We start from the raw sequence: 140,499 nt of genomic DNA, 5'->3' as shown, positions 1-140,499 counted from the left end.
AGTTTGGTTTTAGTTTCTGTTGAAAGACTTTCTGTGGCATTTGTGCTGTTTTTATATGTATTTCCCACATATATGTGAATAGTGTATAAGATGGTAAATTAATCTGATTAGAAGTGTAACCACTTTCTATATTATTTTGGAGTTTTTTTGTTTGCTTTTTTGTCATCATGCATTCAGCTGCCATGCTAATAAATTGGCTTGTGTCAGCGATGTCTGTTTGCTGGTTACCATAACGGATTGTTTGAGCAAGGAGAACCTATTCTAAAAGCATACTTTCTATTGTATGTAGTAATTTTGACTCTCCTTTACTAATATTTTCCTTCTCTCAACAATCATGACCCCAAAGGGACAAATCATAGTAAGTGTCATTTCAAACTAAATCTAAATTCAAGCATATTAATACATTCAATGTCATAGTCTCATCTGAGAGCACAGTCAATGCTCAGCTGAGCATCCAAGTCTGAAAGTTCCGTGTTGATGTCCTCAGCCTCCCCCTGCGCGGTATGGCGGTAGACACACCGTCACACTGATTCCAGGGGACGGGATTGGCCCAGAGCTGCTCAACCATGTGCGTGAGCTCTTCAGGTCAGTATCAGAACTGGATGGATGCTAGGCCACCCTCAACGATTTGGAGACTGGAAGCATACGTTGTCCCAGCTTTTAAATTTGGAACCATAACATGGCTAGAGAAGCAGTTATAGATGGGTGGATAGAATGGCCGTAAGTGCATCTCCCTCCGTTGCAGATTCAGCTGTGTACCTTTGGACTTTGAGGTGGTAAATATCAACTCTTCCATAACTAGCGAGGATGACATTAATAATGCCATCACAGCCATACGCCGCAATGGAGTTGCTCTAAAAGGTTGGTTGTTCTAAAGGATTAATGCCATTGAAACTTAATATAGTTGACTATCTTGAGAGTTAATCAGTATTTATCCGAAACTTCATCAGTGTTTGCTTGTAGTTGCTGTAGTTCTGATTCATATTGAATACTCTTTTTGTAGGTAACTTGGAGACAAATCACACATTGCCCCCTTCACACAAGTCCAGGAACAACGTTTTACGGTAGTGTTTTAAAGTATATTAAAGAAACTTAATAAAAATTATATCAGCTCTCTTAAAGTGCCCTCTTAGTTTTTTTTTCCAGAAGCACTGCAGTAAATAGGGGCTGTCAGCTTTAATTTGTTAGCTGTTGCTGTAATCGGCATAGTGGCCTAACTTGATATGGCATCTCCCCCATCTCTTTCCATCCCTGTTTCTTTTCTTCTTTCCCTCTTTCTCTCCATCTCCCTCTTTTCCTCCCTATCTCTCTCTTCCCTCTGTTTAACTTTCTTCCCTTCTGTAACCCTGACCCTCTCTCAGCACTGGCCTCGACTTGTATGCCAACGTGATGCGCTGCCAGTCTCTTCCAGGAGTGCAGACGCGGCACAAGAATATAGACATCATCATCATCAGGGAGAACACAGAGGGCGAGTACAGCAGCCTGGAGCACGAGGTAGACACTGCTCCCCCCACCACTCACCAAAGCCCACAGAATACTGTCTCCACACCCATCAACTATCCCACCTTGAGCAATTACACTATAGCCTATTAAACTAATGAAGTACACTGGTCACAGTCGGTTCTCTCATTCTTTATCTTTCTATACAACACCACTACCATCTATTTTTGCATATGAATTCCCATTAATGGACTAAGTTGCATTTAAATGCTTTCTAAGGTTGGAGTCCTCTGTTTGGCTTTGTCAGAGTGTGCCTGGCGTGGTGGAAAGCCTGAAGATCATCACACGGAACAACTCACTTCGTATCGCCGATTACGCATTTCAGCTGGCCAGGGAGAAGGGGCGGCGCAGGGTCACAGCCGTGCACAAGGCCAACATCATGTGAGTCAGCTCACCTTGCTATGTTTCACGGATCGCACCGTCTCCATGACCATGTGGGTTTATGGACCGCATGGTCATGTCCATGCCGCAGTGGGCATGGATGGGAGTATGAGTCTTGTTTAAGCCTCGAATGATCCGTGCTCATCAGTGTAAAGGGTGTTCCACTGCAAACTCCAGCTGACTCTCTCTCACAGATCTCCCACAAAGTTTTGCACATCTTGAAGCTGTGATTGCACTAAACTGTTTGTTCCATCCTGTTCAGTACTTGACTCTGACCTTCTTCAGAGTGGTTCACTTGTTTACTTGTGCTGTGTGGCATCTCTGTCTGTCCATCTGTCTGTCTGTCTGTCTGTCTGTCTATCTGTCTCTCTATCTCTCTATCTCAATCTACTATATAAGGAATTAGCCAGTAGTAAGTTGGAAGATATAGATGCTAACTACCTTCCCAGACTTGAGATGTCTGCAACCTTGAAACAGTGTGCTAGTGTGCACTATTTCTTTACCCCTTCCCTTTCTGTCTGACTGCATCTTGTTCTATGGGCCCAACAGGAAACTGGCTGATGGGCTCTTTCTACAGTGCTGTAGGGAGGTAGCCTCTGGATACCCTGATATCGCCTTCGACAGCATGATTGTAGATAACACCACTATGCAGGTGAGCATGTGATGGCTTATTCACAAACAAATTGTTCTTTTTTCTGGACTTGTAGGAGGGTGAGATTCTTTGATTCAGACCGAATCATACTTGTGATTAGCATTTGGCAAATGAAAATCCCAGTCCCAAAAGCCATTCTGAATTTAGCTGGCTTTTTGCGAGTCAAATTGTAAATTTGTCTAATTGTAAATGGGAAACTGATAATGTTGCCCCTTAATTTCTTTTTTACCATGTCTTGGTCAAACTTGAGTTCTGTTTGATAAATGTAATGTGGTTATGTAATATTAGGGGGATTGCATTGTGAAATATGTATTGTGGAACAGAAGGGAAGTTCTTTCTAAAAACAAAATGACAAAATGACGGTAAGAAACTGAAATGAGTTAGTGTAGGAGTTGGAATCTTGGCCTTAATGTTTTCTGGATGCCTGCCTTTAGTGGTGAATCAAGTGAATCAACATTGTTTGATTAATCTAAATGGGGGGGGGGGGTGATGGTAGTTCAAGTGTGCAAACATAAAGTAGTAAACATCAATAGTAGTTAAGTTTGATAGAGTTGCAGTCTCCTGTAATTCTAGATTACCTATCTATATATTGTAAAATTAACTGGCAACAGCTTAACAGTATAAATTCAAACACATCGTGAAAGTACCTTATCTTTAAAGAAAACTTGTCATACATGAGAATTGTTTTTGCACTGTCCTTTTTTACAGCTAGTTTCCAAACCTCACCAGTTTGACGTCATGGTGATGCCCAATCTCTATGGCAACGTGGTCAGCAATGTGTGCGCCGGTCTGGTAGGAGGGCCTGGTTTGGTGCCTGGTGCCAACTACGGCCATAATTACGCAGTATTTGAAACAGTGAGTGCTCTTCAGCTGTCCCCATGCAGTCTCTGAAACTAGGCCTCAGCTATATACCTTATCAGGTTTTTATGTTGACATATGGGATTTATGGGAGATTTCTTGTTCTGGCAGGCTACTAGGAACACCGGCAAGAGCATCGCTGGACGGAACATTGCCAACCCCACAGCAATGCTACTGGCCAGCTGTCTCATGCTGGACCATCTGAAGTAAATTCAGCTAGTGCATTGGCCTCATTTTTAATTTTGAGTAGTCACTTGTGGTGATTTAATAATGCAAGTCTGGCCCTTCCTAAGAGCAGGTGCTGTTTACTTCTGCTCAGTTCCTGTTCCTCATTTTAATTTAACTGGGGTTAAAATTGGATTCACGCTCTGAATCTAGATTGTCAAGTTTTATTATATTACAGTAGGCAAAGGGTAAATTTGCACACACAGTAAGAGGAACAAGCCTAGTGTTGAATTTAATCACACCATCAGTGGGAGATTTGAATATCGGATAACTCCCAAAGTCTTTTGAAAAAGTGACCAGTGTTTGTATAAGGCAGGGATTGGCGATTAGTTTTCCTTTTCTAACACACTTATTAAAAGTGGTAATTTAAGAGATTACGTGACCACAGAAATCCCTGTGAAAGCCACTGCTGAACCCGGGCCTGCCAGTTCTGGTGTTAGACCTTCCTGATCCAAGCCACGTTGGTCCTTCACCTTTTTGGATAGTTGAATTGTTCTAACAAATGTAATTTTCCCCTTTCTTCTTCCCTAGACTTCATGACTATGCCAGCATGATTCGTAATGCTGTTTTCGCCACTATGAATGAGTCTCTGGTAAGATATACCCATACGGCTGCATTCTAATGTGAAAGACTCACACTTGCAATATTTAGTGGCATTTTGCAACCGTTTCTCAAGTTTGTTTCACCAGTCCAACCTGCAAATCCACTCTCAGTCTCTACTGATTACATTACCAGTGTGGTACAAATTCCGATGTACTCAGTTTACACTGTTTGTCTCATTAGGAAGCCATTTTAAGTGCTAGATTAACTAATTTAAATTGAGACACACTATTGACTTCACTGCAAAAATTGTGGAATTTTTCTGGTGTTCACTTGACTGTTTGTGAGGCCTATTTAAAAATAATAAAATGATGTCGTTGCACTATTGTAATTATACACAGGATAAGATGGCAAATATCCTATGCAATTAGAGCTTTACATAGGGCCCAGCCTACTCACTTCATTCCATAGTACCATACCATCTACTGGTCTCATATGTGCCTGCCACCCATGTTCGCTCACCTCAGCTACCAAGTCCACATACTTCAGCTTGTTCTTTCAAAATCTTCATCAACTACATCCTCAAATTGAACTGTTAACTCTATAAAATATCTGTTTACTTGAGAGTACACTGCCATGTCTGGCCTCAGAGTAGTTAATGCAATACAGCGTGGGACATGTAATTTTTTACCTACATCCAATAGCGATTTCCAGTCTCATGCTTCACCCCATCTACCAATATTTATAGCCTGCTCTTGCTCTCCGAAACACTGCCCCTCATACACAGTTTATTTGTATTACTTTTAGACAAAGCTTTAACCATTAAGCACTTATTATTGAACAAACATCCTAATACACTGAGCACCTGATTGTGTCTCCGTGTATATTGTCCTTGCAGCAAACTTACCTGGCATGCTGATAAAATATGCTTCAGTGTACCAACCCCCACATAATTTACAGCTAGGCTCTTCACCTGCCCACTGTTCAAGGTTTTATGGGGTTGGAAGGACATTGTAAGTCACTCCCAGCAAATATTTTATGGAACTTGAATCTATTGCCCACAGCTCTTGCCAGGTGATTTTCCACTTCTTCTCTCGATTTTCCTAACAAAGCCTTGCTGCTGTTGCGCTTCGTGCTTCCTCTTCCTGTTTGCAAATAATACTAGTAATTGTTTGCTTTCTCTCTGGCAATGTGGCCTTTAACGCTTTCCATGAACCACCTGACCCAATACCTGTTTTTCCACATGGCACTTGGCCAGTCACATCCCTGAGGCTCTTGGTTGACTGCACCTGGTTGATGCCTGTTTTCTGTCCGACTTTTATCAGTGCATCCTGGGACCCTAACAAAATCATCTCCCAACTCACCTAAGCACATTTAAGTTCCTCAGCTAAACTTGTCAGCAGTAGCACAACACACGTCTCCTGTACCCTGCCACACTACTTAAACAATGCAGCACCCCTAACCACTTCCTTATAGCCTTGTTTGTAATCTGCTCCAACCTCTCTACTTTGGTAATTAGGACCTCATAAACCATGAGTGGCCACATAATACTAGGCAGCAAGCCAAACTGGAGAAACCACAGTTTCAATTCATCTGGTAAACATGATTCCTCAGTGCTATTAAAAATCTTCACCAATTCTATTTTTAGCCCCACATCTTGCTCTTTATCATTTAATGCTGCCAACACTGCACTGCCATCTACCGACACTCCTGCCTGACTTCTCCAGTATAGATTGTATTAGTTCTCCTTCCATCAAAGCAAGTTGTATACACATGATTTAACAGACCATGTATGCCGCCGTACGTTGCTAACCCATGACAGCAACTTGGGCTCTATTCCACGTTGTCAGCTGTCCCTCCTAACTGCCACAGGGTCTTTCCCCTATTGTCAGCTGCCCTATTCACAGCAGTCACTGGATGAACAGGATAAGTAAATGTAATTAGGCACAGAATAGGATGTCAGAAATTCTATACCAAACCATTAGAGCTTGACGTGGGGTCTGGCCCATTCACTTTTATACCAGCATGCTACGCTTTTCTGTTCATGTAAGACAATGTACATAGACTTGTAGAAAAAGAAGATTTTATTAAACATAATACAATCAATATTTAATGGTCATAATCACAAGAGTATAAAAGTATTCAAAATGTCTAGATTATAACTGGCATGCTTTGCCAACACTGGCACTGCCAAGAAATAAGTGAGCTACAGCATCATGTCCTGGTGCAGCTGACCGAAAACGTTTCTCTTTCCAGTCCTTGTGCCAACTTTTGGAAACGGTGCTCCTGGGGCCTTTTTTTTTTTTTTTTTTTTTTTTTTTTCTTTCAAGTAAATGTCAGGAAGATATTCTTAGCCAGGCGATTGAGTAGTCATGCTTAGGTTTGCCAGGGGTTTATACATGAAACAATGACTCTGTAGTAAAGTACAGCAGCACTGTTCAGGCTGTTGTGGCATCTCTTCTCACTCTAGGCAGTCTTGGGTGGCTACGGTGACCAGCAGGAATCCCACCTGTAGCTTCGCTTGCTTTTAGCAGCAAATTATGTTGACATTCCTAGAAAAACAAAAGGTGAACTTGCATAGCAGGTCTGTCGAGCCTTTAAAACTTGACAGGTGTACTGGTTCGGTTTGTTCAGTTTTTGTTTTTTTTCAGTTTGTTCAGTAGAATACAAGTGTATCAAAATTCCAGAATGAACTTCAATAGAATCATGACTAGAATCATAACTATGAAATTTGAATCTGTTGTCAAGCCCATTTGGTCAAAAATGGCCATTCTTTCTATTTCTCACATTATGCATTTGTACATAAAAGAAGCATACACTGCTTTTTTTTAATACTGGGATTTCTACATATTTCTCATTGCTGTGTTGCAGTTGCATACACCAGACATCGGGGGGCAGGGCACCACTTCAGAGATGGTGCAGTCCGTGATGAGAAACATAAAGAGCAGCGGACCCCTCACTACAGAGCTGTGATCCGCGACAGCGGACCCCTCACTACAGAGCCATGATCCATGAGCTCTACACCTGTCCAACCCTCCACTGTACAGAAGCACTCTGGTGGGTGTGGCATGTTACACAGGCAAATGTGTAGTGATATGTAATTTGCTTAAAATGTCCACTGTTCCTTTTGTTTATCTTTTTGATGAAGTTTATGTAAAATCCTTTGAACTAATGTCCTTTGCTGTATAGATGGTTCCTCTTTCTAGGAAGTGCCACTACACCACCTGAAGCTTCTTCTATATGAACTCTTGGTCCTTACCATTGAGCCAGCCATTCATAGCTGATGTTTTTTTTAGGTTCAGAGATCAGTTTGGATCCCAGTGTCTTTGTATGTCATCTGATGTTGTTGATACCATCCTGGGTCACCTGTATGTTAAACACCCAATGTACATAAATGGTTATGTAGTTATCTTTCGTATGTTGTTTATTATATAGACCCCATGTGAGGTTCACCTTGGCCAAAATACATTCCATGATTAACTACAGAAATAAATTCCATGATTAACTTTGTTTTTTTGAGCTGGCCTTAATACTAGATATTAGATTATAATGGGTCTCACAACATTCCATACACAACCTGGATCTCCCTTTTTATAATAATGTTTCTAGTTAAGTCTTATGATGCATATAGTAGCCATATTCGGGGTTTCCACTATTGCACGATTATACCATGAACATAATACTTCATTCTGTCATACTGTAACTTAACCAGCACAATCATTATTTGATCTCTTAGTACTTATTGTATTTTCAGTGTGCAATTGTACTGACTGTGCCATAATGGTAGTTCAAATGGTTAAAACCTTGATTTGATGATTTTACACACATTATGTGGCTTAAGAGCATATCAGTAAAGTGGCTCTTTAACTTTCTTTGGCCTTTGCTGCTTGATTTTTTCTAATTATACCTGTGTTGTTTTAGTAAACTGTGAAAATAGCAACACTTAACTTCCACTAATCTGTTAATACTCGGTTAAGAGACATGGGATCAACCTTATTTAAAGAATATATTGCTTCTGTATTTAAAGCGAATCACATTTGTTTGGCATATTGGGTACATCAGTCTGGAGTTCTGTACATGCACAAATTGCTCTTGAGAAAAACCTCTAGGAGGCAGTGGGCCAAAAAGGCCCCGTAAACATTTTGCCTATTAACAGTCCCATGAGGGAGAGAGTTTTGCCCTGGCCTGCATGTGCTTATCTAAATATAGTTTGGCTGCCAACTTAGAGTAGATTAGCTGAAATTTACTATAAAAGTGAAGATTTAACAGTTCTCACAGTTTACGATTAATACAGGATCTTGCACATGCCAGTAAAAATTCATCCAGCCAACACTACTTGAGTGTAAATGCTAAGCAAATACAAGCAGAAAGCAAAGACTTACTCAATACTCAGTTACTGAGACATCTGAGAATGAATGTGGTGCTGTTCTTAAAATTATTGAATAACATGATTCCATAGCAGACCAGGTATGCAAAACAATTATTTATACAATAATATAATATTATATAATAATATTAGCACATGCTAACACTAAAACAAATAAATGGACATCTCAGAGTGAAACAATTTGTAGACCTTTAACAAAATGTAGACATGATTTGGAGTGTCTAGTCACTAGCAAGATTGTAGTGGAAAAATAAAATTAGCTAATTTTGGAAGATCTTAAGAACTAGTAATTAAAGGAAAATACATGGACAGTTATTGGTGGATTAGATGTTATAAATCTCAAAGTAATGTTGGGCAAAAGATTGTAATGGATGCTATGAGGAAATTCCTCTGCAGAACTATATATTGGCTGGAACAAAACAGAATGGAGTGATGATTGGGAGTATTGGAGAATGCAGATTAATAAAGGTTGTAGAGGGAAACATCCACATCCACTCTGGCCTTTCACACGCTGGTCTCTGTCTCCCATCACCAGCTGAGTCTATAGAGGCAAATTGCTGGCAAACACACATGGATCTTTTGTCCAAATATTAAGTTCCATCTCCAAGTCCAATTGCACATGTTTATAGATTATTTCATTGTTCTTTCTAACTTGAGTTCTACGTTCATCCATCAAACATTTTGCCTCTGATCTCCTGTGTGTCCATGAGGTCTGTGTGCAGCTTCACGAGCCAACGCTTTCGCTCTGAGGTCAAATTCTGAGAGCATGCATGACTCATATGGTTGGCAGGCGAGAGTGAGTTGATGGGAGAGAGGTGCAAAAGAGCAGAAACATATGTCAGAGGACTGCAACCTTGTTCCAACTGCTGCCTCTAAAGGTGATACTACCCACTTCTGAAGCAGTTGCATACTCGAGGCAGAATTCTTCTTGGCAAAGCTGTCAAAATAACCATAAATGAATGTAGAGGTATGCCACGTTAGGTTTTTGTTGCTTTGATCCCATTTGGATGTGGTCTGCAGTCATAGCAAGCCTTCAGCAACGACAAGTCTCTTTCACAGCTGTGACTATCTTCCTGCCATTCTAGCAACACAGACACAGCCGTGAGCGCGCATAACCCCCGCACCGCTCGCTCAGTTATGCCATCTCACAGTGTTTATGTGCTGAAAGGGTAGTAATTTTCGCAACAATTATTAGCCATAATTTCAGAGGTACGTTCTCACTCAACTCTTGCACTTTCCACAAGCCCTGCTGGCTTCTTGTAATGGTGATTCATGAGTGATTTCCTTGTTCCTTTCACCATTCAGCCCCAAAATGCTTGCATGACTCATGGTGAGCTACTCCAAATATCCGTCAGAGAAAGGTTTTACTCTATATGTAAACTGGAGCGAACATATATCCTAGACAGACTCTTAAAATTTTATAGCATGTATATAGAAAATGTTCTCAGGGAATGACAAACAAAAAACACCTCTTGGACATTTTGTATTACTTGTGATTGTTGATAGGGCTGACAATATCTCTTCTCCTTGTCTTAACACTACACTGTAAAAACAGCATCTTATAATAAATATTTCTGGTGTAAATGGAAGAACAGTTTAACACTGAAGGAGATTATTAGACCCATGTGATTTTGCTTTGCAGTTGTGTTTTAGAGCCTTACCATCGCTTGTATTTTCCAGAGTTTTGTAAAACCAGCAGCCAGCATTAAACAACTGCTGGAATGTAAAGTGTGGGTTTTATGCCTTTCTAGCAGATGTTTTTATAAGTCCACATGATTCTCAAAGAGGGGTCGAGGGACCTCAGGCAGAAATGTGTAAGATGAGTTAAGTATGCATATGTGTGTGACTGTCTTTAAACTTGTGAAGGGCCCCAGCACTTTCCAAAACAGTAAATTAATCCCACCTGCACATACCACCAAAACTGGTCAACTCTTTCAATTTATTTAGCAGTCTGCATACAAGACTCCTAAAACGTTTTCTGATGTCAATCAGTGATATAATATAATTCATTAATAAAAAGACAGTTTATTTAACATGCATTACAAGGTATGTTACAGTGTGCATGTCAGTGAACAAATGCTGTAAACAATCAGGTTTATTTATAGAAAAAGGGTGTAAACATCTAGGATAATGATCTTTTAAAAAGAGGGTAACTGAGTCAGATTTTTAATCAATTTAGGAGAGGATTTGGCCTACCTGCCATTTTTATACTTTGAGTTAGCCATTTACACACACACACCTGACATTTACCTGACACTTTTATCCAAAGCAACTTACAATTACGACTGAATACAATTTGAGCAATTGAGGGTTAAGGGCCTCACTCAGGGGCCCAACAGTGGCAACTTTGCAGTGTTGGGGCTTGAACTGGCAACATTTGATTACAAGTTGAGTGCCTTACCACCGAGCTACCACTGGTCAAAAGAGATTTCAGAAGATCCCAAAAGAAACAACCGTTGATGCTCATGAGGCTGTGAAGGGCTGCAAAAACCCTCAGGTGTCAGCTAAGGATCTCTATGCACCTTTTACATTTGCTAATGTCTGTGTTCATGAGTTTGATATAACAAAAACAAGAGCAGTATTCATGGGAGATTAGTGTGGTGGAAACAACTCTCAAAAAATGCTCCATGTCTTGAGCTTGTTCAAGCCCACCTATTCCACAGCATTGTTGGAACAATGTTCTGTTGACAGATGAAATAAATGTTTAACTTTTAGGCACACAAAAATACAGATTATTGATATTGCCAATAAAATGGTCCTAATATTTATTAAATATAACAGACATACTAGAACATGCACAACATGACAGACAAATGCTACCAGGTAAATTTCCAATTATTTCCCAATGATTATTGACTTGGAAAATCAGATCTCATTCTGATAGCCTATCTTGCACAAATCTAGGTCTTTCTAAAAGCTTTTTCTCTGTTAATGGTTGACAGATGTCCCCACTCCACCTTTTTGAACAGTGGAAACATAGCATCAGTCTCTCTACCAACCCACCATTGATTTTGCTCTGCCACCCCTCTATTCTACCATGCTACATGTTTAAAATCTTTTATTATAAGCCCCTGTGGGCAAGCCATGAGTAAATTATGGTTTTTTAGAGACATACATAACATATTGTGAGAGAGAAAAAAGAGAGTGAGAGAAAGAGATTTTATAAGGATGTAGAATTTTTCAGGTTTTCTAATATAACAAAATATATTATTTGGCAAGTGTATGAACCACTTTCCTTGGAATCATCTCTCCACAGTATCTCTGTTAATCCATTTTTTAAAACATTTTTTACTACCCAGACTTTGAAGACATACATTTTCTTTCTATTGTAGGCTTAACCATCATTTCTGTTTGCTTCTAGAATATAGTTTACCTCTTAGAGATGTTGTTACTATGTTACTATATAGTTTACCTCTTAGAGATGTTGTTACTATGTTACTATATAGTTTACCTCTTAGACATGTTGTTACTATGTTACTATATAGTTTACCTCTTAGACATGTTGTTACTATGTTACTATATAGTTTACCTCTTAGAGATGTTACTGTTACTATATAGTTTACCTCTTAGAGATGTTGTTACTATGTTACTATATAGTTTACCTCTTAGACATGTTGTTACTATGTTACTATATAGTTTACCTCTTAGAGATGTTGTTACTATGTTACTATATAGTTTACCTCTTAGACATGTTGTTACTATGTTACTATATAGTTTACCTCTTAGAGATGTTGTTACTATGTTACTATATAGTTTACCTCTTAGACATGTTGTTACTATGTTACTATATAGTTTACCTCTTAGAGATGTTGTTACTATGTTACTATATAGTTTACCTCTTAGAGATGTTGTTACTATGTTACTGTATAGTTTACCTCTTAGAGATGTTGTTACTATGTTACTATATAGTTTACTTCTTAGAGATGTTGTTACTATGTTACTATGTTTAATACTATTAGATTGGAATTTATATATATATATATATATATATATATATATATATATATATATATAGAGAGAGAGAGAGAGAGAGAGAGAGAGAGAGAGAGAGAGAATTATATTTTAATTACAACAACAAAGAATAAACTATAAATTGGCTTTACAAAGACTAATACAAGGCCAGTAGTAAATCTATGCACATTTATAGCTAGAAAATAAAGTTTTTGAATAAAAGATGAATGGTAGAGCACTGGACTATGGGTGCCACCTAAGCTGAAAATTTCGGAAGTGTTAAAATGAGTGATTTTCCAACCGGTAAAGAGGAGAAGAATGAAGGGGCTGTAGTAAGCCTGTCCTCTCAGCTACGTGCTAATTCTTTACCACTAAATCCTTCCATTTTTGTTGGTTATACCTTGACAACTGAAGGACTTGGAAATAAATGAATGTTAATGAGATGAGCTTAGCTATCTTAAAAATGTAAAACCAGTGGACTTTCATTGGGATCATGAACGGACAATTAAAAGGATTTGAGGGGACTGTGAAAGCCAAATGGGTATGTATTTACGTTAAGGAAGCCTTACTGTGTATACCAACTACAGAGGATGTTGAACATTTCAGAAAATGAGACGAACAAATCTGGGATGAAAAGGGCTGTTTGGATGGGTAAGTAATGTGTGAAAAGTAATGAGGACCACGAATCAATATTCTGAGATCAAAATATGTAATGCTCATGTAAGTCTATAGGAAAAATATGGAGAATATTGTGAAAGACTGAAAAAGGAGGTCGTGAGTCAGTTATATGTTTAGAAAAACCACATGCAACTCAACTGGGCATCACAACATGCCCAGTTATTATTTTAAAATGCAAGTTATTATTTTTACAATGAGCAAACACGTTCTATAACTATACTTATTTATATCCTAAAATTGGCCTTAACTCACATTAGATATATTTTTCACTGGCATGAGCAAATAAACATTGCTTTGAATGTCTCTTTTTGGATGTCTCTCTGTTTGGATGTTGGATGTCTGTCTCTGTCTCTCTCTATCTCTCTCTCTCTCTGTGTGTGTGTATGCGTGTGTGTGTGTGTGTGTGTGTGTGTGTGTGCGTGTGTGTGTGCATGAGCACAGTAGTGCTTTAAACATTATGAACCCTTTAGAAGTTTATATATTTCTGCATGAATTTGACTTAAACCTAACTCAGATTGTCACAAAAGTACTAAAAGTAGATACATCAAATCAAATCAAACAAATGAGTAATTTATTTTTTGAAGAAAATGTTCCAATATTCCATATCTCTGAGTGGCAAAAGTATGTGAACCTTTGCTTTCAGTATCTGGTTCGCAGGAATAACTAAACATTTCCGGTAATTGTTGATTAGTTCTGTATATCGACATGGAGGAATTTTAGCCCATTCCTCTGTACAAAGCAATTTTAACTCAGTTATGTTGGTGGGCTTCCTCCCATGAATTGCTTGCTTCAGGTCCTTCCACAATATTTCTATTGGATTAAAGTCAGGATTTTGACTTGATCATTCCAAAACTTTAACTATATTCCTCACCCACTCTTTGGTAGAACAACTTGTGTGATGTCGATGTCTTACTGCATGACCCACATTTTCATGAGATTCATTTTATGAACCGATAGCATGACATTTTCCTTCAGAATTTGCTGGTATAATTCAGGATTAAGATTAGATTACAATCTGTGAGAAAGGACTTTAGTTGCTTAGAAGTTACCTTGGTTCCTTTGTGACCTGTCAGACTTTTTACATGCCTTGTTCTTGGCATGATCTTTGTTGGTCGACCACTCCTGGGGAGGATAATACTGGTCTTAAATTTCCTACATTTGTACACAGTCTGTGATGATTTTGAAATCTTTTCCAGCCTGATGAGCATCAACAACTCTTTTCCTGAGGGCCTCAGGAATCTCCTTTGCTCGTGCCATGATACACCTCCACAAATGTGGTGTGCAGTTAAATCTTTGCTAGATCCCTGTTCTTCAAATAAAACCAGGTGCAGACTCACACCTGACTGTTATCCCATTGACTGACAAAGCCTGACCCAAATGACTTCAAATGATTTGCTAATCCTAAAGGTTCACATACGTTTGCCACTCACTGATATTGGTTCATTTTCCTCAATAAATGAATGTCTATTATAATAATATAATAAATTATTATGAGTCTAATATTTTGGTCACATTTGTTTTGATTTAGTTCTCTTTATGTACTTTTAAGACTTGTGAGACAAACAGTCAAATTTATATAGAAATATAGAAACTTCTAAAGGGTTCACTAACTTTCAAGCACCACTGTACATGTGTACATTGTTGTAATCTTTTAATAGGAAAAATGTATTGTGGGGATATTTTTTACTGACATTAAGTTACAGATGTTTAGATGTGCACATGTACAGTCATATTTAGCTAAAGTAGTACACTGTTCATTGGAAAACTCCCACAGGCACAGTGATACAGAAGAGTATATCTGATGGTATTCTTAGGTCAAAGGATAGATTTTTTTTGCTTTGAGTTAAAATTGGCCCTGTTTCCTGTGCAGTTTATAGCTCCTATTCCTGTTTGCTTCCACCAGGTAACCCCCCGACACACACTGCTGAAGTCACTGGAAAGCTATACTGATGCTCACGGCTTATTTCAGCTCAATTGTCTGCAGTGACCCAATAGTCTGCCCAATATCAGTGATGATTCACCTGGAGGATACACGTGTGCTTGGTCCTCTTCCCCCCCTTACACCCATCATAGTCCAACTTTCTCACCTGCTTCCCCACAGTGACTCTCCACCAGGCATGACAAACAGATGGTTCCTCTGGGATGCTCTATCCTCAGAATTCTGCCACCTCAACAGATGGTTCCTCTGCGATGCCCTTTCCTCAGGATTCTGCCACCTCAACAGATGGTTCTTCTGGGATGCCCTAGCCTCAGGATTCTGCCACCTCAACAGATGGTTCCTCTGGGATGCCCTATCCTCAGGATTCTGCCACCTCAACAGATGGTTCCTCTGGGATGCCCTATCCTCAGGATTCCGCCACCTCAACAGATGGTTCCTCTGGGATGCCCTATCCTCAGGATTCCGCCACCTCAACAGATGGTTCCTCTGCGATGCCCTATCCTCAGGATTCCGCCACCTCAACAGATGGTTCCTCTGGGATGTCCTATCCTCAGGATTCTGCCACCTCAACAGATGGTTCCTCTGGGATGCCCTATCCTCAGGATTCCGCCACCTCAACAGATGGTTTCTCTGGGATGCCCTATCCTCAGGATTCCGCCACCTCAACAGATGGTTCCTCTGGGATGCCCTATCCTCAGGATTCTGCCACCTCTGTTGTTTTTCATGAGGTGGGCTTTAACGCACAAGGTTTGCTGGCCATCTGGCCTCTTTTCACTGCTGCCACATGGCCGTCCTAACAGTGGCACCTAGAAGCTCAAAGTACGCTTTTGCTAAGGTGTCCTCGCACTCTTGACCCTGTAAACATACCGGCCTCCAACGAACTGCCGCACTCTGCTAACGTTCTAAATCATCACAAGCTGTGTTTCCCACTCTTTGGTAGAACAACTTGTGTGATGTCGATGTCTTACTGCATGACCCACATTTTCATGAGATTCATTTTATGAACCGATAGCATGACATTTTCCTTCAGAATTTGCTGGTATAATTCAGGATTAAGATTAGATTACAATCTGTGAGAAAGGACTTTAGTTGCTTAGAAGTTACCTTGGTTCCTTTGTGACCTGTCAGACTTTTTACATGCCTTGTTCTTGGCATGATCTTTGTTGGTCGACCACTCCTGGGGAGGATAATACTGGTCTTAAATTTCCTACATTTGTACACAGTCTGTGATGATTTTGAAATCTTTTCCAGCCTGATGAGCATCAACAACTCTTTTCCTGAGGGCCTCAGGAATCTCCTTTGCTCGTGCCATGATACACCTCCACAAATGTGGTGTGCAGTTAAATCTTTGCTAGATCCCTGTTCTTCAAATAAAACCAGGTGCAGACTCACACCTGACTGTTATCCCATTGACTGACAAAGCCTGACCCAAATGACTTCAAATGATTTGCTAATCCTAAAGGTTCACATACGTTTGCCACTCACTGATATTGGTTCATTTTCCTCAATAAATGAATGTCTATTATAATAATATAATAAATTATTATGAGTCTAATATTTTGGTCACATTTGTTTTGATTTAGTTCTCTTTATGTACTTTTAAGACTTGTGAGACAAACAGTCAAATTTATATAGAAATATAGAAACTTCTAAAGGGTTCACTAACTTTCAAGCACCACTGTACATGTGTACATTGTTGTAATCTTTTAATAGGAAAAATGTATTGTGGGGATATTTTTTACTGACATTAAGTTACAGATGTTTAGATGTGCACATGTACAGTCATATTTAGCTAAAGTAGTACACTGTTCATTGGAAAACTCCCACAGGCACAGTGATACAGAAGAGTATATCTGATGGTATTCTTAGGTCAAAGGATAGATTTTTTTTGCTTTGAGTTAAAATTGGCCCTGTTTCCTGTGCAGTTTATAGCTCCTATTCCTGTTTGCTTCCACCAGGTAACCCCCCGACACACACTGCTGAAGTCACTGGAAAGCTATACTGATGCTCACGGCTTATTTCAGCTCAATTGTCTGCAGTGACCCAATAGTCTGCCCAATATCAGTGATGATTCACCTGGAGGATACACGTGTGCTTGGTCCTCTTCCCCCCCTTACACCCATCATAGTCCAACTTTCTCACCTGCTTCCCCACAGTGACTCTCCACCAGGCATGACAAACAGATGGTTCCTCTGGGATGCTCTATCCTCAGAATTCTGCCACCTCAACAGATGGTTCCTCTGCGATGCCCTTTCCTCAGGATTCTGCCACCTCAACAGATGGTTCTTCTGGGATGCCCTAGCCTCAGGATTCTGCCACCTCAACAGATGGTTCCTCTGGGATGCCCTATCCTCAGGATTCTGCCACCTCAACAGATGGTTCCTCTGGGATGCCCTATCCTCAGGATTCCGCCACCTCAACAGATGGTTCCTCTGGGATGCCCTATCCTCAGGATTCCGCCACCTCAACAGATGGTTCCTCTGCGATGCCCTATCCTCAGGATTCCGCCACCTCAACAGATGGTTCCTCTGGGATGTCCTATCCTCAGGATTCTGCCACCTCAACAGATGGTTCCTCTGGGATGCCCTATCCTCAGGATTCCGCCACCTCAACAGATGGTTTCTCTGGGATGCCCTATCCTCAGGATTCCGCCACCTCAACAGATGGTTCCTCTGGGATGCCCTATCCTCAGGATTCTGCCACCTCTGTTGTTTTTCATGAGGTGGGCTTTAACGCACAAGGTTTGCTGGCCATCTGGCCTCTTTTCACTGCTGCCACATGGCCGTCCTAACAGTGGCACCTAGAAGCTCAAAGTACGCTTTTGCTAAGGTGTCCTCGCACTCTTGACCCTGTAAACATACCGGCCTCCAACGAACTGCCGCACTCTGCTAACGTTCTAAATCATCACAAGCTGTGTTTCACATCGAAAATGTGACCAGTACATTCCCTTTTTAAAATATGAACATTTAAAGTCTGAATCTTGTCAATAACAGATGCACCCAACATGAGACATTTCAGCTAAATTTAAGGCAACGCGAATCGTGATGAAAGGTCATTTGTTCTGTGAGTTATAGATAAATGGTGCGACCGATGCCAGAGAAGCAGCGTGATGTGGCCGTCCATTTCTAAGCTGCTTAAGTAACATCAGATGTCTCCACGTGGAGTTTACGAGCAAGTCTTAAACGAACCTCGTCCACTCCACCCAGGCCAACGCTTTGAAGCCTGCTACGCTCCTCCTCCACCAAGGCTTCCTCACTGCCTCCAGTCAAAAATTACCATCAAAAAAGCTAAACCTTAAAAATGCCTCTAAGAACACAGCCTGTGTGTGGCCTTTGAAGACTGATTAGCTTTGGCATTCTTCAATGGAGAAATCTGTAAGGACTGTTGATTACTCCTTAACCAGCCACTCCAACTCTGTGTGTTTTCTTTTATATAGGACTACAATTAGACAATGTCTCTTAATCCATTCTTTACAGTGACATAGAAGGATCTTTGTTTGAAAGATCTCCACACTGTGACTCACCCTATTATTGAAGTACATTGAATGTGTGCTGACACAGAAGCTTTGAAAACTAATCACCTGTCTGTATTCACTCATTACCTGTTGACCCAATTCTTCCTTTGTTAGTTATGTATAGAGAAACTGCATATGTAACATCTTATTTTATACATATTCTACCTATAATTATACATATTCTGTACATGTGACCTTGTGTTGAATTTTGCCGGACTAGCATAAATCTGTTTACACATCAGCTATGTATTACGATGTTATTGCTAGCATGTTATGCTGTTAATGAGTGAGATGTCAAGGGTTCCATGTTGGCTTACAAGACAACATTAATTTAGCGTTGGGTTCTGTGGCTCAGTCCATGTTCACATTGGCAGAATGTAGTAGAACGCCAACTGTGGGACCCAGAGACACGCAAAGCTGAGCTGTGAGAGAAAGTGAGTTTCTTCAGCTAAATGTGACTCAGAGCTGCTTTGAACAAGGAAGAAACCACAACAATAGCTCCAGTTAATCAGTGCCTATGGCCTGTGAATCTTATCCTGCTCATGTCACGCCCCAGGTCACCACCAAATCCCCGCCCCCTAACCCCCCCCCGGTTAATCGCTTGCTCACGCACATATACGCACACACACATAGACATGAATTCAGCTCAACTTTTCTACTGGTTCCTTAAACTTTCCCAAAATCTTGAGGGCAAATGGAATGGTCTGTTTTCCCTATCAATCACACAGTCCACCTTCCAGAGAGGTTTTATTAACATTAGTTAGTAACATTCAGTGCTCAGCATATTCACATTCAACCTTGCCTCACACTTCACTGATATTCATCTATTCTTTTCATTTTTTCCCAAATTTCTTTTTTTTTTTTTTTTACATAATTTTTGCTCCTGCCATACCAGGAATTTCCCCCTCACCACTGGTTCCCCCTTTCTTAAAAGTGCTTGGTGAAAATGTATTTGAATTGAACTGATTTGTTTCAATTTCATTTTTCCATTTAATCCTTTTGGTTTTGATTCGCATTGCTTTACTTAATATCCTTTTCCCTTGCCACTGACTCACTCCTTCTTTAAAGTGCTCAGTGAAAATTTAATCCAATTGAATCAAATTTAACTGATTTGTTTCAATTTTTTCCCCCTATGTAGTTATATTGGCCGGATTCCCTTATTTAATATCCTGAGCTCTTTCCCTCTCTCCATCTCACTTCATGGCCATTTTGTGATACAATGTTGAGCTAATGAGAAACAGTGCAATCGTGTCTTATGCTCAGGAAACCATCTGTACTTAAAGCCAACATCGATTGTTGCCATATTCCACAAACCCTTTCACTGAGATCATTGTCCCCACATCCCTATCCCACATCGGGATCCGTTAAAAAGTCTCCCTGCTTTAACGGACTGCTGGATTAAGTGAGAAACCGCTGTTTCTTGCTGTAGCTGTGCTGGCATGTCTTCACAGTGTGCGCTCAGGGTCACGCTGTGAAGGCTTATCCGTGTCCTTTTCTGATGCATTATGACCACAGCTTGCTGCAGGATGAGTCAACAGGATTACCACAAAACCACAAATGATGTGAAATAAATAAAAGAAATACCCCACTGTAACTGACACGCCCACTATAGTCTCATTAAATGCTCACGCAAACACCAACACGAGATGTAAGCACGGACCCACGCACGTACACATACGACACTATCCATCAGGCCAGTGGGGGAATCACTTGTCTCTGAGGCCCTTACAGAGTTCCATTCAACCTGGGCCCTCGCCCTCCAGTTCCATTTTTACCATTTTTTCTACTTCCTGTACCTTTCCTTCATCTCTCGCTCGCACACTGGGTATCCTTTCACACGTCCTTTTCCACCTCCATGGATAAACAAACATGCTCATCAACATTATGATTGCTTAGGCGCTGCCAGCGCTTGCTCACACCGCCCCCCCCGAACATATGTAAACGTGATCACCTGAGCGAAGCCGCATTGCGCATGCACACATTCTGTTGCGTATACCAGTGCTGCACACACAAGCCTTCTACAGTAAGTTTTAAGAATACATCTGTAATTGTATAATAAATAATATTTAGCTAACCATGTGCATGTTTTTAGGACTTTAACGTACCCACACTTATTTGGCATGGCAATGCAACACGAGGCGATGAGGGAAATGATAATTGCGGAGGCTCCACGTGGCACTCAGGAGTGTTTTGGATGCTGGGCTGGAACGCGAAGCTGTGGCCTGGTTCAGATTGTCGTGCAGAGCACAAACCCGACAGAGTCTCGTAGTTTATGTCGGATTGGCGCATTACTTGATTAGACTGTGGAGGTCTGTGGTTCTCTGTGTATGTGTTTAGTTATATGGTTTGTGCAAAGTGATACAGGCGCTGCGGTCATCAGTCAAATACACATATTTCCTGCCTGCTTCCTCTCCTCTTCTCTCTCCCACTCTCTCACTCCCTCTCTACCTCTGTGGCTCCTACTTTCTCCTCCTCTCTCGCTCCCACACTCTATAGGGAGGGCTGGAATACAAGTTAGAGTAGGGTTTAAAATGGCTAAATCTCAGGACCATTTCCTGTGCCGCCCCCCCTGTACAGGCCTAATAACTGGAATTAGGGCAACACATCAGTCCACCTACATGAATGTGTGTGTATAGTCAACTCATACACATGCACACTCATCCACTACACATACGCGAGCACACCCATCCAATATACATGCGCGCGCATGTGCATACCGGCAACTGGCACACAGGCGTTCTGAGGATGTCAGGTTTAGGGGCTGAGAGTGAGCGGCGCCAGGCTGCGCAACACAATACGCTATGATCACTTAATGTAAATGAGGATGTGTGCAACTGTACACACACATTCTCTTGTTATTATGCACACACACATTTTTCTTAGAGATGGAAACAAAGAAGAAGGGTAGATTACTGACTGCATGCATGGTTGAAAAGAAAGCATATCTGTGGGTTCTCTCTGTGTCTAATTTCCATATACACTACACAACTGTGTCTTCTTTATTAGTCATGCATACTGTAACTATCTGCTATTACCAGACATACACCTGATACACTTCTCCTCTTCATGCCTGTTCACCGAGTGCTGTTTCATTTACATGACTGGACCATGTGCACAGTGTAAAATCACATCTGCACACATCAAGCTCTATAACATGTGCGTGTCAGACAATATCAACTAGAGCGCTCTGGTGTAAAACACCAGCTCAGTGTCTTTTCAGGCAAATGTATTTCTTTATTACTTTGATGGACACAGCAGACAGTACCAGTAATAGCTAATAGAGTTTCATCTGCTCTGCCTATATGAGGCTGTGCACGGACAGCCGAATTAACCATCCTCCAATGACAGACTCTAATATAATGCACTAGTATTTTCTAACCAACTCATCCGGCTCATTGTTGAAAGAGTGTCTCAGGTCACATATCGAATTAGAGATTCCATCAGTTTCCTCCTATTTTTTTTCAAGATGCAAAAAGGGGGAAAAAGTTCAAGGAAGGAGCCAAGCGAGCAGACTAACTCCTGACCTCAAGATGAGGCTGGTTCAACGTCTTCTCTTCTCCGCTGGCTTGCATTCCTAATTCAATTAAGTACCAGCTCTGACAGCTCTTGTAAACCATGGGTTTCATGTTACTAGCTATACAGGCGCTGTCTTGCAAACTGTGTGAGAATAATGTGCTATTAAAGGAAGAAGAAAGAATTACGATGACGTTGATGAAACAGCAAAAGAAAATACAGCAGGTCACGGGAGGTGCGAGAAAGATTTAGGCATTACTCAAGTGAAGGACACACACATACTGCACATACACACTAGCAGGCATTGTATGTTTTGGTGTACAAACATCAAAGAGAGAAGCCTGCAAATATGAAATCTAGTCCATTACCTTCCTTCAGCATGTAATATCCTCTATGGCCAATTCTTCTCTCATCCTCTGATCCTGGAGGATAGAATTTGGCCGTAAAGCTGTCAGTCATTAAGAATGCGTTGCTTGTTAATGGAGCTTTCATTCATTTTTGTGATGAATGTCGACAGTTGCGAGCATCTTATTCTGCCATTCCAGGTGTTAGAGTGCTGTCCTGTGGGGGGGGACCTCCCACTGCAGAGCCTCTGTCAGCCATGTAGTGTCTCTGTAGTCTCTCTCTTGACGCTCACTCAGCTCTTTGTTATTACATGACTTCCATATTTTTAAGTCAGATTTTGTGTCTAGCCTGAATACATGAGTGTGTCATGTCCGCTCATTCTCTGACATGAATATTTGTCTAGACCTTCACAGTTTCACACTTCTATATTTACGATATCTTTATTTTTCAAATCATTCTTGACCTCTTACATCTGACCTTGCGTTGGGGGTGTGGGGCATCCTTTGAGTGCACTGTGGGTCTCTCCTTCAGCAACAATCCTACCAAGCCAAGGACGTTGGAAGGACTTCCAGAGAACCTCTCCCTCTGAGGAAAACAGCTGTCACTTCTGTTTTTCGGGCTGCCGACGAGAATGGGCTGAAGTGAGCCTCCGGCGTGCGCGAGCACCTCCAACCAGCGCACTGTTTCCACAGCAACCGGCCCAGGCTGCTTTTGCTCTTCCGCTCCCATGGTGCCGTGGAGTGGAAGCTTTCAGTAAGTCTACTGATGATGGCAAGTGACCGTGGACTGCTGGCCAATCTGACACACAGACGAAGGTGAAGGCTAACATATTCTGCCCAAGAACTATTTGTCAGAATACAGGCGGCAGGGATAGCAGGTACTTGTCTGCGTTAGTGTATCCTTGAGTTGACGCTCTACATCAGGCTTGCAGCATCACAGCCTACGGGCAAAGCTATTCCTGCTTTTCCTGTGCCATAGACACAGTCCCGCCCGTGATAAGGACACGGTGCCTGCTATGCAGAGTCCAAAATATATATCTGCTGCCCTTTTCTGGACACACAAAGCTACAACATCCATACATATCACCAGCTGTTACAAGGTTATTATACAAACCAGGCATAAAATTAAAAAGGCATAAAAGAAAATAATAAAAGACATGCGAGCAAAGCATGGGCAAACAATCAAACACAACAGTAAGTACAATTGCATAAGTGGTGCAAAACGAATACCAAACATCCGTGCATTCGTTCAATTCATACCCCTGCAGGTTAATGTAAAAATGAGTGTAAATATTGACACAGATCACCTTCTCTCAATGCATAAATGCAAACATTGCATTATGCCAGGGTGTGTCGAACACATATTTGACCTTCCATTTAATTCATCTCTCTGGATATGTCACACTTGGGAGGTATGTGGAGGAGCACCTCTACGCCGACTCCTCCCAGAGCACAGGGGAGGGGAGCGAGAGAGAGTGAGAGAAATAAAGAGAGAACAGTCTGATCTCAAATTCAGCAGTATCAGCACACTAGTACCATTTTAAGCCAGGAAGACTTGGACACGCTCCTCTCAGGAGAATACCGATACCAAGGATAGCTCACTTGATTCTGTTTGGAAGATCCAATCATCTGAAGACACACAGACTCTCTTCCACAGCCTGGGGTGAAAGTCTCACGGTATCGGATCAGTGGTTCACATAAGCTGTACAAAGGCTGGTGAAATAACACACCACCTTCATCAACTCTGTACAAATGATGTAAACTCTGTAAGCAGGCGGCAAACAGAAGGACAACATAAGAAAGTTGCGCTGGAGCAGGATCTCGCACGTGGATGTCACGGAGCTTGGATCACACCAAAAAAGAGAGTAAGTTTTGGTTTTTTCATCATGTACAGAACCACAACCAGAATTAAGACAACTCATATTTACTGGACATAGTGTGATTAAAATTTCAGATCTCATCATATGTGCTGTGAATTGTGGTCATTTTCTAAACATGTGGCCATCACTTAAGAACTTATTTTCTAAAGAACACATCTTTTTTTTTTCTAAACTTTCCTTTAGCGAGTGGATGCATATTTCCAGATAGCGGTAGATTTGGATCTATTGTAGTTGTGCTACATGGTTGAGAGGATGTTCTATACTTGAGAAGATGGTTGAGAAGATATCATTGGAGTGAGGTTTATTAGAGTTATTAGAAGAGTGAAAATAAAAGTGCCGTTCCAGGTCATTGTCCATGTACAAGCAACATGTACTGAAGTCAGAGAGCGAACAAAGTTTGTGTCTGTATGTGTGTGTTTAAAGGGCTCCGTGGGGGAATGCTACGGAAGTAAAGACCATGAACTGATCAGGTAAGGAACTGTATGCTTGGCAGTGTCATATGATTGGAAATGATCAGCTAAGACAGCTTAATCATTCATATGCATTTGTGGCAGTCAGTGTAAAAATGACACATATATATTTGAGTGTATTTTATTGCTTGTGTATTTGCTTGTTTTTTATTATTTATATTAATATAAATATAAACGTGCACTATTGTTTAATTAGTATAATTAAAATTAGTATAATTATAATTTTATTACTATAAAAATGATTAAAATTCTCAGTGAATGAGTATTACATCTCACACCAAATGACCTGTCTCAGTTGTTGTATGTACCCCAATGATAAATGGCCATCTTGATTTCTAAGGTTTAATAGGTGAATGCTAGAGACTGACTATTTTTGAATCCATCCATGAAAATGGAATTTTTAACAGAGCATTTCTCTAAGGAAGTGCCTCATGGTAGGAGCTAGGTGTATTTCATGACTCAGGCATGGGATAGAGAGAGGGTGAGTCATCTTATCAAATTTGAAACGCTAGGCAGCTTCAGTCTGGAGATTTTGAGTAGTTGCAGCTCTTTCCAGGTGCACAGGAATATGCTGAAATGAATAGCTAATGAAAAATGAATCTACCTGACTGACTGAGTCACACTATCCTTTCATGAAAGCCTTGTCATCAGAAAAAGATTTAGCTGTGGTCGAGATTCCACATTCGGTATGGAGGCTTGCATTTATGAGCCTGGCCATTAACTTGCCATGGATTTCAAACTGAGTCACCTGTTCCATTGTAATTGTAGAGCTAGAGTGCACAACAACCTATTAATGCCTTAAAGATGAAAGAATGTTTTTATCACACTTTGTTTTGGTATCAGTCATTTGTTCCAACCCGCGTGACCAGATATGAGCCCTTATTGATAACTCTACAAAACATCAATAAAGAATAAATAAATGATATGTAAATAAATGTAGATAAATAAGTGTAGATACAGGCTGTTCTAAGAAAGGCACAATCAGAATGAGGAGCTGGGCAGTGTGTGTGCAGTTATTTTGATAGCTTGCGCCTGCGTATTTCAAACGCAAAATCATAAGGCAAGCGTTACTCTGATATCTTGCTCCCAGATAGTATGCTTGTACCTTCAGTGGCAATGCTACCCGGCATGGCGTGATCTGGGCAGCACAGCTAGGCAAAGATGATGGAGCAGGTGGAATTACTAGAAAGGAAAAAAAAAGATTTCCAATACAGATTGTCCTGTGCTACTTCATCAGTTATTTTACCAGAGCAATAAATGAGCGACAGTGCATGAAATGGGATCTTCTGAGAAGAGTAATCTCCACAGAAAAAAACAATAGAAAGGTCTCATTAATCAGCCTAAAGTTCAAAGTATAGACAGATATTGTGCAGGACAAGTCATGTAACAGCTAAAAAGCCTTCAGGAGAATAAAGGAATGCAAATGGAAATCGAAACAGCTTGGTGCCAGAGCTCTAATGAAACTGCTCACCTTTGCTATTTTCAGACAGACGTTCGAGCATTGGAGGTAAACAGTGTCTGGGACTGAATGACAAATAGCCATACAAAATGGTAAAACAAGCACAACGGAGTCACTCAGAGCACTTAAACGCATTATAATGCATGTGCCGGAGGGGCTTGGCCTCAACATTTGCTCAGGGCTCACTTGGGACAGAAGGAGAACATTTGCTGTTGAAGCTTGTGTGAGAACTCAGTTGGTCCTCAGGGCTTTAACTTAGTTAGAGCCTATTTTTGAAAATTAGGTGCAATGGTGGTATTTTCCAATCTTCTACAGACGCATACCATTTAATTTTTTTTCTCGGTCACTTTGGTGCATTTCTCGAATCATCATAATATTTTCAAAATAATTACTACAAACAGCACCACACAATGGATTACCTGCAAAAGCCAAACAATTGCTCAAAATCCTTTGTTTATGTTTAAAAAGTAAATATTTATGTCAGTGAACATCAGTGCCATCAGAATGTTATTGTTTATGCTAATATATTAGTGTACTCTGTAAGTGTTTTCTGTTGGCTAAGCTTTTGATGACATACAACAATGCACTTTTTTCTGTGTGGCATATATCAATTTCAGCAGTACACTTATACATTATTCTATGTAGGAGGTTGCTTGCAAGAGATTTGACAGAATTCACATTTATGATTTAACTGTTTGTACTGTAAATGGTTGACAAACACAGAAATGAAAGACAGGGCAGTTCATTCCCCTTCATAAACAAATTTAGAAGTGAAAGTCAAGACTCTCCTGAGAGAAATCCATCAGCTCAGAAGACATTTACCAAAAAAAGTCTTATAGAAATGTATAAATGGTTACTAGCTGGGATGCCCAATGGAGGATGGGTTACCTATTGAGTCCTGGTTCTCCAGAGGTTTCTGTCTTAATTTCATCCAGGGAGTACTTCCTTACTTTCGGGATGCTCATCAGGGATGTGGACCCATACATTTGTAAAGCTGTTTTGTGACAATGTGTGTTGTAAAAAGCGCTTCATAAATACATTTGATATGCTTGACAGATTATGACAACTGTTTCAGTGAAATAAATTATACAATGAATTAATGCCTAGACGTTTTGGGGGGTAATACTACAATATATTTTTTGTGACATAAGCAATTGATAATGTAAGAAACAGCAGACAATTGTACGTAGTCACTTTCATAAATGTGCCACAGCGTTTGCTTTTTTTCAAAAGAATGAGAAATTGCTTTTATAATCTGCATAAGTGACTATATGTTGAATAAGCAGTTTTGAGAATATCACTTCTGATCTAAGAAACATGACTGTTCTATATAAAGAGTTATTTATAAGGGCAATCCCATGAATATCCAAAACAAAAGCATGTGGCCAAGCCTAGTTTTTATTTGGTACATAAATGAAGGAAATATTTATTGCCATGTGTGACCCTTAAGTGATGAGTGTAGGTGGTGAGTGTCAGTGGTGACTGTGTAGCTGTGTAGGGTCATGACAGCATTTGCTGAAGGGCATTTCTAAGCAAACTGCTGTTTGCTACTATTAAAGACATACTTGAAATATCGCTTTAAAAAAGTATGCTAACTAGTTAGGGATGCTGAAAATAATATGTTTCACACTTAATGACCATAAAGTTTTTTTTATAAAGTGTGTTTATGTGGTAATTCAGAGTTTCATGTTGAACACATGGAAAATACACGGAGATAATCTCATATAAAAGTGATTATCTACAACATTAGCCTAGTGAGCATGTTCCAATGGATCAGTTGTTTGATATTATACCTTAGGAACAGCAAAGCCTGCAGCTGTGTTCACTTTCAGGGATCAGACATTGTCTCCGCATAGGGTCAGTGGGCAGAATATCTCCAGTGTGAAACTCATGTTGATCCCACAGGCATGGAACCCACCTCAGGCACGCCAGGCTGGAATGGGTCCCAGGCGATGGCCGCGTGGAGCAACTTCACCTCCGCCCTCTCGCCTGAGCTCGTCGGCCTCAACGGCTCACACACACATTTCTGGGTACTGCGCAACAGCTCCACCAGCGCCACCCAGATCCCAGCACCGGCCCGAATGCGGGACATTGCCTTGGCACGGGCCGAGATCGGCGTGCTGAGCCTGGTCCTGGCGCTCACCGCACTGGGCAATGGCTTTGTGCTGTGGGTTCTGCTTCGCAGGCGCAAGCACAACGCCCCCATGCACTTGTTCATGGTCAACCTGTGTGTGGCAGACCTGGTGGTGGCCTTCTTCCAGGTGAGCTCACCCATAGATCTGATCATTAACACGTCCCAGAATGCCACGGGAGGATATGGAGATAAACTTATCCCCGGCCTATACTGCAGATAAATAACCATAACTAAAAATAAGCAGGGAATATATCACATGGAAGGGCTCAGATGTTTCTGTTTCATTCAGATCTTTAGGCCTTGCTTTTCAATAGCCACAGAGCTATCTTCTCACGCCGCTATAATATTGTATGCACATACGTTAACACACACTGTGTACTGTGAATAGTACCTATCTGAACCGGTCACACTCTTCCCAGGTCCTCCCGCAGCTGGTATGGGACATCACAGAGACGTTCCAGGGGCCGGATGCACTCTGCCGCACGGTGAAGTACATGCAGATCGTGGGCATGTTCGCATCCTCCTACATGATCGTGGCCATGACAGTGGACCGGCATTACGCCATCTGCTGCCCTCTACGGGCGTACAAAGGGGGGGCAGTCTCATGCTGGAACACACCCATCATGGTGGCTTGGGGTCTGTCCCTTGTCCTTAGCGTACCGCAGGTATGAATATACCTAAAAAAAAGTGAGAAACATGTTGGGTCTCATAAATTGGAGGCCTTGTTACTTTGAACTTAAATGTAATTGCTAAATGTAATTGCCCCACCCCCTCCACCCCCTCCACACACACACCCCCACCCCCTGCCCAGGTGTTTATTTTTTCCAGGTCTGAAGTGGCCCCGGGGGTGTTCGAGTGCTGGGGCCACTTTGCGGAGGACTGGGGTCTGAAGGCCTACGTCACCTGGATGACTCTGGCTGTCTTTTTGCTCCCTGCCTTCATCGTCACTGTCTGCCAGGTAACGGACCTCTCTTGCATCCGCTGCCTCTCTCTGGTAGCGTCTAATGTGGGATTCTGACTTAGGCTTTTTCTTTTTTCACTTTGCTATTGACCGTCTGCCACTTAGCAAACACAGTCCCTATCCGTTAGGCTTACCTGTTATGTGGTGACAGCGTGGTTTCACTGCAGGGAGCTGTCCGATTCCTTCTGGCCTTTAAAGCTCAACGTTAAGACAACATCCTAATCATGTAGTGAAAAGAAACTGAAGAATGTAAGTGAAATGGGCAGTGATTGCTTTGCTGGAAGGGATCTCTTCCCTGGCATCAATACGGCGTCTGTACAGTTAGTAACACCTGCTCCCACAATGTTAGCAATTTTGTCTTAGCATTGTGGCCTTAGTGCGCAAGAACAATGTTCAGTCAGAAAAATCATTTCTCTTGGGGGCTGTGATTTTTAGTATTGTCTCTATAAACCTGTCCTATATGACATTTAAATGGATCTGATGGAAAAACTACAGGGAAGGTTTGTGAAAATTTCATATTAAGATTTATGTCCCGTCTTGTCACAAACTGTGTTTACACTCTGTAAGTGAATAAGAGTTTTGTGCTTTTAAACACACAATAGACCCAAATAGGACTATACAATAGACCCAAAAAACAATACAATATTTGTTCCTGGTGAATAAGTTGCATCACACTGTTGGCATTGTGTATCTTAAAATGTCCTGGGAGATCAGCAATCCCGACCTGCTTCAGGCACTGTGGTCAGAGCCCTTATATTTCTGGAAGGGTGTTCTACCGTGCAGATGATTCTCACCAGATCACTATACAGTTCCAGTGGGGTTTTGTAACTTTTATTTGCAAAAGAAATCATGTGTAAATAATGAACAATACAGACTCCACCGAGCCTTGCATATCATGCCCTCGAAAGGAATGCTATAAGTGCCATAAGTGCTCATTTATCAAGCCCAATATCAAATGTTTGCCACTTCCACACATTTTGCTCTAGCCTGTATAGTCTGGAGCTGTTAAAAGTTCATCTCTGTACTCCCCAAGCACTGTAATTTGGTGACCTGTCAGTCATTTTATATGCTGGGTGTAATATATTAAATATGACTTCTGTGAAAATCTGCCACTTTCAGCTATACGACTGAGAGATCAGATCATTTTTTTCTGAAGCTTAAAGGTGGGGCACATCTAAAATCCTTTCCTTTAAATTAATTTTTAGATATTTTTAGATGCAAAGCGCCTCATGGATCTGTCTTGTAACTCACTCACTCACACATTTCATTCGATGGATCACAAGTGAGCGCTGTTAGCTCTGAAACAGCGTTGGTGCTTTGCATCAGTGACACTGTGTGTCCTTGTTCCTCATTTTTATGTCATTTGTATTCCAGTTTAGTTGCTACGTCAATTCCCTCCTACCGAGCCTCCCTGTCATATGACAACTAACCGTCAAAGACACATGACACTAAGCACCTTTTTTCGAACTGCTGTCTGTGTTGTAACAGAGGGCAGCCCAGAACACTCAGAGCACTAACTGCACTCATCAGCAAGCACAAACACACAGAGGTCCATGATGGGCTAGTGTTGAGGTTAATGGCTGGAACGGAGTCCCCCTCCCACCCTAAGAGCAGCACTAGTTTGCACGCAAGGACTCCCAGCACACATGACTGTAGAATCATCGGGGCTTGAACCAGGGAGCTCTTTTTTGTCCGTTATAATATGAACTCTCTTTGACCACTCTTTTTTGAGTGGTCTGTAAGGTCTGTAAGTGATTGCAACTGTCTCACTCTCAGGTGCGAATATTCAGGGAGCTCCACGACAACATCTACCTGAAGTCGGAGCGCGTGGTGTCAGCTGACGTGAAAAAGAACCTGGTCCTCTTCCACTTTCCCAGCCTGAGAAAGCAGGATGGCAAAGCGAGAGAGCGAGGGAGAGGAAGGTGCTTGCCGAGGGAAGCCAGAGAAGAATTCCATGAAAGGAATAGTAACAGCAGTCCTTCCCCCATGCACTGTAAGATCTACAACTCCCAGCATGCACCGCAGCCAGACTGCTATGGCTTTGTCCCTCAGGACAACCAGCATGCCTCAGTCACTCGCTCCTGCAGCTGTCAGTCTCTGGATGTGCTGTCTCACACTCGCCCATACAGTCGCACGCATGCTCACATGGAACAGAGCACCTCGGCACCTCATCAAAACTGCTTTCTGAACCAGGGTCCTCGTGAACAGACTGGTGTTTGTAGCCCCTCTTCATCGCCTCACTCTGAGACGTTCACTAGCTCATTCACACCCCAGGCAGAGGCCTCTGCTCCAGGCCCCCACCCTTCTTCTGCCTCTCCTCACCCCATCACACCATCTCCGTCGGGTGTATCCAGAGCAATGTCCAAAACAGTGAGGATGACTCTGGTCATAGTGCTGGTGTATATCACGTGCTGGTCGCCCTTCTTCATAGTACAACTCTGGGCTGCTTGGGACCCCAACCCACCATCCCAAGGTGAGGTGTAACATCCAACCTTTTAAACGTCACGACTGCAACGAACAATTCTGTAAACACATTTTAAAGTCTGTTCCAAGGGTACTGAGTCACTAGGGCAAGCAGTGTGGTGCTTTCTCTCTCCCTCTCCCCGTCTCTCACTCAGCATCATAACTCAGGTCCATGTTGACGGCAGAGTGTGTGCTTTATTCTTCTTCACTGCCAATAAAGATCCTGTTTTAAATTATATGTTTGAGTCTAATGCTGCTGCCTCCCCTTAGCCAGATGCTGGTCTTTCAAAAGCAAACTACATTGCCAAAAGGTGACACGCACACACACAAACACACACCACCACCCCCACCACCCCACACACAAACACACACACACACATGCACACACAGACACATGGATAGGTTCCACTTGATAAGTGTAGGCTTTTGATATTGCTGTTCTCCATTATTATCTCCTGTTAAGGTGCTCGGGGTCACTTTTTTTCAAAGCGAATTACAGAATTAAGATCTACCCAGATGAATGTCAGTTTTATGTCTTTATGGTCAGGATGTTAGTGTTTCTTATAATATGGAAAGTGTGCAAAGTACAAATTGCATATTATAGTTTGTGTAGTACAGACAATAGGAGACATTGTTTGTCACACTTGAGTATGTTTGAGATCGATGTCGATCTCAAAGCTGCTCTAGTATTATAGGGTTATTACTTGGTGAATGGTCCATATGCTGAAAGAATTGAACTTATATGGTGATACTTGTAGTGATGCACAATATGCTACAAAGTGCATGTATCTATGTATACGTTTTATGATTTTGCAATGGAAGTGTGAAAGGTCAAATGTAAAACACCAGCTAATGTGTAATGTGCTATGAGGTGCATGTATATACACTGTATAAAAGCAGATAGACTGACCTCAGCTGTGCTGTATATCTGCCATCCAGTCATCTCATGTTCTGTGAGCTAATACCCTAATAGCAGACCACTACTGTGCTGGCATCACAAAGCCGATATGTCTCCCCCCATGATGTCATTCTCTCTCTCTCTCTCTCTCTCTCTCTCTCTCTCTCTCTCTCTCTCTCTCTCTCTCTCTCTCTCTCTCTCTCAGGAGTGGCTTTCACCATACTGATGCTTCTGGCCAGTCTGAACTCATGCACAAACCCATGGATCTACACAGCCTTCTCCAGCAGCGTGTCCCGCGAGCTGCTCACCCTGCTACACTGCCCTACGCGCCCCTCACGTAGGGGCTCCGCCCATGAAGACTCGAGCGGCATCCACACCTCCACCACCACGAAGGACAACCCGTACTGACCTCCGCACACGTGCAGGCAGGCCCACGTGCGACGCGTGCGCAGGGCACAGCTCCCCTCCCTGCCGCTCTGATGCCCAGACGCCGGGCAGACAGGAAGATTTACGAGGCTTCACACGCTGGTACCAGGCAGAGCAAGCCTGATGAGATAAAACGCTCGTGAAACACACGTGACCTGGGTCCCGTCCTTGGGAGTGCTCCACCTACATCGATATGTATGCACCTCCGGCAGGAAATCGGAAGAAACAGCAGAAGCCTGATCCAGAGCACATCTCACAGCATGGCACATTTATGACCTTGTAGACCCAATTCATGACATGAATATGATCTTATGAGAATTTCATGCAAAATAGTATGCACCCCAGATATAGCAGCTCTTCAAACTGTTTCCATCTAAAATGGCAAAGAGTGAGAAGAGACTACTAATATAGCAAGCAAAATAAATCCTATGATTAGCTAAAATAACTAATAATAATATATTGCAGATTTTTACCAAATGGGTCAACATTCTTGAACAGAGAGAATGGAAAGCCCACTTAAGAGATCACCGCTTAAGCTAGGAACACTGCACTTCCACCACACTGTATCACTCTGTCTGCCATAAATCCCTCTGCTCTTTTAACGTTCCATGCCTTCATGGCAAAGGCTGAGAAAAATAGCTTATGGTATGCAAGCATGCAAACCTCATCCAAGAACAACAGCTAGAAATCCGTCATAAAGTAGTGGTGATGAATGGAGAACAAACAACATGGACAGAAAAGCAACTCGTTAACTTGCTGGTCTTCCGCTAAGAGCCATCAGATCTCTGCGACTGCAGCACGGCTGGTCTTTAATCTTCCCAAGTTCACACATCACTCTGCTGCTGCGTTCCCTTCATTGGCTTCCAGTGGCTGCCTGCATCAGATTTAAAACCTTGATGCTTGCCTACAAAGCAAAAAATTGACCAGCCCCTCCATACATGGTCAAAGCCTGATCCGTACCTCGAGTACTTCAAACCTCAAGTACGGCTCGGCTTGAAACATCATGCTTCAAGTCTCATGGAAGACAAACATTGAGACTACTCTCTGTCCTGGCTCCTAGATGGTGGAACAAACTTCCGCTGCCTGTCTGTACAGCAGAGTTCCTTGCAGTCTTCAAATGCAGACTGAAGACCCATCTATTTGAGGAATATTTAAATGACCACTGATCCTGCACCTATGTTGAGTAACTGAAACTCTAATACTTATTGTACGGTATTGTTTATTGTATGTATTGTTGTTTGTTATAGAGCTTATGTGTTTTGCAATTCTAGGCATCAGCACTGAACTCTGTATTTCAACAGCATTGCAGTTCAATGGTATCTTGGACTCTAACCTACTGTAATGGCTATTATACATTCTATGAGCAAATGACAAAGCACTTTTGTAAATCGCTTTGGATAAGAGCCTCTGCCAAATGCCATAAATGCAAATGTAAAAGTGTGAAAAAAGACTAAAAATACAGCCACATTACATTCCATGTTCTAATTAGAGAATTATGAAAAGGGGAACAAACCAGGTTAGAATCAATTCCTTAAATATTTTGCCAGTGTTATACCAGCACCACTACCTCTAAGAAGAAGATGATACTCTATCCTTTAAAACCTTTCAAAGCATGATGCTCAGGTGCAGGACACTATTGGGTGCCACTTGTCGGGTGCCATTTAGCTGTCTGCTTTTGCTGTTCAGAACCAAAGTTGGCCTGTAATATTCGGATTAAGAAAGGCTAAAAGGACAGAACCCTTCCAGTTATAGCAGGCCAGATGAGTGCCTTAAATGCCACTCACAGCAGCATGTCCAACCATCTACTCTATAGCTTCCTCTTTTACCATTCTGCACTTACAGAGTCAGTACCACATCATACTGTATTTAGGAATGTTCACACACCAGAATAAATCTCGGACAAAATGAAATCATGTCCTTTGGTTCTTAATTTGTAAAACCATAAATTTAATTAAATTCCTGTTTTGTTTTAATGACCTTATATAGATAATTATGTTCAGTACCTATTGATATTAACTGTGCATTGAATGTGAATTCCAGAGGTTTTTTCTTGGAAAATTATTGAAATGCAATTATATATATATATATATATATATATATATATATATATATATATATATATATATATATATATATATATATATATATATATATATATATTTCACCATTGAGCTATGCTAATTATCTAATTATCTCTAATGAGTAGAAAATCAGTGACTAAATGTATTTGACCAAGTCTTTAGAATGGATCCTGGCTCTAAAAGCATGACTATAGATACTAAAAGTTGGAAGGCATATTTTGTTGATTTGTTTTGGTTGTTCTATTTTTAAGGTTGCTAGCACACCATCTATGCAAATAAGGTGCTGGAACTGGCCATGCATTACATTGCTATCCTGTTGAGCTTTAGAGACATTTAATCATTTTCATTTGACATCATTACAAATATATGTGGTCACACTAATTCTGTAAAACCAAAATCACTGCCCATAACCACCATTCAAAAGTCTACCAAATGTCTGAACAGAAAGCAGCATAATGTAATCATCTAGCTCATGCCTAAACATAGCTAATTCTAATAAAATCTTTAAGTTGAAAAAATACAGACCAATGTCATGATGGAAAGAAAATAAACGTGAGATGTAGCTTTAACCTTTAGAAAAAAGCTTCCTGTTACTTCAGATCACTCACACTGGATAATAGCAGTGTGGTGTTTTCTCTGCATCTTGTTTCACATACATGGCTAATGGCTTTAACTTGATTCACTTGTTGATTATTTTGGACAAGCCTGGGATTTTCTCTTTTATAAAATCAGCTCAAACGTTTGGCAGACCTGTTACCAGAGCAAGAATTCCTTCAGCCCAAACCTGCAAGCTCAGAGGCTGAAGATGGCAGTAGCAGAATAATGTGAACAAATACAAGTTAAATAGTGAAATCGCATATATGCAACAGAAACATCTGTGAGAGATTTTAAAGACAAGGCATTGTTAGTTATCATGTAGAGCCTTTAGCATAATCAGATTGGTATCTATAAGTGCTGGCCTAGAAACTATTATAATTTCCAATGAGAGTAGCACAGTAAGAGAGTTCTACTTATTTTCCAAAGGCACTTTTTAAAAATGCTATTAGTAATGCAGATTTGTAAGCCCACGCTTACTTAACCTTTCACTGTTCTGAATACAGTCTAAATACACACCAATTCAAAGAAAATGATTATTAGCACATACACTGAATAACCAGACAATTCCAGCTGCACAACTGGAGTCTTTTTAGATCTCCCTCAGAAGGCTCTGTACGCCATCTCTTGGTCTCACCTGGGTATTTCTTTAATCAGGTACTAGCAGTAAAAAGTTGTAATCTATTGAAGTTCCCTGTAAAAAGAACCATCCAGGTGCACTAGATCTGTTGTATCGTCAGTGGTAGAAATCTCAGTTCTTGGTAATGATAACACTGGGACATTTGGACCTTGGGGAGAGGATTTTTGAAGAAGTGGAGCTGAGACTAGAACTGGGGCAGAACTGGTGGACTGAGGAGTTACGTTTGGAGAAATCTCTCTTGGTCTTGCTCTCTTTCTCTCTGTTTCCCTCTCAAACTTTCCATCCATCCATCCATCCATTCATGGGTCCAGTAACATTCAGGCATTAATTTCTATGATGGATTTGTTATTTACCTGTTCTTTACAGTTTGAATTGTATTGCCTCATTACAATATCTAACCAACTGCAATATGTAGCCTAATTGATTGGCTTGTATTATGCTAAAAGATCCTGTGTTACCTTGAACTTGAGAATCTCAGCTCTTTATTTAGCATTATGCAATGTAAATACTTAAGTATTCACTAACCAGCATGCAGAACCAACTGTAGTTTTATAATTCCCTGTGAAGTATCCAATCTGGTGTATGTTTACTAGGTTAAACCTTAAATTAGGCTAGCTAAATGGTAAACCTCAAAGCAGGCCGTTTTAGCATTAAGCATCTTTGTAAAGTTATGCATATTCTCATCACCTATACTAGTGAATTTGCTCTTTCAAACACATTTGTTAATTATAATTTAGAGGCAGATAAATTGGTGTTAAAATTTTCTTGGCATTGAATGAAGTTTTATACACACCTGTTTCTGTTATTGATTTCAGGCAAGTAGAGTAGATGTACTTACTTAAGTAAATACAGTAAAAAAAACAAACAATCAAACAGAAACCATAGAGCTATTTAAAATTGTTTGCTTATTGATTGCTTATAGCATCACTTTGTAATCGACCATTTATTACAACTTCATTGTTTGCCTGTATTATAATATCGTTTCTTCAAATACCACATACTCTTCAAAGTTTGAACATAAATTATAGAGACACCCATTTTTCATTTATATTTCATTAATTTCCCAAAACTCAAGCCTTCTAAAAACTGTCTAAATGACTTTGACTTAAGTTTGATTTTATGGAATTAACGATAATTCTGGCATTAAAATGTTTGAAAAAAATAAGGAATATCAGCACAAAATGTACTTATATTTATGTTTACATTTAAGATATTTTAAGGGAATGTCCTATGCAATTAGGCTATTAGTAAATTTAGCAGCTACGTACAGCAAAGGCATGGCAATTTGAAGTCTAGTTAAATTCTGTCAGTAGGCTAAGAACAGTTGAGCAACAATCATGTTGCTCGTTGGGTCGTCTTTTGAGGTAAGCATTTACAAAACGTATATATAACGCCTTAGCATTAGCAGTACATGACTGTTCACACAGTCTAAACAGACTGTTTCATAATCGGAAATACGTGGTGGGTTAAACGGTTTCTGAAACTACCAAGCTCCAAACCTGCGTGTTCACTGTAGCTTTTTATGGCCCAGTTTTGGTTTTGTTTGTGGTCACCCATGCTCGCGTTATGATTTTTGCTGTTTTCGGTTTCTGCTTCTGTTAGAAAGTATTTTTAATAGCCAGTAACAATGAGTTGTTCCTTTGCGGCCTTTACTAATACCCTTATATCCCAATTTTACATCCATAAATGTAAATGAAGTGATAAAACTACCAGCATGTCTCCTTCTATACCAAATTTCCTCAGTACAAGGTTGCTTTGCGTTTACCTTGTAGCAAGTTAGCACTTAAATTGCTGAATGTGTACAATGGGATTACTAGCCAATGTTTGTAGTCTGCGTTTTCTTTTTCCCCATAGACACCTGGTATACATGTGTTCTCTTTTTTCCATTAATGGTTGCTGCCCTTACTTATTTGTATTATCCAAAAATAAATAAATTAATAAAAACATTAAACCATCTAGAATGTTGGTCATTGACTTTCGTGCGCAGGCACAATAGATTTGACTTAACCCAGTTCAGCAATTTTTGGTTAACGTCAGTTTATCGTTGTTTAGTGACTATCATGAAACTTGTCCCTGATCTAACCGTACAAGTTGACACCGGTAGTGCTGGTGAACCGATGTATAAGCACCACTGCACTTCCATCTCCAGCGAAGTCGTACGAACTTTTGGCCGTCTAAAAGTTAACGGAGAAGCTCTGGGTGATCTCCCCAGCAAACATCGCCATTACCTGGGCAGAGGTTCACGCTCGATAGCTGGATTCCTTCATTACAGTCGGTTAGGGTCTGACACAAACTAGATTAGACGGCTAAAGGCTGAATTATTACATTTCGGAAATCAGGCTAGAGGCGCGACTGTGGCACGGGAGTCTCCTAAATCAAATCATTATCAAACTCTACTACACTGCCGTCTGCTTTTCTACAAAGACGTACCAAGACATATGGACAACGAATGCAACACCCGGCCTAACGTTTTCTTGTGTAGTAGTGTGCGCAGGACACTTTAAAAAAAAAAACCCGCTATGTTTCTGATTTTTATATGCAGTATTAGCATTTTGGTACTCCAAGAAAAACGAAAATCTTACTCCAAGGAAGATTTTCAGTGTAGAAATTTGGCCAAGCAAATTATGCCAAGGCTAAGCGTAACCAGTCTCAGATAAATTACCAATTATATTTGATATTCCAAGGGGTGATGGTTCTTGATAAATCAACAAAGAATGTGAATTTCAAAACTGGGCAAGCTAGCACAGGATGGGAATGTCAGTAAGCTTACTCATCATCCCTGACCAGACAGTTCATGCATGTTGTGGTCAATAGTCCACACTGTAACAGCACCAGTAGTTTTCTGAATGACTCAAATTACTTACAAGGACTAATTCATTCATAAACAAACTTATCCTAAGAAATATTTGAGATTTACACCTATACCATTTATGCTCACTTGGTCATTACTTACTGTATTCCAAAAGACCAAATCACACCTTTCAGTTCACCTTAAACTTCCTTTTAATGTCATGACCAACATACTGAGCACCATGCTTAACAGTGCCATACCAGATGTACTGCCAAAATCCCACTTTCAGGGTTTCTATCGACATCACCAGCTTTAGCAAGTCATTTTGAACAACTACTGGACATTTGCGAAAAACATATTTTAGACTGGAACACAGTAGTAATGATAAATAATTCTGCATTACCAACAGTACTTAAAACAGCACAACATATAGAAGCTGAATTTGTTATTTAATGGCGAAGCACATAGAAAGTGTTTGGCTGCCCCCTTGTGTTCATAATTTTGTAACCAGAGGGTTCTACAGTAAAACCAGAGCGACGGAAATAAACGCACACCCACAATTTAAAGAAAAACGGCCAAAAGCAAACAGATACTGTTTCAGAACTGTTTCAATACAACCATGAACAAAAATAAATAAATAAATAAAAAATACACTGTCAAACTTAATAAAAATAAATACATAAATAGATAGATATTAGAGAACTGTTATTAATGCACATTGGACAACGCTCACAAAATTCTATCCAGCATAACAATAAAGACCATTATAGATCAAGTTAAAAAAAAAAAAAACCACAACATGGTCATATTTAGGTCAACGTATGGAGGTATTTGAGGAGGTGATAATACAACAATGCGAGTTGTGGGGGTCCTTTTCAAGCCTGGATCGTAGTCTTAGTGCTAAATGCAAAGTAGTAAACCAAGATGCCAATAGCAGCAGCCAGCACTTCTGTAGACACCCAAGGGCCACTCCATGCTCCCTACACACACACACACACACACACACACACACACACACACACACACACACACACACACACACAGAGAGCAGAGATTAACCACCACTGATACACGGGAACATACAGACAGTTCAGGCACATGCTTGCCTCCATCAGTGTGAACTAAAACTGAATCAAACACAGAGGCAAACTGGTGACACTGGCATGAGAAGGTACACTCTGACTATACACTCCTACAAAAATCTATTTATTAGAAATACAAACACGGCATTCGCTTAAATCTAGTCTTAATGTGAAACAAATCTGTTTTATCAGATCTGTGTGGACACACAAATCCTATCTTTTCAGATTCTTTCAAATCTTATCGGATTCGCGTCATTTTAAGTAGTCCTAGATTGGATTTGTGGCCTCTTGGATGATAATGGTCAGATCAGAGTTCATTTGGCTTTTGCCGAATATGCATGCGCTTAGTGTTGTCATCATCAAAACAATGAAGGGCAACAACAGCTGTTTAACTATTATCTGATTACCCAACTGCATATAAATGCATTGATCAGGTCTGCAGTTATCGAATTATTAAGTGCATGCAGCTGCGTTCAGTGAGTATTCAATGAGTATAGGTTCGTTAGACTTAACGCAGTTCCTTGCAGACCTGGCATGGTGCATGCCGGTTAGATTTTTGTCTGAATTACATAAGGTGAAGAGGCACCACACTCCCCTTAGGAAAACAATGTACCTGTGAGCACAGTGGTTTTGCCAAGCATCATTTGAAAGACTCCCTACGGTGCATTTGCACTGCATGTAAATTCATCATCCAAAAATTCACCCTCATTCATGTTCAAGGAGGAGTCGTGAAAAAAAAAAAATGTATGAAAAAAACTGTGGGATAGCAGCCAGCAGGAAACTGACTCACGGCTTTGTAAGAGGACTTGAGCTGCATTTAAATTTCTACAAATTACACAGGGCAGCTGCATATCAGCATGAAAAGCTAGTAACAGCTGTGTCTGGTTTCCCCATTCTTTATTATCAAAAATAGCAAGAATACAGAAACAAAAGTAAAAGAAACACAGCATGGAAAAAGTCTCTGACATTATCAGTGCTCCTGGTGAGTTATTTTCATTGATGGCATTTAGCCGACGCTTTTATCCAAAGCGACTTACAATTTGAGTAAGTGAGGGATAAGGGCCTTGCTCAGGTGCCCAACAGTGGCAAATTGGCGATGGTGGGATTTGAACTGGCAACCTTCTAATTACAAGTCCAGTACTAAACTGCTGAGCTACTGAATACTGAGTCATGTCCCTTAAGTGGTGAAGCAGAGGGAGAATTCCATGCTACATGCAGTGGACCCATAGCGTTAGGGACTAGAGCCCATCCTCCAACTCTTAACTCTGTTTTGTGGGAAAAAAAACAGGACTGTTGTTGGCTGGATCATTTGATTTTTCTCTGAATGTGTGTGATGTTTTCCCCCTTCTCAACCCTGAAGTGACCAACACATGTGAAACCTGCGACAACAATGCTGTGCCCAATACGTGCATTCCAGCATAACATCCATGACAATTCCACTACTGCATCAGTGTCACTACTGTGTTGAGAATGGTCCACTACTCAAATAACATCCAGTAAGGGGTGGTCCAGTGTTTATAAAATGAGCCATCATGAGGGTAGAGGGTGGCTGAAACATGGAACATGGCCACCATAAAATGGGCATAACTGAAAGGAAGTAGTATGATGTAAGGAAGGTGTTTCTAATTAAGTGTTTGAGTACAAATGTTCAATCCTCAATCAGACAGCATATCCAGTCAATGCCACATTGAAGAATGAATAATTTGAGAAAATGCTTAGTTTTCCACTTACTCTGTGATCCACATTGACCGAGAAGAGGGGCTTGATTGTGTCTATATCCTCGTTATTCCTCTGAGCCTACAAGACACGTATACATGTTCTTCAGTGGACATTAAATACTTCATATCGCAGCAAAAGACCGTTAACCTCAGAAGCATTTCAGCTATCACTGACCAACCTTGCGCAGTGCACTGTAGGACTCCTCATCGAAGAATTTGACTTGGTATGTCCCCGAGCTGGCCTGTTTGTGTGGAAGACTCCACGACACCTGTTCGAATATCAAACCAACACATGAAGTAGCAGGGCTTGCTGCAACTGGTAAGAAATCACCCACATAGGAAACCTGGGGAGACTTTAGAAACAATGTATGTCAGATAAAGAATACCAACCTGGTACTTCCCAACATCCTGGCCCCTGGTCACTGGAAACTGCCTTCCGTTGACATCTGCATACAATGCCACACTCTGATGAAAAACAGGAATGTTGTTATTTTACTCATTTAATTACTCATGTTATCATAAAGTATGCCATAAATAACCCCAAATTACTTGTACTCCATTGGCACATGACAAGCTGAGCTCCACAATGAAGACAGATTCGGATGAGATGACAGCATCATTGGTCGTGTATGTTGATGGTCTAATGACTGGATCCAGGCAACTCTCCCCTACACACAGACACAGACACAGACAGACAGACAGACTTGTACGATATCTTTAACTCAGGCAAGTCAATGTCTTTTAGCTATCGGTACTCTTTCAGTCAAACCGAAAACTGGAGCTTGTTAGCTAGCTAGACTTGCAAATGTTGCTTAAATGTGCTGACAGCCAACTTAGCTAACTCAGTCAGTCAGTCAGTCAGTCAGTCCTACAGACAGCCAGCCAGCCAGCTAGATAGATAGATAGATAGATTTATTTATTTTTTTACTAATTAATGTTGGGGTCGCAAAAGCTTTCGCTAGCTATGATAGGTTACTGTTCAAGTGAAACGGTCCAAAACTGAACAGCACAATTAAAACTTTACAGTAAAAAAAAGCAATGTAATATCTATCGCTATACTTGTTTTCAAATTAGGAATTTAATATAGCTGTCTAGCTACACAGTTAGCTATCTATTTAGCGTTAAATAATTAAAAATTATTACCTTTGCACATGCAGACAAAAACCACTAAAATGAGTCCAATCTTAATCATCGTGGCACTGCCTATGTATATCGACCGCTCGGTTCCTCCAAACGCTAGCCACGTTCCTGAGAGAGCACGTCATCGCTGGAACGTCCACGACGTTACGCTATGAATTATGGGACGTTGAGTTCGAGGATTGAGCCGCGCCAAACTTCCTAACGCATCAATAGTTTATATTAAAAATGATTTGCAGAGATTACATGCACGCTTCCAGTTACTACGTAAATATATATTCTAAGCAATACTGCTACTTAACAAAAATATAGTTTCTTTTAACATGTTCATCTTCTGAGGTCACCCCGTAGATCTTTTGTTACTTTTCCTTTTACCGCAATGAATTATGCGCTATGATTTGTATGATTCAATATGGCCTAAATCGTAAAATACTGTTTACTTGTGCGACTTAGGAATTGTTCACTTAGCTTGCTGACATAAATTCACATAGTGCGTTTTAACTGTATGTACTTTTTCGGTGATCTGCAAAAATGTTTTTACTTCATTTTAATTCTACCTTTATCCCTGTTCGTTCAGTGTTGGAGCCACTGCATTCCCCCATGGGGATCAATAAAGGGAACCTTATCTTGTGGTCCAGGCTTAACTCGCACACGTTCGTTAGCAATTTACTTTTAGATTATCAACAATTGATAACTTAATATACTACTTTATAACGAAAAATATATAATTACAACAAGAGGCGTTTAACACGCTTGTGCAAAACAAACCAAAAAAAACAAACAACCATCGCGTCCACTTAACCCTGGTTAACCAGCAGAGTATGGTCCAAGTTGGTTTGATGGTTTTTGATGGCCAACTTGACTGAGCTGCTGGCAAATACAAATAAAAACTTACAAAATGTTGGTTAACAAGGTAAGCTTATCTACTATCTAAACAGCTAAATAATCAGTATGTTTTACTTAGTTCAGTGGTGGTAGTACCATCCAAATAAAATTGGCCAATGTATAAAATTATAAAGTGATGAAAAGAAATGGTGTTTTGGTGCATAAATAACCATAGAAGGTATTTTATCTAAGGGGGGCATTTAACTCCAAGACACAATATCCTGAATGAAGATGTTGACGGGTTCAATTGTTAAATTATTTTATTGCAAAAACAAGCAGGCAAAAAAAAAAAAAAAAAAAAAAAAAAAAAACCCCACAAAGAATCTGCAGCCTGTGGTGCACAATTTAGGAAATAAATACCTTCAGAAAATAAATTATTATTTAAGCAAATTAAGCTAGTATGTGTTATGCCGCTACTGACAATTTATATGATAATCATAAATGTAGAGAATGGCACAGATATGCACTAATGTAATATGATCAGGGAATGGGGAATGCAAACTTCTCCACTATTGTCATCAAACCTATTGGGTTACCATGGCATTTACTTTTGTAAGTAACTTCTCTTTTGTTAATAACTACCAACAGACCCATGCATTGTATCTCACTTTCAGAGTGTGTCAGGCCTAATTGTCCTTCTCTAATTCTCAGTCCATCTGTTCTGCCATTTTAAAAACGCCTCTTCCTCTCTGCACTGCCTCGTCTCCCCTGAGAGTTCTGTGGCAGAGAGGAAGACAAGGTCTCAGTGGGCAACGAGGAAGAGTGTGACACTTCGGGTTGCTCGCCAGACTGCTGGCGAGAGAGAAGCTCCTTGAAGACAGAATTCATCTGATGACACACGTCCTGTAAGAACGAAAAAAAAAAAACTCACAGTAATTGGTCAAGCAGTTTGGAAATTAGAGGTTATGGGAGCAAAGCTTCAAATTAATATTGTTTTCCAACCTTGTCCACCTCTATTTTCATCTCCTCTCCTAATTCACTGTCAACTGCAGACCTTCTCATCTGGGGACTGTTAGGGGGACAATATATCAGACAGATGTCTTGAAATTTTGCCTTTTAGCATGCTAGAGATGTGAAATTACTCAAGTGGTAGACCGCAGACGTATCTGCTATTATTATTTCGGAAGATAAAGCATTAAAAAGTGGGTTTTTGCTTCCGCACCCTATTGGTTTACGTAAAGCCCCTGGAGAAGTGGCTTGCCGCATATGTTGCCCTGTGGGTATCTGGAGGGTAATTTTGCCTGCATGCACATGGCTGGCACTAACTCCAGACTTCTCACTGGAAACCCTGGGCCTGAAATTGAACACAGACAATCCATATGCACATTTAACCTCTTAATTCTCTTCATAAAGCTAATACACCAAAGTTAACCCAAGGTAACATGATGTACTAAAAGATAAACCATTCTCATCTGTTTAATTTGGAAGAATGGATGCCTTGGTGGTTTCGCTCATACCATAGACGTTATGCGCATGGTACAAACGAGCAGGAAATTTGCACCGTTTGCTGAGGTTAAATCACCGTATGTGGGTCACCCCGGCTGGTTGCTCCACTGTCTGGCTTCCACTGCTGCTCCTCTCTCTGTCTCTGTGATCTTGCCCTCCCGCCGCACTTTAAAGATGAAAAATGAGAAAGAGGAAGGTACAAAAGGTATGAATGAGAGCAATCCAAGGGTAGCTCTTCTGGTATATTAGCAAATTTCTCAGTGATATTGTTCATGGCAGACCACAGAATTGGTATCGAACAGAACACTGATGGGGGTGAAATCAGGAGGATCAGAAGGGGAACGACGTATGAAGACTCACCTTGGCATGCTAATGTATTTATCTGGGATAAGACCTTTTGTGCCGTTCACTTCCCCTCTCCACCAATCAAAGGAGGCTCTGCTGTGAAGTAGGACACGTTCACCCTGTTTGAAGGACAGCTCAGCTGTCGAACGTGCCGTGTAATCAAACAAGGCTATTCCCTCCAGCTCTGCACCATACAAAATGCAGATTCACATTTAGCAACACTTTTGACACTCATTTCATGTACAACCTTGGAGAGGCAGTGAGCTGTCATATGCATTTTTTTTTTTGCTCACCCTCTTTGACTTCTTTGTGCGGTGATGCGTCCGATTCCAGCTCCCCCTCTTCTCCCGCAACCTCACTTTGGGTACAAACATATATCCATGTTTTTTTGCACATCTTTGCACATACTCATGTGTATGTGTGTGGGTGAGATTCTCACATATCCTCTTGTTCAAGTGTCATGCACGTCTCATAAACGGGTCCGTCCAGTTCGCTCTGGCTGGGAAAGATACTCTCATGCTGGGTGATGATGGTTTTGACGATGGCATTGATCTGCTGGAGTGCGACAGCGTCTGCATCCTCAGGCCCCCTGATCAGACTGGGCCCAAAACACACGGCCAGGTTGTAGGGCTGCATCATGTTCTCATCACTGTACTGGGAGACACTATACACACACACACACACACACACACACACTTAGAGCCATGACTTAAATGTACATTTAAGGAATGTTAGACCAGTCCAGCGTTTCATTACTCACTGGTGGAGGAATGCAAAGAGGTATCTCATCACAACAATAAGTGGGGGAGGGTAGGAGAGGATGACTCTCTTTAACTCTGCTACTTTCTCCATCTCATCTTCTGTTTCTATGAAAAAGAAAAGGGGAAAAGGACCCTTTTTTATAACATCCATTTCAACTGTAAAGCAAAACCCACAGTGTCGAATTAACAAATGTTTTTACTCTTACAGTGTTCATCTGTGTTTATCTGGACTTACATTGCTGTAGGTGGCAGTTCAACACCTTTTACTATGTAAAGCACTAGATGAAAAAAAAACCAAGGTACATTCTTAGCATGTTTTTGTTGAAAAAAGGAACATTCCTCACGTCCACACGCCATCAACTGGTCGAAGCTGTCTTTAGGGAAGAGGGGATTTTCCATTCCTCTGAAATACAGCTTCAGTACACCTGCCACTGAGTCCATGTCGCATGTCTCATCAGCCAGGGGGTCGTCCCCTGCAGACACGGACATAGCACACACAAAGAACATTGGCCTCCATCATCACTAGCTCACAGTGGAGGAGGAACTCTGAAATGCACATGACCGACAGAGCGGGCTCACATACCTCTCTCAAATGTATCCCTTAGCCGGTTGACCTCTAGCTGGGAGCCTGGCACTCGGAAGATGCCCTCATGGTGTAAGCCTGGTCGAGAAAGAAAGCAAAATAGAGGTGGCATTGAGAAAGGGACCAATCCCGATCTAGCCAAGAATATCTTTTCAGTGAACAATATCCATGGATTATGAAATGAACCTCCGACATGCAGAAACACCCTAAAGCACAAGGCTCTGCTGTGCGTTGTAACCAGACACGTTAATTAATTAAAATCTATCCTCTTTTTACCACTGAGATTGATGAACCTGACGCAGCTCTCCACCACCACAGGAATCGGCTCTCCGGATGCCTGCAGGAGAGGCGTTGAGGCTTAGAAGCGCTGAGAGCACATGCTGGACCATTCTGTGGCTGGCCAGAGAGGGGGTGTACCTGGATGTAAGACAGCAGGTCTCCAAAGAAGGGGCTTAGGCTGGTCTGAGCAGACAGCTGACTCTTCTTTTGGCGAACAGACTTCCTGGAGCGCTTTCTTATGCAAAAAATGTAACTGCGATTAGCACTTGGCCAAGAGACAGCGAAGGAGTCATATTGGAGGAATATATTGATGATTTCAAAGCAGTGCTGTCATGCCATACCACACTGGACTAACAACCTTAATAACTACTCTGTGAATAACACTATGGATTTTTCTATTGACACATCACTAACACTAAAATAAACACTACTGTTTTTTAATGTCTTTATGCCTTTGATCACCCAATATAAGGGTTTTTAAATTTATATTCAGGCAGTAAAATGGCAATTACTTGAAAAAACGTATTGTGTTTATGTAATTCATATCCTTTGCCTTGAGTGTTGTCTCACATGTCAAGAGATTTAAATGACATTTTACTAAAATGGAGATGGATTGGAGCTTAAAGGATAGCCGGCTACTACATAGTACTTTGGTTAAAGTTGTTAATTCTTAATATGAACTCTGTCCTCACCTGGGATGGTGACTGTCAACAGTTCCAGCTGGTTAGGGACAGGCAGAGAAACTAGATTTAGTATCCATTGACAAAGATTTTTTTTAAAAGATAGGTAGACTGAATTTACCTTTTTGTATTGCAACTTTGAGTAGATCATGCCTTGCCTGTAGTTTTGACGCTAAGGAGCCAGTTAAGAGATAGTCTTTAACTTTCTGTGAGACAAAGGGTACACAATCAATAAACATGAGAGCCATTTCCTACTGCCTTCACGTGATACACTGTATGGTCATTCTTTCTTAAAGTAAACTTACCATAAAATAGGAGTTCTCCACTTCTTGCAGATTGGTCCTACGTTTTGCTTGATTGAACTTATTGTTTGAGACTTCATTGGTACTCTCGGGTGATTGGCTGGTAATGTGCTCAGGGGTGGAGCCAAAGACATCCTCATTAATACAGTCAAGCATGGCAGTGTGAGCAACCTGGACCATGTTACTGAGCTGTGATGAGAGTCAACATTGCAGGGTTTGTAACTGAATATTGAACTATACTTAGTTCAATGAAACAATTTGTAATTTGATGGTGCAGTACAAACAATACTATAATATGACTAACATTTACAACATTGAGGTTTAAGGGCCTTGCTCAGGGGCCCCAACAGTGGCAACTTGGCAGCAGTGGGGCCTGAACCAGCAACCATCTGATTATAAGTCAAGCACCTTAACCACTGAGCTACCACTGTGTGTTAAACTGAATGAAATTTTGTGAAAGCACCTCTTCATTTTCACTAGTGACCAAGGACAGCCTAGTCTGCAGCTGCTGGAACCGAGTCTCAAGCTCACTCTTCATCTCACAGTCTGCACTCACTTCACACACCTGCTCAAAACAAGACATGAATGAGTCAGACTGTACAGGATATACAGAATAAACGTACCCACAAACACACCCACCCACACACCCACCCACACATCCAAAAACACTCACACAAACAAACACACAGACACATACATGCACACATGCACAAGCACACCAGGGCAAATGCTCGCACATATGCCTTCTCTGGTAACCTTTCTTGCACACGCAAATCCACCTTCTCCCCCAACCGCCCACAGTTATTACAGTACTTGGTCTCCTTCATGGGGCTGGTATTGAAAGCGGAGCGGCAGGCAGAAGGTGGCCTCGTGCATCTGCATCAGTGTGTCTCTGTCATGGTTCTGATCCAGGCCCGAGAGAGCACCAGCCAACTGCTGCAGCCCTGAGCCCAGGTTATGGTGGGACTGGGAGCGTCTGGACATGTACAGCCTCAGAACCTGAGACAGTGACTGGTGGAATCCTGCATCACTGTACTACAACAACATGAAGAAAATTATAAGAAAATGCATGAGGAACATTATGCTAATGCAACTTCTGGTCCACATTTACGCTCTTACATGCACTAGCTTCTACGCCATGGCTATGTGGACTACTCACATCGAAGAGGCTGGAGACATCATGCAGGAAGTATTTGTTCATGGAAGCATTGGCAGCTTCCAGGTTGAGCAGATAGTCATTGCGTGCTTTGTTGCACTTTAGCTGGATCTCCTGAACTTTACACTGTCTCTGCACATATGAGAAAACAGCCACACAATGAAACCATGCAAACAAACAAAGCAAAAACCACTGCCCACACGGCAACACTTGAAAAAACCCAGGCGCTTACTCTGTCAATTAGAAAGGAAATCTCATCTGAACACAGGCAAATTGCAAAGGGCATGGGCATGCATAGCACAGCAAAGAAACGATGAATAACATTCAAACATGAGAGATAGACATATTCTTATTGCACCTGGTCATACCCAGTTCATTCTAAACCATGTCAGATAAACACAATGTAGTCCAAAGTCAAACACAACCTTTTAAAATTACATTACAGTAAAAGCTTAAAGTTTCCAAAAGTGTAAATAATTCCAGATGATCATAAAGGCTACTTTGGCGAAAATGATAAGTACTTACAACTGGAAAAAAGGCTGGCAAACCCTTTGGAATTTAACTTAAAAGGTGATCCTATCATCATATCATTATAACAAATAAAACCTGACATTTAGACAAAAGCAAGGCAAGTTTATTTACAACCCCACATCAGAAAACAGTGGGACAGTATGCAAATAAAACATTGCAGTGTTTCTTCAAGAAAGCTAATTGACTTTTATTTCATTGCAAACAGTATTAACACAATATATTCCATGTTTTGCCTTGTCAACTTCATTTGTTAATATACATCCATTGCTGCATTTCAAGCCTGCATCACATTCCAAAAAATTTGAGATGGACGCAATTTAGTGCTAGCAATGAGGTTTAAAAAAAAAACAAAACTAAATAAGGATAAATAATAAGTAATAACTTCAAACAAATGATGTCAACATGTGACTGCAATCATGATTTGGTACAAAAGCAGTATCCATGAATACCTGATAAGAAAAGATCTCCAGTTTGGCAACAATGCGTGAGAAAATTAATGAAATTTAAAACCAATGTTCCTCAAAGACTGGAAGGATTTGCGGATTTCTCCCTCTACAGTGAATAACACCATTAAACGATTCAATAAATTGGGAGGAATTTCAGTGCGTTAAGACCAAGGACATAAGTCTCAGCTGAACACTTGTGATCTCCAATCCCTCAGATGGCATTGCACCAAGAACTGTCATTCAACAATGATATAATCACATGGACCTTAGCAATTACCTTAGCGAACTCCTGTCAAACATGACAATACAGAGTTACATTTGCAAATGCCGCAGTTTTATGTATAAACAATCCTATATTAAATACTATGTTTACTTTGCAAAATAGAAGTCTTATGTTAGCTATTTTTGGAAGCAGCATCAACATCTGGGATGGAGCATCATACAGTGGAAACATATTGTGGTCAGATGAATCAGTATTCCAATAATGGACCCCATGTGCCCTTTTCAACCACAGTAACTTTGGCTTGATATAGGATGAAAAGCAGACTTACTTTCTCGATCAGTCTCTCTATCTTCCTTGCAGCGCTCTGTTTCTGTTTCTCTTCCTGTTTGGCAGCTTCTTTCAGTTTGACCTCGGCGGACAGGTACTCAGTATGGTACTGGGAATATGTTTTTAACGTCTACGCACCCAAACGTAACACAGATTAACGGTACGGAAAGCCAGGTCATACTTACAGCCAGCCTATGCTGGACTGGCAGGAGGAGACTATTGCGATACTCAAGGCTGAGTATTTAACCAGCCCAGCCAGTCTGTGAAGTTAAAAAGAGTGTACTTACAGTCTGCAGCTCCACCGTTACCTTCAGCAGACCATCCTGTAGCTGAGTGCAGATGTCTTTACTCTGAAGGAAGATAAGCATAAAAGAGGTTAAATAAAAAGGAGAAACAAGAAATCTTTTATGCATATAGCAAGTCAGTTTCCTCAAATTCAGTTAAGTGTTCTGTCAATGTAGAATTATTTTTATAGTGAAAATGAACTAGTGAGCTTTGGTTGCAAGTGGTTATGTATCTGTATGTTCATAGGTCTGTCTATAACTCTGTGTGTGCGTGCGTGTGTGTGTGTGTGTGTGCGTGCGTGCGTGCGTGCATGTACAATATGGGTAACACCTCAGTGCATCAGTGTTATAAGTATATGTAGTGTGTGAGAGTACTTTTTTTGCCAGGCGCTGAACATGTTCCAGGCAGCGTGAGAGATCCTGAGGTAGCGCAGTACTGCAGCTGTCACTCAGAGCACTGTGATCTTTGCTTTCCTGCCGCGTCTGAGACAACAGCATATGCCAACAGTGCACCGCTGACTGGCTACTAGACTCCTTTCTAAGACACAGAAATTCAAGCAGAAAAGAAAGGAAGTGCGACAGACATACCAAGACAGTTAGAGAGACTACCATGCTTTGGCTATTTAATCTTCATAGCCCTAAGCAATGCCGACAACTAATGCATGGTAAACCTCTTATATATTCACATAAGTATAATATTGTGGACTGTAATCTGCTTTCCATTGCAACACAGCTAATGAAAAAGTATATTAGTTCGAATGTTATGCCAAATACCCTACACGATGGGGATTTGTATTACTAAACATTCAGGTTAAAGAACCTGCTATAAGACAAGCCCTATATAGAGGTGAACTCTAAATGACCTCGCTTTCCCGCGCTCACTTTCTGCTCTTGGAGGTGAACTTGTCGACGAGCTTGTCCAGCGAGCGGGCGTACTCGCTCTCGATCTCGCCCCGCCGGCGCAGGTAGTCACTCAGTTCCTGCAGCACCTGGCTCTTCTGCTCCAGATGGCTATCAAACACTCGCAGCTGCTCGGCAAGCTGATTACGAACCTCTGGGGGGGGGGGGTTAAGATGTAAGGAGAGCGAAAAATTCATTCTCTGCACATAACATTTCATCCTTGTTGATTTTTGCAAAACACACAAGCTGTCAAATGATGGAAATGTTTGCTTTGTCGTACTCGCTACTTGACTAAAAGTAGAAATGTTTATGTTCTTTTCTAGACACAATATTACTTATCTTTGTACATTATATTTACCTCTGTTCTCTAGTCCAGTTTTTTAATATGGTACATTTTATTACTAACGAGTGAGGAACATCTTTTAGTTCCTTCATGTTATTAAAATGTTTTATTTTAACAGTTCCTTCTATCAGGGTTTCTTTTATGAGACCACACCTCCTCATGTGAGAACATTGGAATTGATAAAACAGCTCTGTTGCACTCTAATGCGAACATCACTTTTTTTTAATTTTTATTTTTTATAAACTACTTCCTTTTTAAGGACTCGGTTTGATTTCCCTTATTATCCGATGGTACAGATTTCATAGAAGCACAGCGACAATACACTCGATCTAGACTCAGATCTCAGGAGTCTACTGAAATGAGGCTGACACAGGAGGTCATTAAAATCCAAACTATAAGTTTAGAAAGTAAGTCACTGCATCTACTCTGAAATCCAGTAAATAATCAACTTGAGTAGCACAGGACAAGTAAGACTTAACATCTGAACTGGCTAGGGCAGAAGTAGCTGAGGGAAGTGTTCACAAAATCTCTGGCGTGGATACCTCAGCAGGCTACCCATCGCCACACTGAGCCAGTTCAACTCTTCAGTCAAGATTTGAATGCCAGTCTTATTAAAAGCTTTATGTGGTTTCTGTCAGAACTGAAGAATTCAGTTAAGCAAATTTCTATGTTTTAATGCTAAAGCAGATGATTGCCTGCTTTACTCACAATCTGAGAATATATCTATCTAACTGTATTTGATCACATTTGATAAATATTAGATAAAAGGCCAAGTACAAAAATTTGAGCTGTTTTAAGATTATTCCCTGAGTTATCATTTTATTAAAGGTTTACCTAATTTTGCAGCTAATTGTATGTTTATGTGTGTGTTGATTGTTGCAGCTGACTTGTACTGGAGACCTGTCCCTTGTGTTACCTCTACCTCGAACATCTCTCATGAGGGCAGGTGGTAGCTGGATGCATGTTTACATTGTATACATTTATAAATGCATTTTCAAATAGTGATTATGCAAACACTTGAATACAGTATACGTTTGAATCTATACAAGCTTATACACAACACCATTCTGCTGCAACAGGTCATTTGTGAAGGTGACGAGAACATAATTACCATCAGTTAATGAACTCTTAAGTATAAACAGATCAATGGAGTGGTAGCCCATGCATTCCGCTATAGAGCAAGTTAACCTATGACACCTTGGTGTATACTGAGCACTCACCCAGCCACACTTTAGTAGTGTCATCTTAATTTTTGCTCTCATATCCTTACAAATGTATTCAGTGTTTTGAACTTCAAAGGGTTTGAAATTGTTGCAGGTGTTCTATCTTATGGAGCTTGCCTTTGGAGAAGAATGGCCAAGGAAAGCGTGGTGTTTTTGGTCTGCTCCTACCTTTGATCTGTGTGTCGTAGTCCGCACCGCCGACTCTCCTCAGTTTGACGTTGTATGACGACATCGTAGCACTGTCTGCGTGAAACCCTGCATTGAACACAGTGTCCCTTAGGAGGAAAGGCATGAGCAGAGAAGGAGTTCCCTGCACACGGGCTAAACATGGCTGACCACTGTTATACTTTGGTTAGTCACATGCTTTCGGTCATCCAAATAGGTTAGCACATACTGGACATTAACCAGTGACAGCCAGTTGACCTGTCCAGTGCTCCCGGAGACATGGGGTGACTTGCACATCAACATGTCATGTGCACACAGTGGAAATGACTGTGTTGCCCTTACATAAGAGCAAGCAAACACTGGATCGAAACTGAGTCAGTGCATCTTCATGTCATCCTGTTTCTTCCATTACACTCAGTTCTTAGTGCCCTTCAGAGGAGCTAATTATAGTGTACAGAAGTAGAAATGATCTTGTGCTTGTGTGTGTGTGTGTGTGTGTGTTTGAAACTATGGGGGTGATGGATGAAGAGCAACCTAGTGAAAGTAGAGATTATGGAGATACACGTTGTGGGACTATGGAGATATAATTGAATTCGGAACTGAATCAGTTTGATCCGAATGGCCCCAACATGTAATGCTTAATTCTAATAGAGTTGCATATGATGACAGAGTTGCTAAACTGTGCTTCATGTATTTGTCTCACTGTTCTGTGTTAGAGAAAATATTCACCCAGAGGTTATTAGTAGCTAAAGCTTCTACAATAGATCTAGAAAACTGTAGGCACTCATTTGCAACTGTAAATAGGTATGCTTATGTAAGCAACAAGAAAGCACAGTATGAAAGGACGAAGTGAAAGGACAGAAAATGTGTGCTTGCGATTTCCCTGTGCACGCAGTGCTGGGTGCACGCTGTCATGCACTCTTTGGGCATGCATCAGAGGGAAACCTGCAATATAGTGCACTCGCAGTCTCACGTTTCTCACCCTTTGTGTGATAGCTGGTGACAGTGGCCTCAAAAAAGGGAAGAACGCAAGCTTCCTGTGTTAGGATCAGCAGAACCCTGAGCAAATCCTGCTCACTCTCACCATGAGTCACTCCTCCACTCTCTTTCTCTCTATCAATCAGCAAAAAGAAGCAGCTTTCTCTTTTGCCCTTGAATGAAACAGCAGAAAGTGGCACAAAAATAGAACCCATTTGTGTTATTAATTAAAAGCTGATTCCGAATATACGTTCATTCGGCATACCACAGACATATCTTTGCTGGTTTTATTTTACCAGGTACAAATATAGTTCTGAGACTGCTGAAGAACTCGTTTAAAAGCAGATCACCTGTTTGCGGTTTCATAGTCCACAGTCAGCCTTCTAAAACCAAACGTACAACAAAACCAAGCTACCTAATTAAGGCCTTAAAATACCAATTTCTAAAGAGTGATGAGCAGTTAAATCATAGCACATTCGACCGCAAATTTTAAATCTAAAATATAAAGTAAACCTGCAAGAGACTTACCCAGGATGGATCCTCATGTACTCTCACATGGACCTCCAAATATTTAACGATACCAACACACTCCGTCTACCTGCATTAATACGTCCTCTTGCCGTACATCAAACACTCCCTCCCTTACACTCTTTCCGAGACACACATGCTGTCAGAGCTAGCAATACTGTTCTCCCACAGACTGCGATAATGTGAAACACTTCGAGTCCTTCCTCCTCCTCCTCTTGGTGCTGCCCACTCATTCTGACGCAGCACACGCTCTCAGCACCAGAAGCGTTCTTCGCAGCTAGTCCCTCACGCTTCAGCCCCTCACCCACCCCTCAACGCAAGACTTCACACAGCACGGCTAACCCCGAGGTAAGTCATAGCACAAGCCGCTGACAGCGTCAATGTTGAAATAGTGGATACATCCATAGAATTAAGTCGCTGCCAGTAATTCAGCGTTTTGTCAGTAGGGTCGTGGTAACTGTAGCCTCCCCTGAGCATTTTCTCACAGAAACAAACAATGCTACCAGTGACAGTTAAGAGGGAAAGTAAACACTGAAAGTGTGGAATGCAATACTGTAACTTTTATGACATGATGAAAGATAGTGAATGAATTTTTCACCTTTTATTTCTGTGCCCCTCTTATGTGCTCTTATGTTTTCTCTTATGTGCGTACATACAAAAGAATGAGCTATAAATATATCACTTGCGTAATAAAAGACATAGTGCCTGTCTGAATGAAGCATTGTCTAACAGCTATCATTAGGGTGGACGAAGAACAGGAAACAACAGCACCCAGACAGAACAAAAAATGCAGAAGTGTCATCATACATCCATCTCAATCTTTAGAGCACATGAAATATACATGACATTCAAACATGTGAACTGCGCCACTGAGAGAAACAAAGCAGATGAAGTTAAGATTTGGTTTTAAATGACTGCATGCAGGCAAAATCATGCTATGTTCCAGAGCCAGCCACTGCTACTTCTGTCTGAAGACTGTCTTCTTTTAATTTAATACATCTGTATGCAATTGTAATAAAGACTCCACACACAGAGACTAAGAAGCTCTTAGCACCATCAGTGAGATGCAAGGTTCATGGGACGAGACCATGCAATCACCAGTACTTAGCTCAACTAAGTTTTTCATTTCACACATATTGCTACAAAACAAAATTGCGAAGTTGCTTCTCACACTTACACTCATACAATTTTAGCAATGTCCTTAGAAAGCAGAAATGCCAAGCACTGGCCATGCCAGCTTTCTGCTGCTAATGAGCAAATCGGTGAGAAAAACCAAACACCCCCTCAACAGCTCCCATAACACCATAACAATTCATACATCTCGACCCAAGTCGTTTGAATTTATTAATGTAAGCTGTGTCACTCAAAGCTTGTTTTTTGTTATTTTGAAGTTTTTATCAAAACATTAGAAAATGAAGAAAGTCTCCCAAAGATTAGCTCTGGGTTTACAAACAGTGTGATAAGCATGAGTCTTGCTGCTGGTTTTTGTTGCACAAAGTTCTCTAGAGTTCCAATACCATGTGACTAGTTTTAAGGTGCATTAAATAAAGTCGACAGTGCTGCACGTTGATTCTGATCTCCAGGATCAGTCATCTCATGAAGTGAGAATAACAGCAATTCTGTTTAATGTGAATCATGTCAGTTTCCATCAGTCATGTCTTTGAGGTCTGAAAGTAAAACAGCTTCCGGAGAAAGTTGAAAGACCCAGGCATTTGCTTGTATAGGCCTTTAGCAGATATTTGAGAGACTTCATTGTTGACCTGCAGAAAATAATATATGCATAGATATATGGGATTGCAAACATGTTTTGAAAAGAAAATGACATTAAATGAGCCAACCTGGAGACATCTTGTGTATGGAAGAGAAAAGTTTCAATTTTTAAGGATGAATCTCTTTTGAATAATAACGGTAGCACTATACAACATTCAGTGAACAGCAAATATGCAATACTAGAGAATGGGAAAAATAACACAATTATGATCATAAAGCAATCGGAGACAAATAAATCAAAAGAACATGGCATACCATCATTAGCATGGTGACGAGGTCATCAGTGGCAGCATTCTGCTCCAGTATGCAGTCAAGCGTCTCCACATACCAGGAGCCTGTATTGCTGTCCCTCCAGGAGACATATCCTGGGGACAGAACTGCTTCAGTACTGCAAACAAACACTAACTACTCTCAAAACTCTTCTGCAAACTTAATAACGATTTCGGTGATCTTTTTCAGGGGCATATTGGAAACTTGATATAAGAAGGAATGTACAGTAATTGTATGGACAAAGGCAGTAATTGTACACTTACCAGCCACCTTTGTTTTGTTTTGTTTTTTTAAAGAAATAACTACTTTGTACATGAACTAAATTACACTGTAGCCATGTTGACATGCATCATTTGTCACCCGCCCTGTTTTTATTCTGTTTCTGATCGCAGGACCTCTGATAAGATAACCAACTGTTCTTGAAACAGCATTAACACTGAAACAGTTGATGTTTTAAGCATCAGTAGAACTGCTGAGCTGAGAATGTTGTGTCTCTCAGAAATATTCAGCCAACACAGGTCCTATGGTCAGAAAGTGACTGCTGGTTCATAAAGGATGGCCACCACAAACTGACCATGCCACAGATTATAACCATATAGCTAAAAGGTATTTCATAAAGTGACTTTTGAGTGCATATTCTTTTAGAAAAAGAATGTCAGTTCTTGAATTATATCTGATAGTACAGTAGTCCATAGCAAACACATGCACTCTTGTACCTGGAAAGGTGGAGTAGGACACTAGAATATCGCTGGGTGTGGGAAGAGTGGCTCTGGCGTCAGGCTCATCAGACAAGCTGAGCGAGTCACTGCTGGAGGACGTGGGAATGGCGTCCGTCTGGTCATCCATCCCACCTGCCATGGGCCGCACCTCATCCGGGGACACCTCGAAGCCAGTATCCTTCTCGCCTACCAAAATGTGTGACACGTGCACAAACACGCAAACACACACGCAAACCCCCCCCCCCCCCCCCCCACACACACGTTGAGAACGATCATATTTGAATCCAAGTTTGCGAAAATCTTTCAGTCAAATCAATAAATAATAAATCAAACTGAACCCAGCACATGGTCATTCATACTTTGCACTAAATGTTTTACTTACAGGTCTAAAAAAGAAACCAAAACAATAAAGCAGAAAAAGATACTTCTGTCATTCTTTCTGAAGATATAAACATTATAGGCTCTATTATTTAAAGGCCATTAAATAATATGTCAAGTACAATTAAGTTAACATCAGGCTCTGTCTGGGGAACTAAGGAAAGCTAAATGCTGATCGGTTAAATGCACTTTGCACAGAACGGAAGGAAGAAAGACAGCAAATCCTGCCTTGTCATGATTCTGTGGTTGGTTCTCTAACCAGGAAAGTAATTGGCATGTATCTGAAGACCTTCCTCTCTCTCTAAAACGGGACGCCTGACTGAAACGCTGAGGCCATGGGACAGAAAAAAAGCCAATCGGCAAGCAACAAAGAACTAAAAGCAGTGTAGGACCGTAGGGATCCTGTAGTCACCTCCTCCGCAGGCCTGGATGAAGAAGAGCTTGGGCTTGCTCTGCAGGGAGGGACAGTTCTTGCCATTGAGGTAGTTAGTCATGATCTGAACGGGGACAGAGCGACCATCCACACCATGGACTGCTCCAGGGAAGCGATTGTTGTTTGACTGAACATCAGAAGAGACAGAGCAGGCATTACAGAAACAAGCTTAAGCTTTTCTTAGCTGAATAATTAGAAAATGTTAATGTTAAATATAGCACACTATAATATAAGGATGTATTGGATAGGAGATATATATATATATATATATATATATATATATATATATATATATATATATATATATATATATATAGAAATATTACATTTCATTACATCAGACAATTTATTAGTAGTAAATGAAGCTGTGTATTGTAATAAGAGTTATATAAATGGAATTACTAAGTTTTTCAGAAGTAATCATTTGACCAATTTCTGCATGATTTTCCTAATTCTACTGTACAATTACAGTATTAGAGACAATATTATTTTAAAAGAAGTCCAAACAGAAACAAATCTTACATGTTTCCATTGAAGTTAAGCAATTTTATTACAATGTAGATCCAATATGTTGCAAAAAAAAGGTGTATGTCTCATTAAGACGCATTTCAACACACGTACCTCAGTGCCATGTGACAAGATGACCACCACACAGCAGTCATAGCCGGAGTGATCTGTACTGGCCAGCACAGACAACTGATGTTTTATTTCCTGTGAATGAGACAGAAAGGCGTCAGTTCCAAAACTGCAATCACAGTATCATGGAAATACAAAGATCAGTCCCTCACAAAGACATACGTATCCGTCCTGATACCTAACACAGAAGTGCTTACCTTACACTTCAAGTTCCTCCGAACAGTAACACAAAAGTTGAAAGATTCGAACCGCCTCTTCAGCTTGTCACAGTCAATGTCAGACCCAGCCCGATTCTTCAGGTCTGAGGCAGGGTCAAAATCCACGTTGTTGATGATCAAACAGAGCCCACATGGGTTGGCTTCTATCTTATAAGACTGAATGTGGAAAGAAAAGCAGTATATTTTTACAGCGGTAAACAAAGACATGACAATAAGGCTTGTGAGATCTAAGGGTCATGCACTAAAAATCTTTTGACCTGGATGCTCTCACGCCTTGGCCTAGGCAGCCTGGGTGCTAAACTTTCACCCTCAGGAGCTACAGGAAAAGGAATATTCGGCTTAGTCAAATAACTCTGTTATTTGCAATGGTGTACATTCCTTAATAGTGCCTTAAGAGATGGAACCCTATACATACATAGGATAGGAAGTGCTGGTTTTAGTGGCACTAGCTTCTGAGGACCATCACCTCTGTCTGGCTTTTTACCATCTATAGGATGTGCTGTTGAAGCATAACACAGAAATAATGAGGAATAGAGGTTTCTGTACTTTGGAAAAGAGTACTTGTGCAGTACTTCTCATTGTGAAGTAAATCATTCCATAAAAAAATACACTCACAGATTGGGAAAGGGACGGCAGAAGGTAGCACAGGCAGGGATGCTGGGACAGTAACTGGACCTTCACTTTGTAGTATATTGACCAAAGTGTGATGTCCAGTTTCGCGAAGACACTCAAGAAAGGCAGGAAATGCTCTACTCCCTCTCATCTGTAGGTCCTTTACCAGCTGCCTGGCTTGGTCACGTCTGGTTCCGGCGCTCTGAGAAAGGCAACTAATCCTTATTCATGACTACCCAAGAATGTACAAGAATGTAACTACTAAAAATATATTAACACTTTTTTATGATCGGACTTGGACTCTGAGCGAAATTGTATAGACAGCTAACATTTTAAAGAGCTCCTTCAAAATCTGTACATTTCACATGATTATTATTCGAGTTTCCACGCTAAGTCAAATGTCAAATTCTCTTATCTGAAATTCCATGACCTACAATAAATAGGAAAACAGGCCAAATGTATTAAATGGGTACCAAGAAATCAAGCAACCATAAAAACCACTCATATTCGATTATTTGTTTATTATAAACGGCAACTAAAATTTAAAGATGGAAGCTACCATGCTACAAACAATTTTCCCTAATACTTCATAACTTGACCGAAATGTATCAAATCCCCCGACTTTCCATGTCTGGAATAGACTTCTTAAAATTCCATATTCCATAAAGAATTCCCTGACCAGTGAGAGTCCTGTAAACTTAGCTAGCTAGGGTTAGCTAACCTAGCTACATCATCGCCAAACCTTTATCTCATCTATCATGTCTTCAGTGAAGATGCCCCTTGACAAAAGTCCATCGTAGACATTTGAAGGATCCAAATCTTTAACAATATTAGTCCTGTTCAGTTGAAGGATATTTTTCTGACTAGCATCCATTCTGTGTAAAAAGAAAACATAACAGTAAACATGAGTTGTAGCTCCCCCAAAATAGGAAATTACAAATGAATTAGAAATGAGGAAACTAGAATTAAGGTAGCTAACGTTAGCCAGAGTGCTAGTGCACTAACGTTAGCGTTAGGTAGCGTGCCGTACATTTAGCTTGGCATCTTACGACGTAAACATATTTTATTAAGTAAAGAACAATACGACAAAAAGTGAGAAACAGTCATAGCTCAAATGTTCAAAAACAATAAATGAAGATGAGTAACGCTCTATCATTTCTATTTGCCATGACTTACGTATTCTTCCGTGTTTACACTAGACGAAACCATACGTCACTCCCTGACTGCGTAGTACCATGAGTTAAACGCAGAACGAAAAAGAAAGAAAGAAAAAGGAAGGAAGAAAAAAGGAATAAAGGCTTTCTTGGGTTTAAATAGATATACAGTGAATATTCTGTAGTGTTTGATAATATTTCTGACTGTCCTTGAAAATATTTATTGGTATATTTATTTATTGGCAATGCATGCACTCTTATACTCGACAAGATGATCTCGCTACAAATCTGGCCACTAGATGGACCACTCAGGTAATCCAGGGATGTTGATGCTCAAAACAGGCTACTTTCATTATTATTGCTGTTGTGGATGTTGTTGTTGTTGTTATTAGTTTACAAACAACGGTCTTGTGCAGTTGTTAGACTTAAACATGCTTCCAAATGGCTATAAATGGCCAGTTTTGCTAGGTGCGCGTCATACATGCGGTAGTAATCTCGCTCTATAACTGCTTAATCTCCATTTATTTCCTCTGATTCTATACTTCACTTTCAGATCTTGAACTCGGGTATACTGTACAAATAACATTAAAGATAACAGTTACTTTACATGTGAGTTATTGATTAAAAAACAAAACAAAAAAACAATAGGTAAACTGCCAATGGCGCCAACACGAAGGAAATGGCACTTCTTCATTACCTAGAACTGATCACAAATCGAAGTCATAACTAAAAAATAAAAAAAAAGGTTTAATTTGACCCATTTGCGCTCTACTGCGCCTCACTAGACGACATGTAGGGATGACAGCTCTCCACTTAACTGGAACTGAATGAATGGGGCAGGACATATTTGCTTTATGGCAGAAAAGTAACAGAAATAGACTGGTAGGAAAAAAAGGGGGAATGGAAACCAACGTTTAGCTCTAGAGAAGTGTACAAAACAAAATAAAACCAAATCAACCGAAGGCAGAGTTGTAATACTAAGAGTGACGACGATTCGCCTGAAGGAAAACTATCCCGTCGAGGCTGAATGAGTTGCAGGCGGATCTGCTGCTCGGTAAGAATAGGCTACTTACTGCCAACTCTGTGCAACAGGTTAGTGCGACTTTGAATCGTTGCAGTAGCTGGCTAGCTAGTTACTCCGTGTTGGAAGGTTTATTTAAGAATTTTCCAGGCACCAAAATGTCGTCACCAGATGCATGTAAAAGCGATAAACAATTTTAAAAGGTTAACTAGCTAGCTAATTAGCGCAGTGGCAGCTGTAGGAAAGGTAGCGATAGCAAACCTAGGGTTAAAAGGTAAACCACATAGGAAAGTGTATGTATGTGTGTATGTATATATATATATATATATATATATATATATATATATATATATATATATATAATCTCTTAGCTACCCTAAATCTAGCTGTTTAAGGTAACTCGGAAAAGGGTGAACTCGTCAAGCAGTAATTTAATAACGGACATGGGTTAGCTATATGTTTTATCCATTATCCCGTTTTTTGTAGAGCCTTCCTAGCTAAATGGTTCCAGTCGCGTAAGTTCTTTGATAACCTGCGGACAGCTGCATCAAGTTTTAGCATTGCTAGGGTTAGCTAGGTTAGCTAATTTACATCAGCACTAAGATTTTAGTCGCTTAAATTGAATTTATCGCAGTGATGTTAAATGATGATGATAAATACTTGTATAGTGCATTTGAAGAAACAGAATACTATCAGTTTAACTAGTATGTGGTTACAGGCTGAACAAAGGAAATAATGATCTAGACATCTTATTCCCACTTTGCCGTTGTAGGATCTGCTGGTCCTTTCAGCCAGCTGTTTCTACCTCCGCCTGCACCAGTCGGATTAAATGCAGCGTTGTATAAATCCTGGATGGTTCCAGACAAGACCATGAATACAGCTCTTCACAAGTCTCCTCCTAGAAGCTGGCTTGGGATTCGACTACGTCTCAGTAAGATTTTTCTTTACGCTTCACCGTTATGTAAAATAATTGTAATTATTGTCATTTCTAATTATAGACTACACACTTGAGACTCACTATAGGACCCTACCCTATCCGACTTGTCGCAATATGGATGAATAAATCGTAGAGGCATCTCGGTCTATATAGTGTAGTTAACTATACCTCATAACATGAGATGATGCAGCTCTTAACTTGATGATAACATGTACATTCAGACTTGATCAATTAATTTAGCCACGGATTAGCCATAATCACTTTTTTCATTCTGAAATGAGCATGGAGGATGAAGTTTTATCAATTCTTTCATAATTGCCTTTAACTGAGCTTCATCTATACACACTCTTTAATGTGTGCCACCTCATAAGATGGTTGATTGTGTTCCTGCAGTTCCTCATCCGGTCCTTATACATTTGCAAAGAATTGCTGTATTATTCTTAGAGATTGTTACAAGAAATTATAGGTATCTGCTAGCCTAAATTACTTAATGTTGAGCTCCCTTCACCATGTAAATCTTGCATGGTCCAGGCTTTGCCTCAGTTTGTATTTTACAGAAAGAAAATTGGAAGCTGGTCTTCATGTATATTTTATAACATTGAAAGACCGGACAGTAGGCAAATATGCTTTTGCCTGCCTAGTTATACGTTTTACAATGGCAAATGTCCCAGGTACACAATGATTGCTTGCCAGAACTATGACAAGATTATCCTGGTAGCCTGTAATATTATCTGTCAAGCCTGCAGTAGTGATTTATATTTAGCCATCCACTGGCTAGAATACTACCATGGGATTGTAAGCCATGGAGGGATAAAGCATGGCCTTACTGATCCAGGCAACAGGGAATCGGTCCTCCTTGAAATACAAGGCTTTCTTATGAATCTGCAGACATATGGGTAATTTACCACTCATATGTGTTTGTATATGGACTTTATTATTATAGATAGATTTTTATATATTTGTGTGTGTGTGTGTGTGTGTGTGTGTGTGAAATTCCAGGAAGCAATTGCAGTGTACCATAGTCTAAATATTTAACTATGTACTGTAATCAAATATATACATTCTGCAAGGCTAAATCTTTGATTGATTAGTGCCTCTTGCATTAATCCCTTACACAAACAATATTAGGGCAGTGGGTTCCATAATATATCGTTCTTTAGTGTGTTTAGTACAGTAGCACTGATGCTTTTCTGCCAAAAGTAACATGACCTCATTAGTCATGAATAAAACATACTTTAGGGACATAAGAACAACGGTGTGTATGCATGTGTACATGTGTTTAGTGTTTAATTTGACTTATTCATTGCATTATGCAGACTTTTACAAAGCTGGTAGCATGCTTGTAGCACATTTAAACGAGTCAGTCAATAGAAAAGGGTGTTTTATAGAATGTGCCTGCCTGATTATAATATTTTCCAATATTTCAGACCTGTCTTCTGACAGATTATAATTCAAAATTTACACAACATAAATGTAACTGTCTGTAAATGTAAAAGGCTGTTCCTGCTAGATTGCATGATTATAGCATGTCATTGCTTCAGCGACCTAAACCAAACACGCACAGACGCACACGGAGGCAAAGAAGGGTGACGTCACGGCCGTGAACACACTTACACAGCTGCAGGCCATTCCTCTCTCCATCTTTCGTTACTTTCCTATGGTCTTTACCTCCATTAGTCTTTCCATATAGAAGACTAGACTGATTTTAAGCATACTCCTCTGTCTCTGCATCCTGCCCCCCCAGTTAAAGTGGTGGTCACGCAGCTATTACTCCTATTTGAATGGTGGGGGATTAGCAGGTTTTTTTTTTAAAAGCAGTGAACTTGCATCTAGAGATTTGCTATGACAGATGGTACACTGCTGCGGTAGCCTGAGGGGGCTGTTTGAGTTCCTTCAGCTAGGTCCCAGCTGTAATGTAATGATATGTAGGCTGTTATTTGGCTGAAGCCTAGGAAGGCCATTGGCCAGGGAAACCATTTGGACCTTTTGGCAGACACCTTTTGTGATTTCATGACATATAAAATCATTTTACAGAATATGCAGGTTTGCTCACATGTGATCTTCCAGTATTTTCATTCATAGTCACGCCACACGTTGCTGCATTGCAGTTAATGCAGACGTTTTATGTTTCCTTTGAAAGTCTTTGGTGCTCCCATGCTTGGTTGCACTGTCTCTGGAGACGAGAGGTAAGGGAACATGTTCTCCGTGCAAGCCTCGCTCCAGAGGAAAGGATTTACTCTTAAATGCGCCTCACTTCAGAAACAGTCATCATGTCTCGTTTCTGTGGTGGACTGGCCCACACCCTTCGGTCTGAATTTGTGGCTGGTCTCTCTGCCATGCCATGCTAAACCAATGATGAAAGGAGCCATTACTCAGAGGTCGTGCTATGACACCTTCTCTTCTCCCCAGACTGCTGCTTCTTTAACCCAAGCTGGGGCCCACACCCATCTCATGACTGTTTAGGAACATGGCAGGCTTCCATTAATGAGCATGTCTTTGCAGGATGAGCTGTCTTTTATATCAGCTCACAAACAGAGAATTACAGGAACTGTCTGCTCCCAGCTTTTCATGGGGTGAACACCCATAGTAATTTCAGCCATAGAGTTGACAATTAAGGGATTTTAGAAGTAGTTGTTGTAGTTGGCTTGAATGAGCTTGAATGAGCATTATGTGGCAGTAATATTTAATGGGACTTTTGCAACTTTAATGTAGATATCTGGTGAATGTGAGCAGTTATTTTACTGTAGCTTTGCTGATCTAAATGATCAGTTAAGCAAATTAAATGGATTAGTTAATTGACAGATTTCCATTAAAATTAGCAAGCAGCTTTCTTGAATTGGCTTAAAGCGATTATAGTGGATCACAGCCTGGATGCGATCTGAAATAGAAAATGACTAAAATGTTCTTCAGAGGGCCTTTGCTCCAAAGGCCCTGGTAGTTTCTAAGTTAGTGAAGTGCTTGTGATCAGGTAAAACCCAAGGTGCACCTATTGTTAATGAAAGAAACAGTTTAGAATGTGATTTATATTTCAGGAAATAGAGTATAGTGTTGGGGAAATAATTTGTATCATAAAATTTGAGGTTTTAAAGATCCTTGATGACATTTGTTCCTTTCCAAATTGAAAATAAACAAATTTGTATTTTGCATAAAGTAAATGAATAAAGTCAAAGATCTGAGAGTCACCATGTGCTGAAAACATGCCAGATGCACCTGTGAGATTCTGAGAGGAACATCGGTTTGACATGGCCAGGGGAGTCCCCTGAACTTTTGCTTTCTTTCAGCTGTTAACAGACTTCTACTGCTCTTTTGGGCCTAGTTCTGGAGCAGCGTGACCTGCTCATGCGTTCCAGACTGATTCAGATTGCTACCATATGTCTGTGAGGCCAACCTCTAAGCGGCGAACCAGCTTCTGTCCTACCCTCTAATTTCTTAGCCCAAAATTGGACATCTGAGTTGTTGTGCGACACTCTTGCTCTTTTGCCAGATTAGCATGTGTTCTCACTCTGATTATTTAGCTCTCTTCAGCACAAGGTTAACAATGAATCAACTTTTTTGCAACCTTACTGAAGGCTCCATGCAGGGGCAACACCGAGCACACAACAACTTTGCTCACAGCTCTCTGTAGCATTAGGGAACTCTAATCCTTTGTTGAGATCCTAACCCAAATAAAGTAAGAGATTGTTGTAATTGTGCACGGGGGCACCCAAAAAAAAAAGAGTGTTTTCTTTGCATGCCCCATTACCTCATTAGTGCAACGTGCTTGTCCTTTGCCTGCGTGGTCCCTCCGCAGAAATAGCTGAACGCATTAGCACAGTCACATTGCATTCACAAGGCAAAAATCCATCACCAATCGGAGTGTGCCAGAGTGTGATGAATGCAGAAAAATGTCAGACTTTTACAGTCTTTGCAAATCATGGAAAAAAGTTCTCTGCCGACGTAGGAGGTGGGTACAAGAGACCTTTGTGCCACCTATACTGAAAGGCGTTGACTCGGACCGATGCATTTCATCTTGGGGTGAATGCAACATTTGTCTGAAAGTGTGGGTCGAGGGCCTTTTATTGGCCAGCCCACTCTTCGGTGGGACACTACACAGGCTACAGCACCAATCAGACCTCACTGCAACCAGTGTTAACTTTTGAGCTTCAGTAAATGGGCGACACAATCAAGATGAGAGGGGTTTATAAAGATATACCACAAATTTAATGACAGTGAAAGGATAAAATGAAATGTTCTTTTTTTTTTTCTTCTTTTTTTTTCTGCTTGTTTGCTTTCGGTCAAAAGAATGGCTTGGTTTGTTTTATTTATGCCAACTCCATCCAGTGTATGTGTGTGCTTTGTTTGGGAATTAAACTGCTTGGCTTCAAATAGAATTAACAACAGATGATGGAACCAGTTACACGTGCTCTCCTGAAAGTTATTGTCGAGTGTTTCTGTGAAATAGATGCCAGGCTTTTCTTGGACGTGGAGTACGGGTCGGGTTTTGGCTTGGATATAGACGTTTTCTGAACTTGGAAACAATGGATCTTGTTCAAAGAGAAAGTTTAATTGACACAAAAAAGGTGAAGTAACTATGCAGGTGCCTGATTTATAGGGAACCGTTTGCCTCCGACTATTCCCAGTATCTTGGAGGTAGGGTTTGCTGGGATGGGATATGTCCTTAGTTTTGTTAGACACTGAAGGCTCAGTTCCAGCAGCTTGAAGCAAACCTGCATGTCGTGTCAGGACAGGACGGTTTAGCGGTTGAGGTCGTCGTCATCAGCTGAAGTGTAAGGAAGTGAAGCAAGCCTTTTCTTTAGCTTCACAAAGCTTCCTCATTTGCCATGTTCCTCTACTGGAAGAAGCGAGGGGCCTATGAACTGGAAACTCTTCCCTCCTCTCAAATGGAGCTGTTTCCAGAGCGCTTCTCCTGGTCCTCCTCCCTGGAGGTCATCCACGATCCATATGGTAAGGACAGGTTCCGTTCCTCTCAAAAGCTCTAATGTGGCAAGCACATATGACTCCTGGGAGTCATTGGCCTTGAATTGATATTCATGATATTCAAATTTTCCTATTGCCATGACGATAAGAAAATATTGGAAACTAGGTATGACTGACTAGAGCAATTTTAGACTAACAATGGAATTGTCTAGAGTAAAATCTATGTAAATTCTAAATTCCTTGGTTTTTGAAAGTTTCCATTACTCCCTTATACACTATTAGTATTGGACACTATTTTTGTGCAGGCAGGCAGACTGAGTATCTAAAGCCCTGATTTATGAAGGACACATGCCAGTAAAGCATTTTTATGACTTATTTAACATGGCATTTTGTCATATTAAACACAAGCTCATGCCCATGGGAATGTAAAGTGTATTATCCTATCCACAGTACATGTAAATAATGTATCAGAGTTTTACCTTGTACACAGTAAAGGTCACCAAGAGGAAAGTGTGTACTTCTAAACACTACGGATGTCCTGGTCACACTTTGTGTCACATATCAATACATGCTTGATCTAATCTCCTTGCCAACAACCAGTTTAGTTTTGTTAAGTCAGCCAGTTGTGTGGGTCATTTGACTTGCACAGTTTCATACTGTAGTGCCAAACAAAAGATCACTGGATTTGTTTTTTTTATTATTTGTTTTTTGCGCAACATTTGCTGGGCTAGATGCAGGTAAAACACGCATTACGTAAATGGTATCCCCCACTTTTGCTCAATGGAAACTTGCTGTCTAGCTGTGAGTATGCCTCAAATGATATCCAAGGCTGGAATGAAATGATCATGGCTCGCAGCCGCGAAGCGCGTCGCTTCGGCGGCTCTCGCTATTGATTCACCTGGCGGAGAACGGAACTCTATCCGCGGTCCACTCCTGGAAGCCTCGCGCGCTACTGCAGGTCATTTGGCGTGCTCAGAATTCCTGCTCGTACCTCTGGGATGCTTCAGCCAAGGAGGGACACAGCATGGGACACAGCATGGAGGCCGCTCTTTGGTGCCCCGTTCACTCAATCAGAGAGCAAGGCCAAGCAGCTTAGCCAGGCCCTGCTACTGCCTCCATCCAAGTACATATTCTTATTGTCAAGCATAGACTTGAATTCCCAAAGATCCAAATTAGTGCTGATTTGTACTAAGGGGAAAGCACACATCGTTCTGCCCTAACAGCTGGTAAAGGTGAAAGAGGAAGAAGCCATGGCTTGAGGCCACATTATGCAATCTTTTTAAAAGGCCACTATTTAGGATTAGCTACCACCAGCGGTTTTAAACATTCCTGTTGCATAACGGATTGGGTAGTAACTTAGTTATACCGAGCGGTCATTTTGGTGTTTTGATGGTTTGCTGTGCCTAGCGGCTATATTTATAGTAGATGTGCATTTAAGTGCTGGCGTTAAACCAGAGTTCCTTGTGGAAGCTCTACATGCATCAGAGTCCTTCTCAGGCCACTGAAATGGGTCACGTCTGGCTGGCCTACAAGTTAATTCGCTCCCTCGCCAGTCACCCGAGCCTGGACACATTGCCTTTGTTTGCAGAGTTTTCACTTGCGTCCGCTGTAAGCACATTTGTGTTTAGAGGAGTCATGGTGCTTTGTGCATGTCTGCGGGTTGAGCTGACGGCGACAGAATGGCTTCACTTGAACCGTGCTATGGCACCGGGCAGCAACAGATGAGAGGTGTTCAGATGGAACACGGAGAGTCTACACCAGGCAGTGCTTTTGGCTGAGAGTGCAAAAGCAGGTTTTCTTTCTTTTATCCTTTATTTGCCATTTAATGAGTTTTGGCACCTCCTACCCATTTTTAAGCTAAATACGCTTTTAAAGTGCATGAGGCGCGGACACTTAGCCACTCCACCAGCCGCATGTTTTGTTTTTTTTCCCCCATGTGAAAACGATCGTTTCCTGTGTCGTTATAGTTGTCTGCATGTTTGCTTGCCAAGTCATAGAGCCCTTTTTCCTTTCTCCGCAAGTTACTGTTTCCATTAATGTGGAAAATGGACGGTTGTATAGCATCTAGTTTCACTCATTTCTTGCTCTGTAACTGGCATGGAAATATGGCTAAAGTCATCAGGCCATATTAATTCTGGAACCACTGTAAAGTTTATGGATGAATGGACAGGTCACTCCTAACTTGGCACAAAAGCAATACTCTACAGGTTTCCTTGACTTGAATGCAGGTCTTCACTGCAGATGCTTATCAGTTGCAGGGTTTTTTGTTCTGTTTTTGTTTTTTAAAGAAAGTTGTTCACACGTCGTACAGCGGTGAGGTAAGTTGTGGTCTTGGCCTCTGATATTCCATCTGAAGAAATCTCCCTGTTCCCAGGCAGTCGGCGGTCATCTGCTGTCTCTTTTCTAGGGCAGTGTTTCTGAGCCCCGAATCCTGAAGGAACCACAGAAAATCTTCATTTGGGCTCTTTTCCAGTTCTTATTACAGCTGAAGCAAAAAAGTAAAGAACATAGAATATCTGGTGCAACTGTTTTGGGAACGTCTAAAACAGTGGACTGGTCCACATGGACTAGATTGTGAAACATTCCTTTAGGGCATTGTTTCTCAACCCAGTCTTTATAAGCCACCTGGCAATCCATGTTTTTGCTCTAACCCAACCACAGAAAGACGGTTTTAGGCAATGCCTTGCACTATTACAGCGTCCAGTCAACTTGCGGGCAAACAGACATCAGAGCAAGGTCGAGGAGTCAGTCATCATGCCTTAAATACAGTGCTATAAATGTAGATGTAGATGATGCAGGCAGGTAAAATGTGGACCCCTTTGGCAGTCCACACATTCTTCAGACAAAAACACATGCCATGTTTCCCTCGCCTCAACTTGGGGAAGACTTCTGGTGCATCATGACTGCATACTTGTATGTGGGGATAATGAATAAAGGACTTGTGTCTGTCTTAATGTAGATACAGAGTTGAACTGCGCAAGGAGCTTTACTCTAAAAATGCTGGTTTGGCTTATTTTTGTACAGTTTGTTCTCAAAAATGGCAAACTCACTAATGCGCAGCACCAGTTCTGTGCTGTGTTGAGGCTTCTCTGTAAGCTCTCAGTGTTTTCAGGGGCACTGTTTATGGAAATGTTGATTGCATGCAAATCGGTGACAGTGAAGATTGATCATTTTGAATGTCTTTTGTTTAAATCTCAGTAATTTTCTTTACTGTACTTCAGGTGTGGACAGATCAATTATTGTAGGGATGAAAGGTCACATGGACCCAAAAAAGTAATCAGTGTTTTGCAATAAAGCCCCTAGAATAGATGCAACATGCGTGTAATACATAACACGTAATCAGATGTAGGTTTTGATTTCTGATAAAGATTAGAGTAATTTGTGCTTGGTCCATATCTGGTCATGTATCCTGACATAGTAAAAATGGAATTGGGGTTACAAGCACAGAGGGTTAACAGTATGACCAGCATTATCTCTGCAAATCTACTATAGGCAGGTGCCTTTCCCATACATGTCCTGGAGCAGATGCCGGTGCAATTTGTGGATGGACCGTTAAAGATTTGTGAGTTTGTGAGAAGCATCAATATTGAAATGGCTGACAGAGCATGAAAAATCATTTTTACCAAAACAAAAAAAAGTTGCAAGGTTTAAAAATCCTTTTGCTCCTTTTCCATGGGAGATGATGGAAACGACCTCTGAGCAGTTTCACATGGTATGACCTGGCATTCAGATGTGGGTGGGTAGGTGGGTGTAGAATGTGTGTTCAGAGAAGCTTTCCCAAACAGAAAACCCAGGGCACTTGTCTCCAGTTGGCCTCCTCAGTGTCCCTGCTGAGTACCGTCACATGTCCACGTGGAGCTCTGCGTGTGCTACCAGTATGGTTTCATTTGTTTTTCTGGGCTTGCTAAGCAGTGCTGAGGTCAGAAATTCCGGGAGGGAGGGAGGGAGGGAGGGAGCACACGGAACTGGGAAAGAGGTGTAACGCCCAGAAATGTACATCGCTGAGTCAGACTGCATTGCTCTTCACACACAGTCATTACCATTCGCTGTCCTGCGCTACAGCTAAAATTACTGCTCATCTCCAGGCCCTCATGTCCAGACCTGTTTTCCTGACTTGCTGCTCTACTGCAGATGTGTCTGCGTTAACCCCCCCCCCCAACCTCCGGTTTACACACATTTTAAGGCTCTAATTTTCATTCCCCATTGCATTTTGAAATGACAGAGCATTAACAGCTTATATGCGGAATATCTGCTCATGCTCATGTGAGATTTCAGAGCACGCCGTGTACGTCAGTTTGCTTCATCTCTTTACTGACGTGTCATGCTACATCACCCCCAGACATCCGATTGGCCAGCCCTACCAATTTCAGGCAAAATCAGGAAAAACTTTAATTGGCAGAAACTACCAGGAAAAAATCTGACCACATACACCAACCATGTGTCTTTCCAAACCAAGCTCCTTTAAAAGGAGTTTAAAAACTAATAGACATGGCAAAGCGATGGAAAAGAGGTTTGCTATTTTCCTCTCTTCTTCTTTTCTTTTTTTTTTTTTTTTTAACCTTAATCAGAGAGAGTTGTTTAGCCCAATACAGACCTTCAAACTGTCGTTTCGTATAAGCCAAATATTGTGAAGGCATGCGGGACGGCCCCAACCTAGCACAACAGCAGCTAGTTTCCCAACTTGGCACCACACGCTTTAGACATCTCATTGTGGTCTTTTGATCAAACTGTGGTGAACATCTTCATCCACATTTGCTGCTTCCTTTTTTATCCTCTTCCTCAGCCCTCTTTAATCTTCCTCTGCCTGGTTTATTCTCGGTCCATCTCTCAGCCCGTTCTCTCGTCACCTTTTGGCCTCCGGCCTGCTCGCTTTGATTGCTGCGTCAGTGGGACTGGCCACTGCAGCCTAAACGGTGATCAGCTCATCAAAAGACATTATCTTCTCTTTACCGGGCCCTGTCATCTCTCCCCCCGAGCTTCATTTTGAGAGTGTCTGCGCAGGTTGCACACGCACGTGTATGTGTGCGTTTGCGCGCGAGTGTGTGTGGGTGTGTGCCAAAGTTAATACTGGCTCTTTTATCTCCTGTTCCAGATGAGAAGCCCCCTCAGGATGATGAGTGTGTGGTGTGTCAGCATCCAGGCTGCACAGAGCACCGCCGTGCCGCAAAGGTAAAAACACTGGGCATGTTCTTTATTCCGCTCTACGGAGGGTTCTGGCTAAGTTATTGTCGAGCAAAACCGCAAAATCGCACACCTCAGTCGGTCTGTGTCTGTGTCCGTTCTTGGATGAATTACTTTTGAACGCACACCCACGTACTCACTGACAAAGCGAGTCTGTCTGTCTCACTGTTTATGCACGTGTGTGTGGGTATGTGGAGGATCCTGCTGTTGTATGGCCTTTTGAGAGCGCTGGCGGCAGCGTGTGACGTGGGTTCCTCCGTCAGGGCCGCGCTGTCTCTGGTGCCACCTCGGACCCCGGGTTCCCTGCTCCGGGAGGCTTATCCCCACTGCAGCCCCCTCCACCCTTCGCCCCCACCCTGACTGAATTGTCTGCTCCCTAATAAGAATCATCTTTCTGTCTTTGTTCATTCCTGTCAGGGGCCCTGAGGCAGTGAGCATTAGTAGGACGGCGTAATGCGTGTCCGCATGCTGCTCTTCTAAGCGACTGCTGACAGAAAGACGCCTCTCGGTTTCGCCCACCTGCACTCAACGGGTACATGAGGAGCAGATAGCGTGGGAGGAACCGTCTGGCCCCTTCAGGGAAATCACCCCAGCACTTTTAATTTGTACCGCAGGCCAGTCCTTGTTTAGGGCTTTGCAACTTGCTTACATAAAGCCTCGATTAAAGTACTCCAAACGTATAATGTGTTGTCGGTTGCCGTATGTCAGTGGTGTGGCTGTGATTTGAAGAGGAGGTCAGCGCTTAGCCGTGTCTCCTCTGCTTTGGCGTTTCCATAGTGAGATCCTAGCGACTCAGCAGGGAGTGAGACTCTAGAGACTCTGAGAAGTGAGATCCTCACAACTGTGAAAGTGAGATCCTTGAGGCTTGGGGGGAGTGAGACTCTATGAGTCTCAGAGGAAAAGAGAAGCAGGATTGCAGCTGTTTTGGTGTGTTCAGGGTCACTTGCTCCTACTCTGGGGTCTCTCTCCTTTGTTCCTGCAATCTCTTAGCAAGCAGGGTCATGTTTTAATGTGACTGCTGGTAGTGATTGGAATAAAAAGTGTGCATGGGAAATCTTTATACAAGAATCGATTGTGTTAATCAATAATGTGGTAAATAAATGTGCTCTGTTTAGAGTAATCATGTCTTGATTTGGGGGCTGTTGGAATGTGCTGCTGGCTCCCACTCTGCTGTAGCAAAATGTGACCACCAGGGGGAAACAGATGTACGTTTTTGGGAGCATTGTTGCCCATGTTTGCTAGCAGTTACTGTTTACCTTCGATCTGCCTCAAAGGTATAAATGAACTAGAGAGAGCTGTTTTAACTGGCAGTTCCTTTGCTAAACAGGGCACACGATCCTAAACCTATAATTAATCACTTGAAAATTCGAAGTATGTTCTGCTTTTCTGTCCTGGACGTGTGGTGGCGGTTATTTTGTTCCAGTTTCAACAGACCCACGCACACGATTTCAATCCACTGATTCATGCATCTCAGCTGCCACTTCAGCAGGGAAGCAGGCACTAGTTTTACGCAATGCACGCATTTAAATTTAAACACAACAAACACTGCTGTCTAGATAGGGTCGAGGGCGCCTGGTCTGCAGGGTATTGTGAAAGTGTGTTTTCTTGAGCCTCCGTTTCCGATGTCTTTTTCAAAGTTTTTTCAAAGTTTTTATTTATTTATTTTTTTCCTTCTGCAGTTCTTAGTCCCGGCATGGTCGTTAAAAGCGCCGTGTGTTGGTTGAAGGCTGTGGACGTGGTCGTTTAAAAGCGTCGTGTGCTGGTTGAAGGCTGTCGACGTGGTCGTTAAAAGCCCTGTGTGCTGGCTTAAGGCGTTGGACGTGGTTGGTAGGAGGCCTGAGCCGGGCCCGGCCAGGCGAGTCTGGGCATGCTTGCCACCTCCATTCACCCTACAGCAGGATCAGACAGCACCAGGAGGGTGGAGCTCGCTATGCCAACCTGCCCTGCCCTGCCCAACAAAACTGCACTGCTGCCAGCACTGAAAGTGAGAGAGAGTTTTTGTTTGTGTGTAACTGTGTAAGCAAGTGGAGTGATCGGCATCTTGAATCTACCAATTTACTCTCCTCGTATATTTCTCACTTCTTTTTTTTTTTTTTTTTCCCCTTCTCAATTTCTTCTGCCTGTGTTTTAGTTCCTGTCTGTTTTCTCACTCTCCTACTCACTTTCACTCCTTTTATCGTCTCTTCCTCTTTTTTCCTCTCGGACTGCCTCGCATGTCTATCTTCTCTCACGGCACTCTTTTACTCATACCAGTACCACTCCCATCACCCCCCCATCACCATCTGTCACGCTGGCTGGTCACATGACTCATGTCGCCCAACCATCGTCTTTTTGAGGGTGACCCATCTTAATCAGTTAACCTTGAAATAATTTTCATTTAGGTAGATGGGGTTTCCTTTCAAGGCCTCATGGCCTTCTCATCACCCGAAGCCCGAGACGTCCTGCGTCTGCCCGCGCTAATTCGCTCTCTCTGCCCTGAGTGTGAACGGATGAGCAACTGAAATTTGAGTGTCAAATCAGCCTGCTAATTTGACTAAGCAAGAAACGCGTTGTCTCGCATCTTTGAGAGTGGTAACTGTGGGTCTGGTGGAAGGTTAAAAGCTACACCTGCCTCGTTGCTCTTCTCTTGGACTCGGTGAAGGTGCTGACTCTGCTAAGGTACCAGCATAAGCGTTCGCTAGGCTCCTGGTACGGTTCATACCTCACCATTGCTAGTGCGGATGTTTGACGGCCTGCCAGTCTATATTTGGGCCGCCCATGGGGGGGGGAAAGCCCGCGTTTCACCAAAGAGCACATTTCTGGGAAGTGGGTGATGGGCCTCCCTGGCATATCCGTACATGCCTCAGGCCCCCCGCCGTTCCACCTGAACGGAGCACTCCGGGAGTCTCTGGATATCGCGGCCCTGTTCCACACAGCCGCCAGTGTCGTTCCGTAGGTGACGGGAATCCAGAATAAGCAGAGAAGCTCTGTAGCTCGTCAGCTAAAATGAGGAAGGCGAGGAAGTCCAACCCGCCACCTTTTTGGTTCTGCCTCTTTTTGGTTCGTTCTTTTCTCCACCAAGAGCTTGAATCACATGGGCCGAGCCCGACAGCAGACCAATGCTTTTCCACTCCTGGAACAAAGAATGGGATGCCTGTGACTTTGGCTGTAGGAATGCTGGGACATCAGTCATCTTTACACTGGCACTTGCCTTCGCAGTAGTGGGATGGGTATTCGGCGTAGGACCACTTCATCTGGGAAGGGAGAGTTGAAATCGAGGACAATAGCCTGCGTTGCCTTTCAGCTACTTCTGATGAAATAAGTGACTTTTTTTTTTTTTTTTTTTAAGAACTTCATTAAATGTTTTCGAACGGCAGGTAATTTATAGGATGGACAATGAAGCAGTTTTTCTGATGTGGGCTTAAAAAAAAAAAAAGTTTCAAATAGGAAATTATTAGTATGGAGAATGTTGATGTATTTGATAACTAGAAGAAGTGAAGTAAACACACACACACAGCATAAGTTGCTTGGTAATGTACACAGCCTATTATGGCTTTATTAGAAGCGTGTGTGTGTGTGTGTGTGTGTGTGTGTGTGTGCTATTTCAAATCTCATCACACTTGCTTAGTTTTCTTTCTAATCAGAAAAATATTTTAAAGACAGAAAAGGGTTACTACTAATGTTGCTGAGAACCTTGCAGCAGGGTGTCTGCTTAAACCAGGAAGAGAGCGCTTGACCTGCTCTCGAAATAGCCCAGTACACGTCAGTGTGTTCAGCATCAGCTGTCGACGTTCAGAATATGCTTATCAGCTTGTATCATCCAAACTTTTAAACCCTTTATAAATCATTTTGCTCACGTCTTGTGCAGCAACTCGTGCCTAATTGGTTTAATTGCTCTTGCTCATATGGGTTAGCCCAGCTGACACTGCCCTTGTTTTTGAAGCACAGCGCTTCAGTGCCCAGCCCTGCTGCATACACCTCTGTCATGCACCTAAACTCAACTCGACAGGTTATTTGGAATGTAAAGATGGCAAATGTGGCAGACAGTGAGAGACACTGTGTGGTCAGAGTGTACATCCAGAGCAGCCTGTGCAGATGCTGCGCACCCTAAGCTTTGAGCATACTTGCACAGAGATGCTGCGCACCCTAACCTTTGAGCATACTTGCACAGAGATGCTGCGCACCCTAACCCTTGAGCATACTTGCACAGAGATGCTGCACACCCTAACCTTTGAGCATACTTGCACAGAGATGCTGCGCACCCTAACCTTTGAGCATACTTGCACAGAGATGCTGCGCACCCTAACCTTTGAGCATACTTGCACAGAGATGCTGCGCACCCTAACCTTTGAGCATACTTGCACAGAGATGCTGCGCACCCTAACCTTTGAGCATACTTGCACAGAGATGCTGCGCACCCTAACCTTTGAGCATACTTGCACAGAGATGCTGCGCACCCTAACCTTTGAGCATACTTGCACAGAGATGCTGCGCACCCTAACCTTTGAGCATACTTGCACAGAGATGCTGCGCACCCTAACCTTTGAGCATACTTGCACAGAGATGCTGCGCACCCTAACCTTTGAGCATACTTGCACAGAGATGCTGCGCACCCTAACCTTTGAGCATACTTGCACAGAGATGCTGCGCACCCTAACCTTTGAGCATACTTGCACAGAGATGCTGCGCACCCTAACCTTTGAGCATACTTGCACAGAGATGCTGCGCACCCTAACCTTTGAGCATACTTGCACAGAGATGCTGCGCACCCTAACCTTTGCGCATACTTGCACAGAGATGCTGCGCACCCTAACCTTTGCGCATACTTGCACAGAGATGCTGCGCACCCTAAGCTTTGAGCGTACTTGCACAGAGATGCTGCGCACCCTAACCTTTGAGCGTACTTGCACAGAGCTGCTGCGCACCCTAACCTTTGAGCGTACTTGCACAGAGATGCTGCGCACCTTAACCTTTGGTGCATACTTGCACGGAGATGCTGCGCACCCTACCCTTTGAGCATACTTGCACACACAGAATGTACAAGCTTTTAAGTCTCTTCTACTAAAGTTTAGAAGTATGAATGTTCTGAAACGCAGTATTTAGACTTGTGGCAGTATAATGGGACTATCGATCTTACAACTATGATGACCTTAAGATTAAAAGAAAAGGATTGGGGGAGGGGGGGGGGGTTGTTTGTTTTTGACTTTTCTGTTTCCATGGAAGTTTGCTGATTTCCTGGAAGACAAGATACTCCAATTTTGAATCTTCATGGTATAGATATAAATCAACGGGTCCAAGGGAGGATTCCAGAGAAGACGGAGAGAGGTCCTTATCCACATCACATTTGGAATCAACACCTGCCAGGAAATAGGCATGCACAAACATGATTGCAGAGTGGGAGGGCAGGGCCAGTGAACGCTGTTTACTCGGGCGGAGAGATTCCACAGAGTTTAAGAAATGATTTGATGTCGTCATTGGTAGCACAAACTCACAGTTGTAGTAAAGTCCCAGGTACGAAATCAATGTAAGCTTTCATTTCAATGAACAATAATAGTGCTAGGTATCTCCGGTTACTTACGTTTCAACCAAAACATTCAAATGTACATTTACAATTATTACAAACTTTTTTTTTTTATTTTGGAAGAAATACTTTGTCTGGGGCACAGGTCGCCATCCTTCCAACACTTCACTAGTGGTCAGTTTTAGGTCACCACCGATGGCTGCGTGCTTTTGGCTGGCAGGTACATGGGAGGGTGTTATAATGAAGTGAGTGTGTGAGCCCTGGACAGACGTTGTCATGCAAAATGGGTTTCGGATTAGGATTAGAATGATGGGGCTCCCTCTTTGAGTCTTGGTTCCTATCAAGGTTTCTTTCTCATGCTCTAGACAGTTTTTCCTTGCCACTATCGCTTTTGGCTTGCTCACTGGGGGCTTGGACGTTTGTAAAGCTGCTTTGTAACAACGGATGTTGTAAAATGTCCTATAGAAATACATTTGACTTTGACATATGTAAGCCTGTTTCGTGAGACACTAGTGGTCTCTGGTCACCCACGACACCTGGGCTTCTCTTCCCCAGATTATGCTACAAATGTTTTGTCTTCTTACAACTTCTTAAATAAACAGGAATGATGTTTTGAACAGTTCCTGAGCAGTTCTGGTGTACTGAGTAGCAGCTCTGGTCCAGGATCAGTTTTTGCTTTTAATACCCTAATAGACCCATTGATATGGACATAAGGCAGCTGGTCCCGTGCCCTGTTGACAAGTTGGCTGCTGGCTTTTGACTGCAGCAGTAAGGGCTGACGAGTAGATTCTAGGCCTGTTCTTGGAAGCCATCCATCCCTCAAAGTGTGCGCCAAGCTAGCACATTTACTTGATGGATCCAGTTTAACAGGGTCTTCAGGAACATTTCAGCCAAGCTGTGTGTTTCATGGTAAACACATGAGCGCTCATTTACAGTGGCAGTCAGCACCACCAATGGTATAGTGTGCTTTCAGGCAAAGATCTCTCAACCCGCTGTTCACTTGGATTATCATTGCTTGATAACCTAGTCTAGAGCCATCATCCAAGAGAGGACTACTTTTTACAAACCCGCTATGTTTCAAATATGCAACCCAACAAGTGATTCCACCTGGTCTTCCATGACTTGGTTCTCTTTTCTAAAGAAGTCAGCTCATTACTGACGCTGGGCAGAGCTGACAGGAGTTCAGGACACCGCGGTCCCTGAGGGGATCAGGCACCTCACTGATGCGTAGGACTGGGTGTACAGCAATCTGCCATGCGCCTTGTTTGGCCATCCCGAGTTTAACTGCAGAGTTTTTACCCTCTCGTAGGCGTGCTAACCTGCAAGCAGGTTTGGATACGGACGCAGCTTCGAGCCTTCTGGCATGGGTGGGGAATCAACTGATGCGTAACTGAGTTCTAAGTATCTGATTTTGTTTCACTATTTTATCATGTAGGTAAAGAGCCATCTGTTTTAAACTTGGGTTCTTGTTTATCTACTTGTGCTGCATCTTCCTGAGGCTTGATGAGTTTCTCATTTCTCCTCTCTCCACTCAGACTTCCTCTTCCTTTAGGTTGGCAGCTCACCTCTCTTCAGCTCTCAAGTCTTCTAAGTGAACTTGTGTGACACTTCAATTTGAAGACCCGCGATGAACAAATGCGTTTCCAAACGTGCCCGTAGGATTAAATTAGAGAGAGGAGAGAGAATCCCTGTTTGTGCACGACAGGTAATGCAGGGGGTGTGTCCTTTTGTGTGTGTGTGTGCGTGCGTGTGTGTGTGTGTGTGTGTGTGTGAGACGGTTTTCCCCCGCTCTTAGCCTCGCCCCTCACCAGTGAGAGAAGTTTCCATATCTCTATACGGAGACATCAGATCAGGTAGCTAAATTCTCTCACTTCACATGCACACTGACTACCAAGGCAGTAGATGTGTTTGGGCTTAGGAGACTACACGCAGACTACACGCAGACTGCACATATGCATACGTATAACCTGACGTGCCATCCTCAGACCTCGGGTGGAGCGCGCACGCACCTCTTTGTCTGTCTGCCACAGGTGAGTGGCCATGAAGGTACAGTGAGACACAGGAGTCCACCTTGTCTCTTGCTTGTCTCTCTGTTTCTCTCTCTCTCTCTCTCGTGCTTGCTTTCTCTGGTTATTTTCTTTCTCTCGCTCTTCCCCTCTTCCTCTCGTTGTCTCTTCCTCATTTTTTGCGATTTCACCTTGCTCTTTAACCTTTGTTATATATAACAAAACGATGTTAAGCCGTTCTAAAGCACAACACGTTTGCTGGTTAGCATGTGGAGTTCTATTGCATGCGCATGCCGATGTAGGTAGTATGGGTGGGTGTGTGAAGGGGTGTGTATGTGTGTTAATAATTATAACATCTAATATGTGGAGCCTACTGACGCTCTTGGCAAATTTCTTGGGAATTGTGTGGATCTTGATGTATAAGTGGATCAGTTTGAACATGTCAAACTGAACAGCACAAGCCAGCAGGTCTGGACTGGAGGTGGTTTTGGAACGAACGCAGACTAGTGCAAATTTTTCCCATTTCTTCCCATCCTGCTCTCTCTCTCTTGCTCCCCTTTCTTTGTCTTTCATTAGAGAAATAAAGCTCTCTCTTTTTTTTTTTGGAATGAGCTCTACCACTCGGCTTTTGGGGGCGACGGCGCTCAGATCTCTGGCCTGTCAGACTTTTCTACCGCTGTTTTTCTCCTGTGTCGGTATAGTTCACATCTGCTTCTGATACTACCCAAGGTCCTCTGCACCCATTAATATATCCCCCTTTCCTGTTGCAAAAAAAAAAAAGCAAAGATTGACCTTGAGTCCCAATGACCAATTTTTTTTCCCCTCTTTTTTTCTTACTCTCTACGTCTCTCCTTTCTCTTCTCTCTCTTGCTCCGACCCCCCCCCCCCCCACCGCCGTTGACTCTATTCCTCCCCTCAAGCTATGGATAGCGGTATTGCATCACAGTAGGGCTGTAGGAGCCCGAGACAGCCTGCTCCGCTCAGTGCATCTGCCTGCCTTAGAGCTGATACAGAGATAGCGGGAGAGCAGGAACATCTGCTGGTGAGTCCGCTGGCTCCGGACACAAGCTCGTACCGACTCCGTCTGTTTCTCCGTTGAACTCGGCTGTTTTTCTGTGGCGCTAGTATTGTGTAACGGGGGTCTCTGGGGTGCTACCAAGTGGATGAGCGTCAGTATTGTTAAATGTTGTACTTTGAAGATTTTCTTTACTGGTTTGAATGGAAATAACATGGTGATCACTGGGAAAAGAACTCAGTCGTTATAAGACATGCTTATATAAGTTCTACTGGTCTCAGTCTTTTCTGGTAAATGGTTTTATGTCTTCTAAAGGATTTTCAGTCATCCCAAGCAAGTGCTGTGGTTTGTTTAAAAGAAAAAAAAAAAATACAACTTGAACAAATTTGTTCAGGCTTTTCCAAACTTTTGAGCGTGTTTCTCTGTATCAGTTACCCGTGAGAAGTTGTGAAAAGCTGGCAGTTTGAGGTGGGTGTGTATGCACCTTTTGGCTTTCTGGTAGTGTTTGTACTGCATGTTCCAACATACACTGGCGGAATATACCGGAAGCCGAGTATATAGTCATATGCCACTGGAGGAGGTGAGGACCTTCCGCCTGATGCTCTCACTTTTACCACATGCTTCTCAACCTCTCAGGATGTGGCATGTCAGCCAACAGAGGCTTAAATTTGTTTTTGTTTACCTGCTTGTTTAGCTTTAAAGCAGTTCATATTTTGATAAGCTATATGGGATGAACACTAGCTATATTGTGTGTGAGGTTGGTGGCTGAGCAGTTTGGTGATGAGCCAACCCCAGTGACCTTTTGCTTCAGGTCATGAGACTGTGGCCTAGACAGAGGTAAAGCGTGATCAGGATTCTGTTTATTTTAAATTTCAGACGAATGTCTCGTGTGCTTATCTCCCCTTTTTCATGAAGGAATTTCGTTTATATCCGAGTCAGGTTTGACTGTCAAGCTGACCCTGAGGCTTTGCTAACTAGAGTGTGGAAACCCCACCGGCTCTTGCACATGGTTGGTCAGTCACAACCTCCCTGCTTTTTTGCTTCCTGTGAGCTGGATGCTTCTCAAGACCAAGTGGAAATTGACAGTAGAGACTTCCCAGTTGGTTCTGCTGTGTCATATCAAAGTGTACTCCTGGTAACACTGCCGGTGCTAGCCATTTAAAAGAAACTCAATGGTGATTTGTCTTCTTAGAACTTCACGAGAGCCTTAATGTGCTGGCAGGGGAGTGATGGTAGGGTTGGACTTGGCAGGCAGGTCTGGAGCAGTTGACTGGTGAATATTTTGGTGTGTGATTTCCCTCTTGAGGCACTGAAATATTTCAGCTGTACCCACCTGGTCCACATGTGTTCCCTTATCTTGCCTAGATGCCTTCATTCAGATGAACAGGGCTGAGTGAACAGAAAGAGGACGACTGATTCTCAGAGCGGTGTTTCACAGGTTTCTCGCCCGTGGTGTTATCAGCATCCCTCTCTCAAACATCAGACCTGCTTTTCCACACTGGTGCTGCCCACCCAAGACTTCTAGAGGCGATGGACCAAAGACATTTTAGTGCGCTTATATCGGCAAGGTCATTAACACTTTCATAGCTTTTATGCTTCCGACCCAGTTATCTCGAAACCACGTGTGCGCACGGCCCCTTTCAAAAGGGGTAGCCGGGACGGGACGTCCTGTTTTTAGGCCAGCTTAATAAGGCAAAGCAAAACAAAGCGTGGAGAGCAGGCTAATGGAACGCAGTGGTTTTTACAGGCCAGACATGAGTCTGCCAACTAACTAAAACGCTCCACCACGCTGCCATCCTGCTCATATGCAGATGAAAGTAAATTGGACCCTTCTTCGGTTTATTTGAAGATGTGGCTGGTGCAATTAATTCTGTGAGCTGCATTATAGCTCTCTAAGCAAGTGCATGCCAAGCGTTGAATTCCAGATGCAGAAAATCTAATTTCCTAGCTTTCATGATTATTTTTCAGGATGTCTAAAGTAAACGTTGTAACACACTTAATCGGCCGTTGTTCTCTGTGTACCGAAATGATTTTGTCCCGTTTCCTATGTAGGAGTTCTAGCGAGGTCCCCACATATAAACAGAAGAAACTTGTTGGCTAGCCTACTTGATTGAGTCTAGGTGTCTGAGCATGGAGCCATACTCTGGATGTTGAGAGAGGAGATCTAGGACACATCCGTACAGTTGCTTGCTGTGCTGTAACAGATTGACTGACTGACCTTGTGTATGTCATGACTCTGTGTATGCATGGTCATTTTGTTTATGTGATTGTGGGTTGTGCACATCTTTGGTTTTAAGGCAAGGAAGGTATGAATCAGTTTGTCTGAGTAAGTGCTCAGTGGGTGCTTGAGTAGGTCTGTGTGTATGTTTCGGTCTTGGGGGCATGGGTGTGTTGTGTTAGCGAGAGAGTAGAATGTGTGTGTCTCACTCTTGTCAGACACCTCAGTCATGGTGGCTGACGTGCGATTCAGTGACTCACTAAATGATATTTCTCCTCCCTCGCTCGCTCGCGCGCTCTCTCTCTCTCACCATGCCCCTTTCTTGCTCGCTCGCTCGCCCACACGCTCCCACAACACTCATGCATGCTCTCATACTCATTTTGAAGTCAGACTATTAGCTGAAGGCTCTGTTGTGGATATTTTAAAGGGTCTTAAATCGCTGGTTGCCTCACAGAGAATTTTCTGTCTGTATAAAGCTTTGGAATAAAAGAAAATAAAGAGAAAATGGGGTAAGAACAAGGCGCCTCTCTTGGGGGTTGTGGGGGGGGGGAGTCGGTTTTACGTGCTGTGGTATAGAACTGTGTTTTTTTGTTTATGGCTTTTTTCTTGTTCGTTTGGGTTGTTTGCTTATTTTGGTATTTTGTTGACGTATCAGCGTCTTCTCATCAGTTATCCTCTAATGCTCGTTTCCAACAGAACTGGACAAGTGTGAAGCTCAAACCCACTCTTAAGAATCTCTCCTTCCGTCGTTCACACACGCACTATACGTCACACTTGGGGAGGTGAGAAGAGGCGCGTTGGAGGCGCGTTGGAGGCACGTTTTGATCAGCTCAGCTGGCACTGCTGGGAGTATTGTGACCGGCAAGCAGGCCTCTGTTACCATGACCTTTGGCCACTCTCCTCACGCTGCCTCGTGTTTTGCGGTTTGCCCGGATGACCAGCTGAGAAAAGGGGAGCGCTCAGCTCTTCGTTCTGTGTCTGTCAGCCTGAGAGTCAGGAGTAGTGGCTTCAGGTGGAGCTCCTTCAGGGAACTTTCCCAGTACAAGTTACTACACGCTTCCTTCCGTATTACACGCTTTAATCCGGTAGCTCTGCAAGTGCAGCTTGGTCCACTTGAAGTGCATCCATTGTCCTCCTGCTGCTGGTCAGTCCCATGACTGTATCGACGTGTAGGCAGAGGGTTGCAGAGCCGTCTGGCTCTGATCCGTTCGGCTTCTGTCTGTGGGTGTGGGCGCTGTCAGATTTAACAAAGTCCTTTGCCCTTTATCTTCGGGTGGATAAAAGTGATTTTTGTGCGACCATGCATGTTTCTCGATCTCTCTCTCTCTTGTGCAGTAGTGGACAGTAAAGCCCATTCACTCATTCTAGGCCGTGCTTGCCAGTTGTGCGTTTAGGGACGGTGTCACTGCGACATGCACGCTGTGCCTCGCACAGGGACGGTGTCACTGCAGTATACACTTCATGCCTCACGCATGGACGATGGCACTGCCAATTGCTTCATTAGAATGATGGCAAAGGGTTTGTGGAAGCAGTTGCTCTTTGTGACCAAGTCTTGTAGTTTGATCAGTTGTGCTGACCAAACACTTTGTGTGTGTGTGTGTGTGTGTGTGTGTGTGTGTGTGTGTGTGTGTGTGTGTGTGTGTGTTAACAAGTGCCTCGTGGCTCTGGACACATGGAAGCCCTAGTGAGATCAATGTGTTCACAGCTGTTGGTGTCTTGTCTCACTCATTGCTTACATACATGTGCTTATACACCCACACACACACTCTCACTCCCCATAACACCCAGAGCAGGCAACATGAGACACACACACACTCCCCATAACACCCAGAGCAGGCAACATGAGACACACACACACACACGCACGCACGCTCAGTTGGCCTTCACAGTAATCCCTGGCAAAGGCTCCCTGATCGCCAGCGCTGACTTCTGCCGCCTGGCGAGCTGTCCATGCTGCTAATGCGAGCGCTCGACTCTTTTCTATGTGCATTTCGCTCTGAAACTTTTTCTGCAGGAGTCCGTTTTTCCGTTCACTTAACTTCCTTTTCTCTGTCCATGCACCCCATAGCCAGGATGCCCTTCTTTCAGTCTGTCTCCCGTCCCGTTCCCGTCCTGGATGGGTCAGGATGGGAGTGTGCCTGGTGGTGAGCATAGCAGACCCACCTTGGCTTTATTGCTGTTAATTGCGCTTTTCTGGACCAGACAATGAGGCAGACCCAGTTGCCATGACAGCAGGAGGAAGTGTAGTATCTGTGTATGTGTGTGTATGTGTCTCTGTCTAATCTCTGCCACGATCTCTCCATCAGTATCCCTCTGGTTTAAGACTCATTCAGTGTTTGCAGTGCGTTACGCTGCCTGGGGCAGAGCCACTTTCACGTCCTTCCACGGGCTTTTCTTCATTTCCTGGATCGGAGTTCTTATTTGTTTATTAATTATATGTGTACACACCAGGAAAGGGGGAAACAATTCAAAGCATTTGCTTCTTTAACAAAGGGACAATATCACTGAAACAAAGACAGGAGCTTGTTGCTGTGATGCAACGATGGCCGATTTAACCACCCCACCCCCCGAAGATTCGACTGATTTCAGAGCCATGGATCTTGGTGGGGAGTCAAGATCCTGCCTAAAGCTTCACCCCCTCAGGGGCTTAACCTGACTCGAGGGCTGGCTGAGTCGGGCAACTTAAGACGTCTGGTGAGAGAAGGGGGGAAAAGGGATGGACCCTCACAGGGGTGTGGCCTGGGAGAAGGCGCGGGCCGGCTGCACGGCTCCTGGAAGCTGAAGTAAACGCGGCGTGCGGGAGCCAGGACAGGAAGAAGACTTGACTTGGCGCTCAGGAGTTCTCTAGGATTTAGTCCTTTACCGTTTGGCTCACTCCTTGACGGAGTGTCTCAGCTGTTCGTCCTGGAGGGCTCGGGGCTTGAGGGCTTGAGGTGGAGCCAGGTTTGGGCTTTCTGAGTCAGCACCCAGCCGCTCTGCCCTGGCCGCTGCTCCAGCGGTGGGGGTTGAAGACATAGGGGTGGAGTGGGGGGAGGGTGCAGTGTGATGTTGTACAGTGGGGGGGGGGTCCTTTGCTACGGTCACTTTCAGCTTGCTCATCATTGATCTGGACCCATACATTTGTAAAGCTGCTTTATGACACTGCGCGTTGTAAAAAGTGCTATATAAATACGTTTGACGTTACTATGAAGAGAGGTGATTAAATAAATATACAAAAAAAAAAAAAAGACATGCACTGATTCCTCCTCCAGAACTTATGCAAAAATCGTGTGTGTTCGTGTGTCTGTGTGCATGTCCAGGTGTGCCATCATCCAGACTGTCAGGATCTGAATAGCAAGAGCCCTCTTCACCTGTGTGAGTCATGTGACTCCCGCTGCCACCCAGACGAGACGGACAATATGCACTTTGACCGTCACCCTCGCTTTCATCTCCAGCCACAAGGCAAGGAGCACACGTGCACGCGCGCACACACGTCTATACACACGTGCACACACCTAACCTTACACGCGTGCGCGCACACCCCTTTACAAATACCTACCCAGATAAAACCAGATGCACTTAGCAGTAATCTAGCCATCCTACATTGCCAAGCGCAAGCCCAGTACACAATAAATCACTTTAACTGTTCTTTCATCTGCTCTTGTGAAACGTAACGAATTGCATCCTTTTACTGGAATTTAAAATGAACTATAAATAGTCATCGCGAAGTTTTAAATAGCGATGGAATATTGGGAAACTTCCTGTTTCCAGTAATGCTCAAGATAGATAGTCACTGCTGTGCTTTGAAGTCCGTATGAAGAAAGCCACGCACAGGTGAACTGGACTAACACCACCCCTGCTGGGAGAACATCTTGCCCTTTGTGTGACTTGTTCTTTAGAGGACTTGCACTTGGACACAGCCTCACACAGCCTCATGTGCGTTTCTGCAGGTTCCATCCTGGCGCGGAATGTGTCAACCCGCTCCTGTCCCCCCAGGACCAGCCCCCCCTCAGACCTGGAGGAGGAGGAGGAGGGGGCCACAGAGAGAGGGTCAGTTAGCGCCGCGCCGCGTGACGTCCGGCGTGCATGCTGCGCGTCCGGTTTCTCACTTGCTGGGATAAGCTCAGCGGACAGACACTTTGTACATTTTGTGTGCAGTGTAATTGTTATTGTACATGTGGAAGCTGGTATGTTGGGATGTCTTCACGTGTGTGTGTGTGTGTGTGTGTGTGTGTGTGTGTGTGTGTGTGTGTGTTCTTATGCACATGTGGGCTTCCAGGGAGCGTAAGCCTGGAAAGATGAAGCCGAAGAAGAAGCATCGTCGGCGTTACACTGATGTGAGTGCGTGTCTTCTGGGGATTATGGGAGAGACACCGGCAGTGGTGGTTCAAGCACATTACAGTTTTAGCTCTAATGCACTCAGTAGATGTTGTTTTTTGGGAAGTAATGCAAATTTTGGAACAAGTAGGAGATTTGATGGTTATTCACCAATACATTTATATTTTGGGGTTTAAACCTTGGCTTAATGAGGCTCAGGGAGATCAGCTTTCCTATACACAGGTGACCATCTGTTTATATCTGTGTAAATCTTTGTGTAGGAGTGTGTGTGTTTGCATGTGTATGTATTTAGGTGTCTGTGTGTGAGTGTGCATCTGGGTTTAACTGGATTTGTCTTGTCGGTTCCAAATGTTTTCCTGGGGAAAGTCAGTCTTGGTCATTCATGGTGAGGCCATTAAACACTGATGTGGCCAATACACAGGAAATGACATCAGCATCTGAGTCATCTTTCTTGGGCTCAAAATGTGATCCTTAGTGAGATATCCGAGCCCGTCATTACAGAGATAACAACAGCATTCTGTTTCTTTCCGAGGCACATGCTGCTGAATCTTACAGAATCGTGCTGATTTGTGCTGAATCGTACTAATCATCTTTATTTTTTTCTTTTTCTTTTTTTTAAACTGCTGTGTCACCCCCTGCAGGACCCCAGTAAAGAATGCTTCACCCTAAAGTTTGACCTGAACGTTGACATAGATACAGAGATTGTTCCCGCCATGAAAAAGAAGACACTAAGGTGAGTGAGGGAGGAGAGTTTCAATTATAGAGCCATTCTTGTGAATACATTTACAAACAGATAGTGTACATGATAGTGATCAACCAACTACAGCCTATCCATGACTAGCTGTCTGCCAGGAAGTCGTCTTTAGTTTCAGTATAACTCCTTTCACACTGCACGTTATGAAACACCTGTGGGTAAAAGGCTTAACGTGAGAGTCGGAGGGAAAGCGTTCTGATTGGTTTCATCCATTCTTGCATTTAGAGAGCTACTGGGACCAGTGTTCGAGCGGAAGGGCATTGAGTTGTCGCGGGTAGACCTGTTCCTAGACCAGTCGAACACTCCCCTCTCACTCCACTTTGAGGCTTACCCTTTTGGAGGGCACTACCTTAAAGTCAAAGGTAAGAGGGGAAACTCGTCGTTATTAAATGGGTGGGTGGGGGTGTGTAAGCTTCAGAAGCACTTCACTTGCACAGATCATGACAGACTTCTCTCTGACCTCTTTCTTTGGAAGTCTTGTGTATTACACTGCTATTTCCACTCCTACACACACACACACACACATGTACTATCATAGTAATGTCTATTTTTATGTATATATGTGTGTGTGTGTGTGTGTGTGTGTGTGTGTGTGTGTGTGTGTGTGTGTGTGTGTGTGTATTTTCTGTGACTACTGGGCAGCTCCAACCACAAAGCCTCTTTTATGACAAATAACCTCTTAACAAATCCTCGTCTTGCACTCCACCAAGTTTGTGTGCGCGTGCTCATACACACACACACACACACACACACACACACACACACACACACACACACTCGCCACAGTCATCATACTTGCTCTAGTCTTGACACTGCCTGCGTAATTTGCAGTCGCTGACGTGAGACAGGAGATTTAAACACAGTTAAATGATTCTGATCGCCCACTTGGACAGCCGACTAATTTGCCTTCGTACGGATTGCGCAAGGGTGACTTCTGAGAGCTCTAGTCGTGTTCCTCAGCTTTCTATACAGCACTAACAGAGGCTTTTGTGGATATAAACATGTGCAGTTAATGGTAAAAATGCCAGCGTCTGAGAGATGTGGTGAGTATTTAGAGTATTTAGAGACTTGCCTTGTTTGCATGCCTGTGTTTAGTGTGGAAGTATGTATTTGGATTAAAGCTTGTTTTGCTTTCTGATGGCTAATAAGGCTCATATCTGGTCAGAGTCCCAGCATGTTCATGTTGAGTACAAATGTTTACTGCATTTGATTTGCAGATGAATTTCTAGTCTAGTCCGAAATATTTTCAAGGTTTTGATTTTTAAGAGTTTGCCTGTTAACTATTGCTTACCTATGTAAAAGTATTACTTATTGATTCGTTTTGTTTCAGTACTTATTATTTACTGATGTCTCAGGCTGTGCACGTTGATTGGGTTGAATGTATTGTATTGATTTTTGTGTGTGTGTGTGTGTGCGCGCGTGTGTGCGTGTGCGTGCTCCAGCTCGTCCTGGTGATGAGTTGAAGGTGGATCAGGGGGTAAAAGACTTGCGCTTCCTCAGTCTGCCCAACATAAAGAGCTCGAGTGGGATCAGCCCCTATATCCTCAACCCCACCAACGACAAAGTCGATCATGGCTCCCTTTCCCGCCAAGACAACGTGGACATCCTGGTCAGTACCATCACCTTCACACCCACACACACTATGTGGTCATTTGGCCCTGTCTGACGAGAGGCGGTCTCACCTGGTTTTAACGCTTCATTGGTGCTACGGTTTTCCTGTTGATGACTTAGGCTCCTTTCAGCAAGTGTTTGTTCCTGTTAAGCATATGACCTCATTGCTTCAAACAGGAAAAGCCACCCTGGGAGAGGAAGTGCTTAGTCTGCCGTATTGAGCGAAGAGGTCACAAACCTGACGGCTTGACAGGGACAGACGTGTTCAAAAAATGTTTTATATAAATTAATATAAATGTGCGTGCATGCATGCGGGCATACACGCAATTACTATTTTTAAGCTGTCAGGGCTAAAATTGCAAGAACTCTGTCTCCGTTTCAGATTATTTGTAGTTGTTTTACCATTTTTATCTTGCTGTAGAGTAGCATTTTATCACCGTGGAATCTTTTACCCCTTCTCATTCTGTGCTGAGATGATGCTCCTTTTTGCTTTTAAGCAAAGGATTTTCAGCTCAGCTTCAGTGTTTGCGGTCCGGGAATCTGTTGGTAAATTCTGCTCCCTGGCACGTTCAGGCCCACTGTGCCAACAGTGGTGTGTTTGCATCGGCCTCCCGGGCAAACTGGCGTGTTCTCCATACTCGATACCCACCGCCTTTCGTTCCGGGTTTGGCCGCGAGGATTAGCTGTGAAACCACAAGACTCCGTTCTCAGGCCGTGCACTCGTCCTCGTTCCACCACGGCTCACGGGACTGCGTACGTCTCTGTAGAGTTACATAACGCGTGGACACGCCTGTACACGTTGCAGCTTAAATGCACTCTTATTCTCCGCTTAACACGCGGGTAGAAAGCGGTTTTGGCCTCCCAAATCCACTGTCAGGCCAGTTTTCTTGGAGAAAGCACAGGTGAGAGACTTTAGACCCAGCGTTGAGCCAAAGCCGTCTGGAGTTTTCTTGGAAAGTTGAAATTTATGATGAGCACTTGGATCTCTGTAAAAGAGAAATTACTTTAATGCAAAGTGGGAACATTTTGTTTGTGAAGTCAGCCCCTCTGTAGTTATTATAGGTAGGCTTTGATGATGGGGGGGCACTTCAGAGTCCAACGTTACTGCCTGAGGGGTGCCAACAAGTGCAGTTGCCCGTTTGTCCACAAGTGTGCACCGCAGTGCATCCCCTGCCTCAGGAAATGGGATGGAGTTATCTCTTGGCTGTGACCTGGTTTGAACTCTGCTTCACACCTCCTAAAGGTGACCACTGTGCTCCAACCCATTTAGAGTGAAGCCAATTTGAATATTCCTCCTGTGCAGCTGTTGGGGAACAAGCAGACAGGTTCACAAATCTGCCTGAAGATGGAACACGGCGCATTTCCGTCCCAGTAGTCCAGGCCGGATCCCAGCATTCCATCCACCCCGTCTTTCCTCCTGAAAGATGTTCCGCATTGTTCTTTGATGCCGTTATGAATATAACTCTACGGCTGCATGCAAATAGCATTCCATCACCAGCCTTTCTCTAAGCGGAGCTAAAGTATAATTAGAACCTCAAGGCTAAATTTCCAGCTTTTAATGGATGCGATAATATGATCCAGTTTTGAGCGTTTTCATAACTTTCACCATTGTAGTTTTGCCAGTAGGCTAACCACAGTGAGGAGGTGCTCCGGGCTGGCTTTCCTCATACCTCCCTCCATCTCCCTCCACCACCCATCCACCCTCCATGCACCTCCCAACATGACAATCCGCTGCTGGGCCTCGCCCGCTGTTCGGACCACGCTTCACCCGCTGAGCAGCGTCCTCCCAGCTGGGTCTCGCTCCCTGTCGCCAAGGCCTGACCTTTACAATAAAAGCGCCCGTGGATCAATCGGGGCGGAGGGGGTCTACAAACGAGGCCACTGCTCCTGCTCTCCTGCCCTCATATCTGCCCTGCTCTTGTGATGACCTTTTGAGCTTTACGGTTTGATGTAATCACCCCCCCCCCCCCGCCGGAGTAACTAAAAGACAAATGTCTCGCAATTGTAGGTTTTCTGGTAAAAGCCGCGTCCATGTTCTGACGCTTCTTCCTCTATGATCTTGGTACACACTGCTCAGGTTCATCTCTCCCATGTCTGTACATGGCTCAATGTGCAGACACTACCAGTCACAATGACGCAATACTTGCATGCGTCGGGCCCTTCCTGGGACTTCCCGCGATGTCTCATGCAGGACTCCAGTTGTGTCATATCTGGCTCTTTCTTCTCACAGGGAACGGCCTTCGTGGACGTGCCTGTGTGGGTGTTAGCGCGCACGCTGCTGGACCGTTCTCACCCTCGGGCCTGAACTGTTTACCTGTCTGACACAGAGATGAGCTTGTTGCACAATGGCAGGAAAAATCACATCATAGGCACTAGTTTGCCCTCGGGGGAGTAGGCTGTATGACAGAGGGGAACATATCACCATGATCTAGCGGAGAGTACATGAACATGTGTGTTTGCAAGGTGATGACCCAGCAAAGACCCTGATCTCAGGAGTCCTCATAACAAAGACGTCTCTCGTTACCCCTAAGGAAGTTACATGGGTTACACAAAGCATGCCAGTGTCATATAAGAAATAACATTTATATGAAATACCAGTAATCACAGGTTTGATAGTGATATTTTGCCAAAAGTTCTTCCAAGAAAAAAAAAAAAAAAAGATCCATTTACTGTGGTGGAGAAGGGGCAGTCATGTTTAGGCGAGCGGAAGCCGGCAATGGCTGGGCTTTAAGGCGAGAGGGATGTTGTGCTGTCTCAGGCTGTTCCGCCACCGAAGCGGAACACCCGCTGAACAGCCGGGGCCTTCGGTGGGGGCTACGCTGGGAAAAACCACCGGCAGAATCCAGACACCGAAGGACGGGGTTCGTATCCTATCAAATTCCAGTGGTCATAGCTCAAGTTTGCCTCCTGGGTTCGAGTCCCGGATAGGGTGGCTGCCTTTAGCCTTCGTTACAGCAGGCTGATCTCATTTCGGCACACTATTAATTTAACCCTCTTCCAAACAGAAGATGTAATGTGTTCCTACATTTTTCTGTAGGCCCCATGGGCATTTATGGACCCAACAGGCTGTTTTTCTTTAGTTGTTTTCTTTGCCTCTTTTAGAACTGAACTTTTCTTTTGAAACGGTCACTCTGTCTGCTCGGCGGATCCCACAGTCTGTGTTTGTATTGATTCTAGCCAGGCCTGCGATGCCTGCCGACAGAAGAAAGGAAGCCCACACGTGGTACTTATCACTTATTCACACCGCTGTAGTTCCCCACAAAGCGCACTCACTGCTTTCATGTGCCCCTCCCCCTGGGTGCAGGCCTGATTGATGTTCTGATTTGCACTGAGGCTAACCAGATTATTATGCAGTTAGTTTCAGGCTATCAACCCCCTGTGTTGGAGACAATGGGGACCAGCGAGAATACACAACTTGCAAAACGCAGACTTATCTTTTTCTTGATTGCTTTACTGATGAAGCTAATTGCTGTGATTTAAAAAAAAGCTCTGTTTGTGATAAGTGACTGAAAAATCATTTTAATTTTGCAACACGTAGATAATTTGACACTGTATGCGGTATTGAATACTCACGTGCTTAAATCAGAGCAAGTTTAATCAGCTACAGATGATAATGATGATGATGATGATTGTGTACGTTGCTTTTCCCACTTTAAGATGAATAACACCTAAAGCAATAAGCCTGTGCTACTGTGTTTTATCTGATGGAAGTCGTTTGTTTCCTGAAAGTTTGAATTGTTGAGCAGATAGTTCCTTTTCTCCAGTGGAAGGTTTCCCCAGCTGTGTGTGCTGTGTATCTGCAGTTTTTGATGTGCAGATAGATGGTGGTTTCCAGCGGGGCATTGTAACTTTGTGTGTAAATATGTGTGTCTGTGTGTATTGGGGGGGAAGGGGGTGGCCGTGCACATGCATGCTGTGGTGGGAGGAGTGTACAGCGTACTACAGATCTGCAGTGTTAATAGCGTCATGCTCTCTCTCAGAGCGGCTCAGTAGCTGCAGAAGCAACTCCGTGTTGGTGCCTTTCCACCTCTCTTTCCCTGTGGCTTGGTCGGCGCCATCCGAAGCGACGCGGAGCTAGTGTATGACTACCGTCCCTCCCAGTCTGAGCATACGCTGGGTGCACTCCACTTTGAGGGCGTCAGAGAGAGCTGAGAGCCGGGGCTTGGCAGAGAGCTCCTCGACTGGTGGCCGGTGGGCCGATGGTGCGTTTCGGACGCCTCACCTCCTGGCACAGTTGGGACTTGCTGAGCATGGTACCCGAGAACCTGTCGGAGCCGGGGCAGCAGAAGCCGTCCGCCCCGTGTCAGGTAAGGCTGGGCTCCTAGCGAAGGACCCTGGGGAACGGCACAGATCACTGACTGGCTCGATCTGGGCAAAGAACTGGTTTGCTAAAGCGTAGCGTTTTGCTTGAAAGTGGCGGCAACCTTTATCACGTGAAATTGTTTTGGTTTCAAGCTTGCTTGTAAAAATGGTGTTCTAACCTTTCATTATGCCAGTTATCGATCCGTTGCGTGACCCGGTTTCAGCAGGCTATCTTTTTGTCATCTTTTGTGGAAGTTCGGGTTGCTCGGTTCGGTGTACGTTTTGGAAACGTATGTGTAGACGTCAGCTCGCTTAACGCTAGACAGTGCGTAATGGAAATAGAATTTGCATGCAGTGGAAAAGCTGAAGTAGCCCTGCTTCGACTGATGACCGGGCCTGGGGCTTTCTGTGTGACGGGCAGCCTTATCGGTGTCCTGAGATAAGACTCCGGGTCGTCGCTGTTTTTGATCACTGATTAATCTGCTGTGCTGAAGTCTCAATGGCTTTTTATTCCACCCGTACGCTATGACGAGCAGCGCGGTGATGGAGGTGAGCCAGTGTGTGGACCCAGCCCTGGGACCTGGCCCTCGTCGACAGGCAAGGCTAGGCATACGAGGGCCAGTAAGGGAACATGAGAAGCACAAACTTGTTTGCCTTTCGCTCGATTCATGTCTTTTGATTCTAGTTATTTTTGTTCTACCTTTCTCTCATGCGTCCTTAAGCCACATTCTCCAGATCTTCCATGTCCTGTGTCTGTGCATGCTGTGTACATTTCACATGATTTATATGATCTCACATCCTGACACGTGAGATTGTGGGGGTGGGGTGGGTGTTTAACACCCTGCTGTTTCCCCATCATTAATCAAAGGCTGATCAAGGACCGTTTCATCTTTATTGTACGAGCAGGCCAGACTTTGAGTCTTACAGTGTGTCCAGCACTGCTGTAAGTTTTAGTATTGCTAAACAGACACGCCAGCATTTCACCAGCATCTTGGTATAAATGGTAAGTTACTGAACCTGAAAAGATCTATGAGCAAGTGTGCCGATCAGATCCGTCGCTGTCAACATTCCCACCGGATCTTTGAGGTTCCCGCTGTGCGTCCCACTGCTGCCAGGGTATTGGTCCGAGAGATCCACATAGTTCTGCTGTATTTTGGTAAAGGAACTGGATGACTTAATGTTGTGATTTAGGTCCCGGAGCAGTGTAAAGCATTCCAAGTCAGCGATTCACGAGATTAGAAGGAAGTCAAAAGTACAATATTACTTCCATGTTCCCGGAAAGCTTTAGTTTCATTATTTATGTGCAGATGTCAAGTACAGGAAAGTTCAGTAAAGCAACTGTCATGTAGAGTGGGGTTTCCCCTTTGCCTCAAGCAGAGGACACCTCCCTGTGAAGATTGACGAGGTCTGCCTGCTTTACTGAGGTGTTTTTTATTCTCTCTCACTCTTTCACACACCCACATACCCACCAATGTCATTTTCACCATGGCATAGTTTCATTTAATTTACTATGGATGTTTAAATAACTCTACATTGAAATGTATTGTTAAACAAGACTTGGACATACTGTGAAGGAATCAAACTCATAAATCGTTGTCCATTACATTCCATCTTTAGGACTAGGTGTTAGTTTAAGCCTCCACAGAAAATTTGTTTGACTGTAAGAGGCACTTAAAAATAAAACACACAGACCATTTCATGCAAGTCTTATAGTCCAAGAGGTAAACACAGGACAGTGGCAGAGGGGTGTCGGGGGCCGTATCAGCCATGTTTAACAGAGGGGTGTCGGGGGCCGTACCAGCCATGTTTAACAGAGGGGTATCGGGGGATGTATCAGCCATGTTTAACAGAGGGGTGTCGGGGGCCGTACCAGCCATGTTTAACAGAGGGGTGTCGGGGGGGCCGTATCAGCCATATTTAACAGAGGGGTGTCGGGGGCCGTATCAGCCATGTTTAACAGAGGGGTATCGGGGGCCGTATCAGCCGTGTTTAACAGAGGGGTATCGGGGGCCGTATCAGCCGTGTTTAACAGAGGGGTGTCGGGGGCCGTATCAGCCTTGTATAACAGGTGTCGTATCTTTTGTTGACAATCAGAGGTCATTGGTGCTTTTCATTTAGAAACGAATCCCACTCCCCTCGAGAAGGGGATGTGAAGGCCATTGTTCAAGGAGTCCTAACAATACAAAAGCCTCTAAATAAACAGTTGGTATCACTGAGGTAGAAGAATGTTTTACTGAGACGCTGCCCATTGGCTCTTCCTACATATGCAGATTAGCCTCCTGCCATCCTTTAGCCACTCCCCTTTCTTCCTGCTCCCACACAATGGGACAGGATCTTGTTTGTTGCCATGACATTAAGGTGGTCCCTTGTAGCAATGTAGGCAGTCTCTACCCTTGCAGCTGCTGGAGTGGTACCATACCCATGTGGAGGGAAAGAGGGGGATAGGAAAGAGAGAGAGAGAGAGAGAGAGAGAGAAACAGCTGGCTCTGCCAGGCCAGCTGAAGGATTACAATGGTCTTCCTCACTTTTCCCATGACTCTTGCTTCCACAGTGAGTATCGCTAATTCCCTGGTAATCCTCGTGTGTATCTATGATTTACTACTTGTCATTCCGGTTTTCAGCAGACGGTGAATTTTCTGGTCTGAAGCACAGGTTTGGAAAGCATCGACTGCAGTCACGTGATTGAGTTGATAACGATGTCGAGGTGTCTCAGCGCTTTCTCCCCTGAAGACGACTTCTGTTTACTATTATTTTGTATAAAATCATTTCATTCTTGATTGCAAAAGTCTTGCTTGACTGTGTAAGAACTTTTTTCAAGCACTGAAAACCAGATTGTTTTCAAGTTCTGGTTTTTATTGACCAGATTTAGTCATTTGATCTAGATGTATATATTTTTAAATAACCTATTTATTTTTAAATACCGCTCCATTTGTGTGAATTGTAGTAGTATCTGTAACTCATTAGGGGTTCTTGCTTTCCTTCCTCCTTGGAGTAGGGACACTTCCTGTCATCATCCTCTTGCTCCAGATTCCTTAGAAATCCCCTCATCTACCACCGCCTCCAATCCTCCCAGTATTGCTTTCATTTGTATATTATTGGACAAGCTGTTTCACAAGAATGTTTGTTTATAACAAGGATTTGATTGAGCCAACCACTAAATTCAGCAGGGCATACCACTAATGTAGTTTACTGTAAACAGACTCGTGGAGAACCCGTTGGAAGTTAGAAAATAATAGGGTGTATTGCCTCTCTCGCAGTACTGAATGTCCACAGCTTCTTCCCGGGGCCTCTGAGCAGGTAGACATCACCTGTGTTGTTCAGGAGCTGTACGTTCATGATGCTGCTGTCTGTTTGAAAACGTGAGATCAGTGAGCTTGTTTGTCATGCATGTGCCAAGCATCGAGCGCATAGCCCAGCACAGACGATTCCATATGGAGTATGGTGTTTTTGTACGTGTGGACCTCCCCCCGCCCCCTAAGCCGGTTTCCTGTTTTGTATCCTGACCCATGTAATTCCTCACAATCCTTGGAATGTTCCAGGGTCTTTAGTAGGGGACAGGAATTTGGGGAACACAGTTCCTGTGCTGTGGATAGAGAGGTTTGCCGCTCATCTCGTGGACGCTTGGAAAATGCCAATGACAGTAGCCACAGTTCATTCAGCGCACCAGCTGTCATAAAGCAAATTAACACGGTGTGTGTGTGTGTGTGGGGGGGGGGGTGGGGTGGGGTGGGGGGGGGGGCTGTATGTCATGATAGATGATCAGTGCAATCTGGGTACAATAGGGGACCATTGTCGATTTGTGTCAGAATGCAACTTTTCCCCTGAAGATGCTGTAATAGGTTTAGTGCTAGTTTGCAGTACTGTGTCAACATGCTTTACGATTCTGCAGCTCCCCATTGTTCACGGTTTACTAGAACCCCTATCCAATTCAGCCCGCCAGCTGAATAATGCAAGATGAATATTTGTTCTCTGCTTATATCCCCTCCATGTTTTTTTTTTCTTTCTTTCTTTTTGCTGTCCTTGTTGATCTGTAGTTCTGAATGTCTGGCAACCTGTCCATTTCTCTCCCTCCCTTTCCTGTTTCTCTCTCCTGTACCCATCTTTCCTGAAACCCATGTGACCAACTTTGTGACTATGCGTCATCCTTTACTGTCATAATCACACTCATAGCTCTCTCTCTCTCTCTCTCCCCCCTACCCCAAACAGGGTCAGGCGCGTCGGCGCAAGAACATGATGGAATTCCTGGGTGATGCCAGCATCCCGTCCCCAGACTCCTTGGCTCAGCTCGGGGGCTCCCTGCCCTCCGTGGCGCCTCTCGGCGTTCCCAAGAACCGTCCGGCCAGCCGCTTCAGTGGCTTCTTCTTCCCCTCGGGAGCGGGCAAGGTGGGGATTTCCATGCTTCCGCTAATGCTAGTGCACAGACCGGAAGCTATACAGCTCATTTACTAAGCTGTAACTCCCAGGACCGCTGTCGCTTTCGGTTTCCTGGAAATCTTTCTACAGCTCTGACACAGCCCCACCAGCCCCAAGCACAGGCCCATAGCAGACGTGCGAGCAGGGGTAGCCGACTCTCAGCTGTCACTCGTGCTTAGCTTGTTCTCCAGCAACCCCCTTTGCAGAGGAACCGCCATCCCGTTTTGGCGAGACCCCTGACCTCCATGCAGGAGCGGGCCAGGGCCGCCTTCTGTCACTTTATCGGCTTTGTTTCGCCGCTCTGTTGTCTGTGTGCGTCCACCTCAACTGACGCTTTCTTTTGTAAGTGTCCAGTCCTCTGGAAGGACATTGGTGTGATCAGCTGCAGCTCCTCAGAAGAGTGTGTTCACAGCAGGCCAGGATTGATTGATGTGTTAAAGAAAAGCTCTTGTAAGTGCTTGTAAGGCATGGTAAAGCACAGAGGAGGTCTTTGTCTATCTGGGCTTGTCCAGCCAGCTAGACGCGTGACGCGGTAATGAGATGGGCCCTGTTGTGTGGAAACTGTGATGGATCACATGGAGTCATTTACATTTGATGTATACAGTGGGTAACTACTGGTGTTTCTCCCTGTGTGTGTGTGTGTGTGTGTGTGTGTGTGTGTGTGTGTGTGTGTGTGTGTGTGTGTGTGTGTGGGGAGCAGGAGCTGGACCGGGTGGAGCTGCTTAACAACCGACTCCAGTTCTACACGTACAACGGCTTGCCCAAGGTGTCGTCCTTCCACCAGGACTCCTGGGAGGAGGACGATGAGGAGCCAGGTCTGACGTTGGAGGACAGCTGGCAGCAGCTCCTGGAGAATCCAGAGGTGGTGCACTCTCCGTCTCTCTCACACACACACACACTCAACTTGCACGCACACATACGCACAAACATTCGTCCTTCGTATGCCTGGCTAAATGGATGCGGTGATGTGTTGTAGACTCTGAGCCGGCGGCAGGTCCACCAGCAGGAGGCGATATGGGAGCTGATCCACACCGAGGCCACCTACATCAAGAAGCTCAAGGTCATCACTGATGTAAGTCAGCGTCTTCCACTGGATCATTCCTTTCTCCCAGTCTGCATAATCTACTGTGTAAAATGACTCTTGGGGTAGATTTATGGACAGATCAGACCTCAGCAATTTTTTTTTTGGGGGTTTTTTTTTTTCCCTGCTTTGAACTCTTTCAGCTATGCCAAGTCATGCTGACACTTCTTGGGCAGTGTAAGCAAAGTGTTTGATGTGTGTGTGTGTGTGTGTGTGTGTGTGTGTGTGTGTGTGTGTGTGTGTGTGTGTGTGTGTGTGTGTGTGTGTGTGTGTCCGCAGCTGTTCCTATGTGGCCTGCTGCACCTGCAGGACTGTGGACTGCTGAGCGAGGTGGAGCCAGGCAAACTCTTCAGCAACATCCAGGACCTGGTGCGTGTGCATGCCACACTGTGGGTCCAGGTCATGGAACCGGTACTGGAGCGAGCGCGGAGAGACCGCAGCCTCCTGGACCCCATGCACCTGCTACAGGGCTTCCAGACGGTGAGTTTAACCCTGTCACCACACCTTTAGACACGCATATACACGTCCGCCCGTCCGTTCGTCCGTCTTAGCGGTGGGGTGTGTGTTTGTGTGCACTCGCGCAGTTTGGCTCACGGTTCCAGCCCTACTTACGTTACTGCATGGAGGAGGAGCGATGCATGGAGTACATGCGCAGCCAGCTACGGGACAACGAGCTCTTCAGAATCTACATCACGGTGAGTCCCCTCCCGCTCCGCCTCTGCGCTTTCCTGCCTGACCCCTCGTTTGAACCCCGGCTGAGCTGAAGCGCCTCTCGTCTCCTGTGCACAGTGGGCCGAGGGCAACAAGCAGTGCGCCAGGCTGAAGCTGGCCGACATGCTGGTGAAGCCACACCAGAGGCTCACCAAGTACCCACTGCTGCTCAAGACCATCCTGAAGAAGACGGACGAGCCTGCCGCCAAAGACGCCCTGCTCAGCATGGTGAGGGAGACGGAGCCTGTGCGGCCCACTACACACACCCCACCCCACCCCCCGTCTGCTGATGTCCCCGCTCCCACACATCTGCCAAAGCTGCCTCCTAACAGCTGCTGGTTTAGGTGTGTGTGAGCGTGGAAATCATCAAAGGACAGTGGAGTGGCTGGTCCTCCAAAAATCAGGCATCCCTCATTTATAGCGTTGTGTAAGAGTCTCTAGATATTAGTATAGTTTTTACACTATTGAAGAAGTGTGTGTGTGTGTGTGTGTGTGTGTGTGTGTGTGTGTGTGTGTGTGCGCGTGCTGCACAGCTGGCGTGTGTGGATAGCTTCATCAACAGCGTGGACACTCAGATGCAGCAGAAGCAGGAGCAGCAGAAGCTGGCAGCCATTTCGGCTCGCGTGGAGAGCTACGAGGCGGTGGAGGGCGGCACCGAGGAGGTGGAGAGGGTGAGATCTCCTTCCCGTCCAAGAACCTGACCGAGAGCACCGCGTTCATCACCGTGCTGTGTTCATCCATTTCATTTCATTAGCAGCGTTTTTAAGCGTTCACACTTCACTTCTCTGCTCTCAGATCCTGAGAGAGTTCAACCACATTGACCTGATGGCTCCTATGATTGACACCTCTCCGGAGGAGACTAGACAGCTCCACCTGGAGGGGGCGCTGCGCATGAAAGAAGGCAAAGACAGCCGGGTAATGGCGCCACTTTCCGAGCAATCTTTTCAGTGACCCCTCTAAACAACCCCGAGCTCGGGGCAAAGGCAAGCGTGCCCCCCTGCTGACCTGCTGTGTGCTCTGCAGATGGACGTTTACTGCTTCCTATTTACCGACCTCCTGCTCGTCACTAAACCAGTCAAGCGCGTCGAGAAGGTGAAAGTGATCAGACCACCCCTCCTTGTTCAGAACGTTGTGTGCAGGGAACTGAAAGACCCAGGTTGGTGACTGTTAATTGTTGTTGTTGTTTACCACTTTCATTAATGATGGTTTATTCACTGAGCCACAACATTCAGATCCAGATCAGTTCCAATGGTAAAGTGGTCATTCATTCTCCAACGTCGCCTTTATGTTTGCTGTTCTCCACACAGGCTCTTTCGTCCTCATTTACCTCAACGAGTTCAAAAGTGCTGTGGCTGCCTACTCGTTCCAGGCCAACAGCGCCCCCCAGGGGAGAAGCTGGATAGATGCACTCTCCAGTGCACAGGTTTGTGCCTTCAGTCACGAAAGACTATAGGCGTGGATTTTCTCTCGATTGCATGGGTTCGCCTCGTGGCTCTCAGGCCCGTGCTGAGCGTGCTCTTCGCAGGTTCGTGGGTGGCAGAGCAGACCTCCTGACTGACTGCATGGCTGTGTTTGTTTTTGTTATTCCAGAGCCAGCTACAGCGTCTGCGGTCAGAGGAGGGCCGCCGTCGGAGGGCCAGACTGAGGCAGAGGCTAGAGGACGGGGAGGAGGACGAGCGAGGCGAAGAGAGCTGCACCTCCACCGCCAGCTCCCCACGGCTCCAGAACAAAGAGCAGCATCACACGGGGTACACGTTCCTTTAAATCCGCTTAGAAAACTGACCCAGGATCAGCCTTGTCCCTGCATACTCTAACAGACAGGATTATACAGGTTAAAGCTGTCTGGTTATTCATGGGCTTATGGTCCTGCACCTAATGCTGAGATTGGACGGTGTGTGTTTTGGGTTTTTTTTCTTAATTTTTTCCTTCTACTCCACTTTCAGAAGCTCGGATGGCTCCACCGAGACGCTTTCAGTGATGGACGCAGACGAGTCGGAAGCGTGCTTGGATTCGTCCACTCTGCAGGCCGACCCCGTTGTGACCCCGATGCCCCTTCCCGACGGCAGCCCCGTGGCCCCGGGCTCACAGAAGGCCCAGGGCGCGGGCGAGGCCGACCCCCTGCCGCAGAGCTCGGAGCGCCGCTCCGTGTCCGTGGACAGTGCCTACGGAACGCTCTCGCCCGAGTCCTTGCTGGAGATGCAGACGCTGACGGCCACCAGCGAGGAGGAAGTGTCGGTGGGCACGGGGGGAGGAGGGGAGGACGAGGAGGAGGGAGAGAGAGAAAGAGGAGGCGACCGAGGGGAGGAGCTGGAGGAGCTGGAGGACCAGGACCAGGAGGAGGAGGAGGAGGAGGAGGAGGAGGAGGGGGCAGAGAACAGGGGCTCTCCTTGCTCGCTGCTCTCGCCCGCGCGCCACCTGAAGCCGCGTCGGCGCGCGCCCGTGCAGCTCCGCCTGCCCTGCCTCCAGAGGTTGGCGTTCAAGTGCCGCTCGGAGGACAACCTGCTGCAGTGCGTCAGTGGCAACGGCAGTCGCCCCTTGGCACGCGCCGACACCGAGCCTGCCCGGGTGAGCCCCCAGTGGCCGGACGGTGGGCTGGGGCATAGCAGGAGCCTGTGCGAACTGATCCCAAGCAGCGCAGGGCACAAGGTGGAGGCGCCCCTGCCAGACATGGAGAAAGAGGAAAGCTGCCAGCTGTCGCACAGCCTTCCCGCCACCTTGCTGGCGGACACTCTGCGCCGTGCCAGGGGCGACTACAAGAGGGGCCAAATGAGCTATGGCTGCTCGGATGCGGAGGGGAGCTGCAGCGCGTCGGAGGAGGACAGGGGTTGCGGAAAGAGTTCGCCGCAGCAGAAGAAGAAGCTGACCATGGCGCAGCTGTGCAGAATCCGAACCACACTGGTGCTCAACTCCACCCTCACAGCCTCGTGAGTCCCACGCGTGCCTCCAAGAGTTCAGCTTGCCGTTGAACATTTAAAATACAAATCGTTTGCCCTTTAATACGTTTCGTATTTAAATTGTGTTCTGATGTGTGGTCTGTGGTAAAATTGCTTCAGATGTAGTAGTAGATAAAATACCCTCTCAGATGTCATATTACAGTCATTATAAAAAGTCACTCAGTGTTTACCAAAATTCCCTTCACTTGCTGACTTTCTGACTTTGACTCTGTGTTTGTCCGTAGGGAGGTGTAGCCTTGGACGCTCCACCTGACGCTGACGATGCCCACGTCACCCCACAGGACTGAACTCCCCCCGCACGAATGCCCTCTGACTAGTGTACTCTCCTGCTGTCATCGCCACTCCCACCCCAAATCCGGCGGGGCTGAGGCACGCTCTCGAGGACTCTTTGCACTTTGTATCACAAGTAACTTTGTTGGGGGCAGGTGGGTGGCTAAACTTTCAGGTAAAGCAGATACTGACTGACACTTTCTTAGGAAAGTGGTCAAGTTTCATGCCAAGGTCTGTCCCATTTTGTGCACTTGGAGCTGATCGGCCGTTTTGGAAGACAGAAGGATGGTTGATATGGAATCAGAATGAAAAGAAAAGTGGCAGAGCATGCGGTTGGAGCGCACGCTGCATCTCCCTGGACTTCCCATCACTACTGCTTTGAGAAGCTCGGCAGTGACTCTCCCTTCAAGGGGCTTTGTTCCTTCTTTCCTCACTGGTGTTCCGTGTGAGGACCCCACCCGCTTGGCGTTTCATTTTGGTGTCTGTGGGTAACGGAGCTGGCGCGCATGCGCCCGTGCCCTCACGCTTGTGGCCTCTAAAGGAGTCAGCTCAGGGCAGGCTCCAGCTGACCCCTCTCCATGGACCTCCCACGAGGTATTGAGGGTTACGGAGAGCGCAAACTCCCCACAGTTCTCAAAGGCACTGATGGTCCCTCATTTACACAAAGGCCAGAAAGCCTTGTTGGATCTGCCTGTTTGAGTTGGGGCTCGGTCTGCAGATGCACAGTTCATGTAATTGAAAGAAATCCGTGTTGACCAATACTTTGTGCGTGCATGCATGTGCAAGCATACGTGCATGTGCTTGTGCATGTGCATGTGAGCATCAAATGTTGACTTAACCTACGAACTAAACCAAAGTAAAAACTATTTGAATGGTATTTCAGATGGCAAGGTAGATGAACTCTAAATATAAGCAACAAAGAACTTGAGGACCATATTAGTTACTTGGGTTTAAAGCGCTGTTCCTCAGCTAAGTTCCTTAACTTGGGTTTAAAGCACTGTTCCTCAGCTAAGTTCCTTAACTTGGGTTTAAAGCGCTGTTCCTCAGCTAAGTTCCTTAACTTGGGTTTAAAGCGCTGTTCCTCAGCTAAGTTCCTTAACTTGGGTTTAAAGTGTTGTTACTCAGCTAAGTTCCTTAACTTGGGTTTAAAGCGCTGTTCCTCAGCTAAGTTCCTTAATTTAGGTTTAAAGCCCTGTTCTTCCACCAAGTTAACTTGGGTGTAAAGCTCTCTCTCTCTCTCTGTGTGTGTGTGTGTGTGTGTGTGTGTGTGTGTGTGTGTGTGTGTGTGTGTGTGTGTGTGTGTGTGTGTGTGTGAAGCTTATTCATCCTCAGTGACCTTGCTTGTAGACCCCTTTACTGCTTAAAAAAAAAACGAACAGGTGATCTGAAACAACTGCAGAATATAAGAAGTGATTACTTGGATTTGCATCCCAGGCATAGAGATTAAAGTATAATGGAACTCATCTATTGCCAGTGGAGCAGTGAGAAGCCTCTAAGGTAGCCGTTCCCATCCTTTGGCTTCTTAGCATTACACTAAAGAAACTTTAGCAGCTACTAAAGTGTCTTTTTACATCATTGAGAAAACTAGACTTCACTCTACAGGGTTCACTACAGACGTTTGCCAGTAAAGGTGAGTCTACGCCTGTCTCAACATTGCCATTATTCGGTTTAGTTTTATGGTTCAGGGACAACAGCCTGACGCTAGAGCAGCACTTATAGCAACCACTCCTTTAGAATCTCATACTAAACGCTGACAGTGTTATAGGACTTCGACTAAGATTATAATTTACCTGGAAACCTCAGGGTACAATTCAAGGGGTTTGTTTGTTTGTTTGTTTGTTTTTTAAATAAAAACAATTAATGACATTACTAATACTGCTCTAGAGGTGTTAAAGTTCAATTCTGCCAGATTTGGTAAACCTTAAATGTACTTTTTGTAAAGCTGGCCAAAATTAATACTGTGCATATGTTTAAAAAAAATCGTCATATTTATTAATCTTGGTGTGTTTTTTTTAATATATATATATATATGTATATATATATATATATATATATATATATATATATGTATATATATATATAATGTGTGTGAGAAATATGGTTTGTTGTAAATGTATTGTTTATTTCAGAACTAATGTTTTTTTTGTTTTGTAGTCTTTTGTTTACTGAAAATCTAATTGCTAAGAGGTCAATCTGCTAAGAACCAAATTAACTTTGTTCCCAATATCAGGGAATGGTCTTTAAGTGACTTGCAAAATAAAAAGACATTTTACAATATATTCAGATTTGAATGCTGATCCATTTTATTACATTCAACTACACTTTCTGCAAGTAATCCAATGAGCATCCACCAAATCAGAAGTAGTGCCTTCATTGTTCTCCTAATTATAACCCCTAGAGAGCATCCTAAATATTAGTATGAGGATGTTTTTAAGCATGATTCCAATCCAAGCATTACATCATATTTTAATTTGCCAAAACATAAACTATAACTGAAATGCATACCCCAGCAATGTACTTAACTAGTCATTTCTCCTTGTCTTGCATATACTGCACAGTGTATTTTCTTGTGTGGTTTTACTGCCAATAATTTTAAAAAGATTTTGGATTTTTCAGGAGCTCGATTAATAAATTATGATTTTGGGGATTCTATGCTTCTTTTGTGGTTCTAGCTATCTAACCTTCATCTTCATCTCCATCTGGAATGTCTGAAGCAGTGTGTTTCTGCAGAAGAACCACAGTGACCAAATGAGAAGCTCCTTTGCTTTCAGTCCATACTATGAGCAGGTCAAGGTGTATTTATGGATGATTATATCAGCTAATCGGTGGATTACAGCATGTTGACTCCACACAAGGCCTTAATCCTTAGGCAGCATTCTGGCCTGTGGGATTCCCCCCCCGCCCCGCCCCCTTAATCTCATCTCTACTCCCCTGTTACCACATCTGGCTGAGTGGGATTTACCAATGTAATCCTGCATTCTGAAACTATTTTATGCTCCACTGCTGATACGCTGGACTTTAATTATGAAAATGCATCTTGCTTCAGGAACCGTAAAGTAAATTACACAGTCTGATTTGGTTAGCTGTGTGAGTGAGTAGGAGATATTGTATGTACAAGCAGAGAAGATAGTGTGTATAACAATGAATTTCTGCATCTATGACTACCAATCTAATCTTATCAACCTAGTAGAATGATCACACGAACCTACAGATGTAGTAATGTTTCTCTGTAACTTGTAGTTTTATTTATAGTCCCAGTGTAGTTTTAAAGCAATTACATTATTTTCCTGTTACCAAGTAATGTGGTGATTTAATTAAATCGGCTAGTTACATTCTACGTATTTTAAAATCAAATGACAATTTTGTTAATTGTTCTAAATCCCACCTGAGTGTGACAGCTGTTAGCTGTTTGACAGCTGACTCAAACTGTCATTATCTTGCTAGATGTTATTTAATCATTGAAATTTTCTCCTCTAAAATGTAGTTAACTGCTTCTCTCCATGATGGTCCTGTTATTTCTCTTTAATTTCACTGACTACAATTTTGATGTAATTTTCCCAGACCTGAAAAATGGTTAAACCATTAGCTGATTTTAAAGGGCAAGAATTGTAATTTCAATTACACAATATTAATGTTGTGAAGGTTCTGAACACGATTCACTTATTATTATATTTGCTATTCAGTTTTTAATTATTCCATCATGACAATAGTAGGAGGAACTGCATAATTTCATCTTTTTTTGTGTAGGACGTTTTAAAAATTTTTTTTTTGCGCATAAAATTGCATCTTATATTACTTTATTGGTCAGGAAAAGAGATATTTTTTCCAAATTTTATGGCATACCATAGTCTTTTAGAAGTAAAATTGGAAAATCTTGTTTTGGATCACTGTTGCATCGACACTCCTGTGAAGCATACATAATTATACCCATTTGATTGGAAACCTTTATTCATGTTTAAAATATTAGCCCATTTGTTATGCAGAATTTGTTTGTGCCGTCCTCTGATGCCTCCTGATTGGCCAGTGCCTGTGGGCCTCCCTAGACCCGCTGGAGTAACTGAGGCTCCACATCTAGACTGACATGGGCAGTGGTAGCTCAGTGGTTAAGGTACTTGATGTGATTGGAAGGTTGCTGGTTCAAGCCCCACCACTGCCAAGTTGTCACTGGTGGGCCCCTGAGCAACACCCTTAACCCTCAGTGTTATAAATGTTGTAAAAAAAAACCCTCAATTGCTTAAGTTGTTTTCAGTCAAAAGCGTCAGGTAAATGTAAGTGACTGCTCAGTTCCGTAAAAAAGTATGTATTGGTACTTGTTGGGCTGCCCAATGGAGGACAGGTTCCCTCTTGAGTCTTGGTTTTCCAGAGGTTTCTTTCTTAATCCCGTTCAGGGAGTTTTCCCTAGCCATCGTCACCTGTCCCCGCTCTCAACTCGGCAACAGTAACGCCTCCGCCAACACTCATACCGCGAAACTCTTTCTAATCGATGTAGATGTGGTCATTAAGTGGGTATTGAGTGTCGACAAGACAGTTCAAGAAATTCACTAAATGCCTATTATTCAGCACACAGTTGTGTCTAGAGCATTTTGTTTAGAATACACAAAATGATGTGTTTTTAAACTCTTTTAATAAAACAGTTAATAAAAGATTTCAGTGCAGACAGCAGGTACCTCCATATAAAATCTAGGTCTGTAGGGTCATTACAGAGTTAACAACTCCTTGTGACAGATGTCAAATGCTGTAAAAAAAGAAAAAAAAAAAAGTCTGATTAACACAAAAGGGCATTTTGGCAAATCCAGATTATGGGTGCACTTTCATTTATTAAATGTTGCCAATCCCAGCATTCTGTGCCACCAAGGGAATGAAATGATGTAGTCACTATTGTCTGCCCATCCTGTCCGTGCTCTGAGCCCTGACCTCCATGTCCTTATGCTGTAACTGCTTGTATTAGAGAGCTTAAACCACTGCTATTTTGCCAGTGGCTGCTTCACTAAATGCCTAGGTGATTAGAATTATGTGAAATTGGATGTGTTTGGGCTCAGGAATGATGAACTACAGTGTTTACAACGCTCTATGCCATCAAAAGACACCAATGACAAGTGGGAGCCATATGGCGTGGATCACCATGGGAACAGATGCCTATTAACATGCCACCTGACCTTGGCAGCTGGGTTCATTAGCTAACGCTACCTCAGCCATGGGATTCTGGAGACGACCGGATAAAAATCTGAAACCTGAAAAGATGCACAGCACAGACGGTTTCCCCCCTGTTTAGTGACTTGCGTATTCATAGAGAATGGCCCTGCACGAGTCATTTCATCTTAAAATTATCTACATGACTCATAACAAATGTGTAAATACTGAGCACTGGTTTATTTGAGATGTGCAGCATATTTAGGGTGTTTCCCCTCCTTTCTGGTGGTCACAACTATTCATCACGCACCTAGCTTGAGAAAGTACAATTTATGAACACATCTGGCAAGGTTATTGTAATTGTACCAGCACATAAGAGGCTTAGTCTTATTTTAACATTGTATTTTAATGGGATTCAAACATTTCTTAATGAAAAGGGGAAATGTATTTTAAAAGGCCTAATGACGAAAGGTTTGTGGTGTGAAGGGAATGCATTTTCGTTCATATCCACTACGCTGTGAGTTATGGCGTAGCCTGTTGTGTCTGTGATATCACCCTTTGCCGCAATAAGCGCCACCTAAAAAAGGTGGATTACATTTTTCAAATTTTGCAACACTGGACCTCTTATTAGACCTAAATTTGGACCTCTAACACTTGTGCATTTTAAACCTCCAAGTGATTGGTAAAACAGCAAAAAAAGGGCGAAGGGCGCGTGATTGCAGACCGCGATCCCTAGTTGCTCGACCAACGAAGGAAGTACCTTTACAAAAGTTCCAGTTTCACCTGTAACGTCGACGCTAGTAACTATGCCAAGTTATTATATGCTTTCCAACATTTCTTTATGTAACAGGGCTTTTTATTTGATCAATTATAGGCCTATAAATGATGTCCATTATGCTGGATACGTGCAAATTGATGTGATATGACTTGCTACCACAGGCGAGATATAGAAACATTGATAGGAGTAGCTTAGTTTTACAATTGCTATTTGTTTGGTGGTTTAATTATGATGTATTCTGATCTTATTTGTTGTTTTAAGTAAAAATCCAATACAGGCTGTAAAGAGTTAAACTGTAGGAGGCGCGCTGGCCGGATTTGGGTGGAGTGAACTTGGACAACCAGTGTATTTCTTTCTATTTTAATTAGCTAGCTCCATAGCTAAACAAAGACCTGCTACATTATCACTGAGGAAATTAGGTTTTGTTAATTCCGAGCAACCTTTCCGCATGAAGCTGTCTATCAAATATGGGGGATGTCAGTGAGGCATGTTTGCTGGATTATATTTATTGCTCAGGAGGAAAAGTTACAAATACAGACTTGTTAAAAACGTATAAACCTTATATAAGCCATAGCGATTTGCATCTTCGTGGTGAGTAACCTTCGCTGTAGATGAATATTTGCTCCTCTTTTTTCTTATTGATGGTGGCGTGGGCGCAGCGCGCGCTGATGCGTTTCGCCACCGCCTCTCCTCGTGCGCGTGGCTTGCGCTCACTGCTAAATCATTCCAGCCAAAACGTGTGACTGTTCGGCATTCATCCATGTTATAACTCATCATTCGTTCTGTTCACCGTCGTCCCATTCATTGTACATTTACAAGAGCTTCCAGGCACACAGTAAACCCTCGAAACTAGATACAACAGTCTAGTAAACATCTGCTTTACATTAACGTCTGTGTAAACCGCTTCAGTTCCATCAAGAATCTTGTCGTTTCCGGTCCTGCGGACCACTCAGTGCTGCTCTATTTTCGTGCGGTTGCGTAAACTGTTCATAGCTCAGGAAAACGACCATTCTGTTCGTTGGCATAGGATTGAAGTCGTCCTAACAGCCAGCGCCACTCAGTCGACTGAACACATCTCAATACAGATCTATCACTGATCTCTGATTGGAATTTTGATTGGAGTCAAATTCGAAATACGAGTTGACGATTAGTCCTCCAACATTTAATATTTCATTTATAGTTGTTTTTGAGATTCATTCTAACAGTTTTAAATTGTTACATTTAATTACGAACTCTGTTATATAGTGTACATTGAGTTATGACAAATAATTACACTTAATTCATGTTCAGAAACGTACCATGGTGTACCATTATCCATAATGGCTGCCATTTGGAGGCTTGTTTTCTCTCCAGATGCTCTGGTGCAGTTCTGACGTTTCTGTACATCTGGCACCGTCTGACAGTGCTGTCAAGATATAATTATTTCCAAAAATTCCCAAATCTGCAATGATATCTTATGTTTCATAATCTCTTGGCTTTATGAAGTGGTTGTGAGAAGACTTTGGGCAGTTGCTATTTTCTCTGTGGGAATCTTGTGACATTAAAGTCTCCTGATTCCATCAGGGCAGCAAGCTAATGAATAACCCTAAAAAAACATAAACTATGCTCCTCTCACCACCAGCCCAGGAATTGAGCTGTCTGGGCTGGTCAAATACTGGCTTCCCTTCCAACTTCCTGTTGTTGAGGATGCAAAATGCACAACTGTCCTCCTCTGAGCCTCTCTTTCCCCTGGCAGGAAAATGGGAAGGTTTCAGCTGTGCTGGGCATGCTATGTATACTGTATAAACAATTGCAGCTGCATTCTCTAAAACACTAAAACGCAGTATCAAGTAGATTGGTGGTATTTTAATGCTGATTTTTTTTCCCCACAAGGTACAGGGAACTTGTAGAGAGTGTCCCTTTTGAATACACATTGTTGTAGGGAATGGAAAAGCCTGTCTGATACGGTCTTTCTGCTGCTACCCCTCATGTTTAGTCATGTACGTGGGTCTACTCATGAGCTTGTACTCATGCAGGGGTAATGAACCAGGGGTCTGCTCAGAGTTCCCATTGGTCAGTAAAACAGTTCCAGACAGATCTTGCCCAGTCCTCAGACAGGCATGAGGTTAGGGCCTACTCACTAATCTTATTGACATAATATCGAAACAAATACAATGTAAGAAGGAACAAGAGAGTTCAAAGATTTCACTTGTCATGAAGCAAAGTTCCACCAGTGCAGTGTCCAAGCGGTTAAGGGTCAGTGCAGTTAACAAACTGAAACCTGTTTTGTTAGTATTTATAATCTAGTAGCTGCAAATTGCAGAAATCAGATCCATCCTAATTTTTGGCAATTTAACCGTCTTTATTCTTATGTCTTGTCGCACCTGCATGCACTCAGGAATTCCACTTGTAAATGTTTCTCATGTTTCTTTTGTATTGACATTCATTTTATTATTTTTTTTTTGGGGGGGTTATGATGACCCTTGAGTCTCAGAGTCAGAGATTACAGAAAAATGCGCTTCTCACTGTCAATTTTGTGTGTCTTTGCAGCCAAATACAGAGAGGAGTTCAAACGCATCATCGACACTATTGCTGTGTGTAAATCTGAGAATGTAAGTGAGGCTCTTATGCTCTTCATTATTTCATCATTTAAAATACATCATTCCCTTCAGCACCATTAAGAGTGTTGTCCTAAGATGATTAATGCTCAGATGTTCACAGTAACTGAAGTATGATTAAATTATATTGCTTCCCCTGCTAGTCATTGTAAACCTAATCTGCATTCCCTAAGGACCTAATTATAGTGTATGTGACTGGGCCTTGTGTGCTATTTCATAGTTTACTAGCCCATTGCTACTGTCATAAAAATGTAAAAATAATTCCCAAAGAAAAACATTATTTGCAAAATCCATCCTCGTTTGGTAATAAGCCATGTGAGAAGTTGTTCCTCTCAGATGTTAGTATTTATGTTTTTTGTGATTTCAAGTAATTTGCCTCTTAAAGGGATATTCCAACTTAATCTCTTTCAACTTATTCTCTGTCTACTACAACAAAGAAATACTTTGACAAATTTCTGTATATTTAAAGCAGAGTGGAAAATAATTTCAAGCATGTAAAATGACAATAAACAGGGCAAGTAGTATCATAAATGCAAAACTCTAATTCTGTATCAGATCATTACAGTTAAATGCAGCAAGTGTTAGGTTAGACTGGTGTGAGAATATCTTACCAAGGGTGTATGTAGAAAGATGACAAAAAGATGCGTCTAATGCAGGTTTAAGTTGTTACATGTTGAATTTGGGATCATTTGAAATGCATCGTCGGATCAAACTGAATTCACCAGATAGAATTAATTTTTTTTCTTTGTTAATGGGAACATGTGTCCTGCTCTTATGTTGGTTTTAATAAAACTGTCACTTTATCTGACTCAAAGTCTGTTGACTGATGCATTTGAAAACCAAGAAGTTTCGTCTATGAAGCATTTTTTAAATTGTTTCATTATATCTGTGACTGCTAGGGAAACTGTGACAAAATGCTTTTTAGGTGGGACTCCAGATAAAGGCCATTACCTTCTCCTCGGGCTCCCTTCTGTTTACCCCTCAGGGAGAGAAATACCTTGTCCTCAAAAAGAAGTATAAACAGCTGATGCAGGAGCGTGAGTCTAAGAGTGGAGCTGAGGCTGAGGCAGAGGCAGGGAGGCAGTGTGATCTCACAGAGCTCCGGAGCTGGGCGCCAGCACGACAGCCAAGCCCGACTTCGATGGATGTCGAGCAAAGTAGGAAACCAGCGCTGGTGGCCTGGTGTGAAGCACCTGCTATTACAGTCTCTGAAGCCCAAGTGGAAGAGCCTATAGAAGATGTGAGTATCCCATGTCTCCATGTACTCAGCCATGGCTAGCTGAGGGCTAGCAGTTAAGTGGATGTTAGAACAAAACAGCTCAGCCACCGCATTCAGATTAGTGTCACCAGGCAAACCCACAAAGTTAACTGCAGTGGTGTGCGTTAAACGTTCTATATGGAGGGTCTCGCGTGCTTATGTGGAAGTGAGCACTCGGGTAGATTGCACATTAACAGGGCACTCGTGAGTTATTTCAAGAGATGAGTTCTGACTTTTGTATTTGTCTTCACTAAAATTCAGTGAATATCAAGAAGTTCCTCATCATTCACTGCATGAGATATACCTCATGAGATATACCTCCTTGTCTAATGCCTCATTCTGTTTCTGGAGCGCTCATATACATTCCTCGTTCCGATACAATGAGTTTGTCCAACCTGTTTGCTGCTAGAAACGTTGTAGAAATGTGCATGGTTACAAGCTTCAGCTTTGAGCTCTCTGGCGATCGTGCACTCTCTCTGACAGTGCCAGCAGTTCAGCACATCCTGTTCCAGGCGCTCACTGAAGCGTGCCATCTGGAGATGAAGAGCACCCAGTGATAAGTCAGCCTCTGCCGGCCACTTTGCAGACATTTTATCTTTTGCATGGAAGTGCAGCTGAGGAGCAGTTAGACTTCCTCATTGTCGCTAATGGTCAGAATCGCCTAGACCAGCATTCTCTGCTCACACTGAGAGAGGGTGCAACTTGGAGCCCTGCACTTCTTCGGAAACGCCCGATTCAGCTCTTTTTCTCATTACCATGAGCCTCGTGTAGTGTTGGGGCTACCCTGTAGAGACATAGCCGAGCCTTAAATCATAAGGCTAGTGTCTGCTTGTCGTTTAGTTGTTCAAGCTTTATCAGAAAAAAACACTGCCTTATCTCAGCTAGAGTTATGCACATAGCTGGCTTTCAATATTTTCTGTGAGACATTTTTTTTAATTATGTTGAAGTTACAGTGGACGTCTTTAACCACAGAGACATTGCTTGGGCCACATGGCTGAGTGTCACTTAAGTTTCACAACAAACAGTGCCAGTACTATTCTTAACTGAATAGGTGTGAGTTTGAACTGCTAAACATCATTTACATTTACAGCATTTAGCTGGCAACTTTTATCCAAAGCGAATTACAGCTGTTAATGCAACTTAAACGGTTGAGGGGCCCAAAAGTGGCAACTTGGTAGTAGTGGGGTTTGAACCGGCTTCTTCTGATTTTTAGCCAAGTACCTTAACCACTGAGCTACCACTGCAAACAGGCAAGAGTTGTGTTTGTTTGTTTGTTTGTCTATCTATCTATCTATCTGTCTGTCTGTCTATCTATCTATCTATCTATCTATCTATCTATCTATCTATCTATCTATCTATCTATCTATCTATCTATCTATCTATCTATCTATCTATCTATCTATCTATCTATCTATCTATCTCCTTCCTTCGTTCTCTTCCCCTCGCGTTCTCTTCTTCTTTTCTGTGACTTCAGTACAATTGGATCATTGTCTGTTGTGAAACTTGGACAACAGTTTCTTGCTGTGAGCACTGACCTGGAACATGACTCAGACCAATAACATGTGAATTTTATATAAAGCTAACTGTCTAAATGTCCATGGCAGGAATGTTCTTAGGCCTGTGGTTGCTACCTGTACTGTGTATAGTTCAGCTGATGAGGAGAGAAGGCCATACCCAGTGAATAGGAATTTTCTCATATAGGGTTTTAGTGTCTAATAACTAAGCAGAAAAGTGTTGTTGTTAAAAGTAGTTCTCTAGGTCATTTCTGGGTCCTCTGCGTGTTTAGGAGCAGAGAGACAGTTGACAGAGCCTGCAGACACAGAGGAGGAGCTGGACAAAGTCTCAGAGTCAAAGGTTGGCGAAGCACTGTGTTTATTTTTTTTTTTAGTTTAAGCCATTTTAGATTACAGATTTACAGAGCCTTTGTAAAATCTTTTTTGATTCGTGTTGTGCTGCTGCTCCGTTCTGTACCTACTTCAGAGACTTAAACTGAATGCAGCCTCTGGACAACGATTGAAGTCGTCAAGTAATCGACTTCTCTTGCGGTGATGCTGTTTGTAACCACCAGATGGCGACAATTTAATGAATTGGATTTGATGCAGACAAGCTTGAAGCCAAGAGACAGTACAAACGGGGCTTGTATTTCCATGTTAGAGATGCTCTCTTTTCTTGTGTAAAACAGCTGCATGCTCCACCTCATTAGAGAGACGATATTCATCTGTGTCCTCAGACTGTTTAAATATGCAGCGGCTTTTGGTATAGATCGCTTTTAAAACACGCCTAAAGACTAAAATCAACTGCAATTTGGTCTTCCATTATCCTATTACAGTGTTTTAATTTATAAGTTTAATATTTCCATTATACAGTGCGTTAGTTGGGCAGGGTGACATAACAATCATTTATGAAAGTTTGTATTTCTGTAAGATAGGCTTAAGTAAAAATATTATTAGCATTTTTGTTCTTAATATTTTATAATAAGATTTTTTAGGAATGGCTATTAAATGACTAGACCAACTCAGCCTGAGGATTGATATGTGGGTACTAGAGCATCACCCTGATTACAGTGTTCATCTGATGACAAACAATAGCAGGTAATGGTCACGAATTCAGGACATCTGGGTGAAACTACGGAGTATGAAAAGCCAAGAATAGTTTAGATTGATGTGTTAATTTTCAACAGTCCAGTAAATGTTCATTCATTCAGCATTATATTAAAACGACATGCATGGTTTTGAAATGACTCTGGTCAGGAGCGTCTGTTTTTTGTCACACATTTATTACAAATGTAGAGTGTTACTTGCTGTACTTCCTCCTTTTCATGCTTGAGTGTCCTTTTCATGAAACTGAACCCATCCTTACTAATTACTCTAAGAATCCTGTATATGAAATGTTCGTAACTGTTTTACTGCCATAAATTTAATGTGCTTATTTTTTAAAGTGCCCCACCCCCTTTATAGTGAGTTTGTGCTGAGTCTCCAGGGCAACACTTGCATTTTGTTTGATCACAAAATAATCTGGATCAGAGGACATAAGTGTTCAGACCTTGACAGTTATAATCGATGCAATTACCTTCCAAAGTTTTTCCTTTTTCCTTTCCCATTCATGTTTCCAGTGGAAAGGGTATCTGGCTCTGTGCCTGAGTGGTTAAATGTGGTACCTCTCACAATGTGAAGGGGAGTCATTTTGGACGGTTCTCAGCGTCCACATGAAAGAATGTGTGTGTTTGCCCACTGTCAGGCTGACCACTGCTCCCCTGCCCTGAGAACAATTAGCAAACGAGCGCTTGGCTAAAATCAGCAAACTGCTGTTTTCCTCTGCCACTTATCCAAGTGACTGACACATTGGTAGGCCTATATAAAATAAGACCGTCCCTAAGTATTGGCCCCTTGTAAAACCGAGTTCAAGAAGACAAGAAAATCCACTGCTCGAGCTGTTTGGCTTTCATTGAAGCCAGTTGTCTATTTCTGAAGGGGTTCTGACTCCACAGACCCCCCCCCCCCCCCCCCCAAAAAAAAGGAGTTGTGTAAGGAGGGCTGAAAGTGTGAGGGTCACCTGGACACTGCGCCCTGGCCCGCTGCAGCAGAGAACCAAATGTCTGGGCTGTGCGCCAAAGCTCTTTCCTCATTTCAACCGATTGGCTGCTTCGTATGTTTGATGTCTGTTACCATCACTGCGTAATGCCGTGTGTTGATCAACAGAAAGGCAGTGTTTGTCTTTTTACTGTTATAGCCGTCCTCCGACCAGAGGGTCCATTTCATTTCCCTCTCCCTGATGTGCGTTTTATTTGTGGCTTGCTTGCTGTGCTCACAGTGAACTTGGGCGTTTTCTGCTTGACTGAGCAGAGTGGTGTGGCAGCCTTTCCTCCAGGCACGCAGCTGCTACAGAGAAAGAATGCACGATGCTTTGACATGTGATTTTCGAGTACTGATACCCTTTTATTTCTGACGTCAGAGTTAAGAATTCCATTAGGTAAAATCAGGTATAACTGTGTATCAACACCTCTCTCACTTTGTCTTTCTCTCTCTCTCTTTTTCTTTCTTTCTTTCTTTCTTTCTTTCTTTCTTTCTTTCTTTCTTTCTTTCTTTTTCTTTCTTTCTTTCTTTCTTTCTTTCTTCTCTCTCCCTCGCTCACTTTCTCTCTTTTCCAGTCAGAATCAGAGCAAGAGGAGGAATGTACTGGCAGTGTTGGCTCTGCTGTTGTGGCAGTAAGTGGCTATCTTTTTCTAGGGGTTTTTTCCTTTTCTCAGCCGTGCCCATCCTTAAAAAAAAAAAACAAACAACCAAAAACCCCCACAAAGTTTTTATTTAGAGTTGGAGTTGAGCTGAGAGCAGAATATCGTTCACAATAAAACCCAAGCAGTATACACACAAACAAAGTGATATGATGTCATAAGTCTCAAGACAAGAAGCACACGGTGTGCCTGGTGCTAATGACACTGTAAATTATACCGCGGCGTCACAAAAGCCCCCTGCAAGTTAGAAGAGACGAATCTCTGTAGTTGATCCTGTGACTCGTCCGTTTGAAAACGTATGCAGAACAGACGCATGCCTCTGAGCGCATGTGCTCATTTATCAGCCTGACCGGGTGCTGGGGCTTGTCCTTCTGTAGCTGGACCCTATTGAGAAGGAGTGGATGTATTCAGCAGCATGCGGCAGACTGCCTCACCTCACCCAGCTGCTCAAGCAGGACGCCTCGCTGGCCAACAAAAAAGTAACCAGAGTTCCGTCCAGACCAAAGTCAGACCTCAGACCAGCAATGCCTCAGCACTGCCATATAACTCAGAACACTTTGTTAATGAAAAAATCCGGCAAAGATAATAAATATGTTAAATGACAGATTGTTGGCTAATGATAGAAATAAGACTGTTCTTTTTTTTTTCTTTTTTTTTGGGGTTCTCCTGTTTACTCCAACCAGGATTTTACCTCAGTAAGTACATGTTTGTAATTCTGCAGCTTTGTAGGTGTGTGGTGTATAATTTCAATGTCTGTATTTTAAGTAATGCCGTTTCTTTTCGCTTCTTCCTTTCTGCTCGGATACGTGGTCATGCCTTTTTACTTGAAGGGGGTGAGTGAACTTTCAGTTTTATATTCTATCTTACTGGAATGCAAGGGGGCTGTTTTGTGTACTAACGTGTTGGTACAATTGATACAGAGGCAGTAATTCTTATTAGAATTCTTATGGACTCTTAAAATAGCAAATGAATTACCGATCCCTGGTTCTGGCTTCCTATGAAGTCCCTGACGTTGCATAGTCCCTGTTCCTGTCCCCAGGTGTGATGCAGAGGAAAGCAAAAAAAAGCTCTATCCAGAGCCTGCATTTCAAAGGCCTACCATCAAAAGGATTATGAAAGATGGCTTTTTAGCTCCTGTGCCCCCAAACAAATCCCTTTATTTGACCCCTCTCCCCCCGTGTGCTTAAGAGCTTTAGAGTAGTGTTTGTTGTCTCTCCGTGGCCTAGAGTTCTCACACCATCTTTACTCGGACCACCTTCCAAGAACCACTAAGCCGCTCCCTTCCCCGCCTGGACAAGATACAACAGCGACTATTGAAGTACACGGGAGATTAGGCGTGACCTCAAAGACTTCAACCACTTAAAGATAATCTGAAAGTAATAGAGCAGGCTAGGATTAATTGGACAACAATTGCAAGCATGTCCCTGGAAAGGTGGCATGTTTAAGCCCGGGGTGGCTTTGATGCCCGCCCCGCCGTTTGCCAACCCAGGCCAGCGTGCCAAGGCTGCTGAAGTCATGCGGGCCAAGACGCCACTTTCCTGGGCCTCGGGATGTCCCATCCCAGGCATGGCAGAGCCAGAGTGTGAGCGGTGGGCAGGGAAGGCCCAACGCTGGTAAGCAGAGGCTGGGAGCGCCAAGGGATGAGGCCTTGTCGGCCTTCCCAAGTGCTGGACAGGGATTTTCTCCCGCTTATATATATTTTTTGACCTCCTGACTGACTCTAGTCTTCCTCTTTGGTGTTGGCTTCAGTCCTTGATGCACTTTAAGCAGTTAAGCATCGTCTTGAGCTTCTTGGTAAGGAAAGTACCCTGGTGGTGTAGGAGCGTAACCTGACACGAGCATTATCTTGTTTGGTTTCCGAGTGTTTGAAGTGCCTGGATGGGGTGGTGGGGTGGTGGAGCGGGGGATTCCAGCTGCGCCTCTCGTGGGGCAACCTGAAAAATAAACGCCAGCTATCCCAGATGCGGCGTAAACATTCTTTTGCCTTTGAGCATCGCAGGCTGGACAGCTTCACACCTGTCAGTCAACGAGCAGAAGATGGATAGTGTGTGAATGAAGAACCACCTGTAGCTGACCCTAACCCCTAGTTCCCTTTGTCTCTATGTCTCTTCTGCATGTGCTGCACACCATGCCCCCTCCCCACTGGTCGTGGACCACTCTTCCTTCCTCTAGTTTGTAAGTATATCATTTCCCTATTGCCTCTCTTCAAATGTAGTGAATATGTGTGGCACAGTGTCCTTTTGTAATAGTCTCCTGGAACAGGACACGGAGGTGGTATTTTACTTAGTATGGCCAGGAGATACCCCGCTGGTTTGAGACAGGAGCTTGAGCAATGAAGACAGGAGACGCCACATCCTGTTGGCCGTCGTCCGTCAAACCCGTGCGGCCCCCCTGCCTCAGAGAGGCCTGTCAGCTTGTCACTCAAGCGGTGCGGCAGCCAATCCGTCTCCAGGGTGCGACGGCGAAGACAATGGGCCTGTAGATAGAGGAGCCAGACTCCATTTATCACAATCTGTCTCAGGGCCTGGTTGGCGGACACACCCCGAAGAGGGCACTGGGCCCGCCCACCGCTGCAGGGCCCGTGGAGTGGAGTGGAACTGAGAAGCTTCAGCTACACCAGATGCTGTATCTCCTCAGATAGTCAGATGGAGAATTATTTCCTAAATTATCAAATTAAGAGGAGTGTGTTTCTATAGTAAAAAATCATTTAAAAAATAACCACATCTGACGTGCAGAATAGAATACAAAAAAAAATATATATATATATATATATATATATATATATATATATATATATAATATGTGCAACACCGGTAAGTTCCAAATGGTCATTTTAAGATGCATTCAAAAGGGAAACGGTTTAAATTTTCTTTCTGTTGGTCTTGTCGGATTTCATCATGTACCATTCGTTTGTTTAGAAGCCTTTTATGTGCAATGTTTTGTGAAATTTGCTTTTTGTCTCCCCTGTGCGTATGTGCCTGTTTGCATTTTGTGTGTTTGTTTGCGCTGCTTGAACTTAAAGTGCATGTTTTTGGAAATGCTAGTTTTTTGCCGAGTGTGCACACATCTCTAGAGCACATCTCTTTTCTGTTGCTCGTGAATGTTGTCCATTACTAAAGCATCAGGTTACTTGAAATGTGCTTGCGCGCATGAGGTAGGGGGAGGGAGCGACAGCAGCGTGTTTCAGTGTTCGTGATGGGCTTGTCAGTGGGCTGATGCCTGGGTGGGTCCTCCATCATAGGGTCATACCAACATCATCAATCTTCCCCCGTGTGACAGGCCCCTCCTTCCCCCGCAGTGGGCTCACTGGTTTGTTGTTTTGTAATTAGGCCGCCATTAGGTGGCAGGAAACCGTCTCCTCCGCACGAGACCCCCCACCCCCCCACCGCACAGCTGGACCCTTCCATCCAGACAGCCAATAGGAGGCTACAACCTCTGCAACTGTGGGAGTCACGAGGGGCCGGGTCAGTCAAGCATGGTGTGGAGTGGAACATGTAGGGCATGCTGCTTATAACTCCTGCATTACAGCTTTGGTCTTGTGATCTGGGGAGTGTGTGATACCCAGGAAGTCTTGTCAAGGATTGCATCACTGGTGGAGAGTCATAACCACAGAAGGCCAGTCTGGCTTCAAGCTTGCATCTCATCCAGCCAACAAATTAGTAGCTGAGTCCTCAGTCTATTAACTACGTTTTGCTTGATTGAAAAATATTGCCAGAGAGTCAAGATGGACAACCCATGTGCTGTATATGAAACTGTACTTTATTCCATATCAGCAATGCTTTCAGCAAGTACATGTGGCTCAGGTGCTTTACCATGTTACACAAATTGTGTCTCTATGATTTAAATTGCACAATATTAATAAGGCAGCAACTTGACCATGAATGTGTCTACAGAAGTGCTACATGACATCATGTTTTCTCGCTCTCTCTCTCTCTCTCTCTCTCTCTCTCTCTCTCTCTCTCTCACTCACTCTCACTCACTCACTCACTCACACACACACACACAGACTGCTCTGCACTGGGCTGCTAAACACGGAAAGCAGGACATGGCTGTCGCCATGGCTGACGCTGGAGCCGACGTGAATACCAAGGCTGTAAGTCATGCTCTTAGTCTCATGCAGTGGCATTTTGACAGCGCGTAGTAAAAAAAATACTTTGGTGAAATATCAGACAAGGTTGTTTACAATATGTTTAGAAATTGAATCACTAATCCAGTGTTTCGCTTGTTTGTTCTTTTCAGCATGTAAGTAACTGCCCTTGATTTGCTGCGTTCACGTGGAAAACAGCCCTGTACAGCTGATGACGTGTTGCTCACATGTCTACCTGCCTGCCAAAAGGTTGGAAGTTCAGAGTCAGCAGCTCTGCCACAGCTCCTCTCAAAGGGACAGCACAGAGTGCAGCTGCGCGAATAAACGCGGCCGCTGTTTCAGAGCGCACATTCATAAATCAAACCATGTCACGTTAACCGCTTCCCTTAAACAATGTCCTCACGTATTCCAATAGCAGGACTCTGAAAAGAGCAATTGCACTGAATTACCAGGCAATTACCATGCTGTCGTTAGGGTTTGTTGCTGTAACCTCAGTTCATTTGTGTCCTCTCGGTTATGCTGTCTTTCGCTTTTCTCCCATCTCCCCTTGGCTCCTACTCTGGCTCGGGTGTGTGCATGCTCGGATGGATTTGTGGCATGGGACGCACAGGGAGTAAGTGCTCTTGTGTCCTCTTTTAGTTCTGTCTACCTCAAGACACACAGCGGCCACCTCATACCCACACACACTGGCCACTAAATTAGGCACGAGTATCTTAGCGGTGCATTTTTAGATGTGCGATTTTCTCCCCCCCCCTCATTCAGCTTTTTTCGTATAGGACAGCTGTCACATTGCTATTCACTGCATTAAAACTTTCTACCTCCTTGCTGTTTGACAGGGATACACACCTTTACACATTGCTGCGCTTCATGGTCACCGCCATATAATTGATCTTTTGATCACCACCTATGGTAAGCATCAACCAACATGATGAAATCCTGATAACGATGACGGTTTTAATATTTGTGAACAGGTAAAATAAATTCTTATCATGTTTGATGGTAACATATAATGCGTCTAAACCAATAAAGTGTTGGCTTCGTGAGCGGAATTATTGCAGTTATGCTTGAAAAATGAAAAATTCCGGTTTTCCTGTCAGGAGCCAAAGAAAACCTGAGAGACTACAGTGGTCACCTGGCATCCCATTACCTGAACATACAGAAGACGGTGGAGGAGCCCAGTGATCTGAGTGAGGCGATGCAATCCTTCAGTTTGCACTTGTGCATGTTTCTTGTGTTAACGGCTGTATTATTCAATGAAACACATATGAAGGTATACTGAAAGCAAGGTGCTCAATTCCTAAACTCATTTAGATTTTATGCTTTAATGCTTTTTATTTTAGGACTTTCACTTTACTCAAATGCAGGTTAATTTAATTAAAATGAGTGGAAAAAACAACTAGAAAAGTTCTCATCTAGCAAAAGCAACACATGAAATGGAGTAATATTTTCACTAGGATGGAACATATTTGTAATTTTTTAAAAATTACATAAATGACATCTGAAGATAAGCCAACCTAAACAGTGATGAGAAGCTTTTAGAATTGCTTCTAGACTTACAGGATGAATTTCTTAAGGAAGTGCAGGATGCTGGTTTTGAGTTGTGTCTTTTTCAATCTGAAGTTTCAGAGTACCACAGCCCAGCCCAAGTGAGCGAGAGGCGCAACAGGAAGCTCAGTTCACTTTTTCACTCACGGAAGAAGTGGGGATCCGCAGAGGAGCTGGCTCCAGTGCCAGAAGAACGGACTGCCCCCCAACAGCTCACGATCCCCGCTTTTAGACCCAGGAAGTTCTCCCGCTAGGACTGTGCTCACCGTGGCACCCCAAACTTTCCATGGATCAGTGTTAACAACAATTTTCTTCACTTTCAAGGGTGTTTGTTGATTCACCTTATGTTTATATTCTTATTTTGGTTTATATGGTGAGGTTTTATTAAAATACCCTTTTTTTTTTTTGCTCCTTTTTTGTTGTGTTGTACGAGAGGCATTGATTAAACACACGTTCACACCCGCTTGTTATATCAGGTTTGTTTAATGAATCTTCTGTTGCTGTCTCTTACACAAATGCAAGCTGTGTTCTGTGGCGTCAGATCATGTGAGGTTGCTGAATATTTGTTACACGTGCCTGATCCTTTTTCACATACAAAAAACGCTGCCAGAGCTGCTCGCCTTTCTCCTCTTTGTTGGTTTGCCCTTGTAACTTTTTTTTTTCTGGTTTAAAAAAAACCTCATTTGAGATGTTTTTACATTATTTTTAAAATGTTTCATTATTTAAATTTTTTCTCATAGTGGTTTTATTGAAAAGTCTTAAAAGCAAAGGACTAACAGGGTCATGCTGCTACCGTTCATCTTTTCCTTTGGTCTACAGAAGCATGTTCCACATTGGTTGCTTGTTATTTGGTTATACATTATTTGCCGTCTATAATTAATGAAAGGTATTATGTGTAATAATTTTCAATAAGGTGTGAGATTGAATTTGTCTAGAAATGGACCTATTTTGTAATGATAATTTACTAAACAGAGGAAATGTAACAATATTCATTTGTGCCTTGAGCTGGGAGTTTTCTTTGTTTCCTTATTTTTTGCTATTGATTACTCCCGTTGTAGGGGTTCAGAAAATTGTAATGCTGTTTTGCACATCATTGTTTTTGGTGTGAGGAAAAAAAAAGAACTATAAATGATATTTTATGCTTCATTGTATTTTTCTCATTTGTACCGTCAGACAGTTGTTCCATGTGCAAGGCTGTGATTATCAACCATTAGTAAGCTCTCCTGGGATGGCAGGTCTACACAAGGTGCTTCTTGCGCTTGCAGCCAGTCCCCGGGCCCCAGCCTGCAGCTCCAGGCGCTCCGAGTGCTTTGCCGTGCTCCTTCCTTTCATTCCGCTGACGGTTGAGCCTAACAAGATTACACCCTATCAGATCTTCCGCTTCGCTCCACGAGCCCGGCGGTTTTCCACCTTCCCAGCTTCTGCCAAGAAACAGAAAAGCCTGGCCTCTCTTTTCTTGTAGCCTCCTTTTCACCCAGCCTTTGATTACCGTCAGCCGCTCCTCCGGCTTTGAGCTCCACAGATGGAGTAAATATGGCCCTGTTGGCCCTCCATAAGGCCTGAGCCCTTAAATCCAGCTTAGCCACCAAAAAAAAAGGCAGCCCTTGCTTTCGAGGCCTGGGTATCAGAGGAGTGAAGGGAAGACTTGCGAGTGGGTTTGTGGTTCACTTCTAAAGGCCGCGGGGGTTTGGGAGGATAAGAAGGAGTTGCTGTAATAGATACTTATCTTACTGCCCTCCAGCCCTCATACAGAATCCCTCTCTGAAGAGATTAGAACCAAAGGAGGGAACATTAGTTCTAATCCTGTGCTTTGAGGGGCCTGTATCCACCCCACCTCCTCCACTTATTCCAACCCCTTCTGGTGTCGCAGGGGGGAGCTAGCTTGTATCTGGCCCCTGTGTAAGGGGATCCTGGGGCTGCACACGAGGGAGGTCAGAGTGTGTGTGTGTGTGTGTGTGTGTGTGTGCTTAGAGGAATGGTGTTAAGGAAAGGAGGGGAGAGGGGTACTCATGTTTCAATGGTAAACTGGTTCCAGTGAAAAGCATGGAGCTGTCCGCACTGCTGTGTAACTGATTCCCGGCTCTCTGAAGAGATTAGGCAGTACATTGTTGATTTGGTTGCTCATTTCCATGTGAGGACTGCTCTCCTGCTGCAGTCCAGGGCTGCTATTGTGTTGGGAGGGGGGAGTAACCAGGAGCCCAGGGCTTTCAGCTTCCCTGTAGCCTTTGTTTTACAAATGGTAAGAAATGTAGATGTCACGTCACAGATGCGTTACAAGCACCCCAGGTACCAATTGTGAGGCCAAGGTAGGAGAAAATGGCTGCAAGAAAAGTACATTTGTTAATCTTGAATGCAAGTGTTTGCCTTGGGCGGTCGGCTGTCAGTGTATCAGGCACATTGCACAATGTGTTGTCTTGACAGTGCCAGGAGTAATTGTTAAACAATACTTTCTTTGGTAATAATAAATTATATAAAAATGACATAGTAGTGACAGAATAATTAGAGTCAAGCTGACATGAAAATGGATTGTTTAAATGTAAAAAATTGTTTAGAATGTACAGGATTATTGTTTAGTTGGTGTACCTTTTTATATTATCATGTACGGTAAATTTGTGCAGAAAGTAGAACGATGCATACTATAGAGGGTTTGTTACGTCTGACATGCCTGGTCAGGAACATGCAGTACTCAGTACCAAGGACTTATGACATTATGACAGTTGGACTGATATGTTCCACACAAGAGACATACAGTATGCCACTAGTGAAACTGACTGGCACATGATCAGGCCCCATATCATCCATGGTCTGCCTCACAGGCTAACACAACACCTGCCACTCACCCCATGACAAGGCCCGTCAATCACACTGCTCAGGGTGGAGCCTGCTCAGACCCCTAACAAAGGTGTCCTCCCATTGGCCGTCGCCGGCACTAGCAGCTGTGTTAGAGGCAGTGATGAAGATGAGACTGATAAGAGAAATGACAAAACAGGGGTCAGAGGAATGGTACGCAGAGGAGTTAAAAAAAGGTGGGACAGCTTGATAACATTCACACGATGCTTAACAGCCCTCCATTTGGGGTTAGACCCTAAGGAAATCCTGTTAGTGCCTCGACCAGAGGCCTGAGAGGGTAAAGCTCCATCAGTTTGACTAGTTTCTAAAATTTCTCAGTATTAAATGCTATTTTGGAATGGCTATTCATGGCCTACATATTTTGTGGTATAAAGAAATTTGACAGCTTTTCCATTAGATCAGCGATGGCTAATAGTTTGAATAATTGTTGTTGAGGTAATTCCAACAGAATGCACTGGCAAACTTTACAGGGAAGTCTTGTTCATGCTTCTTTCAAATGTTTAAGCAGAATTTCCTTTATTAGCTATAACTGAAGAGGCTGCACTAAAGTACAATAACTGCAAGAATAACTGTATTAATTCAACTGAATTTGGCAACTCCAATATAAAAGTGTAAGACTGTGATCATAGGATTCATTATTTCCTTTTCTGTTCCATAGCAGTAAAGACAGCTATCAAGTTCTGTTCCTCTCCTACCTTTGAGAAGGAAAAGGGGACTTACTCAGAAAGAAAAACTAACATGAAGAAGGTGTTAAATGCTTTCTGTGGATTCCTTTTAAGCTTTTGTTAACAGGTCGTATTCTCTCCTGGCTATAGTCTATTCTAATGCCTTTTGTTAGCTCAGGACTGCGCAGGGGCCTCTAAATGAAGTCACACCTTTTGGCCAATGTCATTATCAGCCCATTAGACCATACATACGGTGGTCTGGCTCCTTCAACTTAACATACATACTGTGGCCTGGCCCCTGTGGGTCTGACTTCTTCAACTTAACATACATACTGTGGTCTGGCCCCTTCCATTTAATTTGGAAGCTCAGTCTACTGTAAGTAGTCTGATTTGAAAATAACTACATATAACTGTTTCAAGTAGATCACACACAAAGCCATTTAATTATTTTGCCATACATGAAAGGTTGGATCTGAATTTTGCTCAGTGTCCTTGAAGACCTGACCTTTCTTTCTTGTGCAGAAAACACAACCTCATAAAACAGAGGGTCGCCTAAAGTATGACTCAACTAGATTTAATTAGCACATTTTTGGTAAAAATTAACAATTTGAAAACAAATGGGAGAATGTTCTCTAAGGACGCAGACTGCATATGCAGCTCTTCATCTCTTCATCCATTGCATCTGGAATACAAGCAGCTGTGGAATGCTTCAGGTCTTTTCTAGCCCCTTTTTGCAAACGAATGACATCCTATGGGCAAACGGCGTTAACCCGACCTGTCAGAGCATGTGTAACACCTGCATTGTGTGCAATCAGAGACAGGAGGAAGGAAAGAGTACAGATTGTGTGAAAGACACAATGGCCATTGCCCGGAGCTGTTTGTCTCCAGACATGTAAGCATAAGTCCTGATCTTTGCTCTTCACTATAGCCTTTGGACAAGCTGAGTAAATTTGCTCTTAGCCCAAGGGGCCAGAATCCTACTAAACATCCATCCTCCTTAACTTCTCCACGCTTCTTTCTCTCTCTCTCTCTCTCTCTCTCTCTCTCTCTCTCTCTCTCTCTCTCTCTCTCTCTCTCTCTCGCTATCTCTCTGTTGTTTTAATAACATAACTTTAACTTAAATGCATTGAATGCTTTAGAAACAGTTTTAATAAGCATAATTTAGATTGTGGTATTTTGTTTTTTGAGGGGGAACACTTTGCAATAAGCAATGTGTTTTTGTTATGTAATGAAGTCATGCATAAAAATATTACTTTAGTGGCAAACCTTTCACAGTTTATCGGTTTAGAATCGAGGTTTCAAAGTCAGTTTCCCAGTCAAATGTCCATTTGAAATGTAACACGATTATTTAGGTTGTTTGGTATGCTTTTCGCCCCAGGGGAGTGAAGCAAAGGTATTCGTATGTATGTTTGAGAATTCTAATCTTATCTGCGTATCTTTAACAATTCAGCGACCTCCTCACATTAGCATTTGTTATGGTGTAATTATCATATACATTAGTCAACACCTGTTTCGGTTATACGTATTTAATTAGTGCAATTGAAAAGGTAAACTATGGCCAAAACCACACTACCCTCTAATTAATAAACATTCCAGTTATTCGATCGCAATAAAGCAATATATTTCTTTTCAACTCAATTGTACCCAGTGAAACGATATTAAAATAATTCGACAATCTACGATATTGAAATAGAGATTTTTCTTAAGCACCCGCCTCCCTACCAAATAATATGTCTCTTTATAATAAACTACCTGAATTGGCATAAAGAAGGATGGTAAAGTTTGTATACTTCAGTAGCTTACATTGGCAGTTGTGTTTCATATGTACTGCAGTGATATAAGCAAAATCATTTTAATTACAATGAGTAAAAATATTAAATGGAAATTCAGTCACAAAATATAAATTCCTTTTGTAAAAGCAAATTCTATGCATAGGCTATACTACAAAAATATCCTTGTCATTTTTTCAAGGCGAAGTTTGGATAAAGCCACTTTATCCAGCTTTTAAATATGCTAAATATTTTTAAACTCTTGAACACGTTAGGAGGTATAGCCTACTGCCAAGTAATTAGATTCACGACTACCTGATTTCCACGACCACTTACTTTTTCAAAGGTGTCAGACACGACATTGCATGTTGTTGTTAATCAAATTCTGATAATCGCTTGCAATGCTGTCTCTCAATCATGTTCAGAGAGAAAGATTAAACAATTTCAGCATGGTCGAAAAAAAGTTTATTCTAAGCTGTTAGTACCACAAGCTTTTAATTTTCCTTTCTTGTCTGTAGAATTCCAGCAGGGAAAAACACTTTTTTGTTTGTTTGGTTTTTTTTGTAAAGCTCAAATTGGAAGTTGGATTATGAATTGTTTATTTATGAAAAAACGGTATGGTGTAATTATAACCATATAATGATTACGTTACGAGGGTTACGTTTTCGTCTGGAATATTTAAAGAATAAGTCAATGCTTTATATTTGACGTGATTTGGTGATCGCTTTAAAAGGTATAATTTAAGATAGTCTTATGTAGAAATATTGTGCATTTCAAATGAGGCACTATTTTCCCGACTACAATGCAGATCGGACTGAGATAAGTATCATGTGTTTAATGGCTTTTAGAAGCCGTTAAAAGGAACAGCGGAGTTCTTCTTTGAAGGGATTTAGCACGAGTGAAAGCCAGGGCCTTTGAGTACGACTGTCAGTCACGACCTTCGGAGCCGCCCACTGTTATCGCGCTGCCTATAAAGACGGTCCGTGAACTCGCTAAGTTGTCATTCAGACTATCGCTCAGGGAGTAGGGATGCCTGCATCTCAAACGGGATTTGGTAACTTCTTCATTGACAGAAAGCTCAATATGCCTGCTGGATATCAGATATTAGGATATCCCCCTGGAGGGCCACAGCCACCTCCGCACCTTGCTACCATGGCTGGGATGCCCCTACCCTTTTCAGGAATACCGGGATACAGTTTCATCCCGTTCCCACATCCTGGACACATGGCTCATATCGTAAGTAGTCTCCGATATTGCATATTGCGCATATTTTAAATTTGTTTTTTCCAATAATAATTCTAAAAACCTATACTATACTTATACTAACCTATACTATACTATGTTATGTTAACTAAAGTCATGCTGCGCAATTACGCACGATATTAAAATTAGAAAGTAAACTACGTTTAAGCCTTTAACATTTACGAATGCTTAATTACGAATTACGAATGCTTCATCACTATTTTGAACTGACTTTCAAATTTTTAAAAAATATATATTTTAGGGCAATTCATACGATCTAAAGGCTGCGACACCATACCACCAATCTCTCTTCAACCGAAATGTCCCATACTATTCTCCATATCGCCCCGTATCCGCGGACGACCCCAGCCGAGTAACTAAGGTAGCAACCAGGGAGAGCACCAGTGCACTTAAGGCTTGGCTCAGCGAACACCTGAAAAATCCATATCCTACTAAAGGAGAGAAAATCATGCTGGCCATTGTTACCAAAATGAGCCTGACCCAGGTGTCTACATGGTTTGCCAACGCTCGGCGTCGTCTGAAGAAGGAAAACAGAGTGAGTTGGGCATCTAAAGGGAAGAGTGACGAGGAAGAGGAGGGCGAGAGTGAAGAAGAGGGATCCTCGCAGAAAGATCAGTGTTCCGACGAGGACGAAATCGATCCCCAGACTGTTGACGTGGAGGCCGATTTAAGCGAGAAAGTGGAAAACGAGAGCACATGCTCGGGGGAAGAGCGTTTAGCAAAAGGTCTTGATGCGCCAACGGAAAATGACACCATCAGCACTGGGACCGTTAAGTCAGGAAAGAAGGAGACAGTGTGTGAATCGTCGAATAAACTGTGTAAGGAAAGTCCTAATGTTCACAGGCCTAAAATCTGGTCTCTGGCGGAAACTGCAACTTCAGACACAGTGAGGAAGCCCAACGATGTTAAAATATATCCAAACCTTGACCCAGCCCATAGAAAATGGTGGGAAAGTTGGCCATCAAAGAACAGCTATTTTGCTGGAGGCTACTGTGCACATGACTTTCTTAAACAAAGTCAGTTAAACAGTTAATCCAACACATACAAGACTTTTGTTATTTTGCACTTTGAATCCTAATTCTCGCGAATTAACAAGAACTCTTTGGTCATGACGTTTACAGTTCAAATCCAGTAACTGGTATAAAACTAAAGGAGTGTGAGATTTGTGTAAATAGTTCAATTATAAATTTTATTTTGTTGTACACAATGTAAATTATAAATTCATTTACATGCGTATGTTATTTTTGCTAAAATAAAAACACTTGAATTGAAAATACTCGTTATGTTGAATGTCATAATCTGAAATCGTATGAAAACCGTGGATATATAACTATTAGCAATAGGATAAATAAGTTTTGATAAATAATTTTCGTACAATGTAATATTTTGGAACTTTCATGATCTAGATTATTATAACAATATAGTAGTTTTCTGGAGGACGTTGTAATAGTAAATATTCTTAAGAAGACATTTAAAAAGTTTATCATACATTGCGCAAGCAGTCTTTAAAGTTCCCCGCTCTGAAGGAGGATTTAGCTTTCATGTTACCTAGGCAGGCACTACCATTAAGGGATTTGCATATCTAGCACTGATCTGTTAAAACATTTCAAACCAGCACGGATTAAGAACACAAACTCTTTCGTCTTGCAGGGTGATAATTAAGATTTTATCTTGGCGATATCCATTGCGCCATTAACGATTTGACAGACCATTAACACCATCGGCCTCTTCCCCAAATCTATTTTATTAATTAAGATAGGTCCTAAACCTCATGTATGAACCCCCGTGGATTATAGCCATAGCCGATCAAAGGGAAGATGCTGCAAAATTTTAAATTGTGTAATATTTTGTGATTGCTTTTCCGATTTTTGTATCCATTTATCATTCTGCATATATTTGCATATATTTTTGCACACATACCAACCGGATTAAATCGCCAGAATTCTGTTTTAATGGGAGACAGCCAAGGGGTTGAAAGGATACGGTTCCATGCTAGTTATTCAGGTCTTCATGTAAATTCAAAGGCCAGTGGCCTGTTAATCCAAGGATAATGAAAAAACTCCTGGGTGCTAAAAAACTGCCTGCCTGAAATGCACATACCCCCTCAGCAATCATCCCTTCCAAACACATGGGGGCGAGTAATCCGCTCCGGATCCTGTCTCTTACAGGTGGCCCAAATGAGGTGTAATCCTAGTCTAAACACGACTGGCAGAGGGCTGCACCTTTTGTGGGCCACATGGAGGTGTCACACAATGGTGGGAGATTTTGGGGCACAATCTGGCACAAGTGTCATTCCAGGATCTGCTAATCCCAACATATGCTCATACACTTTACTCACTTTGCTGTAACCATTTCTTGACATGGCTATTCTGATAATTTGGAAAGCCGATGCTTTAAAAAAACATTTGTTTCATTTTATAATTAACACAATCTTTCAATATAATTAATACAATCGATTTTATTAAGTGTGAAATTTTATATTCAAGACAAACATTAAAATGTCTTCGTTGAATGAACAAATTCAAACTAGTGTTAGTAAAAAAGGAATTAGTTCAAAATGTTTCCACAGATGAGTTCGGTAATTAAATTCCACTCCAAGAAGACAACCTAAATTTACGTTTAGACAGGTACAGGAATGTCAGGTTTTGGCTAGCAACAGCGCCCTCTTGTGGACGACTCCTCAGCCCACGCCAATATACATTTAACAGTTCAAATCATGAAGTTTCACACTATTAAAGGTGTCAGCTGCATCAGTGTCATGGGATAATACACATCAGACAGAAAACAGGAAACTGCTCGTAAAGACACCAGCGTGATTCATCTCGGACTACTATAATGGATCCATGTAAATGCAGTTATGAATATTCACCTGAGATGAGAGATTATATAATTCTTTATTTTTGTAAGTTAATTTTTTTTTTTTGCCAATATCAGAACTATAAAGCAATTAAAGATATTTACTCAGCAAAAAACCAAAAAAAATTCTGATAACACAAGCACAATTCTGATAACACAAATAATGTAAATTACAACAATATACACAAAAAATATAACACAGGACCGCTTTGTGCATCACAGAGTAGTGCAAACACAGATCAAAATTGTTCTCAATTCTTTCAAACTTTAAAACACCAGTATACAACATAGACCTTAGGTTCCCAGTCCAGTCTTTGATGACTCCTTGCCAGTTCAGGTTTTTTCTGCAGCTTTAGCTCTTCATACACATGAGAGAACTCTCTCTGGCTAAGGTGTGCTAGAACTCTCTCTGGCTAAGGTGTGCTAGAACTCTCTCTGGCTAAGGTGTGCTAGGAGTTGGCAAAAAAATCCTGGTCTTGCTGGGATTCCCAGGAACTGGATTGAGAACATCTGGTGGAAACAATTAAAGATACACACTACATCACGCTTAGAGCTAAAGTAACATTCAGAATCATGACATGCACACTGAAACTATTGCTGACTGTCTCAGTATTGCAAGTCGATGAATACTTTAACCCAACTGACTGTGCCAAGATGTATGTTTACATGTTTAAGCTGTGCTACAGGGGCAGCACCTTATTCCTAAATGCATGCACAAACTGCTCCTTTTCCTCCCAACGGGGACCAATGCTGATAAAAGTGATAAGCCCAAATGTGTTTTTGACTGGCTCCTGGAACACAAGACTACATGCATGTCTCACAGACATTCCCTAGATGCTTTCCGATGGAGATGCAGTTTCGGGCTGAGAAATCAGAGATGCCTTGCTGTTGTCTTGTCTGACAGGCATGCCATTTGCAGAGACCCCATGCTTTAACTGGTCTTCAGTGTCTTCTTCCGGCTCGTTGCCCTGCATCTGGTTCATTTCGTCTTCTAAAGGTACATCGTTGAAAGGTTGATTGTTTCTGAGGGTTTTGCAGAAAATCCCACATTGCTCCTGTAACTAGGAACAAAGGATGTATTAAAATGAGTCAAATTAAAAATCCCTGCAATGTATACTATATGAGGATTAAGAAGACTACCTTTTTTTCCAGATCCATGGCTCCCCTTTTACCTAAAAGTTAAGATTAAATATGGATTTGAAGTTATACATCACAGCTCATCAAAGCTCTTGTGTATGTATGTATGTGTGTGTATATCTATCTATCTATCTATCTATCTATCTATCTATCTATCTATCTCTATATATATATCTAAATATATATATATATATACACATAAAATTATTTTATTATAATACATGTTCTGTGGGCAACAAGGCATGGTGTACAACATTCTAACAAAAGTTACAAATTTTTGCAGTCTTTAATAAATAAAGTATATGCTGGATGCTGTATGCACAGTACCTCTTCTGTAACAATAGAGTAACGTTCCTAATACAACCAGGAAGAGCCCAGCAACCACGCTACACACTATAGCTTTTACATTAGTTGTAGCCTCTGCAAGAGGAGAAAAAGAAATGTGTCAAGATTTCACCGTGAGTTTAGCTGACCAAAAATATTTGAAGGAATATTTCAGCTCTATACTGCTCTATACTGTGAAATGCTTGGTTTTACAGACAGCATAAACATGATTTTTTGCAGCCTTTCACAGGGCATAATGTTTGGTTAAAAAATAGTTGGTTTACAACTGTATGCATAAAAACCCATCTATTTGCAGAATATTTAAAGGACAACTGACACTGCTCCCTTATTGACCGACTAATTTAGCACTTATTGTAGGGCACTGTTTATGTTTTTTAACAAACTCTAGCACTTATTGTTTATAGCACTTATCATTGTTTAAGATAGACCTTATGTATTTTGCACTTCTAGGTATCAGCATTCATCCCTGTATTCTACAGTATTCTAGTTCATTGATATGTTTAATTCTAATTTACTATACTGTACTTGGATATATTCTATGAGTAAATGACAAAGCACTTTTGGAAGGCGCTCTGGATAAGAGCGTCTGCTAAATGCCGTAAATGTAAATGTAAAAAGAGTTATATTACATCCTTTGGGTTAGTCTGGGACTGGTTTAAAAGTACTTTGCTCTTATACCAATGAAGAGATGGCTAAGATGGAGACTGAATGCTTGAAGCGAGTAACAGAGAATATAAGGTGTTGACATGCAGAAAAGGATCACAACCCACAACACTCGCTGGCCCTAAAAAACAGCTATGTTTATTGAGATTTAGCATTAGAGTATTCCTTTAACATCAAAGCACTTTACTAATCTGGTGCATGTTCAGTCAAGTACAAGGTTCCTTTTGATGGAAACAGTGACAGACACTTCATCCCTAATTTTAGCTTTTTAGAATGGGCTAAGGTGCTGATGGCCCATTTACACCAAACAATTCAACCAACCACAAGAGATAGTTCAGTTTTTGTGTAGTGCCTCAGCATGAGGGAAATGATACTAGAAGAGGGTGGTGTCTGTTTCTTACATGTGCTTCTCGGGTTTCACTTCCTGTCCTCTGCACTAATGTACTCATGACAATGGGGACTTATGTACGTAAGTCTCCTATATGGCAAACAAATTCACATAAAGTTCCTAGGATGCACTGGGAGCAGTTCTGTACTTACCACAGGATCTGTCATATGTGGAAGATCCCTGAACACTTTCTCTGAATCCTGACACACATCTACATAATGGGAAACACCACGGAGGAACACAGTGCAATTACATTCGAAAGTCCGTTGATGAGGTGACCACATCAAAATTCCATACACCAGTGCTTAAATCTAATATTTTAAGTAAAAAAATATTTTAAGTCAAACAACCTTTGGCATTAGTAAATGCTAAAACACTGTGTAACCATTAGTAAATCTGCTTATAGTAGGTGTATATTTTCACTAAAAACACTGTAATAAGCTTCATTAGATTATCTTTGTAAGCTTCAGATTGATCTTTGGTGGTGGTCACTACACATCCAATTTTGACTAAATAAATTTTCTGCCTACTCACTCTGTCCATGGTTGACAGGTTCTGGCTGAATGCGTGTTGGAAAATGTGCCATCAGGACATTTTTCGCACTCAGTGTCTGAGGTCTGGTTGCCTGTAAGATTAATCGTATCAGTCGCTACCCAGTGCCGGTGTTAAACTGGGCTGCACTCCTTTGTGTTTCTGTCTACAATGTCTGATGACTGGAAAAGAATAATATTTTGATTTTGAAATAGGCTAAATTGCTATTTCACTGTTTGAAATTACGCAACCCCCGATGACAGGCAATAAAGCCCAAAACACATAATCACAAATGAACACAGAATATGAAACATGCGATCAGGGTTTACTATGTGATTTGTGATGATGTATGATTACTATGATGTAACCGGTAAGGATGTGCTTTACCCATTTTCTTGATGCTCTCCCCTGCTTGACACACTGTGTTTCTCACACACGTATCACAGTTTTCAGTGGAGCAGTGATGGTCAGGGATGCACTGGCACTGCATGAACTTCTTCTTACTTGGATTTGTTTGTTTCGCAAAATTTAGATCTATTCAAAAGAAAAAAGGGTGGAGTGGTAGGTGGAGGGGAAGAGGTGGATTCCATTTAGCACGGTGCCACTGGAGTGTGAGCAAAGTAAGTTAAACTACTTTGCTAAACTAGCCATACTAGTAAACAAATCCTTACATTTTGCAATTGTGTTGTTAATTCTAGGTGAATATATTCCTGAACAGAAACTCACTAGGGTCACACATAGGCTGCTCTTTGCATTTTGTGTCCTTGTTGTAAACATCTTGATATTCTCCATCTTCACAGTTTAGACATATGGGATCCTGGCAATTCATATCTTGGTGCATCCTTGTTCCTGTACGATAGTCATAATAAAAAGTCTTTTTAATACAAATATAGTAGTAGTTGGGAATGTCCTGCCTGCACTAAAACTTCACACAATAAGATTAACCATAATCACTCAGTTGGAGAGTGTCCCAGGAAAATCCCTAATCCCCCCTCCCCCCCAAAGAAGGCCCACATTTCACTGTTTTAAAATGATGCAGAACAAAATATCACATTCTTTATTCATATAATATCATATGAGAACATTGTAATAAACAATGAGTTTGCGTTTTCAAAAAGTCGAGCAATGAACTTTATCTACAGTGGGCCAGTGGTAGCTCAGTGGTTATGGTACTCGACTAATAATCTGGAGGCTGCTGGTTCAAGCCCCACCACTAGTAAACTGCTGGCACTGTTGGGCCCCTGAGCAAGACCCTTAACCCTCAATTGCTCAAGCTGTACTCTAGTCGTAATTGTAAGTTGCTATGGATAAAAGTGTCGGCTGAATGCAATTAATGTAAAATTGTACCTGGCTGACACATCTTGCAGCACTGGTTGTTATCCTTTGCATAATGTGTCTTGAGGTCACAGGAGTGAACTATAACAGGTAAAAGCTGTAAAGACAATGAATACACAGGTACTGGTACCAACAACAATGGTAAACACGAGCTTTTCATTTCCAATATGACAACAGCCCGACGTGACAGCTCGCCTGTCAATCACGGAAAGTCCCCAAAATTCTCAGCTAAAATGCACATGCCACTTCAAGCGACACTTAAACAAGAAACTAAACCCTTAAAGTTTTAGCAATAATATATGTTACTGCTCACTATTTGTGAGCTCCTAAGTCAAATAACAATGACTTGAAATCGAAACTGAAAGAAGACATCTTAACGCTGATTTTAACATAATGTAAGCAATGTTTTGTTAATTGGAAATGAAGCTATCCTAACGCGGGACCAACAGCAAAAGAGGGGAATATCAGCAACGTAAATTGCAGCAACAAACTATTAAATGTTTACTTACGCCGTCTAACTAGCATAGCCACCTCTGCCAAATCCTATGCGCATCAAGACCAAATCATTTTACTTACCAAAAGAATTAAGAATCCTTCGCGCATTTCTGTTCTTTTAAAACGTAATCTACGAAATGTATGTGTACACTTTAAAACGCAGAACGTTTCTGGAATATTATACTTCAAGCAGACGGAGATAAAGCACGAATGACACGCCCCTATCCCCCCCCCCCCCTGCATCATCGGAGGGGGATTTCCTGTTCCCTTTCGGCTGATCGTTGGACAACGTGACTATTTCCCCTAAACCCTCCATATTCCAAGCAATCCTGTTCTGTAGAGAATACTGGAAGAATTCACTTAACATAGCGAAGTTTGGTCTGTGTAACAAGGTGAAAACCCAGGTCAAATAGGCTAATCAACGCAAGACAAACAAACAATGTTTTATAAACTTTGACACGCAGATGTTATAATGCAGAAGTGGTGTGCCCTTTTTAGGAGAAGGTGTTTTAGGTCTGGTAACAATCAAATCTCATGTATTTGTCAGTGTTCTGATGAAGGAATGTGTGACGTTTCGAGAAGTGGTAGGGAATCCCCTGGTCTGATGAGGAATTCGAAACAGGCTGTATGCATCAATAGTTTTGGGGGCATAGCTGAGTGCTTTTTTAAGCCCAATCTGTTACATTCAGGCTCAGTCCTTTTTTTACATTTTCTTTTTATAGCATTCAATAATCAATAAGTTATTCAATCCATCAAATAATAAACTAATTAACAGTATACAGAAATACCTAACTCACCATGATGAAATAGTTCGAACAAAGATGTAAAAAATGCCATTAGGCATTTACTGTAATTGATTTCATCAGAAAGTATCTGTTTCACTTCCAAAAGGAAATACATGTGTTGTTTTTAGTCCTTGTTGAGTGGTGGTAGTCTGCTTTCTGCTTCAAAGTATTTCACCACATGCACATATGGGTATTTATATGTGCGTGTATATGTATGTGTGTATCCACATGTATTTGCGTTTCTGTCCTAATTTAATCATTTCATTCCATTCCAAAGCAAATGCTGAATCTTTGTTTGTTTTTTGTTCATTTATTTTGTTTTTTGGGTTTGGTTTTATTTTATTTGTTTATTTATTTTCTACACCTTAATGATCTACTACTTATTTATCCATTTATTTATTTATGTAATGTCAACTACTTCAGGTCACTTTAGTGAGGTTAGCAGGGTAGAATTAAAAAGGTTGAGAGGGAGGTAGGGAGTAGAGAAGCATGTATATGTTGTGCCTAAACAAGCTCCAGCTAGTTCAAATTGCAGCAGCCAGAGTTCTTACTAGAACTAGAACATTTGGTCACATCACTCCTATCTTGGCTACTTTACTTTGGCTCCCAGTAAAATTTCATATTGGTTATAAAATACTTCTTATGACCTACAAAGCTTTGTAGGTCATAAGAAGTATTTTATAACCAATATGCTTTGTAGGTCATAAGAAGTATTTTATAACCAATATGAAATTTTACTGAATGGTCTGGCCCCCGAGTACTTTAGAGAACTCTTAATGCAATACGATCCAC

At 42.7% G+C, this 140,499-nt stretch overlaps 9 protein-coding genes and 1 long non-coding RNA gene across 31 annotated transcripts in view; 6 read left to right on the top strand and 4 right to left on the bottom strand.

Annotated features, from left to right (window-relative positions):
- The window catches only part of idh3g (isocitrate dehydrogenase (NAD(+)) 3 non-catalytic subunit gamma), a 9,155-nt gene extending 1,127 nt beyond the window's left edge, over positions 1 to 8,028 (top strand). The window contains exons 3-14 of one of the 2 annotated variants that reach the window (XR_014119076.1): positions 347 to 358; positions 488 to 585; positions 746 to 861; positions 1,004 to 1,064; positions 1,362 to 1,494; positions 1,748 to 1,881; positions 2,431 to 2,533; positions 3,242 to 3,388; positions 3,503 to 3,597; positions 4,148 to 4,208; positions 7,028 to 7,213; positions 7,346 to 8,028. Coding sequence is in view for 1 of the 2 variants with exons in the window: in XM_035521489.2 (XP_035377382.1) it covers positions 347 to 358; positions 488 to 585; positions 746 to 861; positions 1,004 to 1,064; positions 1,362 to 1,494; positions 1,748 to 1,881; positions 2,431 to 2,533; positions 3,242 to 3,388; positions 3,503 to 3,597; positions 4,148 to 4,208; positions 7,028 to 7,129 (1,062 nt within the window). In the remaining variant the exon portion in view is untranslated. Of the gene's footprint in view, positions 1 to 346; positions 359 to 487; positions 586 to 745; positions 862 to 1,003; positions 1,065 to 1,361; positions 1,495 to 1,747; positions 1,882 to 2,430; positions 2,534 to 3,241; positions 3,389 to 3,502; positions 3,598 to 4,147; positions 4,209 to 7,027 lie in introns of both variants that reach the window. The other variant, XM_035521489.2, reaches the window with a different exon arrangement.
- A 16,015-nt stretch (positions 8,029 to 24,043) lies between these two features.
- On the top strand, positions 24,044 to 33,155 carry avpr2aa (arginine vasopressin receptor 2a, duplicate a). The gene is made up of 7 exons (XM_035521735.2): positions 24,044 to 24,347; positions 24,786 to 24,832; positions 28,197 to 28,552; positions 28,845 to 29,090; positions 29,237 to 29,383; positions 31,163 to 31,859; positions 32,953 to 33,155. Exons 3-7 carry the CDS (start codon positions 28,199 to 28,201, stop codon positions 33,153 to 33,155), a joined length of 1,647 nt encoding a protein of 548 aa, XP_035377628.2. The 5' UTR covers positions 24,044 to 24,347; positions 24,786 to 24,832; positions 28,197 to 28,198.
- A 6,318-nt stretch (positions 33,156 to 39,473) lies between these two features.
- On the bottom strand, positions 39,474 to 43,336 carry LOC113576307 (translocon-associated protein subunit delta-like). The gene is made up of 6 exons (XM_027008307.3): positions 43,223 to 43,336; positions 42,629 to 42,747; positions 42,470 to 42,544; positions 42,259 to 42,348; positions 42,093 to 42,158; positions 39,474 to 40,259 (listed from the first exon to the last, which is right to left on the bottom strand). Exons 1-6 carry the CDS (start codon positions 43,269 to 43,271, stop codon positions 40,155 to 40,157), a joined length of 504 nt encoding a protein of 167 aa, XP_026864108.1. The 5' UTR covers positions 43,272 to 43,336; the 3' UTR covers positions 39,474 to 40,154.
- A 1,007-nt stretch (positions 43,337 to 44,343) lies between these two features.
- LOC145652949 (rho GTPase-activating protein 4-like) lies at positions 44,344 to 55,761 on the bottom strand. 3 transcript variants are annotated; one of them, XM_081704769.1, is made up of 25 exons: positions 55,602 to 55,761; positions 55,078 to 55,208; positions 54,099 to 54,185; positions 52,347 to 52,518; positions 51,840 to 52,002; positions 51,468 to 51,530; positions 51,182 to 51,310; positions 49,657 to 49,785; positions 49,311 to 49,532; positions 48,961 to 49,062; positions 48,501 to 48,686; positions 48,317 to 48,401; positions 48,208 to 48,235; positions 47,654 to 47,750; positions 47,513 to 47,573; positions 47,237 to 47,314; positions 46,998 to 47,126; positions 46,653 to 46,758; positions 46,332 to 46,556; positions 46,186 to 46,250; positions 45,908 to 46,076; positions 45,624 to 45,713; positions 45,264 to 45,395; positions 45,044 to 45,110; positions 44,344 to 44,944 (listed from the first exon to the last, which is right to left on the bottom strand). In XM_081704769.1, exons 1-25 carry the CDS (start codon positions 55,616 to 55,618, stop codon positions 44,771 to 44,773), a joined length of 2,907 nt encoding a protein of 968 aa, XP_081560895.1. In that variant the 5' UTR covers positions 55,619 to 55,761; the 3' UTR covers positions 44,344 to 44,770. The 3 variants fall into 3 exon arrangements, with proteins under 3 accessions (XP_081560895.1, XP_081560896.1, XP_081560897.1); XM_081704770.1 differs by having other exon boundaries at positions 55,078 to 55,246; positions 55,602 to 55,758; XM_081704771.1 differs by lacking the exon at positions 55,078 to 55,208 and having other exon boundaries at positions 55,602 to 55,749.
- Positions 55,762 to 55,836: 75 nt separating this feature from the next.
- Positions 55,837 to 58,697, top strand: LOC145652950 (uncharacterized). Of its 2 annotated transcripts, none has more exons than XR_014119237.1 (3): positions 55,837 to 55,949; positions 58,034 to 58,247; positions 58,366 to 58,697. It is a non-coding gene; the product is annotated as an uncharacterized LOC145652950 (long non-coding RNA). The 2 variants fall into 2 exon arrangements; XR_014119238.1 differs by having other exon boundaries at positions 55,844 to 55,949; positions 58,141 to 58,247.
- Positions 56,188 to 61,900, bottom strand: LOC113576299 (caspase 9, apoptosis-related cysteine peptidase). 2 transcript variants are annotated; one of them, XM_081704773.1, is made up of 11 exons: positions 61,814 to 61,900; positions 61,380 to 61,512; positions 60,641 to 60,839; positions 60,441 to 60,524; positions 60,283 to 60,341; positions 60,005 to 60,181; positions 59,793 to 59,882; positions 59,151 to 59,298; positions 58,358 to 58,546; positions 57,627 to 57,736; positions 56,188 to 57,361 (listed from the first exon to the last, which is right to left on the bottom strand). In XM_081704773.1, exons 2-11 carry the CDS (start codon positions 61,509 to 61,511, stop codon positions 57,254 to 57,256), a joined length of 1,296 nt encoding a protein of 431 aa, XP_081560899.1. In that variant the 5' UTR covers position 61,512; positions 61,814 to 61,900; the 3' UTR covers positions 56,188 to 57,253. The 2 variants fall into 2 exon arrangements, with proteins under 2 accessions (XP_081560899.1, XP_081560898.1); XM_081704772.1 differs by lacking the exon at positions 61,814 to 61,900 and adding an exon at positions 61,668 to 61,807.
- Positions 61,901 to 62,607: 707 nt separating this feature from the next.
- plekhg5b (pleckstrin homology domain containing, family G (with RhoGef domain) member 5b) lies at positions 62,608 to 106,315 on the top strand. 11 transcript variants are annotated; one of them, XM_081704761.1, is made up of 22 exons: positions 62,612 to 62,845; positions 63,585 to 63,743; positions 73,759 to 73,835; positions 87,886 to 88,027; positions 88,516 to 88,615; positions 88,845 to 88,902; positions 89,545 to 89,636; positions 89,883 to 90,019; positions 91,100 to 91,266; positions 99,777 to 99,953; positions 100,684 to 100,845; positions 100,960 to 101,055; positions 101,344 to 101,544; positions 101,649 to 101,759; positions 101,854 to 102,003; positions 102,309 to 102,446; positions 102,571 to 102,690; positions 102,799 to 102,931; positions 103,083 to 103,198; positions 103,366 to 103,523; positions 103,719 to 104,699; positions 104,954 to 106,315. In XM_081704761.1, the coding sequence occupies exons 2-22, from the start codon at positions 63,665 to 63,667 to the stop codon at positions 104,961 to 104,963; spliced, it is 3,405 nt and encodes a 1,134-aa protein (XP_081560887.1). In that variant the 5' UTR covers positions 62,612 to 62,845; positions 63,585 to 63,664; the 3' UTR covers positions 104,964 to 106,315. The 11 variants fall into 11 exon arrangements, with proteins under 11 accessions (XP_026864094.2, XP_081560887.1, XP_081560886.1 ...); XM_081704760.1 differs by having other exon boundaries at positions 62,612 to 62,883; XM_027008293.3 differs by lacking the exon at positions 104,954 to 106,315 and having other exon boundaries at positions 62,608 to 62,883; positions 103,719 to 104,703.
- A 4,922-nt stretch (positions 106,316 to 111,237) lies between these two features.
- On the top strand, positions 111,238 to 125,769 carry LOC145652881 (uncharacterized). 5 transcript variants are annotated; one of them, XM_081704649.1, is made up of 12 exons: positions 111,238 to 111,498; positions 113,437 to 113,498; positions 114,490 to 114,744; positions 118,910 to 118,966; positions 119,371 to 119,472; positions 119,677 to 119,688; positions 119,824 to 121,168; positions 123,000 to 123,086; positions 123,233 to 123,693; positions 123,917 to 123,989; positions 124,178 to 124,267; positions 124,701 to 125,769. In XM_081704649.1, exons 1-7 carry the CDS (start codon positions 111,375 to 111,377, stop codon positions 119,920 to 119,922), a joined length of 711 nt encoding a protein of 236 aa, XP_081560775.1. In that variant the 5' UTR covers positions 111,238 to 111,374; the 3' UTR covers positions 119,923 to 121,168; positions 123,000 to 123,086; positions 123,233 to 123,693; positions 123,917 to 123,989; positions 124,178 to 124,267; positions 124,701 to 125,769. The 5 variants fall into 5 exon arrangements, with proteins under 5 accessions (XP_081560775.1, XP_081560774.1, XP_081560773.1 ...); XM_081704648.1 differs by having other exon boundaries at positions 119,824 to 122,796; XM_081704647.1 differs by having other exon boundaries at positions 119,824 to 123,086.
- Positions 125,770 to 130,933: 5,164 nt separating this feature from the next.
- Positions 130,934 to 132,410, top strand: irx7 (iroquois homeobox 7). The gene is made up of 2 exons (XM_027008312.3): positions 130,934 to 131,145; positions 131,414 to 132,410. Exons 1-2 carry the CDS (start codon positions 130,939 to 130,941, stop codon positions 132,203 to 132,205), a joined length of 999 nt encoding a protein of 332 aa, XP_026864113.2. The 5' UTR covers positions 130,934 to 130,938; the 3' UTR covers positions 132,206 to 132,410.
- Positions 132,411 to 133,612: 1,202 nt separating this feature from the next.
- On the bottom strand, positions 133,613 to 139,143 carry cd40 (CD40 molecule, TNF receptor superfamily member 5). 3 transcript variants are annotated; one of them, XM_027008324.3, is made up of 9 exons: positions 139,004 to 139,143; positions 138,440 to 138,524; positions 137,819 to 137,941; positions 137,480 to 137,626; positions 137,096 to 137,186; positions 136,714 to 136,772; positions 135,493 to 135,585; positions 135,169 to 135,200; positions 133,613 to 135,089 (listed from the first exon to the last, which is right to left on the bottom strand). In XM_027008324.3, the coding sequence occupies exons 1-9, from the start codon at positions 139,028 to 139,030 to the stop codon at positions 134,859 to 134,861; spliced, it is 888 nt and encodes a 295-aa protein (XP_026864125.2). In that variant the 5' UTR covers positions 139,031 to 139,143; the 3' UTR covers positions 133,613 to 134,858. The 3 variants fall into 3 exon arrangements, with proteins under 3 accessions (XP_026864125.2, XP_026864126.2, XP_081560929.1); XM_027008325.3 differs by having other exon boundaries at positions 133,613 to 135,083; XM_081704803.1 differs by having other exon boundaries at positions 138,937 to 139,074.
- Positions 139,144 to 140,499: the final 1,356 nt, after the last annotated feature.

Source organism: Electrophorus electricus, chromosome 21 (genome assembly GCF_041902795.1).
Source record: "Electrophorus electricus isolate QZ-2024a chromosome 21, ASM4190279v1, whole genome shotgun sequence".
NCBI classification, from domain to species: domain Eukaryota; kingdom Metazoa; phylum Chordata; class Actinopteri; order Gymnotiformes; family Gymnotidae; genus Electrophorus; species Electrophorus electricus.
Note: the sequence above shows the minus strand (reverse complement) of the source record. Positions and strands in the feature narration are given on the sequence as shown.

Excerpts from the sequence above, each read along its gene's own strand:
- plekhg5b (XM_081704759.1), top strand. The coding sequence starts at position 68,570 with ATGTTCCTCTACTGGAAGAAGCGAGGGGCCTATGAACTGGAAACTCTT. Across the intron at positions 102,004-102,308 it reads AAGACGCCCTGCTCAGCATG|CTGGCGTGTGTGGATAGCTT; the intron begins GTGAGGGAGACG and ends CGTGCTGCACAG. Across the intron at positions 103,199-103,365 it reads ATGCACTCTCCAGTGCACAG|AGCCAGCTACAGCGTCTGCG; the intron begins GTTTGTGCCTTC and ends TTGTTATTCCAG.
- LOC145652949 (XM_081704769.1), bottom strand. Across the intron at positions 45,714-45,907 it reads AAATACATTAGCATGCCAAG|TGCGGCGGGAGGGCAAGATC; the intron begins GTGAGTCTTCAT and ends TCATCTTTAAAG. Across the intron at positions 45,396-45,623 it reads GCCGGGGTGACCCACATACG|GCCCAGGGTTTCCAGTGAGA; the intron begins GTGATTTAACCT and ends GTTCAATTTCAG.
- avpr2aa (XM_035521735.2), top strand. The coding sequence starts at position 28,199 with ATGGAACCCACCTCAGGCACGCCAGGCTGGAATGGGTCCCAGGCGATG. Across the intron at positions 28,553-28,844 it reads TGGTGGTGGCCTTCTTCCAG|GTCCTCCCGCAGCTGGTATG; the intron begins GTGAGCTCACCC and ends CACTCTTCCCAG. Across the intron at positions 31,860-32,952 it reads CCCCAACCCACCATCCCAAG|GAGTGGCTTTCACCATACTG; the intron begins GTGAGGTGTAAC and ends TCTCTCTCTCAG.
- irx7 (XM_027008312.3), top strand. The coding sequence starts at position 130,939 with ATGCCTGCATCTCAAACGGGATTTGGTAACTTCTTCATTGACAGAAAG. Across the intron at positions 131,146-131,413 it reads CTGGACACATGGCTCATATC|GGCAATTCATACGATCTAAA; the intron begins GTAAGTAGTCTC and ends TATATATTTTAG.
- cd40 (XM_027008324.3), bottom strand. The coding sequence starts at position 139,030 with ATGCGCGAAGGATTCTTAATTCTTTTG. Across the intron at positions 137,942-138,439 it reads CTGCAAGATGTGTCAGCCAG|GAACAAGGATGCACCAAGAT; the intron begins GTACAATTTTAC and ends ACTATCGTACAG. Across the intron at positions 135,586-136,713 it reads CACATATGACAGATCCTGTG|AGGCTACAACTAATGTAAAA; the intron begins GTAAGTACAGAA and ends CTCCTCTTGCAG.
- LOC113576307 (XM_027008307.3), bottom strand. The coding sequence starts at position 43,271 with ATGATTAAGATTGGACTCATTTTAGTGGTTTTTGTCTGCATGTGCAAA. Across the intron at positions 42,545-42,628 it reads CATGTGCCAATGGAGTACAA|AGTGTGGCATTGTATGCAGA; the intron begins GTAATTTGGGGT and ends GTTTTTCATCAG. Across the intron at positions 42,159-42,258 it reads CCTACAGTGCACTGCGCAAG|GCTCAGAGGAATAACGAGGA; the intron begins GTTGGTCAGTGA and ends CGTGTCTTGTAG.
- LOC145652881 (XM_081704646.1), top strand. The coding sequence starts at position 111,375 with ATGGGGGATGTCAGTGAGGCATGTTTGCTGGATTATATTTATTGCTCA. Across the intron at positions 111,499-113,436 it reads TAGCGATTTGCATCTTCGTG|CCAAATACAGAGAGGAGTTC; the intron begins GTGAGTAACCTT and ends GTGTCTTTGCAG. Across the intron at positions 118,967-119,370 it reads TTGGCTCTGCTGTTGTGGCA|CTGGACCCTATTGAGAAGGA; the intron begins GTAAGTGGCTAT and ends GTCCTTCTGTAG.
- LOC113576299 (XM_081704773.1), bottom strand. The coding sequence starts at position 61,511 with ATGGATGCTAGTCAGAAAAATATCCTTCAACTGAACAGGACTAATATT. Across the intron at positions 58,547-59,150 it reads CATCCAGGCCTGCGGAGGAG|GCGAGAAGGATACTGGCTTC; the intron begins GTGACTACAGGA and ends ACATTTTGGTAG. Across the intron at positions 57,737-58,357 it reads GTCCTACTCCACCTTTCCAG|GATATGTCTCCTGGAGGGAC; the intron begins GTACAAGAGTGC and ends TTCTGTCCCCAG.